Source organism: Stegodyphus dumicola, chromosome 6 (genome assembly GCF_044657685.1).
Source record: "Stegodyphus dumicola isolate Sdum_Otavi_A_Nest chromosome 6, ASM4465768v1".
Classification (NCBI taxonomy): domain Eukaryota; kingdom Metazoa; phylum Arthropoda; class Arachnida; order Araneae; family Eresidae; genus Stegodyphus; species Stegodyphus dumicola.
This window is the reverse complement of record NC_140773.1, coordinates 203,320,456-203,464,634: the sequence shown is the minus strand read 5'-3', so window position 1 is coordinate 203,464,634 and position 144,179 is coordinate 203,320,456.

Below are 144,179 nucleotides of genomic sequence, written 5' to 3'. Positions count from 1 at the left end.
ACTGACAGCTAGCTAAAGCGTAAAAAAACTTTAACAAACCCTTTTAGACGACCGTTAAAATCTGGTATTTTCCTGATCTATTATTATTATCGCAAAGCACATCTTATTAAATCCGTATCTCAGATAGGAATAACGAGTATATAACCAACTAATTATTCAAGAAATATATTGACACATAGTCCAGTGACATTTTCAAAACCTTTTATGTGTTTCTTTGTTAATGAACTAAAAGTTGAAAATAAAACTAAACATGAGAGTAATTCTGCACATGAGAGAAATTCTGAAATAATTATTCTCAACTATATCATAACATATGGAACGGTTAAGGGCATAAAATTTGCTTTATGGATTCAAGAAAACATTCGGAATCAGATTACCCAGTTTAAAAGCTATTATACCCGGATTTCGTGGAATTGAATAGATGCGATTTCTAAATGATTACGGTTGCTAGGCAACCGACAATAAGCTCCAACAGAAGCAGTTTCTGAGAATACTCAAAGCATTTACGATTTGATTTATGCTCCTGAACTATATTGTACATGGAGAAAAGGATGATGAAGCGAAGATTACTTTAAATCGCTGGAAATTTATATTTAGGAATGTTTGGACTCTAAGCAAATATATTTCGCAAAACTGGAGTACTGGAATAAAAATACAATAGTACGTATTTTACAAAATAAGCAGTATTACTTTTTGTGATTTTCACAAGAGTTTTACTTAGCTGATCTGCCTGTATGTTTGAATTTTTAGATGAAAATATAATAAACCACATTTTTTTTTATTATTTACTATACGGAGTGCTATTTTTGCGATTTTTATACTGTTTTATTTATTTACAATTATGCCTACTAGTTTGCTTGAATCAGATTATGTAAATAATTCCTAAAACTTCTATGGGGCTGAATTTTTCGAAATTTCTTACACATTAAGTATTTCAGGAAAAAAAAATTACAACGGTTTTAAAATTGCACAAAAGAAAAAAAGAACAGTTCCCTATATCTGCCGTTCGTTTGGGCCGATTTATAAAATTGCCTTTTTCATGTTTGCCTTTTTCATGTTTCGAAAACGCGACTTAGGATTTACATATAGATTAGATTTATATATAGTATTTTTCTAGCATAGGTATTCTCAGACAAAATCGGATTTTTTCTGAAGTCACATATCGACTTTTTTCCATATTTCGATTCTATGATTCAAATTATGCCAAAATGCCAAGTTTTGTAAAAATAGCACGAGTAGTTTTTAAAAAATTAACTCTCAAAATTTTAACTCCTCAACGTAAATTGCATTTGGTATATATTTATTAACATCTCTTTTTTTAATTAAACCTACTTGATTCCTTCTTTCACTGTTCGAAATTTAGGTTCAATCCAAAAACAATTCCCAGATATTTTTTTTTATTTTGGTTTTAAAATTTGTATTTTTTGTAATTTTTATAAAATTTTTATAGTTTTTTTAATTATAAGCTATGAAATTTTTGACATCATCTTGAAGTAGATGTACTTCTAAGCATACCTGAAAAAATATAATTTTTTATTCAAAATTTCCAAATATTTATATACTGGCGCATTTTGAAATTTAGCGTATTTATTACCAGCGATAATAACGCCAGATATGGTTTACGCACTTTGTTAAAATTATTTGAAAGAATGAACGAAGCACCTTTTATTCCAGAGAAAGGAAAAGGAAAACTGGTTACCATAAATTAAAAATTTCGCCAAGTGAATTATTCTTGGCGCAAACTGAAAAAGTGCGCCAAGACAAATTTAAAACTTTCTTACTAAGTTTCGCGCCATATTGTATAAAATTTAAAGTTTAGGCGTAAACTGAGTCGTAGAATCAAATTATTATCGAAATCGAAAAAAATAGCCATGTGATTTCAGAAAGAGTCTGATTGCGTGTGTTCAAATACCTTTGCTAGAAAAAAGCTACATATAAATCTAATGCATTTCGTAAGTCATGCTTTCGAGATATGAAAAAAAGCAAGTTAAATTTCGTCAAATGGCCCAGTAGAACGGGAGATGTAGAACTGTCCCCCCCTTTTTTTTTTGGTGTGTGCGTGTGTGTGTGTGCAAGGTGTACATATATATCAAATACGAAATTTAGGTATTGTAATGATGAATTATACTATTTTAGCTTATTTGTACTGGTGTATAAGGCATTCAGTTTTGTAAAATATATGTTTGCTGGAAAATATATGTTTGTTAATATAATGGAAGTATGTATTATTTTAATGATACATATTATATACTTTCATCCTGTGAAAACTGAGTCATGATCTTATGCAAATAAACCAGATTGCTATGGCAGCCAAATTGTCAATCATTATTTTCATAGGTATTTGTAAATTGCTTACCCATAGCAATAATGATTAAAAAACGGATTGCTATGGCAGCCAAATAGTCAGTAATTATTGTTATAGGCATTTGCAACTTGCTTACCTTAGCAATAATGAATATAAAACCCCAGAAAAAATCATTCCCATAACAGTAAATGAATAAAAAAATATCAAAAGAAGGAGCAACAGAAAATGGTTAATATGAAATATTATGCCAGAGCTCTCAAGTAACTTTCCTATACTTTACATTCCATGGCTCAAAATAGTTCAGTTTACGGTAAACAATTAATGGTCTAAGGTATTTCCAATCCATAGTGTAATATACTCCCTTCATGGTTAAATATGCCCCCAGTTTATGGTTCAACATATTCCTAATTCATGGTTCAACGTAATGCCAATTCATGGTTCACCGTAATATCAAATACTGGATCAACATTTCACCATCTTTTGGTTACAACGTTTATAGTACTATAATTCGGTGAAACCTTGAAAGAAATTTTTAGCAGTATAGACGATAATGCGTAATCGCCTGAATTTGGCCGATTGGGTCTCCACTCGCATTTTAAGCGGGAAAAAAATGTAAGAAATTACAGCGTTTGCTCGAGAGTGTTCTTGTGATGAAGTTGGTAACATGTTCTAGTGGCGTAATGCGATAACATGTCCAGATAGTAAACTGGAAGATCCGCGGTTCGATTCCCAGACAGAGCATAACTGATTTTGCATGATTTCCAGCTTCGAAAATAGTAACGTCTTTTTTTCTTTCAAAGGTGATTGGTTTTGAAAGGATTCACTGTATTGTGAATCACATCACTGACAAAAAATACGCATGTGGTTTCAAAATCCTAAGGAAATCTGTGTTGCTTTGAATTTTGAAAATCCAAACAGGAAAAAGGAATAAGAAAACAAACTTGTATCTATTTCGCCTCTAAATTCATTTCCCACAAACATAGTTGCTACATTTATTAATTCAAATCACTGACCTGAAAAATGCCAATCGAACGGCAGATCGCGGCATGCACTTTTACTGACAGATAACCCATTGAAGTCGATAGATATCCACCGACTGATAATAAAAAACACCGAGTTATCTCTGCTAAGTATCATCGCAATAAATCTATTTAAAGATTGTTCGTTCTGAACTATTTACTGTCGCGGAAGGTAAAGCAAAGCTGTTATTTTCCGCTTAGAAGAGTTCGTTGCAAGAGGCAAAACGAAAGGAAATGGATCTTAAAATTGAATTTCTATGTAAAAAATGATAAAATCTAAAAAAAAAAAAAAAAAAAAAAGTACTTAAGTTAATGCCAGCTTAAATACAGTAGCTTACATCTGTTTCCAGATGCTTGTGTTCACATTTATTTAAGAATATCAGTTACTAAATACTAGCGAAATGACTATATCTTTCTTGTACATGTGTTTAAAGATCATCAATTTTAAAACACGCTTGCTTTGAAAAAATTATTCAAAAGGCTTTTACTCAAAAAAAAAAAAAAAACTTTTAGATTTTTACATTACATCTAAGGCCCACCAGCAGCCGAGCGGTAAAGGCGCTGAACGCTGGTAGTTCGGTTCGAGGTTCGAATCCCTCGAACGGGCTGCCTGCATTGGCGTTTTCGTGGTTTTCCCCAAGTGTAACGTGTATACGAGCCAGTTTCCCTTAAAGAGTCCTCCACGAAGGCATCCCTTCCCTTAGGCAGATAGCCCTAGTGTGCTTTGCCGTAATTAAATAAAAAAATCACATTACGTCCAAAAAGGCGGTTTTTTTAACGTTTTGTGTGTTACCTTTACTTATTAAATATATAAAATTCAGTTCAAGAGCAATACCGCAAAATAATTTTAAAAGGAACCTATCTTTAGAATTTCCGATACACAATCTCGCGCGCTGGAGATAATTTCCCCCCCCCATACACTATTGCCATTGCTCGCTTTGAAATCGTTAAGTGTCTTAATCAAAAATTCGTTATAGCGTTACAAAGTATGAAATCGATAATAAAACAAATTCCAAATAATTAGAGCTTCCAGCTGCCCATATTCGGTGGTGGAAGATTACGTCATTCAAAATTCGATGGCTGTAGGTACCGTCGTTTTATCCCATTTCCAGAAACATACATACATTTATGCAGAGTCTTCGTTATTTAATTTCTTTAAATATAATTCAGGGATCTAATATTTGGTGGTAACAACTTGAAAAATGAACCGACATTTACAGAGAACGAACGCAAAATGCCAAAACGAAATTAATAACTTAATTAACCGATTCTTCAAGGAAAGTGGAAAATGACATAAAAAATGCAAATTTGGAAATTAAATATCTCTTGTCATTTTTTGTCGTAAGGGACTCAAAATTCTTGTACTTTTTCTCTTCATAACGAATATAAAACCTCCTCAAACAGAAGTATAGGAACCGGAATACCGTATTAAAAATTATATTTCGCTATTCATTGAAAAATTGATTTTTTTTTTTTAAAAAAATAGGACAGATGAATACTTTCGTGATTCTGCAACTGGAAGCATATGACTACGACCAGCGATTGAGAAAATAAAGGCCAGGTAAAGACTTTTAAGCCGAATAAGGGGATAGGTGTGTGTGTATATACATATGTTAGTTTGGTACTGCCAATTGCAATAAAAAAAGGAAAAAAAGGAGGTTCCAACAACTAAATTTTATAGCAGTCCTATATACAAAATTTTAACGTTCTACAGCTAATCTGTTATGTGAGATACATATTTACGTACTACAGACGTCACGATTAAGTCCATTTTACATTACGTTTTGGAATAATGAGTCCTTTATTTTGTCCGTACATACAGATGTCACTCTAAAAAATCGTCAAAATGGATATTTCCGTTGAAATCTGATAATCGAAATTTTTCGCGATTACAAAACTTCCTTGACTTTGTATAAGGAAGTAAAAAAAAACAATAATTTATTCAAAAAGTTGTAAAAAGGAAATTACGTAAGCATTCTGATACTTTGAATAAACAGTTTATGCTTAAAAAAACATGCAAACAACCGGACATTCAGTATTTTATTAGCTATTACCAGACATTCAGTATTTCGATGGATAGCTAATATTATATTTTCGTGTGCTTTTTCAAAGGTTCAACTAATTATTTCGTGTATTAATGTTCCATTTGTTCCATTGTTAAGTAAGAATTGCCCTTAGTACTTGCTGCTTTCGAAGAAGTGTCATGTTTCCTTGTTCTTTCTTTAACTCACTCCATACATATTTCATAGATTTACTCTCGTAGAATATGCAGATATATGGATTGTACAATAACCGCAAGCCAGTATTTGAGCGTGTATGTTTAGGATCATTGTACTCATAGAACTTGAATATATTTTGCTTTTCAAGTTTTCATGCAAATGTTTTCAGGTTTCCATTAAGAATATCGATATTGTTTTCTATAAACACTAAACTACTTATTCTACAGTGAGCGAAACATCCCCAAATCCGTTGTGTCTTTATCCCCATGCATGCCATTAAACAGCAGGTTTTACAAATTCAATTCTTAATTTGGATTTTAACGCTTATTAATTTGTCTGTCGCACCCAAATATATTAAATCCACACTTGTTTGCAAATATAACATTGTCCCAATATTTTAAAACCTCGCTATATAGATTTTTCGAACGCCAGGCATGTTTTTCTTGTTGACGAAGAATTTCAAGTTTGCTGATCGAGAATTCTATTCGTGTTCTCTAATCATAATTCTAAAAGTTTCGGGCTTAACTTTTGCTGTATATCATTCTTCTAAACCTTCTGAATGTTTTACAATACTAATTTACAATACATCATTTTTCCCTCTCGATTTTCGAACGATAAAATTATAAAAAAAAAAAAAAAAAGAAGGGAAATATACGAGGAAATATGATAAATAGTCGAATGGAAATAGTATTAAAGCCTATAACTAGAAGCTATAGAAGGGGAAAACAAAGCTAAATGATATTATCAATATCCCAAAAGACTTTTGTACTAATGGGGGTGGGGACCAAAAAAAAAAAAAAAAAAAAAAAAAAAAAAAAAAAAAAAAAAAAGAGAAAAAATCCGTAAAGCAATACCTGAAACAAATACCATATTGAAATTGGGCAATAATCATAAAATATTCTCAGAAAAAAAAATGATTGAATTTGATAAACAATGCATACCAATCACGAGAGATAAAATCGGCTGAGGATTGTACTGAAAGATAAAATGCCTGGCAAAACAATAGAAAACGTTTCTCTTGTGCATTAAAAATTTGCTTATCAATAAAAGTAAAGATAATTTAAAATAGGATAATAAGAAGGACTGACAATAAGAAAATTTAGAGAGAAAAACAAACAATACTTCAGGTAATATTCATTAGACCACAATAATATTTTCACCATCGAAGAAAAAACTTTTGAACAATATAATGATAAAGTTTATGAATTCCAAATTTAACTGAAATATGAAAAAAGAATGAAATGGGAGAAAATTTCAGTTTGGAAATTTTAAACTGCATACAGCATTTCTGGGAAAACTAAGTCTTTAAATTATTTAAATTAAATGGTCACTCAGTAGGGCTGTTTTAAAGTTTAGTAGGATTTATCAACAGGGGTGGCCAAACATTTTGTAGTATTTTAGATGAATATGCGTTTAGACTAATATATGAACGTTATACATCTTCTGTATATTTATAAAGCGAAAAAGTACAAAATGTCATTCTGTTAAAGTATGGAATGTTTTTAATTAGATATATCATGAATTAAAGACATTTTTATTTAAATCAATCAGATTAAAAAGTAGAAGCAAAGTATTTTTAAGAATTGCATCTATTGCGTTTAAATAGTTTATCTTGTTAACAGACAGATTAAATATGAAAGACTAATGTGTTTCGTTATAAGGCATTCCTCCCCGCCTTCTTAGCATGCCTTAGTGGTGTAGTGGTCTGCACACTGGGGGCGTATTCCAGAGGTCCTCGTTTCGTTTCCCGGCGTAGGCGTTACTCATTTTTCCCATCTCCTGCTTCCAAAAAATACCTAATGTCTCTACAGTGGCGCCCGAACTAAAAGGGTGGTGGATAATTTCTCCACATCCAGGATTTGGCGATTGGGTCCCCTAAAAACCCCAATCGCCCTTTAAAAGGGGGAGTCTATAAGGTATTTCTCCCGCCTTCTTAGCGTGCCTTCGTGGTGTAGTGGTCTGCACGCTGGGTGTGTATTCCAGAGGTCCGTGGTTCGATTCCCGGCGAAGGCGTTGCTCATTTTTCATCTCTCCTGCTTCGAAATAACCTAATGACTCGAATAACAGCAACGTTTTCCCGAATAGCAACAGATTCGAATGAAAAGTGAAACAACGCATTTTAAAAAGTGAAACAATATGTAATATAATTTTATAAAAATAGTTACTGTTTTTTATTAGATATATCATGAATTAAATGCCTTTTTATTAACTCAACCAGATAAAAAAGTGAAATAATAATAAGCTTAAGAACTACATAGCTAATAATAATAATCATCTACATCTAATGCTTTTAAAATAGTTTAGTTTGTTAATTAATAACGGATAGATTAAATATGAAAGAATAATGTCTGACGTTTTTCCGAATAACAACAGATTCGAATGAAAAGTGAAACCATTAAAGTGAAAGAATGCAAAACCGTGCTTTTGGCTCATAGGCCTTTTTAGTTAAAAACGTTCTCTTGTATGTCCAGTTAAATTAGTCCTCTTTACATGGTTCTGCCTTTTGCTTTCACTACTTTGTACGAAGTAAAGAAAGTATTGTAATTGCAAAAAAATTCGGGTATCATATTTTAAAGGAAGTATCCATTCTGACCGCTATTGAATTCATTTGAACGATGTTGACACCGTACGTACGGACAGAATAAAGGACTCTTTCTTCCAAAACGGATTGTAAATGGACTCAGAAGAGATATTTTCACGACATCTGTATATGTACATATTATCGCGCGTAACTCAAAAATGAATAGTCTCAGAAAGTTGAAATTTTGTCTATGTAACTGCTATATAACATGTAGTTGGGCACATCCCTTTTTGGCTGCAAGTGCACGCACCAAATGTATGTACATATACCTACATACCCACTCTGTTACTCGGCTCGGTAAGCTCAGTTTTTATTCTTATATGCTGGCAAATAATGCATTTTTTGCTTTAGAAGTGATTGAATTATGCTGTTCGTATGTTCTAGTTAAAGTTTTTATGACTAGTTAATCTACATACAACAGTTGTAGAATCATCTATGATTTAAAAGTTATTTAAATGGTACTAAGCATAACGAAGCCATTTGTTTGCATTTGAAACTCTTAGTAGAAGAGTGAATTAAGTCAGTCTGTGCACCAACTTCAGTGTCTTTTTGCCAAGTGGGACCATAAGCAAACTTTCACTTTTTTGCGAATAAAAATCTGTCTTCCTGCCTGCTGGCGGAATTGCTTGTTTTTGCGTAGAAACTCTAACTTCCGTTGTAAAAGTGCTTTTTTAATTGGTGCTTCATGTTTTCCTGTATTTTACAAATTTTAATGAAGATGTTTTGATTTTTTATCCTTTTTTGCATGAGAATTGAATTGATTGAAAAAGAAATATATCTCTTATGAAATTCCAGGAAATAAGTTTGAAAATGCAGAAAAAAAAAGTATATAATTTAATATGCCGTACAAGGAAGCTATGTGATATCTACATCAGATATACAGATGTATATATCCATTTAACCCAAGGAATCTAAATCTTTTTCTTGCATCGACCGCTTTTAAAGGAACGGTTTTCTTTATGTGCTTCCTTATATTTTTCTCTATAAGCACAACTTAAATAACTGTAGACAAATAACTTAAAGCTAATAAATTAAACTAATGATATGAACGAATTTTTTTGAAAAAAAAATGTGGTTCATTACATTTATGTTTTTATTATTGTTATTATTATTTATAATGATTTAATTTTATGAACGCAAACAAGTTGCATGAAACAAAATCATAGAAAAGTTCGATTTTAAAGATTATGCGCATACTGAATGTAGAAGTAATTTAAAAATATTTGTGAAGAAATTGCATTATTTAAATTTAAAATCCTCCTAGTTCAAAAATATTCAACCTGTTTCTGGTTTCCCATTCTAATTTTGCATTTTTTCGTATTTTTACTTCCTAGTATGAAGTAAAGGAAGTATTGTAATCACGAAAAATTCTGGGTATCATATTTCAGTGAAAATATATATTTTGACCGCTATCGAATGCAATTCAACGATGTTTTTGCGTGACATCTGTAAGTAAGAACAGAATAAAGGTCTCTTTTTCCACAAAAGAATTATAAAACTGGTTTAAAATAGATTCAGAAGAGACTTTTTCGTGGTGTCTGGGCGTACATACGTACGTATGTATGTATCTCGCATAACTCAAAAACAAGTAACCTCAGAACGTCGAAATTTTGTATACAGAACTGCTATAGGATGTAGTTGTGCACCTTCGTTTTTGGTGGCAATCGACTGTATATATGTACATATATCCAGTCTGTTACTCGGTTCCGTGAGCTCAGTTTTCGTATTCTTATATACTGGTAGATTGTGCATTTTTTGCTTTAAAAATGATTCAGTTATGTTCTATCTTCCGGTTAAGATTTTTGTGCCTTTAGTTAACCTGCATGCAATATTTGAGAATTATCAACAATCTAAAAGTTGTTTAAGTGCGGCCAAGCCTAGTTCTTTTACCATAGCAGCCATATTTTTTTACACTTAAAACTTAGCAGAATAGTGGATTTGTTGCCAGTCTAAAGAAACTAAGCTACGCAACAACAAATGTTCCTTTTTTATTTGTCTAATTTCTTTTATACATCGTTTTAGATTTATTATAGTATTTGAATAGATTTGATAGCCTGTGGCAACGATTAGATAATTCTTCAGATGATATAATTTTCGCGCATTCTGAGTTATAAAATGAATGAGATATAACGCTGTTAAGTAAACCTAGCGCCAGTGTGTCGCTGTGGTAAATAAATAATAGTGAATTTAAAAGAGTGCATTTATTCTATCGTGTTTTATGCACTATCGACGAAGTAGATTTAATTCAATTCAATAAATAAGCTTAAATTAAATACAGGAAAAAAATGCGTATAACTTAATATTCCATGCAAGAAAGTCATGTGGTGTACACATCAGATTTTTTCCCTTTGGATTTGTTTCCCCAAAATATTTTGCTTACTTTGTACCAGCTTTATATCAATAAAGAATTAATTAGTATCAGTTTTATGATTTTTTTTTTCAATTAGTACGGTCTTGATTATGACGATGATCACCACTTGACCCCTGAGTATTACTGACCTCCAGAAGGTTTAAATCAGTTAACTATTTAAAGTAATGAAATGGCAATCGAAATTATTTTCTGCATATTTTTATAAGAATATATGATTATTATCTGAAAAACTGATAGATAAAATAAGACTTACAAAAGGAGAAAATGTTTTCCAAATTCTACAAAGGAATTCTTTCCTATTTAAGGAAATTTCAATATATTCAATTTTTATTTCTTTTCTTTTAAATAAGTAGAATTATCCTGAAGAGCACCATAAAGTTTTTAAAAAAAAAAATCGCTTCCTTTAGGTCAAATTCTCACTTCTAAGACTACGTTGTTGATTACACACTCGTTTTCCCTCAAAACAGTTACACCTTTTCGTAGGTGTTTTTAACAGGTTATACATCTGTGTGATATATGATGCATGATAAACCTGTATCTCGTTCTTTTATTTATTTATTTTTTGCATGTGTTGCTAAGTGTCACTGAGGACGATTGCTTGAGAAAGTTGTTTACTTCTATTGAAGCAAGTCGCGTTTCTCAGAAATTATGTGCTTCCGGCTTTTTGAAGAAACTCAACTTGAATTCCAAATTTTTTAGAATATGTCCCAGGATGATAAAACAGAATGACTCACGCTTGTATACATAGAATGCAAGGTGTCAGTAAATCCGCATTGGATAACAACGTCTTTTAAAATGTTTATTACAAAGTCCAACTATTTTCCTTTTCCAGTAATGTTATTTCCTGACATTTCGACTTGAATTTTTTTTCTGCTTAAAGGAATTCGTATTAATTTTTGAAAAAATATAAACCCCCTTAAATAGTTTTTCTTCCAGTATTTCTTAAAGAAACTTGGTGAGATTTCATTCAGGAAACTCATTGGTAAATCTTTGAAAATTCTAATTCTTAATCGCGCTTTTTTTTTTACTTAAAAGAACGTCTGTCATAACTAGTAACACTCAAAAGCAGGGTTAGAGTGTGTGAGGTTTTTGTTTAAAATAAATTATATAGATACTTAGGAATTATACACACGACATCGGTGAGCGTGCAAAATAGTATATTCTCTGCCCACGAGTAGATAAAGGATTTGCTGCGAACGTTCTTAAAAGTCAATCGCCTTTTACAACGCAATGTTATGTTAGTTAACCCTTTTTTAGTGATTCTATGTGATTTTATAGTGGTTCTAAGTAGTTTTTGTAGTGGTTCTTAGTGATTTTGTAGTGATGCTGACACCGAGTGTATATCGTAGTGATTCTATGCGGTTTCGTAGTGATTTTAATTCTGAGTGCATATGTTATAGTGACTTTGTATTCTGTATTCTGTGTGATTTTAAAAGTCAATCGCATTTTGCAACGTAATGTACGTTAGTTAACCCTGAGTGCATTTTTAGTGATTCTGTGTGATTTTATAGTAATTCTAATTCTGAGTGCTTTTTGTAAGTGTTTCTGTGTGATTTTGAGGTATTCTGAGTGCATTTTGTAGTGACTCTGATATTACAGTGATTATAACTCTGTGATTCTGGACGATTTTGTACTGATTCCAACTCTGAGTGCTTTTTGTGGTGATTCTGTGTGATTTTACAGTGATTATAACGCAGAGTGCATTTTGTAGTGATTGTAGTTTATTTTATAGTCATTCTAATGCTGATGCATTTTGTAGTGATTCTATGTGATTTTGTAATGATTTCAACTCTGAATGCATTTTGTAGGGTTTCTGTGCTGTCTGATAATGATTCTGAGTGCATTTTGTAGTGATTCTATGTGATTTGTAGTGATTATAACTTTAAGTACATTTTTAGTGATTCTGTGCGATTTTGTAAAGGTGCCCTGAGTGTTTTTTGTAGTGATTCTGAGTGATTTTATAGTGTTTTAAATCACTATATAGCGCATTTTCTAGTGATTCTGAGTGATTTTATAGTGTTTTAAATCACTATGTAGCGCATTTTGTAGTGATTCTGGGTGATTTTGAAGTGATTCCAACTCTGACTACATTTCATAGTGATTCTTAGTGATTTTGTAGTGATTATAACACTGAGTGTTTTCTTATTTCCAGAGTTAGAGTTACAAATGTCGTCAGTTTTATTTTTAATATAATCATAGATATTTTTTCCTGCTGTTGTCAGAGCCTCTGTATCGATCATATGCCATTTATTATCATCATCATAATAATAGTTATGCATCGTCATAGTTACATTCCTATGCGAATTCGTTACTTAAGGTGGCGAGAGCGGCTGCTAAGTTTTGGTACATTTTCTTTCATTTTTATCTTATAAAACTTAATATGCAAAAGAAGACATGCTTTCGTATTAGGAAACAGAAAACTGCTAGCATACATTTTCAGTACCTTCTAAAATGGTATTCTGATTCTATTTCTGAGGTACCAGAAATTTTAATTTCCAGAAATTCGATTGGTAACTTTTATAATTAATAAATAATTTATCTTTATCTAACGAAAGATTCAAAGGAAAAAAAATTAAAAAGACTAGTAATTTACTTCTATTTTGCATATTTAAATAAAATTTCAAAAACTAAATTTTAAAATAAGTAACTCTTTTGAACAACATTTAACTTGAGAGAATAAAATAGCTTAATTAGAAGCTCGAACATAGACAAAAACTCTCCTGACGAGGCTCACTGACAATTTTTGTCCCCAAGTTGGCGACATTAAACGATTTTATGGCAACTTCGCTTTTTGTTTATTTTTAGGGAAGTGTTCTGAAAAGACCTTTTCGAAACCTTAAGAATGATTGTTCTTGAAGCTTCCAGAAGGCCGAGCAACCCTATACAAACGGCTGCGTTGGGCCGTGAAATTATTTTGATTCAAAGAGTTAGGTAAATGATTCGGGAATTCAGAATTATGCTTTAGAGTTTACTGTGGTAGTGATCCGAGCTATTTCTGGTGTGATATGAAATTTTTTTCTTATCTTTCTCTTCTCCTTTAGTCGTTTACAGTTGTTTAATTTGTTGTGCGTTGTTATTTATTGAAATAAATTGTCAGTTTCTCTTAGCTCATCTAGGATGGTTATTAAAGAGATTTTCTAAAATATGTACCTTGGAACATTCTTTGAAACAATATCTCTCTCTCCTTTTCTTTTTTCATTAATAGCGAAAAATTTCGGTATTCAGAGTTCAGTGGAAATATCCATTTTGACTATATTTTTTGCGTGACATCTGTACTCACGGAAAGACAAAAAAAAAAAAAAAAAAAAAAAAAAACTGTTCATTCCAAAACGGATTGTAAAATGCACTAAAAATGGATAGATACTTACACCTGTATATCGCATGACTCAAAAACGGATAGCCGTAGAACGTTGCAATTTTTGATAAGACTGCTATAACATCTAGTTGTGCACCTCCCTTTTCTTTTCTCTCTCTCTCTCTCTTTTTTTTTTTTTTGGTTGCATTCACCAGAACCAAAAGTATATATATATATATATATATATATATATATCCACCTCCTCTTACCTTGCCTTTATTTTCGCAATCATATGTCGTAGTTATATACTTCCAATTACAGAAGTATTTAAAATGATGAAAATATTCATGTTTTGGCAATGTCATTTACATTTGTGTTATTATATTTTGCAGAATTATTACAGTTTAACTCGCAGGGGAGAAAAATGTTTTATTTCGAACAATGTTGTCATTTCTCTCTTTTAAATCGCCGATTTTATGAAGCAAAACTTCATTAAATCAATACAAGATATGAAATGAATCAAAAACAAATTTGAAATTCAAAATTCAGGCCTATAGGTGCCCATGTTCGAATGGAGGACTGCATGTGTTAAAAATTTGGGGGCTCTAGGTACCGTCGTTCTCTTACAATGCCAGGAACATGCAAATATACGTACATGCAGATTCTTCACTATTTAATAGCACAGAAGAAAGAAAAAAAAAAAGGAAAAGTAAAGAATAAAAAAAGAGTCTATTGTGATTCTGTGTACGTGACAAACAGTCAGCACTAAGGAACTTTCCAGAGACTATATATATTAACAGGCTGGAGCAATAAGCTAGCCTTTTAACAGGTAAGTCCCTAAGTATGCGACTATAAAATAAGAGCTTATGCCATGAACTTCGCTCGTCAAGCGAAACGAGTAAAATGGGTAATTACTGCAATTCCGCTGCAGCTATAATGGGCAAAAATGATCTTGCGATACTGAAACAACGAAAGTGACTTTTCCCCCAAACATTATGCTTACATTAGTAGTCGCTAAGTTGTGAATCATGAAAAAATAAACAAGAAATTCTATTTGATTTGGCAAGCAGATGTTTCTCAACGCATTTGCAATCTTTCTTCCATCTCTCTCACAAATTCCGACAGGTACAAATGGTATTGCGTTGAAATCTGCCTTTGTTAAAAATCCATCATCAAAGCGGGTGTTTTGAAAGAAGCAATAATGACATTTCTAAATTGAGATTTGAAGAAAGAACGAAGCAGAAATTGTATTTATGATCTACATTTGAGTGCGCAAGCAAACGCTGTGGAATTTATTATTCTGAACAAAATGTTAGTATTTTCAACCATATGTAAATAAGATAAGTCCGAATACATCCCATCCGGAACTGCAAACGGGCTATTTTATTCATTTAAATATTCGAAAATTAACTTAATTTGGTATTTTTTAGTTATCGGGACCGGATTCAGAGTTGTATGTATGTACGTATGTGTGTGTGCATATTTGCATGAATGTATGAGCATGCGAATGTCTGTGTGTATGTATACACATACACTCATATTCACGTGTGTCTACACACAAACATACATACGTACATATGCATGCATACATGTAATTCTGAACCCGATCTCGATAACAGAAAAGTCCCTTAAATTTGTTGAGATTATTGCAATTTTACTGAAAAGGAAAACGTCAGAAATCGACTATACCACCAGCATTCGAATTACAGATCTTCGACTTCCTAATCGGACGTATAATCGCCTACATAGCGAGTGCACAGACAATGTTATAATTCGTTGCATTCTCTCTAACTTATAAGGCGAATGGGGAGGACCACAAGATTCGGTCGATGTTCTTCGCACTTAAACCATAAAATTCAGTTCAAGGGCAATATCACAAAATAATTTTTAAACCAGCAGCAGATCTTTAGAATTTCCGAAACACAGTCTTGCGCGCTCGAGATAATTTTTTTTTTTTTTTTTTTTTCTGTACAACGTTGCCATTGCTCGCTTTGAAATCCTTGTGTTTGTTAATCAAAAATTCGTTAAAGTTTTACAAAATATGAAATCGGTAGTAAAACAAATTCCAAATTAAGGCTTCCAGATGCCCATATTCGCAGGAGCATTACGTTATCCAAAATTAGGTGGCTCTAGGTACCGTTGTTTTATCACAATGCGAGAAACATACATACATTTATGCAGCTTCTTCATTATTCAATTTCTTAAATATAATACAGGGCGATAATATTTGGTGGCAACAATCTGAAAAGTGAAACAACGTTTGTAGTGAACGAACGCAAAATGCCAAAACGAAATTAATAGGCCTTCTGGGCAAATTGCCCCCTTGCACTGATAAATGAATATATAAAACGAAGTAATAAAAACCCCTCCCTACAAAATCTAGAAATAAGGAATATATTACTCATCAGAAAGTAGCAGGTGTGTCGTAAATGAGATTTTTCTCCCATCTAATTGAGAGTCCTGCATGTCACTCTCAAGCATATACTGGCTAAGGAATCTCATCATAGCCCAAAACAATGGAATGATAGACGTTGTCTTTAATGTTGGCTAAGATCCCACTTTCGGCTCTTGAATGGCTGTAGTGGTGGTGGCGGCGGGAGCAGGACAAGTGCTGCGCATTTTTTGCGCATTCCCTAAATTCCAAAATTTTGTCTATGTGTCATCTTAATAGATTTAAACTGATGATCTAAAACCTCGAAATTTCCGAAAAAATTCGTAATCGCCGAGGTCTCGATGATATTAAGGATCTTGAACTTTGTATTGTATGTATGGTATGGTTGGTTTGGTTTATTTGATTATGGCAAAGCACTCAAGGATTACCTGCCGATGTGGAGAGATACCTTCATGGAGGACTTTTTAAGGGAACTAGCTCGTATACATTTTGTACATGCATACTTTGTACTGTCTTCGTAGCTTCTAGAGCGTGAGAAATCAACTCTGTCTTCACCAGGCTTCGAACTACGGATTTTCCAGATGCTAGCTGGAGATATTCGTACAAACCATTTATACCATGAGAATACGCATAGGGCAATGTGATTTTTCATCTATTCTATCCTTGTTGCTTGTCTAGACTAGTTAGTAGTCTAGACTAGTCTGAAGAAACCTCTACATAAAAATTAGTACACATGTTTATTAATATTTTCTTTTTCCTTAATAAAGTCAAAGTTTATAAAGCACAACACTTTTCTAAATGTTAACTTTATCAAGGAAAAAAAACTTACATTTCTCTAAAGAGAACTGAAAACAGTAGGGGAATATATTCCTCCCTGGAGAAATTTCATAATTTCAGGGGCGAATGTAATCAGCCTTATATGTAGCTACTGAATGCTTAGTTTTAGCGTATGAATACAATGCAATAGTTTTACTTTAGGTATCTATTAACATTTTCTATACTTTCCTTTGTTCAATTTATAAACCATGTTAAAACGTTATCTATAACTAAATAAATGTATATATGCATTTTTCAAGTTTGGGAAACAATGGCGGAGAAGCGGGAATGATCAATGGTGAAATAGGTGCATAGGGCAAAACTCGTTGCAACCTAATTGACATGGATATTTAATTTCAAAATTTGTAGTTTTTGATGTCATTTTCAAACTTGTCTTGTGATTTGGTATTTACATTTAAGCGATGGTGAAATTTTACAAGCGATTCGTTATTACGTTACTTTATCATATTTTTATCACTAATTCTTCTTGGCAAGTCTTGTCGCTGCACGAAACATTACACTACACTAGAGGTCTTAAAACTTAGGTGACTCAGGGAACCCTTAGCACTACAAGGTTCTTTCCGAGGAGCCCTATCCTGCCCTTAGAAAAGCACATTTCAAAATACCATTTCAAGTAGATCAGTATGCTTTAAATACTTTAGTTGAAGACAATTAAAGAAAAATATTACATTTTTAATAAAAATTTTAGCATATTTAGCATAAAATTAATGTAACTTACTCATTAATAACGTTCGTGAAAATCGAAAGACTACTTGTCTTGATTTTCCGTATCTGTAATGAAAATTTAAATTCTTTTTAGTTGGTTTTTATTATCAATTTATTAAATTTATTAAAGTTTAGTAATGCTTATTCATAAGCAAATAATACGTCAAAAAATTTTTAAAAAATTTTTAAAGTTATTGATAAGGCTGGTACACCCCCAAATATTTCACATTTTAAAACTAAATAATAAAGGGTGATTTTATTTACTTCAAGAAATAATTTACGAAAACCGTTAAGCATAAATTTTCTCAGTTTTTCTTTGCAAACCTAAAGCATGGCTTTTTTTTAAACGGATAAACAGGATTTTTTTTAAACGTTTCTTAGTGCTTTTTGACTGTTACGAGAATGTGAAACTAACATTTTACCCTTTTTTAAACTTCTAACAAATTAAATTTCTGTTTTTAAAACATTCTGCTTAAATCATAAAAAGTTTTGCGTTATCCGAAAATAATTTATGAGTTTCCTTCTTCCTCTCCGTTTTTCTCCTTCCTTCTTTTCTTATATTTTCTTTTTAGCCCAACAGGGACGTTAGGCCTTAATGGGATATTAGTCTCGAAACCACATTTTGTGTCGAAAATCTCTTTTCAAACTGTTGCCACCAACTATTATTGCCCGCATTATATTTCAAGACATTAAATAATGAAGATTCTGCATATATATATATGTTTCTAACACTATGAAAACAAAAACGGTACATAGAGCCATTCAATCTTGAATAGCCGAAACATGGGCATCTGGAAGCCAAAATTTTGAATTTGATTTATTATCTATTTCATATTTTTAAAAATTTTAACGAATTTTTTCCTTAACAAACTCAGAATTTTCAAAGCAAGCAGTGGCCACACTGTACGTAATAAAACATTTTTGTATGCAGCGCGCGAGGCTGTCTATCGAAATTCTAAAGCTTTAATTAAGAAGAATTTAAAAAGAAAATTTAAAAAATATTTTATGATTTTATCCTTTGAATCGAAATTTAGGAGGCGTAAATACCAAGACAGTGATATTCAGCAGATAAAACAAACACACAAAACGTTAATAACAAAAAGGAAAAAAAATTGTAAAGCCATCTTAGTAAGAAAACTGAGCATTGATAGGATAAATTGAAGCCAGAAAGAAATAAAATGTATGCCAACACTCAGGCGCATCTGGAATTCTAAAATTATAATGCTATATAATTATACTATATATATGCTATAAATTATAATGTTCACTGAATGAATTAAATAAAGTACTGAAACGCTTCATATAAAAAAGTACGATGATGACGAAATTATTACTCTACTAACATATTCATGTAGAATTTAAAACTAGGAAGACAATCAAGCATTAGGTATACTAGTGCTGCCATCTATTACCAATATTTGAAACCTAAGACAATGTTCTTAGAATTTTCTCATCCTAATACTAGATGGCAGCACTAGCTGACCGAAAACTATTGCAGAGCAAAATTTAAGGTATGTTGTATTCCTAATGTCGAAAAGCTTTAAATACATTTTTACATTTTATATACCACTTTAGTTTTCATGAATTTTAAAGACAGAAATCCAATATTTGAAATAAATCTTTATAATTTTACTATATAGAAAAGTACAATTTTTTTTTTTAGTCCAAAGGGATTTGAATCCCGAAGGACTATTAGTTTCGTTTTGGCATTTTACGTCGGACGGATAAATGTCGGTTCACTTTTCAAACTGTTGCCATAAAATGTTAGAGTCCTGCATTATATTTGAAGAAATTAAATAATGAAAATCTGCGTAAATGTATGTATATTTCTCACATTGTCATAAAATAACGGTACATAGAGTCATCGAATTTTGAATAACGTAATCCTCCAACGAATATGAGCATGTGGAAGACCAAATTTGAAATTTGAAATTTGTTTTATGATCGATTTCCTATTTTTTAAAACTTTGACGAATTTTTGATTAACAAACTCGAGGATTTCAAAGCGAGCAATGGCAACGTTGTGCAGAAAAAACATTTTTATCTCCAGCGCGTGAGTCTCTGTATCGGAAATTCTAAAGATATGCTCGTTTTAAAACTATTTTGCGATATTGCTATTGCACTGGATCTTATGGTTTAAGTGCGAGGAACATGATATTTAATAAAGAAAGGTAACACACAAAATGTTAAAAAACGCCCCTTTGGACGTAATTTAAAATCTGAAACATTTCAGATTTTTTTTTTTTTTTTTTTTAATTACGAACACGCTGTATGGAAGGCAATGAAGCTAATCTGAAAAACGATAGTATTAAAATGAACTATATGCTTCAACTGCTTGATGTATCATTTAAAGGATAATATTATGAGCAGAAATTTAACTTTATCAAATAATAAGATTATCAAATAATAATAACAAGAGTTTGGGACATAATTACCCAGTCGTATTTAAAAACAGAGGCCACTATTAGAAAATTGCGTATATAATCAGATATGTATAGAATAGCGTTCGTAAAATTATGGTGCATTGACCACCTGTGTTGCATTACATTACGTTTCATGGAAAAATTTTTACACAGATAATTTAAATGAATGCAAAATGACGTCTCTTACATTAATTACATGAGGGTACATGGAAATTTTACCCTACAAGGCTTAATTTGAAAAATTGGAAGTTGCCAGAGGCCTATGGAAGACTGCCAGGAAAGAAGAACAAAAATAAATAATTAGACAGTTAAATAATTAGTTATTAAAATTAAATAATTAATGATTAGAATAATTAAAAAGTTAATATTAAAATTTGTTAAAAATGTAAAGACATAAAATGTAATAATTCATTAAACAAATGGTAAATAATTAAATATTAAGATAAAGTACTGGACCTTGACTACCCACTCGCGTTGGAACGAAAATTTACACGCTTACATAAATTCATTGTACTTTCTGGAGAATAAGAATTTGACATGTGGGTGGGGCTTCTCCTTCCTTAAAAGTCTCGAACTCCATTCAAGGGTTTATTTCCCAAGAAAAGAGAGGCATGCATTCAGAAGTTAGAATAAATTTTTAATAGAATTTTATTATTAAAAGCAAACTTTTAGAGATCAGGTTTGTTGTTTAGTTACATTAAAAAAGTGCTGGAGTTTTCTTATTTAGGGCTTCGGTGCGCTCCGACGAGAATTATGATTTATCCCCAAAACTAAGAAACACTGGCTATGGCGCAATTTAAAATCTCTTATTTATGTGGTACAAAATTTAAACTATTTATAATCCCTTCACTAGAATACAATATAAAGACAAAGCATATTAAATGCATCAAACAGTCAGCTTCTTTTATTTCTTTCGTTTATACCTAGCTTCATCACGTACTCGCTCCGAGCAGAGTTTTGTAGAAATGTTAAGCGGTTATAAGTTAAAACTAAGATTGGTTTGGTTGTGTTATTTAAATATGACAAAGTTCACGAGGGTATCTGTCTAAGGAAAGGGATGCATTCGTGGAGGATTTGCTAAAGGAAACTAGTTTGTATTCACGTTGCACATGGGGAGAACAACGAAAACCAACCATGCAAGACAACATTCTTTCCTCTGTTGGAGCCCAAGCAAAAAGCCCGTTTTAAAATTGTCTTAATCACTTGTGCGACTAGATGAAATCTTAGCGGATATTTTGAGAATTCTAGTACAGCAAAACTGCGTAAACTGTGTTACTATTCTATTAACGGGACGGGAATCGTCGCCAAATGTTTTGTTCAGTTTCTTAACGGCAATGTGTTTAATTTATTCATGGTGTTTAGAATGATTCCCTTGAATTAGTCAGTTTCAGTTTCATATGACTCATGGCACTGTAGTTGATGTGAACAGTTACATAAGGAAAGTCGGACTCCATACATTAATGTATAGAGAGGGGTTCTCAACCGGTGGTACGCAAGAGAAAAATAGGTGGTACGCAAAGAAGCAAAGTACTTTTAACTATTAAATTCAAAAGTTAAAACCCCAAAATCCTGATTGAGTTTTTTTCTCTAACACTCGTAAATTTAAGCGATCTGAGCTTTGTTCAAGATTGGTGGTGGTAGTAGTACTTTGTAGTGGTAGTACTAAAGGTTTTCAATTTTTGTGTAGATGGTACGCGTTAGTCAAAAGATTGAGAACCGCTGGTCTAGACTATCAGTTAAAATAGGCGGCACAGGTAATATTGTCGAAGCTGACGAAAATCTGCTTTCCCGTCGAGAAAACAACGCAAGTCGTGTACTTCCACTCCAGTGGTGCACAGGGGGATTTGCCGAGAAATAAAAGAATGTTTTTCAGTTACTGTGCATAACCGCTTTGCCAGAACTTTGCTTAAAGTTATTGAACAAAATATTATTGATGGCACTATAATATACTGAGACGGTTGAAAAGGTATAACACTGAGAAATTAACAGGGACTGGATTTGAACATTTCTGCATTAACCATAAATATAAATTTGTCGGACCCGATACTGGTTGTCATATGCAAGCTATTGAAAGATTACGGAGCAGTGCGAAATGGCGAAATAAACGTCAACGAAACACTGATCGTAACAGATTAGATTCTTATTTAATTGAGTTTATGTGACGACAAAAGTGTCCTAAAACGCAAATGTTTTCATACATTTTAAATGACATCTGCAGTTTCACGACTCTTAAATCTTAATCTTAATTAAGATCTAATCGTTAACCGTTAATCTTAGTTCACTAAACGATTTTGATTTTTTCTCTGATTTCTTTGGGAAGTTGTTAAATTTACTTAAAAAATTTCTAAGTTTGAGAACATCAGTAATTTAATATTTTTCGCTTGGATTTTGCTTCAATTCATATTGTAAATATTATGGCGATTATTTTGATACTTCAAATTTTTCGCCAAATCGTCAGCTTTTGGCGATATTTGAATCCAATCCCGATAACAGAACAGTACTCAAATTGCATTGTACCTTGTGAATTCTGGCACAACTCTTCTATTTAGTTATGGAAGAAATTCAGCCCATTGATTACTAATGTTCCACTCGCATCTTTTCAGAGTTATTGAGATTATTATAATGCAGTTGATTATCAGATAAATCATCCATGTGATAAAATACGTAAACGAAATTTTGACTTTTTGAAATATGGATTTTGTGCACTACATGAAGAAGTACTTCCAGAGCATATAATTTGTGCATGGATGAAAGATTTTGATTACTTTAACAGCAATGCCATAGTTCAATAGAAAGCTTTTTATTGATGTACGGCATCAGCAGAAAATAACTATGAAATAATTTCCTGCTGAGGTTAAAGACAGATTGGGATTGGGATCGTCAATAAGAATTGAAAACTTTCTTTTATGAATGTGTTTTTTTATAGACGCTTCTAGAAAATCTAATTTGCTAACTGAACACGTTTTCTTGAATACTTTTGAGTAGAAAAAATAAAAAAATGGGTTTTATAACCAACAGTGCTTGGCTACAGATGATTTATGCAATAGAGGAACATATGCCTCACGTTTCTTAGCGCGAAAATTTAAAGCTTTCTTAATTTGACCAATGCAAAATAAACCACACTGGCAAGGAAACCTGCATATACCCCAGGAGACGTTTAATATTATTATATGGCTTGCTGTCTGTAACTGAATATAAGTATTTACATTGTAATTTTAATTATATTTCTTTTATATGTGCGTACTATTCTGAATAAAGGTCGAGACGAGACCCTGTTGGCGAGGCCGACACATCTTCCTCGGAGGGCGAGTGAAAAAACGAGTTCTCCTTATCTGTAGTTTATTCCCACAAAAAGAATATTTTATACAAAGAAATCTGATGAGGGCACCATATGACTTCCTTGTACGGCCTATTAAATTATTCATATTTTTAGCTGCACTCTATTTAAACTTATTTCCTCGAATTGCTCTAACCTAATTAACCGATTCCTCAAGACAAGTTGAAAATGACATCAAAAATTGCAAATTTAGTCGTACTTAGTCGTCAAAATTCTTATATATATTTTTTTTCATGAGGAGTATAAAAATCTCATAAATATAAACACAGGAAGCGGGAGACCGCATTAAAAAGTTAGATTTCGTTATTTGTCGAAAATTATTATTATTGTTATGTAAATTTGTCGTTTCCAAAACATGCATATTTTCTCCATTTAAAACAATTCTGTAATTGGAAGTTTATGACTATGACCAACGATTGCGGAAATAAGGGCCGGGTAAGGACTTTTAAGACAAGTAAAGAGGTAGATGCCTATTTATATATATATACACTCTATAACAAACAAACAAAAAAAAAAAAAAAAAAAAAATTCGACGCACCAAGAAGGAATCATCCGATTGCTGTGAAATTTCGTATGCATAAATGTTTTGACCAAATATCCAAATGTTTAAAATTTGGTGTCCAATGAATGAATACTGCAATCTCAAGCGCACCAGAACTGCGCATTCAACATACGTATACAAAGAGCTGTTCTCGAACTGTTATTAAAAATTTCTATTGCACTGCGATTTAGGATATCTTTCAACGACTGAAAAAATGCCTCGCCGCAGGATTCGAGCTCATTACGAGCAACTGTCAGAGTTTGAAAGAGGTCTTATCATCGGACTGAAAGAGGCACGTTGCGCAAATCGGAGAATCGCTCGTCATATGAGTCGAAGAGATGCGGCGATTAGAAGATGTTGGCAAGAATGGGTGGACAAATGGCAGATTTCAGCCTCGTGATGGTAGTGGTCGACCTAGGGCCTCAACAGATCGGACGACAGAGTGATTGTCAGATCAGCTGTCACAGCCCCTGATTCATCGCTATCAACCATCAGACGTGTGACCCGCACACGAGTGTCCACCATGACCATTCACAGACGGCTGATAGAGCGAAATCTATGTTCCTACCGACCGTTACGCCCCCTGCCACTCACGCCTGTACACTGTCGACCCAGATTACAGTGGTGCTAGGCTCGATCAGGTTGGAAAGATGCTGACTGGGGACGTATAGTCTTTAGCATTGAATCCCGCTTCCAAGTGTGTCGTGACGATAATCGAAAACGCGTCTGGAAAAGCTCAGAGCAGTGTGCCGATCCTAATTTCACTATTGAACGCCCCACAGTTCCTCAGCCAGGAGTTATAATCTGGAGTGGCATTTCCCTTGATAGCCGGACCCCTTTGGTCGTCATTAGAGGCAGAGTTACAGCACAACGGTACGTCGACGACATTCTGAGACCTGATTTGCTACCGTTCCTTTTACAATACCATGGTCTTATTTCTCAGCAAGGTAATGCCAGACCACATATGGCACATGTTGCTATGAATTGTCTTAAGCTTTTAAAAAACTTCCTTGGCCAGCCAGATCGCCAGATCTCTCTCCCATCGAGTATGTCTGGGATATTATGGGTGGGTTAACGCCTTACTGAGCTCGTTACTTTGCAACTATGTAACTCTGAAATAAATCATTCTGAACTTTTAATCATTTATTATTCTGTACATAATCTTCCGATCCACTAATTTTTATCTTCATCGGACAATTCCTTCTTGATGCGTCTTTTTTTTTTTTTCCTATAGAGTATATATATAGAGAGAGAGAGCCTAGTTGATACTGCCGATTGCGATAAAAAAGGAATGGGCCCATTTAGATGTGACAGGAGTCCCATATACAAAACTTCAACGTTCTATGGTTAAACGCTTTTCCTGAGTTCTGGGGGGGGGAAAGAAATGGGACAGTTTTATATCTCCCGTTCTACTTGGCCGATTGGCGAAATTCAAATTGAGTTTTTCATGTCTCGAAAGCGCGACATTAGATTTATATATAGCATTGTTCTAACATAGGTATTCAGATAAAAAAAAGACTTTTTCTAAAATAACACACCAATTTTTTTCCATATTTCGATTCTACGACTCAAATTTTGCCTAAATATTACATTTGATAACTTTGATGCGAAATTTACGGAGAAATTCAAAGTTTGAACTTGTACATTTTTTTTCAGTTTGTGCCAAGAATAATTCGCTTGGCGAACTTTTTAATATATGGCAACATATTTTCCTTTCCCTTCCACTGTGCAGGAGGGGGGGGGAAGTTTCATTGCTCCTACTTTTGAAATAATTTTACCGAAGTGCCCAAACCACATTTGATGTTATTATCGCTTTCAATAAATATGCCAAATTTCAAAACATGCCAATATATAAATTCACATATATCTTTGGAAATTTTGAATAAAATCTAATTTTTTTCAGGTATGCTTAGAAATACATCTAAAATTTTATGGCTTATAATTAAAAAAAATATGAAAATTTTATAAAAATTACTAAAAATACAAATTTTAAAAATAAATCATAAGAAATGGCAAAATTTTATTTGAAACGAACCTAAATTTCGAAATGTGAAAGGAAGAATCAAATAAGTTAGATAAAAAAGGAGAGATTAACAAATATATACTAAGTTCAATTAGCACTGAGGAGCTAAAATTTTGAAAGCAAATTTTTTAAAAACTACTCTTGCGATTTTTACAAAACTTGGCTGTTTGGCATAATTTGAGACGTAGAATCAAAATATGGAGGAAAAAAGGCATATCATTTCAGAAAAAAATCCGATTTTGTGACAAAATACCTATACTAGAACAATGCTATATATAAATCTATACGTATCCTAAGTCGCGCTTTGGGGACATGAAAAACGCAAGTTCAATTTCGTGAGCCGGTGCAGTACAACGGGAGGCATATTTCACAAGTGCACATCTGTGTAGCCACCGAGGGAGTGGCTTCTAGGATGGACCAATGAGCATCCAGTAATATTTCCGTCGTGTCACATGACCTTTCACACGCTTCAAGATTTAGGCAAGATGGTTGAAAATATTTTGCCACGCAATTTTCTGTACAAATTTCTGTACATTGTCTATTTCTTCTGAAACTTTTCATTGCGAAGTTAGATCAAATATAAGCAATTGTGAAGATTTCACTACCTTTTTGAAAGAATTGACATAAATGCAAACACATGTTGGATACTCCGCAAAAATATTCATGCAAAATATTACTTAATAAGTGATAAATAAGACGAAAGAAATATCTCATACAATCTGAGCCCAAATGCTATCTTTACATAAAACTATGCATATGAGACCAGTTACACCAGTTATATATGTAAATAGAAGTGAGCACTTTTTATTTCAGTCCATATGAAAAAGATGTTCTATAATAATAGCCAATGCAGAATTTTATCCAAAGTGAACTTCACTAATTTGCATTTAGTGTGTTAAATTTCAGATTTAATAACTGCTCACTCTTAAATATACTGTCTACACAAGAAATACTCATCAAACAGAATGTATTTATCTATTCACAACGAATATATTCAATTTATTCACATATAACTTTTAATGTTAACAATGGATATAATCAGATCATACACAATATGTATTCTGAATCTTACACTTTCAAAATCAAATTAATGCAAGCACTGAAATAAGAAACATTAGATTCATTGTAACAGTTCCAGTCCTCAGCAGAATTAAAAAAAAAATTGCACACTTGAATTCTCTTAATCCATAGGTTTTAATAAATGCATAATATTCGAGGCTAATTGTAACCTGAGTCAGTTTCTCAATGTAAAGAGCGATAATATGCCGTGAACATCAATCCAAATATTAATGCGTAATAAGTGAAATGTCAGCGATTAATTAAACTCATAAAACGAAAGCACTACGAGATTTTCTACTATTACGCAATACATTTATAACTGCGAAAAAAAATGCAAATTAAAACGTAAACAACATACGCTCACATGCACGAAGATTTAGCCGCACAAGAGCAATAGAAGCTCATTGGTCTATTTTTGAAATCCCTCCCTCAGTGGCTACGCTGATGTGCACTTGTGAAATATGCCAACGGGAGATATAGAACTGTTCCTTTTTTTCTCTCGCAGTGTACGGACGCCACGAAAGAAATCCCTTTTGAATCCAATTTCAGTCCATTTTCAGTCTGTTTTGGGAAAAAGAGTCCTTTATTCTGCCCGTTGTCCGTACGTACAGATATCATGCAAAAAAAAAAAAAAAAAAAAAAAAAAAAAAAAAGGAGGGGGAGGCGAAACTCCAAAATGGATTCAAGGATTTTCAAAATGTATATTTCCGTTAAAATATGATACCCGAAATTTTTTGCGATTGCAGTACTTGCTTTATTTCGCAGGAAGGAGTATTATTATTATTTATCTGCTCCGCCCTAAGGCTCTACACGTAAGGGAGGGATGCCTTCGTGGAGGACTTTCTAAAGGAAACTGGCTCGTATTAATTCGTTATACATGGGGAAAACTACGAAAACGTCCATGCAGCCAGCCCGTTCGCGTGATTCGAACCTCGGACCGAAATATCAGTGTTCAGGGACTTAACCGTTCGGTCGCTTGTGGGCTTGCGCAACGAAGTAAATAGTAAATTTATGTACTTTTCTTAAAGTTCAAAGAAAATGCTTTGATGCTTCCTAACTTTTATATACCTAATTACCTCTTTATATTTTTGAAAATGTTTCCTTATTTGTGTTCTTTTTAAAATTCAGAAAACTAATTCATGTTTGTTTCTGACACTCGTTTTTATAACTGATGAATTAAGCAAATTCGTGCATGTAGAAGTGGTATATACCTGCCCTTTCCTTGCAAGGATCTTGTATGTCAAAACAGAACATCTTGTCTGGACAAGCACTGCTACTGCTCGTATGCCCCTTACCCATTGTGACTCGTATTAAATGTGCAAGTTTTTTAGAAGTTCTGCAACTACAAAGTACTTACTATACAACACTTATGCTTACAACTACAAGGCATTTTAAAAAAGTGAAAACATATTATACTTCATAGTCATTATTATTTAACGTATTATTTTCAAAATTAAATTATCAGCTGATATTGTAACATCGGGTGTTTTCTCCAAATCTTCTCAATAGATGTCGCCAGCAACGAAGACGTTGAAACTACTTTAGGCTGTAAAATGTTTAATATTTATACGTTTATACTTTATATTTGTTGCAAAGCTGGGATACGTAATGTAAGAGTACAAAAGTACAAGGGTATATTGAATTTGTAAACTTGTTTAACCTCATACAGTCATATTTTAACGCACTGTTTTAAAAATTAAATTATAACCTAAAATTGTAGGGTAAGTTTTTGTTTCAAAACATTACCGATAGATGGCGGAAGTAACCAAGCCGTTGGAAAAAGCCTTTTTCTGGCAATCACAAATATATATATATTTAAAAGTTTTCCTGCCAGCTATAATTCTGCAGTGAGTTTGCAAATTTCTTAAAACTTAGCAGGGAAAAAAAAATAACGCTGTTCACAAAATCATGCAAAAATGATAATGAAATGTCGACTACAGATTCAATGCATGAATAAGGCACAATATAAAAACCAGCAAAACTGTAAGTTGTTTTACATCAGCAATATTTAGGGAACTTAAAATTACAAATTTTACTTAAGATAGCTAACCTAAAATTACAAATCACTGTGGTTAACTGTGATTTACGAAAACAAATTCAACTGGATTTTTATAAATGATAACAGCTGTACTTCTGTATATGAACATAGATATGTTGATATAAAAATTACAGAATTCAAAGCCTAATTCAGTTCGCCCTTTAAAATTTGACTAGTAAATTGACTAAAAGTTTCAAAAGGGGGAAAAAATACCATTTAAAAAAGAAAAGAAAAAATCTAAAATCTTTCAGATTGTACATTACGCCCAAAGGGACATTTTTTTAACCTTTTGTGTCTTACCTTTATTTATTAAATGTTCTTTGCACTTAAACCATAAAATTTAATTTAACAGCAATATCGCATAACAATTTTAAAATGATCATATCTTTAGAATTTCCGTTCAGTTCCGCGCGCTGGAGATAAAAAGGTTTTTTTTTTTTTTTTTTTTTTTTAAAATTTTTTTTCCCTTTCTTCCTCGTAGAGTGTTGCCATTGCTCGTTTTCAAATCGATGAGTTTGCTACTCAAAAATTCGTTAAAGTTTTACAAAATATGAAATCGATCATAAAACAAATTCCAAATTTCAGACTTGGGCTTCCACGTGGCCATATTCGCAGTAGGATTACGTCATTCAAAATTCCATGCCTCTATGTACCGTTCTTTTATGACAACGCGAGAAAAAAAGATGCAGATATGCAGATTTATGCAGATTTTTCATTATTTAATTTCTTCAAATACTAACATTGGGTGGCAACAGTTTGAAAATTGAAACGGACATTTATAGTGATTCAACGCAAAATCGCAAAACGAAAAATATAGTCCTTCAGGTATAAAGCCCCTTTATACTAAAAAAAAAAAAAAAAAAACCCGAAATGTTTCAGATTTTAACGATTGCCCAAAGGGTGCTTTTAAAGTTTAATCTGTTATTAATAAAGCTTATCGATAGAAATGTCCCTGGTGGAATAGCGGAACATTTTCTGTGGGATGTTAGATTAATATGTATTTAAACTAAGATGGGAAAGTTACACACCTCGTATGTATTTGAAAAATGAAAAAATATGTAATGTAATTCTATTGAAACGATGAATGTTTTTAATTAGTATATCACGAATTAAATGCATTTTCATTTAAATCAATCAGATTCAAAAGTAAAAAAAATAATATTCTTATCAAGCGGATCTGTTGCTTTTAAATATTTTTTTTTCATTAATTATAACAGATTAAATATGAAAAAATAGTATTTTACGTTTTTCCGAGTGGCAACAGACACGAATGAAAAGTGAAACAACGCAAAAGCGTGTTTCGAGACTGATAGCCTTTTTGGACTAAAAGAGGGGGGGGAGGAGAAAAAGGCAGAAAATCTGAAATGATTTTCAAGTTTTAATATCGCACTAGAGTGTTTTTTAAGATATTTTATACTCTCGCTGAGATCGCAGTTTACCAGTCTGTTCGTGGACTCATTCCAGCTAACAATTTTACTTTTCTTGTCTTTTTAGCTTGTTTATTAAGCATCGCTTTCTTCGCAGTTACGTCACATAAAATTTAATTACATGAAATTTTAAAATCACATTTTTTTTTTTAAAAATGCAGCGTATTTTAGAAATCCTCATAGAGTGCTCGGTATCGGATATTTTTTCCATTTTTTTAGTCTTTATCTTATTAAAGTTCAGTTTTCTTGGTAAGATTTCTCACATACTATTTTTTATCTTTTTATAAATTAACTTTTGTTTGTTTAATTTTATTTATTAAATATCATGTTCTTGGGACTTACTGCACATGATATTCAACAGCAAAATCAAAATTATTTAAAAACACCTACCTTTAGAATTTAGGGTAGAGTGTTAAGTATTTTCCGATTACATTTGAAAGTTTATTCAATAAGGTTTCTTAATTCTAATTCTATATTTATAGGATTTTTTGAAATTTATTTACTTGAATTTCATTTTTGGCCCTTGTGAAAACTTGGCTGTAAATTTCTTTCTTTTTGTATTTACTGATTAATATTCTGCTGCATAATGCGTGAAAATTCTTGGAATAACTACATTTTTATTTATAAAATTTTTTGTGTTATGTAAGAAAAATTTTAATAAAATATGTAAAAGATAAATTACAATTTAAATTAGCAATGTAAATTTATTTCCCCATTGTATTCTAAAAATGGTAATCTCTATTTGCACTGCGTCATTTCGACATTAATCCACGTGATATGACTCTTGCATAATTCTAATGATTTAAATGGAACTAAGACTCAAACAGTCAATAATAATTCTATAGCGGTATTAATTATCCAATCAAAATGCATTGAGAACCAAAACTAACTCAGCCTGAATTAAGATTTCACCCTGAACGTAACACACTTTCTCGCCACTCTTCGGCGTAGCTGGACTGCTGTCTGCTGCTTCCTTCTTGCTGCAAAGTTATCAAAAATGTAAACCTCTTGAAATAGGACAAATGTGCCAAGATGTTTGTAGCCGCAATATGTTTACTGAAAAAAAAAATGAAGATTTAATGTGCCTCGGCTGCCAATCTCCTATCCATTACGGATCAGTATACGCCGTCAAAATTCCTGCTGTTTATTACTTTTAAGTTTGTTTCTATTACATGTCTGTCTTCGAGTGTCATCTTTCTAATTGCGCAGTAAAGCCTCTTCAAGTTGTAATGCAAAGAACCATCTTCAATCCGTTGCAACTTGCTTTCACCAAGTCGTCTGGTATATGAAAAGTTTTCTAATTATAAATTACATATATGACTGGTTGAACTTCCTGTACTACCATTAGAGGCTCAACAGGGCTTAGTGGACCTTTTTAATTACGGAAACATTGAGATCTAAAACAAGGCCTAAATCGGGCCCAATAAGCAGTAGAACTACCACCTTACTGCCTGAAATAACTTAAAATAGGTTAAACAACTAAAATATGAGCTGGTGAGATTTACCAGCTACACAAACAAAAGCACATTATTACATACTTTATAAAATATAACACATGTTACTTGCATGCATAAAATATGTTAATTATATATACAAAAAAATAAAATAACAGAATATCATAAACATTCTAGTTTTCCTTTAAACAGACAGGGAAATTTTCTAAACACAATCAAAATATAAATTCCTTTCAGTTACAGATACATATTTTATGAAATTTGACAATTTCAATTTAGTTACTGTATTTTTACTTAGAGTATATATATATATATATAACTTTACCTGGCTCTTATTTTCGCAATTGTTGGTTTTCATTCAAGGTATTTCTCCCTCCTTCTTAGCATGCCTTCCAGGTATAGCGGTCAGCACGCTTGACGCATATTCGAGAGGTCGATGGTTCGAGTCCTGGCGAAAGCATTGCTCATTTTTCATCTCTCCTGTTTCGAAATAATACAATGTCTCTACAGGTATTTTTTATTATGTCAAGTTTAGAAGATCCATCTTCCTTCCTCTCATTCTTACAGTTTTCTCTCATTCTTAGTTTATCTTATCTTATCACTGGTTTAGCTTTCGTCGTTATATATATGTTACGGTGAAACACCGAAATCTGGAGAATGTCGACTTTCACCGGTGAATGTCAACATTCACATAGTCTCTTGGTGTATGTTCGAAATATTTTCCAAATACTCTTATTTCTGACTTACACCGGTCAATGTCGACATTCACCATGTACTAATGGTGAATGCTGAACATATAACAATATTATATTTTTTCTCCATAATTCAGTCGCGAATAAACGCACTTGAGACTTGAAATAAGAACTTAAGAACATGAGAACCTAAAACACACAATACATTCAAAATGAGAAAGGAAAATAATAGAAGTTAAAAACTTACTTAATTATACAGTACGTTCTAAAAGAGAAAATAAAATAACAGTAATAAAAAACTTACTAAATTATGTGATTCATATCTTATTTATTGCAACAACTTAAACTATTATGGTACTTTATGACCTCTCTTTTCGAATTTCACCAGAGCGTATCTGTGATTGTCGACATACACCGGTGAGGGTCCGAATATCCAAGAATGTAGCGAAATATTCGGTCTTTCACCGACGTATTTGGTGAATGTTGATATTCTCCGGTGAAAGTCGACATTCTCCAATTTCGGTCTTTCACGGTAACATATATATATATATATATATATATATATTAATTAATTAAAAAAATTAGACATTATATTAAATTTAAAAAAAATAGACAAATAACAGAATCTAAATTTACAGTCTTCCGATTCCTGTATTTATATTTGGGAAATTTTTATATCCGTTACGAAAAAATGAAAGTATAAGAAGTCTCACTCCCGTTCGGCACAAACTGACGGGGATATTTAATTTGGAAATTTGCAATTTTTGATGTCATTTTCACTTTGCTTTCATGGACCGGTTCATTCAATTAGAATAATTCGAGAAAGTAAGTGTGAATGAAGTTCAGCAAAAAATGTGTATAATTAAATAGGCCGGTACAAGAAGTCATACGGTGTCTACATCAGATGTTTATGTAAATATTTTAAGCGGCTGACCTTGCAAGTGGCTAATTATTATTCTATGAAGGATTTTCAAAATTTTGAGAAAATTTAGCCTTTGTTATTTCTGGAATTTTAATTCCATTTGAATAAAACAAGGTGTTTAGAGTGTTCATGCAAATCCTTTTATGGGAACATAAAGTTCTTCCCATCTCAAATTGCCAATAATGCAGATTAGAATATTCGCCCCGCAGCTATGCAGATTGAGTCTTCCACAATCGATATCTCATCATTGACACTGATATATTCGTTGTCTACCTACGCATACATTCAATTCTAAACAATTAGGCAGCTTCAAGGACATCGGCATTGAGGTATAACCGAGTTGTGGCCCCGAGTTTCGTTCTTATCTGGCAAACCGATCTCTGTGGGCACAGGCCATGCTTTCAAAAAGCAACAGGGTCAAGAGATTAATAGGCACCTAATTACTGCTCTGAGTTCATCGCATAAATCGAGTGGAGTGGTTAAAGGACTTGGCATTTCATTGTAATTAAGCATCGGTTTCAGAAACGCCAATTTTTTGTGCCAATGGGTTCGAACACATTAATAACACAATGAAACGCGACAAGCAAAATTAACAATAATGAGAGAATTTGAACACCTTGAATATCAATGATGACAGAATATAAAATTGTTCGGCAACAATTAACATTAGCTAAATAGTGTCTTAAAACCAAAGCAAATGGTTTTTATTAAATGGTATTAGGTTTACGATTATGAGAATTAAAAATGTTTTTATTATGGCAAGTTTAGAAGATCCATCTTCCTTCCTTTCATTCTTACACTTTCTTCTCATTCATAGTTTATCTTATCAATGATTTATCTTTCGTCATTTACACTTCTTCAGCTGAAGAAGCAGATTTAATTCTTAAACCATCGAAACTGGGTCTGCAAATTTAGGAATATTAGGCTGATTCCTGTTGCTTTAACGCCTCCAATAATCGCTATTCGGTGTGTTATTTTAATTATACAAACATATATTCTTATTGACTTTTATTTATTGTTCAACTTTAGAAGAAACAGTTTTGGCAACATATGAAAATTTTATTTTAAATGTAGAAGTTCCAGCAATTTTGGCAATAGCGACGAAATTTATAGACAAAATTAATTTAATTAAAAAAAAATTTAAATAACGCGACAATTATAACTACTTTTGCTATTTCACTGTCATTTCCACATTAAGCATAAATTATATAATGATGTGCTATTTAAAACAGAGAACAGTGGAAAGAAATTAAAATTTATTGTTCGTATAAAAAGCTTTGTTATTATTATATCTGTGATTTTCTGCAGATACTGTTTCATTTGATATATACCCAAAATGTATCTAACAAAATTAAACTTATATAATGTTGACTTGATGCGTCTTCTGAAATTAACACGAAAATCAAATCTTTCTGTGATTTATTCAAAGACGAATGCCAAAATTAAAAATAGCCTAAGTTGGGAGTAAATTCTGAAAAAAAAACCTCCGTCGATTTCGAGCACCATCAGGCATTCTTTTCGTTCGGCAGCACTTTATTTTATTTTATTATTATTTTATTTATTTATTTATTTATTTATTTTGCGAAGGTGGGAGGACCAACAATAACATTTATAGGAAAATCAATTGTAAGAAGAAAAATGTTATATTAAGGGTATCACAAATAAAAAGAATTTCCATAGCATTGAAGTATGTCGACTGCGGAATTTTAGACTTTTTTATATTCACTATTGTGTACGTTCAAAGTGAAAATTTAATAATTACAATAAAATTTTATAGTAATTCGTAGAATATCAGGTTTCTCTCTGTCTCTTTCTCTCTATATATTTTTTTCGCCTTTTTAACTATTTTTATTGCCGGAAAGTCGAAAGGGGAAAATCATGCGAATCACTAAATTTCTGAAGAACGCTGTTACAGTAAGAAAATACCAGATGAAAAGTAGTCGTGACAAACTTGTAAGGTACATTTTAATTTTGTAACAGTTATTTTAATTTTGAAACCTTATTTGAGTGAATAAAAGGTTAATTTAACCCTTCTCGAGTCTACGTCTTAGTTGTTCTGAACTTAGCGATAAGCCATTACATAGATCACTAGGTTCCTCAACGTTCATCTTAGACAAAAGGAGTTAGAAATACAAATTACTGGCAACTATCACAGTATTATTTCGTTAAAAGGAATGTGTTAAAATCTTATTGGAAAATAAGAGATCATAGTAATATAAACACTGCAATATCTGTGTGTTAAAATCTTATTGGAGTGAGTGAGTGAATGAGTGAGAGAGATTATGGCGCAAAACCAAAGATGATTATAATGCGCCAAACACGAGAGGGGGTGAGTACAAGTGATGAAGTTAAAATACAATAAATAAAAACAAGTAGACAAATGTATCAAATCCAGAGGATGAAGTCATATAAAACCAAGTTTAAACCACACATTTAAAATTCAAGACACAATCTTCAAAACAAATTACATTAGGTGATAAAAGGCAGACTCTTTTAAATAATAAAATTAATTACAATTGACCTCTCTTACGATTAAACGGTCGAGAGGTAAGTCACAGCTATTAAAATATTTCTGGCGAAGACTATTAAAACATGGACACTCAATTAAAATATGACGAACAGATAAACAAACATCACAATTAAAACACACAGGCTCATTTTCAGCTTTGAGAAGATAGTTATGTGTCACTCTAGTGTAGCCAATTCTGAGGCGAGTTAAAAGAACTTCCTCCTTACGATTTCCAGCAAAATCCCAATGCTCAATTCTAGACTTGACATTTCTCAACTTGTTGTGATGCTGAACATCCCAAATTTGCTGCCATTTTTTTCGGACCTTTCCCTTGATGACACAGCAGATATCTCTGAAAGGGATAAGGCGACTGGACAGTTCAACAGCAGATTTTGCTGCGATATCTGCAAGCTCATTTCCCTTTATTCCAGCATGTCCAGGAACCCAGCAGTACAGGACTTCATATCCTCGAATCGTTAGGCTAATATGAATTTTCAGAACATCCACTACCACAGGATTATGAGTGTTGGGATAAGCTTCCAAAGATTTAAGAGCACTATACGAGTCTGTATAAACTATGAACTTTTTGTGGCAGAGCTTTGAGATGTACAAAAGACCATAATATATTGCAGTTAGTTCAGATGTTAGGACTGAGAAAGCATGGTGCAGGCATCTGCCCTCTATGTAATTTTCAAATACAAAAGCCATGCCGACATGATCATTTGACTTTGATCCATCTGTGTATATCGGATAATAACTGCTATATTTGTGCCTGTGCTCAGCAAAGAGTTTTCTGTAAACGATCTCGTTAGTGCTTGCCTTCACGTGATGTTTGAAAACATCAAGAAGCTGAATCCGTGAATTTTCCCAAGGTGGGATTTCAAAGTTATGTACTGCTTGGGTGCGCATATCAGAGAGGGAATGTTCCTCAATGATAGGGCGAACTCTTAAAGGAAAGGTAGGAACACAGGATGGACGTGTTTCAAATAAAGTGTTACATACATTATCAAGTAAGTACAGCTTATTGGGATGTTCAGGTTGTGATAGAATATTAAAATATTGCAAAAGGGACAATTGCTCACGCCTCAGATAAAGTGACGGTTCGTTAGAGTCAACATACAGGCTCTGGACAGGAGAAGTTCTGAAAGCTCCTGAACAAATCCGCAGAGCTTGATGGTGAACAGGATCGAGTTTTAACAAAACTGATGACCGAGCGGATCCATAAACAACTGAGCCATAGTCCAGTCTAGAGCGAACAAGGGCTCTGTAAATTCGAAGCATGGAGCAACGCTCTGCACCCCAGGAGGTGTTCGCCAACACTTTTAAAATATTTAGTGTTTTTAAACACTTCTTTTACAGGTTTAAAACATGAGGAAGGAAAGTCAATTTCTGGTCGAACGTCACTCCTAAAAATTTTACTTCGCAACTGGAATAATTGAATCATTTAGATATAATTCAGGTTCAGGATGGAGACCTCGCTTCCTACAAAAGTGCACGCACACAGTTTTTTGTTTGGAAAAAGTAAATCCCTGTTTGTTTGACCATTCTTGGATCTTATTCAGAGCCATCTGCAATTGCCTCTCTACGTATCTCATGTCTGCCCCTCGACAGCTAATCTGCAGATCATCAACATATAGAGATCCCAAGATGGTGGAAGGAAGTTCTTTTAGTACTGAGTTTATTTTTAAACTAAACAGGGTTACACTAAGCACACAGCCTTGAGGCACACCCTCTTCCTGTTGAAAAACATCCGAAAAAACAGAGCCAATTCTTACTTGAAAAGTTCTAGCGTTCAGGAAATTCTGAATGAAAATTGGTAGGTTGCCGCGCAAGCCACTCTCGTGAAAATCGCGAAGTATACCGTATCTCCATGCCTTATCATAAGCTTTCTCTATATCGAAGAAAATTGAGACAAGGTGATTTCTTCTTACAAAAGCTTTTCGAATGGATGTCTCTAAGAGGAGCATGTTATCTACGGTTGTTCTCCCCTTTCGAAAACCACTTTGATAAGGCGATATAATATTATTCTTTTCCAAGAAGTAGACTAGGCGGCTGTTTACCATCTTTTCAAACAGTTTGTGAACACAACTGGTAAGGGCAATTGGCCGATAGTTCGAGGGATTCCTCGGGTCTTTCCCTGGCTTCGCAATAGGAATGACAACAGCTCTCCTCCATGCACTGGGAAATGTACGCTCCTTCCACACTCTATTGTAAAGTGTGAGAACGGCACTCAGTGACTTATAGGACAGATGCTTTAGCATTTCATAATACACGCCATCCAGACCCGGACAAGACCTATGTGTCTGCAACAAAGCTCTCCTTAATTCAACCATAGTAAAGTCTCTATTGTACGGCTCAGATTTGGAAGAGTTGAATGCGATGGGATTTATTTCAGAGTGTTGCTTGATAGAGAGAAATGCAGGTGAATAGTTTCTGCTTGAAGAAACGGCAGCAAATGTCTCACCAATAGTATTTGCAATTTCTTCTATGGAGCTAATCACTCGGCCATCTTTTTCCAGAAAGGAAAGTGAGTGGTCTTTATACATTTCGCATGCTTTTCGAACTCTTTCCCAAACCCGCTTACTAGGCGTAGAGGATGTTATTGAGGACACATATGAAATCCAGGAATCCCTCTGGCTCTGCCTTCTTACTTTTCGTGCATTTGCTTTGGCTCTTTTAAATGCTATGAGGTTTCGAAGGGTAGGATATCTACGAAAAATTCCCCATGCTTTTTTCTGTTTTTTCAGTGCTTTATGACAGTCGCGATTCCACCATGGTTTCGTATATTTGAGCATTTTTCCTGATGTTCTAGGAATGGACAGCATAGCTGCCTGAGTAACAGTATTAGTAACAGCTCCAACAGCAACATCGATATGCGCATCTTCTACCATTTCATCTGTCAGCTCTGCAACGGAAGAGAAAAGTTCCCAGTCTGCCCTGTCCAGTATAAACCGAGGGAGTCTCGACATGGGGTTTGCTCGTCTTCGTGCAAGAGACACAAAAATGGGATAATGATCGCTGTTGTACAGATCATTTCCGACACTAAAGGTGCAAAATGGCAACAGAGATGGTGAACAGATGGCAAGATCGAGAGCGTGGAATGTCCTTGAAGGCTCATGGAAGTAAGTATCCTGCCCATTATTCAGGAGACAAAGGCTATGATCTTCGATCATCTGCTCTATTTGTCTTCCTCGGGAATTTGTATCTTTACTACCCCAGAGCGGACTATGGCCGTTAAAATCTCCTATTACGATAAAAGGCTCAGGCAGCTGCTCTATTAGATTATTTAAATCTTGCTGATAAATGTGCTCATTTGGAGGCAAATACAAAGAAACAAATGAAACAACAATATCAAAATTTATTTGAGTAGCGACAACTTGGAGGGATGTCGTCAAAGAAAGAACATTTGAGGGATAATCCAGTGAGGAGAGGAGACCTACACCTCCACTGGCGCGTTCACCTGCAAGGTTATCCTTCCTGACGAAAGAAAACCTCCGAAGTTTTGCCTGTTGTTCTGGTTTTAGATTTGTTTCCTGTATTGCGAAGCATACAGGATGATACACATTAATTATAGATTTGATGTCTAGCAAATTTCGGTGGAAACCGCGACAGTTCCATGACACGAAGGTGGCCATTATGAATGGTTTTTGTTTTTCCCGTGCTGTTCTTTTGTTTTTCGTGGAAGTAGATTCCTGGGAACTTCTAGACCCTCTCCCACTTCCATAAAGTCTGAATCCGCAGATTCAGAAATCATCTCATCAAGAGAGTTATTGCTGCGACTTCTATTTTTATTTGATGTTTTTTGTGTGGCAATTTTGGGCTTACTTTGAATAACTGTTTCTTTTTTTTGTACTATATGGGTTGCATTTTCTTTTTTCTTGTTGGATGTAGACGGTTGGGTTTTATTTGGTAGGGTCTGTGTGCCTATTGATGTTTGGGTGGCAACTGTACGAGATGATTTAACAGCACTGGCGTATGATGTATTTGGTCGAATCTGTGTGCACTGGACTAGTCTTCTGGCTTCGGCGTAAGAGATGTTCCTTGTAACTTTTGTAGTCTGGATTTCTTTTTCCGATTTCCACTTTGGGCACAAGCGAGAAAATGCTGGGTGGTCACCCTTGCAATTTATACACAAAGGCGCAGCGGTACAATTATCAGAATCGTGGCCAATCTGTGAGCATCGGGCGCATGTGAGGCTGCCACGACAAGACGTCTTAGAATGGCCGAAACGCTGGCATTGGAAACATCGCATAGGGTTTGGAATATAAGGTCTTACAGGAATATTTAGATATCCGGCCTTAATATTCTTAGGCAGATCAGGCGTGTTGAAGGTAAGGATCACGTGTTTCGTGTCTATCAACTTACCTTCTTTACGCATCTTGATCCGCCTTACACCGCAGACATTTTGTTCGGATAGCTCAGAAGCGATCTCTTCTTCAGAAACATACAGAAGGTCGAATTCTGAGATTACACCACGACAATAGTTCAGTGACTTATGTGGTGTTACAGTGACATTCGCTTGCCCAAGTTTAGTTATCTGAAGTAAAGAAGCAGACTGGGTGGCTGAGGTTGTATCAATAAGCAAGTCTCCGGAGCGGAGACGCTTTATATTTCTCGGCTCACCAATACAAGACTGGATGTATTTGTTTATTACGAAAGGAGACATCTTATGCATTTCGCCAGAAGGACTAGAGATGACTAGGAAACGGGGACTATTGTTATGATTTTTTTCATTTGTATCTGTACGTAATTTTTTTGCAGTAGATTTTTCAGAACAAGGTTGAGTGACTGGTTTAGCAGTAGACGTTTCAGAAATAGGTTGAATGACTGGTTTTGAAGTAGATGTTTCAGAACTAGCTTGAGTGACTGGTTTAGCAGTAGACGTTTCAGAAGTAGGTTGAGTGACTGGAGTGACTTGAGTGACAGGAGTGACCTCGAAATCTTTAATTAGGTATATATGTGAAGAAGCCATAGTGAAAGAAAAAATGATTCGGGTCCGACGGCCCCGCCCACCACGGAGCCCAACAAGGGAACACAGATTCCTGTGTTAGGGCTAGCCGGACCTATACCCAAACTGAAGCCCCACAGTCGGCTTTCCCGAAAGCAGGTACTCCCGAGAGCTTGACCCCAAGCCACTGACAAAAGGACTAGTGACCAGCCGATTGACACCCGTGAGGACGACTAAGGCGCCTCTCGTTTAGCTGAAGCAGAGGCCAAAGCAGTGTGTTGGGGACAGTACCTCGCCCCTCAACTACCAGGACCCTCCTTTCCAGCGACACGGGTCTCCACGCACGGCAAACACGTGGGCAGTTTTCTCGCCACTCGAAAACTAGAAACAAGGTCTGTTCCAGCCTCTCGTGACGAGCCCCAAACTCCGTAGAGAAAAACCACAAGGGAGAAGGGAAAGGAAAAAGTTCCAGCCAAGAGGAGAGGAGACGGAAAAGAGGATAGATCACTGGGGCTCCAAGATCGTGACACCCGTCTCATCAAGAAGATGATCCCCTGAAGGGCTAGGGTACCTCGGGATTGCCACATCCGTACTCACAAAAGTGAGCCCCCTGAGGGTAAAATCTTATTGGAAAATAAGAAATCATAGTAATATAAACACTCCAATGTATGTGTGTTAAAAGTATGTGTTAAAATCTTATTGGAAAATATCCAATATCTGACGGATGTTGAGCTGATATCTGACGGTGATTGAGCCGAACACATCTCTCGGCTCAGTTGCTTTGTAAAGCCCACAAGTGGCCAAACGGTAAAATTGCTTAACTCTAGTAGGTCGATTCAGGTTTCGGATCGCTGGCTGCGATTCATTTTGTCGAACATTCTGGTTATACGGGCGTTTTGTGGTTTTCTCTACGTGTAATGGGATACAAACTAATTTCTTTTAAAAGTCCTCCACGGGGCATTTCTTCTTTTGGAGGATATCATTCCGTGCGTTGCCGTAATCAAATAAAAAAATAACCTTTTAAAGCCCCAGTGGCACCTTACATGAATGGTTCTTGGCCCCAGTTCCTAAGAGGGGCATCGGAGGAAGGAAGGAGAAGGGGGCGGAAAAAACACCGAGATTTTCAGAAGATCGAACACATCAGCTAGGCTAGAATAAGAGCTAGAATGAGTTGGAACATAAAATAAAAGAAGTAAGAGGAAATCACATGTTTTGAAAGTTTCTTAAATGTGAAAAACCTGCCACGTCCGGGTAGCTTATCGAAGAATCTGCACAAAATACTTTTCAAATAATAAATGCAAGCGAAATTAAAATTGATAAAACGCTAAAAAAAAAAAAAAAAAAAGACACGTTGATTGCTTTGAATAAAAATAATCAAGGAATACAGTTTACTAATAAACTAGATTTCAGAGAGGGAAAACTATGTACAATAGATGAAGAGGAAGCGTATATGCGAATATTTTTTAAATATTTAGAACTTAGCGCTAAAATATTAGAGAGGGAGAATACGGTATATACATTTGAAAAATTTAGTTAAAAAAAATGTCCGATATGCTTTTTCGATTTGTTCGTATCATTTTAAGTTGAGTTTAATATTCTTCAGCAGTTCAAGCTTTAGGTTGAGTTTTAGTATGCTTCAGCAGTAAGCTTAAAGATCATGAGATGAATTTTATGAGTTCGCAGCATCAGATATTATTTTTATTTAAGAAAATAAGAGAAAAATTTGCACGATTTTTCATTATTATTATTATTATTATTATTATTATTATTATTATTATTATTATTAGGTAAGCACTTCCTTGGCATATTGGAATGTAATCTAAAGTACCTGATTGTACATTTTTCTTCCTTTAAATCTTTTGAGAGGTCTCATTTTTAATTTTCATTTTCAAAACGGAGATACATTACGGAAATTAATTTTTACTACAAGGAATTACTGTAATCGCGAAAATTTTCGGGTGTTATATTTTAACGAAAATATCCATTTTGACCGCTATCGAATGCAATTGAACGATGTTTTTACGTGACATCTGTACAGAAGGACGGAATAAAGCACTTGTTCAAAAATTCTCACCAAATTTGTTACCTCAAGAACTATTTATTACTTGGAAAATAACTATCTATATCACTTTAGTTATTTATGACTCATAAATAACTAAATAATTCCTTTAATATTAAATATAAAAATATGGATATTTAAAAATTAATAATTCAATAATTACAATAATTAAATAATTCCTTTATTCATACTCTCAAATGAGGAAAACAAAAGTTACACTAACTCTCCAAAAAGAACAACATCATTGTATGTTGCCATTCTCTGAAACATAAACTGTTACAAAACATAGATAATAATAATATGAATAGATAATGAATTAAAAAAAACCTATAGAGTAAAGAAAACGATTACATCTGCTTGAAGCTTGTGCAATATTACTCAGAAGCTGCAGTTAGAAAAATATAAACAAAAATATTAGAGTCAAAATATTGTTCAGCACTCTTGTTTCCCCAAACGGGTTGCAAAAAGGAATCAAAATGAATTCAGAAGAGACGTTTTTCGTGATGTCATGTACGTACGTACGTATGTATGCATGTATCTCGCATAACTCAACAACGAGTAGTGTAACAGCTTTAAATATTATTAAAATCTTGTAGTTTAAATAATTTAAATCGATGAACATTAAGGTATTTGTGAATGGCAATGTTTGAAACCAGGCTCGAGTGCCACGTGCGACTCTCGCACGAAGAATGTAATTTATTTTTAAATGTTAGAATTCGTTTCTTCTTCTGATTTGTATGTCGCCATTTTGTGTATTAAATAAAGATTGCTGTGTTCCATCATTGGAGTTTGCTTGGAATTGTTAAAGAAGTATTACTGTAGCCTCAGAACTTTGAAATTTTGTATATAAAACTGATATAAGAGGTAATTGTGCAATTCCCTCTTTGATTGCAATCAGCTGCACTAAAGGTATATATTTAAATATTATTAAAATCTTGTAGTTTAAATAATTTAAATAGATGATATATAGATATATCGACTCTGTTACTCGGCTCTGTCAGCTCAGTCTTTTTTTTACTTCCTTGTACGAAGTAAAAAGGAAGTATTGTAATCGCGAAAAGTTTCAGGCAGCATATTTCAACGAAAATATCCACTTTGACCGCTATCGAATGCAATTTAACGATGTTTTTGCGTGATATCTGTACGTAAGGACAGAATAAAATAAAAAATTATAAAACTGCTTTAAAATTAATTCTGAAGAGAATTTTTCGTGGCGTCTGTACGAACGTATGTACGTACGTATCTCGGATAACTCAAAAACGAGTAGCCTCAGAACGTTGAAATTTTGTATATAGGACTGCTATAACATGTAGATGTGCGCCTCGTATTTTAGTTGAAATCGGCCGCACCAAAAGTATATAAATATATTTATATATAAATCCACTCTGTTACCCGGATCAGTGATCTCAGTTTCTTTACTCTTATATGTTTGTAAATTGTTCATTTTATGCTTTAAAAATGATTGAATTATGTTGTTTTTATCTTTCGGTTAAGGATTTTATGCCTTTAGTAAATCTGTGTGCAATATTTTTAGAATTATCAGCAATTTTAAAGTTGTTTAATTGCCGCTAAGCCTGTTTTTAATGGCGGCCATTGATGTTTACCTTTGAAACAGGAGACTAGTGGATTTGTTGCCAATCTAGAGAAACTTAGCTTAAGATAAGATAACGCATTCAAAGATTAAGATAAGATAACGCATTCATTTATTATTGCCAATTAAATCATGCTTAATTCTTTCTGGAATTTTTTAGAGGAAATAAGTGTTTGAGATTTACTTCGTAATTTTTAATATAAATATTTTGAGTTTTTATGTATTTTTGCCTTCTCGCGAAGTGAGAACTGAATTAATTAAATGAGAAATAGTCAATCGTCTATGAAAAACTGTTTCTTTTTTGTTTTGTTTGCTTAATTTCTTTTATACATCATTCTAACTTTATTATGGTATTTGAATAGAATATGTGGCAACGATTAGATAATTCTATTCTTTAAATGATATAAATTTTGTGCATTATGAGTTATAATATGAACGAAATATATACGTTATAACTGTTATATAATTATTGGATTATATAACAGTTAGCTTAGTTTCCGTTTAATAATTATTATATAAGTTAACTGTTATGTAATTATTAATACTGTTAAGTGAATATAGCTCCAGAGTGTCACTATGGTAAACAAATACTAGAGTGAATTTTAAAGAATGCATTTATTCTATTGTGGTTTATGCGCTGTCGGCGAAGTAGATTTAATTCAATCCAATAAGTTTAAAAGAAATGCAAGAAAAAATGCGTATAATTTAATATTCCAATACAAGGAAGTCATGTGGTGTACACATCAGATTTTTATTCTTATATGTTGGCAAATTGTGCATTTTTTGCCTCAAGAATTCATTCTTGATGCAAAAAATGCACAATTTGTTATGAGCATGTTATTTAGTTATCTTTTGGTTAAGATTTTATGCCTTTAGTTAATTTGTATTCAGTAGTTGTAGAATTCTCAACAAATTAAGTCGTTTAAGTTCGGTTAAGCCTAATTTTTTTACCATAGTAGCCATATTTGTTTACATTTGAAACTCAGCAGAATAGTGAATTAAGTCACTTTCTTTATCTTCAGTGTCTTTTTGCCGAGGAGGACCAAAAGTTAACTTACTGTTTTGTGCACCGAAAAAACTGCCTTCTCCCCCACTGGCCGAATTGCTTGTTTGAATAGTAGAAATAGTTTTTTTAATTGTTTTTAACTGTATTTGGTCTTTTACAGTTTTCTGTATTTTTCAATTTTGAGTTTTTATGTATTTTTTCTATGCCGCGAAGTGAGAGCTAAATTAATTGAATGAGAAATATATTGGTTACTTTCATTTCCCATTTCAAAAAACAATTCAGTAACACAGTTTAGAATTACATTCTCTTTACGGACTATTATCCTGGATAACTACTTTTATCCCTTAGTTAAAAAAATCTGATGCGGAAACCACACGACTTCCTTGTAGTGCCTATAAAATTATACGCATTTTTTGCTGCATTTCATTTTAACTGATTTCCTCGAATTTCATTAGAGATATATTTCTCATTCAGTTCATTCTGTTCTCAGTTCGCGGCAAGGCAAAAATGCATAAAACCTCAAAATATCTTCATTAAAAATGGAAAAATATAGAAAAACATAAAACACCAAATACAGTTAAAACAATTAAAAAACAATTTTTACAATTAAAACTAGAGTTTCTACGCAAAAACAAGCAATTCGGCCAGCGGGCAAAAATGCAGATTTTTTCAGTGCACAATGCTTTTAGTCACACTTGCAAAAAAGACACTGACGGTGCAGAAACTGACATAATTCACTATTCTGTTGACTTTCAAATGTTAAGAAATGTGGCTGCTAACTTATTCTTAGTCGCACTTAAATTATTAATAATTCTACAGATATTGCATGCAGATTAATTAAACGCATAAAAATCTTAGCCTGAACATAAGAACAATATAATTCAATAAGTTTTAAAGCAAAAAATGCACAATTTACTAACATATTAGAATAAAAAACACTGAGCTCACTGAGTCGAGTAACAGACCGGATATATATATATATATATTTATATCTGTATTTATATCTATGTATCTCCCTCTATATATAATTTACTTTTGGTGTGGCCGATTGCAACCAAAAAGGGAGGTGGACAACTACATGTTATAGTAGTCTTAATATACAAAATTTCAACGTTCTGAGGTAAAATTTCAATGTTTTTGAGTTATACGAGATACGTATATACGTACGTACAGACATCCCGTAAAACTCTCTTCTAAATCCATTTTATATCCATTTTACAATCCGTTTTGAGAAAAAAAGTTCTTTACTCTGTCCTTACGTACAGATGTCATACAAAAACATAGTTAAATTGCATTCGATAGTAGTCAAAATCGATATTTTCCTTTAAATGTGATACACGAAATTTTTCGGATTACAATACTTCCTTTACTTCGTACAAGGAAGTAATAAAGTGAAAGATTTATCAACATGTAGAGTTCCTCACTTTGTAATTTTAAGTTACTATTGGAAGTCAAGAATCTTAAGAACTAACTGATAAGAGAATAATCGCTTGAGTTCGTGTGACAGAAAACAACAAGATAGAAGGGTAACTAACTCTTTATTATTTCAACTAAAGTTTAACAAAACTCCGTCTTGGAGTGTACAATAAAGCCGACACTTCGGCTTGAACTTAAGAGACTAAGAATAATACTAAACTAATCTTAAAAAAAGAGATATAGCCGAAGCTATCAAGATTCTAACACAGTTGGCCCCTTAACGTTAATAGACTGCGAAGCTTTCAAGGGCCTAAAGTACGGCCGAGCGTAATAATAGCTTACGAGAGAGTAGCCTAAAAAGGCGGACGCGTGCAGCCAGAATACCTGGTATCACTCTCTAAGACCGAAGAACTTCGCGGTTAAATACCGCTCTTCCTCATTATGTATTCAGACGTGATTTTAAAACTATGTTCTGGTCGGAAGTGTAAGTTGAAGTTAAGAGTTGATAGGAAAGGAACTTTAACTCAAAATTTAACTGTTAATAAAATTAACATAATCCTTACAAACTTATTAGTCCAAAGGGCCAATTTGCCCTGAAGGACTAATAATTTCGTTTTGGTATTTTGCGTCAAAAATTTTTAAAGGCTGTATCAGTTTTCAAATCGTTGCAACCATATATTGTCGCCTTGTCTTATATCTAAAGAAACTAAATAATGAAGAATATGCATAAATTTATGTACGTTTCTCGCATTGTTAATGAAACAACGGTACCTAGAACCATCAAAATTTGAATAACGTAACCTTCCATAGACTATGGGCATGTGGAAGCCCTAATTTAAATTCGAAATTTGTTTTATAATTGATTTTACATTTTGTAACACTTCAGCGAATTTTTGATTAACAGACTCAACGATTTCAAGGCGAGCGATGGCAACACTGTACGGGGAAGAAAAAGACCATTTTTTTCTTCAGCGCGCGAGACTCGGACTGTATCGGAAATTCTAAAGATATGCTCATTTTAAAATTAATTTACGATATTGCTGTTGAACTGAATTTTATAGTTTGAGTACGTAGAATATGATATTTAATAAATAAAGATAACACACAAAACGTTAAAAAAACGCTTTGGACGTAATTTAAAGTCTGAAACCTTTCAGATATTTTTAAAAAAATATTTTCACTTCATAGAATATACTGTTCTTGATGTCTGCTTCCACCTTTGGTTCAGAAAACAATGTCTTTACTCATTTTAGAACTATGTAAATTTTTAAAGTTATTACTGGCGGCTAATTTCATTTCTTGGATTAAAGGATACGAAATATATTTTATGATGATTATAAACTCATTTAAAATTAATTTTACATTATAAACTATTTCTTTTTATAATTTCATTTCTCACTTCAAAGATGCAAAATGTCTCATCGACTGGTTTTAAAATTATTTGACTTTATAGAGTGATATTCTTAATGGCTACTTTCATTTTTCGGCTTAGTGTGAACAAATTGGCAACAATTTAGAAGTATTTTGATTTTATAAACTTATTCTGTATATTTATTTTCACTTCTGGATTGAAAAATATGAAATGATTCTTTAATTCCTCTTTAGACGAATTTTCACATTCAAATTTGGAATTTTCACAGTTCTAGAATAAACTGTTGTTTTTGATCGCTGCTTTCCTTTCGTTGATTGGAAACTGTAAAACGATTCATGGGACGAATTCTAGAACCATTTTTACATTAACAGCTGTATTTATTGATGGCTATTTTCATATGATTGAAAAGCGTGAAACGATTCATCGACTCATTTGATTTTATAGACTTGTTCTTGATGTTTACTTTTATTTATTGTAAATATGTAAAAGGTTTCATTAATTCATTGTAAAAATATTTTTGCTTCATTAGCTTCCATATTAGTCTCGAAATAGCATTTTGCTTCCAAACATTTAAATGTCTTATATGACTTATTAAATTATTGCCATCAAATACTATCGCTCTATATTATATTTAGCGATATTAAATAATGAAGAATCTGCATGCATGTATGCACGTTTCTCCCCTTTGTGAAAAAACAAGGTTATCTAAAAGCCATCAAATTTTGAATAACATGGTCCTTCACCCGAACATGGGCACCTGGAATCCCGAATTTTGAATTTCGAAATTGTTTTATTAACTGTTTCATATTTTGTAAAACTTTAAGGAATTTTTGATTAAAAAAGCAAGGATTTCAGCACGAGTAGTGGCAACACTGTATGGAATAAAACATTTTTATTTCCAGCCCGCAAGACTGTGTATCGGAAATTCTAAAGGTATGCTGTTTTTAAATATTTTGTGATTCTGCTGCTGAATCGAATTTTATGGGACGTAAGTGCCCAAAACGTAATATTTATTAAATGAGGTAAACATACAAAACATAAATAATAAAAAGAAAAGAAAAGTTTTGTAAAGCCATCTTAGTGAGGTAACTGAAAGCTAATATGATAAACTGACAAAAGTCTCGGAGGGGAAGAGAGGGAATCTGAAAGGTTTCAGATTTTAAATTACTCCCAAAGGGGCGTTTTGTTAATGTTTTGTGTGTTACCTTTATTTTTTAAATAAAGTTTTACGTACTCAAATCATAAAAATTCAGCTCAACAGCAATATCGCAAAATAATTTTAAAATGAGCATATCTTTAGAATTTCCGATACAGAGTCTCAAACGCTGAAGATAAATATGTTTTTTTTTCTTTTCTTTTTTTTTTTCCCCTTTTCCGTACAGTGTTGCCATTGCTCGCTTTGAAATCGTTGAATCTGTTAATCAAAAATTCGTTGAAGTGTTACAAAACGTGAAATCTATAATAAAATAAATTTCAAATTCAAATTAGGGCTTCCACATGCCCATAGTTTATGGAAGGTTACGTTATTCAAATTTTGATGGTTCTAGGTACCGTTGCTTCATCAACAATGCGAGAAACGTACATACATTTATGCAGATTCTTCATGATTTAATTTCTTTAGATATAAGACAGGGCGGTAATATACGGTTACAACGATTTGAAAAATGATACAGCCTTTTAAAATTTTAGACGCAAAATACCAAAACGAATACATTAGTCTTTCAGGGCAAATTGCATTCTCGATAGCTACTTTCATTACTTTGTTGGAAATTGCAAAAATGATTGATCAACTTCTTCTAGAACAGTTTAACTATACAACTCATTGTAACAATTCATATTTCCTGCTCACGATGAATCGAAAAAGCTATGCCTTTGAAATATAGGTCCCTTTTCATCCCCTCTCCAAAATAAAATTCTCAATGACGAACCAAACACAGAATCCGCGTGCACTCAATCCAGTTGTGTAAATATAGTTGAAAAGGGGAGAATCTAACGACTATTAAGATGCGCAAAGGCGTGAACGTTTAGCAGAGAAAGAATCTTTGCAAAATCGCCGGAACCGCCTGCCATTGAGGTTACCGAAAAGATTTGTCGCTGGGGGTCCCAAAAGGGTGGGAATTGAAGGGAAGTGATAGGCATTTCCTTGTAAAGTTGTATAATAATCCATGCTCTTTTTCACCTGGTGCTCGCTGCTTGCAAACACAGGGTGCGAAGTTGTGATTTATGGGTGATATCATCACATTGACTGCAAGAAATCTCGCGCAATGGGTGTTTATGAGGAAAAGGAAGGTCAGACTGGCCAGTGTCCAGGTGTCGACGGTGCCGGTGACCTTTTTCAATAAGTCACCTCTAAACATGAGAAATATGTCACAAAAGTTCAAAAAGTTGGTATGCTTTAACAAACAAACGGAGATGATGACCTCACTATAGTTGTGTTTGCTACCTCAATTCGGAGCCTCTCCATTTTTGAAAACTGCAAAGAGGGAGAGGGGAAACAATTAATTTGCGTTATAAAACAGCAAACTCCAAACAATTTGAGCTAGAAAGTTATATGGGTCAGTTTTCGTCATCCGCTTATTTCGATCGCGGTAGTATGTTTTTAAACATAAGAAATAGAAATATGAAATCTCAGTAAAGTAAGAACGAAATAGAATGACACCCCCCCGATTTTAAAAAATATTTTTTTATTAACAATAGTTACTTCTATAACAATAAAACTGTTATGAAAAATTCATTTTGATTCAGCGATGGCCATCGGACAACATTAGCATGTGCATCTCTTTGCAAAAAGTTGCCTGACACGTGCTTCCTATAACGAAAAAGATCAAAATTTGATTCGTAAATCACACAATACGCTTCAATCGAGAATGAGCTCCAACATGATAAGCTACAACAACCCAAACACACCAAGCGTTGTCTTCCCATGCCGATTGGGTACGAATATATGTGAGCTACTTGAATGGATTCCTAGATGATAATGATTTATTTTTAAGCAAAAACATAATAAATTTAGCTGTTTTATATTCTGTATAAAAACAAAGAGGATATTTACATATTTTTAGAACAATTTTGATAAAGAATTATAAAATCGCAAATGTTTTGAAATAAAATCATCTGGCAGCAGCTATTGTTATTTGAAATGAAAAATATCGTCTGATTCTTTTAAGTTTATTCTTAGTTCAAAATTCACAGGCAAACCGGTGGATTAGAGGATGTGTTTTGGGGCTTTTAGAAGAGAAATGTTCCTATTCCGTAATTCAAAAACATTGTGAAATGTATGGTAATAAAATTTCTAAGTGCAAAATAACAACATTAGTAATCAGAAAGGGAAAAACCGTTAGCCATTACTTCTACACTCAAAGAAGATTCCGAATGAATACCCGAAAAAGGCACGTACTGTTTCTAATGCTTTAATGTTAAATCGTTGGCAACAAGAGAAAATCCGCTGAAGCAGAAATCAATTGCGAAGTCTGTATACACATCTGTAATAGCAATAACTAAAATAAACCAAAATTTACAACTTAAAAAATCTAAAAATCTTAACTTTCATCAACTTTTGCCGAGAACAATTTGTAGAACCTTGTATGAAAATTATTTAGCGGGAGATAAATGGAAATACATTGTGAGCATGGGTTTACATAAATAAATGCGACGAAAAAAGGTCTGTTTATTATGGAAAATGAATAGAAAAATGTGTACAAACCTGGTTCCGTCGCAAAGAAACTCTCCAGTAATGGTTCATGATAGTAGCAAAATTCTCATACAAGGGGAAATTAAAAATCAGGGAAGGGAGAAAAATGCTAAAATTAATTTATCGTACTATATGACAAAGTTTTACTTCGTACATTTGCAGAAGAAATTCGTTTTCTCTACCTCGGTGTCTTTCAAAGATTGAAACTTCACCAAGCCAAACTAACAAGTCATACTTCGGAAAGTACCACTACATGCCTTGAAAAAATAAAGACTGATACAGTTATTGCATATACACTTTTACAGTGTACATATCCACCTCCTTACCCAGGTTAAAAGTCTTTACTCGGTCTTTATTTTCGAAATCGTTGGTCGTACTTCCGTTACAGAAGTGCTTTGAACGACGAAAATATTCAAGTTTTGGCAAAGCCAAATTTGAACAAAAAATTATTTTGGATAAATAAAGAAATTTAACTTTTAATGCAGTCTTTCGGTTTCTATACTTATATTTGGGAAAGTTTTACATTCGTTATGGAAAACTAAAATGATATGAGAAGTTTGACTCCCGGACGACACAAATTGACCGTGATGTTTAATTCTAAATTTGCAATTTTTGATGTCGTTTTCAACTGCCCTTTAGGCATCGGTTATAACAATTCGAGGAAATAAGTTTAAATGAAATGCAGCAAGAAATTTGTATAATTTAATAGGCCGTATTAGGAAGTCATATGTTGCCCACATCAGATTTTTTTAAATCTAATTTTAAATACAAACATATCAGATTTTCAAATGATACAAAATGACACTTTCTTCATTACGAGAGACAAAAGAATTAATTAAATAGATAGAAACTAAAAAAATTTCAAGGCCCAGTCACATCCAGAATAGTTTTATCGCCTGTTATCCTGATAAGAGCATGTTCAAAGATTTTTAATTAACCTCTCCATCTTTGACCTTGACCTGACCTCCGGGCTGTTTAATGTTCCACTTGTAAACCTCAGTAAATCAACAGAATGGACATTTCTGACCGACAAAGCCACCTGCGATAAACAATGTGATTGCTGCAAACTACTGCTACACGGAATCCTTTCTTACAATATTTCTCAGAGTATGTAATTTAAAATCATTAAATGTTATTATTACAATTAATACGCAAATTACGTAAGCTTTATTTTAGCTAATATGTTGTCTTAATGTAAATTCTTTACAGTGCTTTCTATTTGTTCTGTCAACCATCACAAGAATGCAAATTTCATAAGTGAATTCATAGTCGATAGAGAAAGAGAGAGAGAGAGTGGTAGAAGTAGAGACCTGTGTTTACCCGTGAGACGTCCACCTGTATACTCATCTGGGTCTTGGTGAAGGATTTTTTTAACTGTCAGAGCATAGGATAGAAGACACGATAGATAATGTCGTTGTTGGTAGCATTGCCATATTTTCTTTTCCTAATTTGCGCCTTCTATCGCTATTTAAAACCGACCTAATTTACAGTTCTGTTGGAGCTGTCACGAAAAACAGAAGTAAAAGACAAATTTAAAGTAAAAAATTTCGTGTTAATTAAAATAAACTTTTCACATTTAAAATTTAATGAGCATTCCTTGTTTTATTGCTGAACTCATTTAAAAATATATGTGCCAATTAGAACACAAGGATGGTCAACTTCTGCGCGTGTGAAGATCCGTTTAAGATGGGTATGTAATCAGTACTCTTACTACAGAGTACCTAGACATTAATTTCAAATTATCTCTGTAAACAGATTTGCAGAAACAACAGCACAGACGCAGATACAAATACAGTGGCTATTTCTAAACGGTTGGTATACATTTAGTTCAAATTATTCCTGTTAAGACGTTTTTCTGATCGAACAGCATAGCTACAAATACAAGAACACGAGGCTTATTTCTAAAAGGTAGTCGTGAAATTTATTTCATATTGACTCTGTACATAGTTTGCAGATAGAACAACATCGATATTGTTACATCTGTAAATCATTTTAGTGAAATTATATGTAAAATAAAATGTAATGTAACATGAAATGCTCTATAATTCTATGTAAACCGACCAACCGGTATAGTGGTCAGCGCCGCTGACTGCCGCGCCGAAGGTCCAGGTTCGAATCCCGTAGAAAGTATGGATGTGTGCAAGTGTATATTAGTCCGTCCGGAACGGGCACTCTAAATATGCAGAGAGCCGTAAGTCCTCTACAGAGGTTGGTTGTAGGGAAAGAAGGTTGGGAGACCCTTGGACGCGTTCCATCAGGGTGCTCTCCATCACAATTGGGGGCGGAATTGAGCTAAATCTCGCTATCACCTGTAGGGTCCTCAAGGCTGTGTTGCCAACGACAGGCGTAGCTTGGCCTCCTTGCCACGAGGAATTTCGTGGGCTTGGGCTGACTATAGGTCAGACAAGTTAGCCTTAACAACAAGAACAACAATAATTCTGTATATTACTGGCAAAGTAGGAACATCGACATTCTACATGTCTAATTCATGTCTAATCATTTTATACACTGACTACCAATAAGCATTTGGACACTTATGCAAATGACGATATCTGCGGTCCTAAGGTACGTCACGGACTCCGCCGTTATATATCGTGTAGGAAACAGCATCGGCTTTAGTCGCATGCATCGCTGTTCGGAGCTCTCTGATTTAGAGAAAGGTATAATTATCGGGTATCACAAATGTGGCCGATCCTTAAGGGACATATTTAGCGATCTGAAGTACCCAAAATCGACAGTGGCCTATGTGATTAAGAAGTGGAAGGTGAGCGGTGATTGTCGGAATGTGCCCCGAGTCAGCAGACCAACGAAACTGGGAGATAGAGACCGACGAGTGCTGTCCAGAGAAATTCGAAAGAACCGCACCCAACCGATGGCCCTCATCTGCGAGGAGTTTCAACGGGCGTCCGGGAGCATTGTTTCAATGAATACCATCCGTAAGGAAGCACATCTGCTTGGTTTTCATGGTCGTGCTGCTGCCCAAAAGCCTTTGATCACAAAGTCCAACCGCGCTGCTCGGTTAATGTGGTGCAAAGCACATCGAAATTGGACCGTAGATCAGTGGAAACGGGTTCTTTGGAGTGACGAATCAAGGTTCACCCTTTACCGTTCGGATGGCAGGGTCTGGGTCTGGCGTCTACCTGGAGAACGTCTCCTGCCAGAATGCATTGTGCCAACAGTCAAGTTCGGCCGGAGGTGGAATTATGGTCTTGGGGTGTTTCTCCTGGTATGGGCTGGAACCTTTGGTCCCCATTCATGGTAAGAGTGGCCTGCCCAGAGTCCAGACCTGAACCCTATCGAGAACCTCTGGGACGAGTTGCATCGTCGAATTCAGGGGTGCACTACCCGTGCAAAATCGGTGAAGGAACTTCTATGTCTTCTCCAAGCCGAGTGGAAGAAAATACCACTAGCTGTCATAGAAAGACTTGTGGAAAGTATGTCCCGGAAAATCCCCGCTGTAATTACCTCTCGTGGAGGCTCTACCAACTATTGATTTTGAATAAAGTTAGTTTTTCGTTTCTATCACAGGTGTCCAAATACTTATTGGTAGTCAGTGTAGAATGCCTGCCGTTTTTAAGCATAGTATGATATATGAAAATTATTATATACCTTACCTAGGTGTTGTATATGATACTTAGACATTCTATAGAATGGCAAACTGTTTTGGGGCAAAGTAAGGAAAAATGTTCATGATAAGGCTAAAAGTCGTTCACTCCTGAAGAACACAAATGTTATTTTGCAAAAATAGGCATGAGTGCCATTAAACATTTTTTATTTAAAAAATATAAAGAAAATTTAAAGTTATACGAAACAAAATGTATACCTTTTTTATTAAAAAAAAAGTACAGTTCCATATCTCCCGTTCTACATTCTTGATGAAATTTAACTTGCGTATGTCTCGAAACCACGGCCTAGGTTATATATTAGATTTATATAAAGCATTCTTGTAGGTATTTTGGCAAAAAAAGCTGACCTTTTCTGGAATGATATATTGATTTTTTTATATAATTCGATTCTATATCTGAAAGTGCCAAGTTTTGTAAAAATCGCATTGGTGATTTCTAAAAAATTAGCTCTCAAAATTTTAGCTCCTCAATGTTAATTAAATTTGGTATATATATTTTATTAGCTTTTTTTTTATTGAACTTACTTGATTCCGTCTTTCACATTTCGAAATTTAAGTACAATCCAAATAAAATTTGCAGATATTTTCTGACTTATTTTCAAAATTTGTAATTTTTAGTAATTTGTGTAAATTTTTCGAAAAAGGTTTTGTAGCATATCTTATAAAATTTTTATCATCACCTTAAAGTAGGTGTATTTCTAGGCATATCTGCAAAACCTAGAGATTTATACTTATAATGTTGAAAGCTATACGTGAATTTACATACTGGTGCGTTTTGAAATTTGTCATATTTACAAGCAATAATAACGCCAAATGTGGTTATTAACGATGCACCTTCTTTCCCGCTCGTTCACAATGATAAAAGGGAAAGAAAAATAGGTTACCATTTCGCCAAGTGAATTATTCTTGGCGCAAACAGAGAAAAATGAGCCAAGATCAATTTTTAAATTTCTCGGTAAGTTTCTCACCAAATTTGACAAAATTTTATTTTTGGACATAATTTCAGTCGTAGAATCGAAACATAGATAAAAAATCTGCATGTCGTTTCAGTAAAAGTCCGATTTTGTGTTAAAATACTTATGTTAGAACAATGCTATAAGTAAATCTAATATATATCTTAAGTCGCGCTTTCGAGACATCAAAAATGCAAGTTAAATTTCGTCACTCGCCGCAATAGAATGGGATATATAGAGTTGTTCCAACTTTTTTTGTATATATGTGTGTGTGTGTGTGTATTTTATATGTGTGTAGAGTACGAAATAGAATTTGTATCTGTATCATCAACGGCGTCGATAAAACTGAACGAAGAGCTCCGTTATAGATCTTTCTCGAGTCTCCATTTTTATAAATCTGACTATGTCTGATATTAAATTATGAAGAATTTGTATGCATGTATGAAATTTTGTATTTCTGGCATTGTGAAAAAACATACAACCTCTACAGCGACCAAATTTTGTTTACACATAGCTCTGTATCTGAACATGTGCATCTTGAAGACCAAACTTTCAATTTCGAATTTGTTTTTTAATTAGTTCAAAGGGACTTTGTAGCTGAAGGACTATTTTCGTTTTGCGATTTTGCGTTGAATCACTATAAATGTCCGTTTCACTTTTCAAACTGTTACCACGAAATGTTAGAGTCCTGCATTATGTTTGAAGAAATGAAATAATGAAAAATCTGCACAAATGTATGTCTATTTCTCGCATTGTGATAAAACAACGGTACATAGAGCCTTCGAATTTTGAATGACGGAATCCTACTGTGAATATGAGCATGTGGAAGCCCAAATTTGAAATTTGGAATTTTTTTTATTATCTATTGTATATTTTGTAAAACTTTAACGCATTTTTGATTAACAAACTCAACGATTCGTAAGCGAGCAATGGCAACAATCTACGGGGGGGGGGAACCCTTTTCATCTCCAGCGCGCGGAACTGTGTATCGGAAATTCTAAAGATAGGCTCATTTAAAAATTATTTTGCTACATTGCTATTGAACTGAATTTTAGTGTTTAAGTACAAAGAAAATGATATTTAATAAATAAAGGTAACAGACAAAACGTTAAAAAAAACGCCCCTTTAGACGTAATTTAAAATCTGAAACCTTTGAGATTTTTTTAAATTTCATATTTTGTGCTAATTTAACGAATTTTTGATTAGAAAATTCAGTGATGTGAAAGCAAGCAGGGGCAATACTGGTTGAAATAAAAAAGAAAATTATCTCCAGCGAATCAGACTGTAGCTATTGTGTAAAATGTAAAAGATTTATGTTTTAGGTTGTTCAAACTCGATTATTTAAAAGCAATATGTTGACACTGCCCAAAATAGTACGATACTTTTACCGTCCATATTGCCATTCAGTAAAGCGTAAGATATTTAACTTTCAAATTTAACCTGTTTATTTCTGAGTAACAAACTAAGCGATTGAAAAACAGTAAACGCAGTTCTTTAGATTTTTTTTTCTTTTTTAATTCGATTCAAATAAACAAAAATTCAGTTAAACATGAGATGTCTAATTAAAAATATTAAATATTTTTATAAAATTTCTTAGGCTCGACATACTAAAATCCTCCTATATTTTCTTCTTTTTTATAATAACTATTCTAGGCAGTTCGACACGCAAGTAGCTATTTATTAAAAAAAAACTTTATATTCCATATCCGCTTCCTTTCTATTTGTTATTTTTTTATTATTTCATAATTTGTTATGCCATTTTCTTTTAAGAAATACTCGTGATAACTGCGTGTAAGAATTCTTGCCTACTACGCCACATCAAATCTTAGATTCTTCATACTATTACTTAAAATTTAATTGAAAGTTTTTTCACCCCCTCCTTTATCGTACAAAGCGGCAGAGAAAAAGGGAGCGAAAGAAGAAAGAACAAATCTCTGTTTCTCGCTCAGTCTGATATGAATGATCAATCATTCCATACTTCCGAGAGAGTGAATGAGTTTCACATTTTCTGCTTTGAGGCATCAGATCAAAGTTTCTTCTTCAACTGTTAAGGGTAAGATTTCTGGTATTCTATACGTCTGAGAGTATAAATCAGCCGCAAATCAGATTGTCAAGTGGTTTTTAATTTCTTTACATCATTCCTCACTTCAGTTTCTGGGTTCAAGAGAAAAAGAAGACTCCTAATCATTTTTGTCAACATTACGAAAGAATTGCTTCTTGACTAAACCGTAATTCTAATTAATATTTAACGTCTTCATCATTGTAATATTTCTATTTTTTTCCTGAAGTACTGTTATTCTTGAAACTCACTTTTGAGTCAAAATCCTATGTTTCTTTTTTATTTCCTTGTTCGAAATAAAGGAAGTATTACAATCACGAAAAATTTCGGGTATCATATTTCAACACAAATATCCATTTTTACCGCTATTGAATACAATTTAACGCTTACGTGACATCTGTACGTAAGGACTCTTTTCCCAAAACGAGCTGCAGAAAGGATTTAAAATGGATTCAAAAGAGATTTTTTGATTTTTTCTGTGACGTCTGTACGTATATGAATCTCGCATAACTCAAAAACCGGTCGCCTAATTTAGTCTATAAGATTGCTGTAACATATACCAGTCACCTCTCTTCTTGGTTACAATCTACAGCACCAAAAGTATATATATATATATATATATATATATACCCACTCTGTTACTCGGCTCGGTGAGCTGAGTTTTTTTTATTCTTAAATGTTGGTAAATTTTGCATTTTTTGCTTTAAAAAATGATTAATTTATGTTGTTCTTATCTTTCGATTAAGGTTTATGCCTTTAAATAATCTGCACGCAATAGTTGTAAAATTATCAACGATTTAAAAGTGGTTTGAGTGCGGTTAAGCCTAATTCTTTTTTTTTTTTTTTACCATAGCACCCATATTTGTTTATATTTGAAACCCAGCAAAGTAGTGAATTAAGTCAGTTTCTGCGCCTTCAGTGTCTTTTTAACTGAGTGAACTAAAAATAAACTTTCAGTTTTGCATTCATTACAATGCTCAGTGACAACTGTAAACAAAATGATTAACGCAGATTTGAATCTTAAAAAGAAGAAAAAATATAATGTGTATATTCTTTCTCCAACGACATATCCCCGAACTCAGAACTCGCTGCAGAATTTTTTATGAGAAATATTTATCCGAACAAAAATGGAAGAATGTCATTCCAGTAGATGAATCTCGGGTGTAATTAAATGACTGCAATAAAAAAAGGCCCATTTATTATCAGCAAAGAGGATAAAAAAATCTTAAAACACTGTTCAAAGAATCTAAAGAAAGCCTTCCAAAGGGATTTTATGATTTTTGTTGGTTTTCATGTAACGGTAAATTAAAAATAAACACAGTGGAGAAAATTGTTAAGATCAAACTCCACATATTATCAGGAATATGTTTTATACGCAATTTTCAAATATGAAATATCTTTAAATGGATATGAAGGCCATACACCTCATTCATGTCCCTGCTAAATCTTTTTTACTCATGGATTTTTGCGCTTTGGACTTTTACAGAGCGGATGTTCCAAACGTCGATCTTCAACCCTCCTAACTTTGGAAAGCTGTTCAAGAGAAATAGGATAAGATGCAGTATTGAGGTATTCTGTACTCCATGGGGTCCTCAAATACTTATTATTTTTAAATCAGTTATATCTTAAAGAAACGTTAAACATATTACGAGACTTCAGAGAACAGGTTACTAAAAGTCAAATAGCGATATAAATTCTGTAATCTCATTCTATAATAGCATGCAAGAAGATGACGATTTTTACTTCCGTTCAATATTCCGTGACGAAACAACGTTTCATGTGTACGAAATCTAAAGTCATTAAATTTATTTCGAAGACAAAACATAAAAAATCAGCAGGGTCTTCGCAGAGACTCGATTGAATTTTTTAACTCCCGATTGCTAGTCGAACGTGCTTTCAATTACACCCCGAAGTCACGCGGTAAGGAAGGATGAAATTCCTTACATTCTCCTCCAGTTAAGAGCAACTAAAAAAAGGGGACCCATCCCCAAATTATCGTTCAATAAAATTTTAGTTCGGACGCCACTTGTGCAATCATTAGATTTGTAAGGTTTGTTTTCGAGGTGTAAATGGAAAGCACATTCAGCTAGCATCTGCAGATCCAGAGTTCGGTCTCCGGAGAAGGCGTAAAACATTTTTCGTGTCTTTTGCTTAAAAAATCCTAATGACTCTTTACGTTTATTTCGGAGCAGGAATGAAAAGAAAAGTCTGCAATACCCTTGCCAGGATTCGAATTGTGGAGCTCCCAACTGCTACCGGATATGCTTCCGTGCTTCCAATTACACCACGAAGGAACGCAATAAGGAAGAAAAAAAATCTTTACATGCAGTCGTAGTGGGCCCACCAGCGATCAAGCGGTAGAGTCGCTGAACGCTGGTAGTTCGACCAGGGACCGCATCCGGACGAACGGGATGGCTGCGTTGCAGGTTTTCGTGGTTTTTCCCATGTGTAACGTGGACATGAGCCATTTTCCCTTAAAATGTCTTCCACGGAGGCATCCTCTCTATAGGCAAATAGCTCTCGACTTGCTTTGCCTTGATCAATTAACCTAACCTAACCATACAGTCGTAGTGTCCGGACATGGGACGTTGTAAATTTTATATTGTAATTAAAGAGAAACGGAACACAAAACCTAAATATATTCTCTACCATTGGCCCTCTTTTTTTTTTAGACTACTATGTGATGGGTATGTTGTAGCTTTGTAAGTTGCATTTACGGTTACTTCCTCAAATGAAAGGAGGATTCAGAAAATTTTCAGTACACTTGAATTTTTTTCGCTTTAATGCGCAGTACTATTTCCGGGTGAGCTGTCTGAGCTCATTTCCAAATAAAACACTTCTACAAGTGCTGCGTTATTTGGAAGCTGGGTTTGCCTAACAATAGGATAGGAAAGTACCTCCGAAAATACGTTTTCACGAATCCGTGAGTCCCATTTTCTCCAGCACTTAAAATTACAATCTGATAACAGAAGTCAAAAATGGATTCTAAAAGCAGTCGTGTGTAACTCGCCGATGTTTACGAAACCATTAGAATCACAAGGCTGAAGTAAACTGAGTTTAAAAATAATCTGATCTGGCCAGCGCATGACTTTTCGCCGATTGAATATTTTACGTAAATACAAACGAAGTTTAAGTAAAGTATCACTTCCGGTTAATCGCTCGATAAACAAAATCTAATTTATTGTTCCGATAAATAGAGATATTATTAATACGAAATATTAGATTATACCTTTTAGGTATAATTGGCCTCGCGAAAAACTGATACTTCTAAATTTATATCAACATCACCAAATGTTTATTTCATTAAAAAATTTATTTCATTTGGGAGTTGAATAGCATAAAATTTAATTGGTTTTCAATTATAGAAAATTAAGTGTTTATTAGCCTAAAAGGGACGTTAGGAATGAGATACTATACTCAAGACGGCATTTCGAGTCGAAACATTTAAATGCGTGTTATAACTTTTCAAATTGTTGCCAGCGAATATTATCGCCCTGTATTGTATTTAAAGAAATTAAATAACGAAGAATCTAAATGAATGTATGCATGTCTCTCGCACTGTGAAAAAACAAATGTAGTACCTAGAACCGTCAAATTTTGAATAATGTAATCGACCACCCGAATATGGGCACTTAGAAGCCGGAGTTTTGAAATTTCGAATTTATTTCATATTTTGTAAAACGAATTTTTTGATTAACGAACTCAACGATTTCAAAGCGAGCAATGGCAACACTATACGGAACAAAACATTTTTATCTCCAGTGCGCGAGTCTGTCTATCGGAAATTCTAAAGATATGCATTATGATATTGTAGATTGGTTCGCAAATTAAAATTAAATCTTTTATTTGTTTGCACATTTTTTTAATTATTTTAACTTTAATTTTGTTTTTTACGTATTTACATGTTTATTAAAATTTAAATTTCATTCCTTGCGGCAATGGCGCAAATAATTAATTAAATTTGTATTTAAATTCATTTATTCTTTTGAAACAATTCTTTTAATACTTTGGGATTTTGCTGCTGAATCGAATTTTATGGAGCGTAAGCGCCAAGAACACGATATTTAATAAAGCAAATAAAACATACAAAATGTTAATAATAAAAAGACAGAAAAAGTTTGCGAAGCCCACTCAGTTAGGAAACTGAGCATTGTAATATATATATATATATATTTATAAGGTATTTCTCCCGAATTTCTAGCGTGCCTTCGTGGTGTAGTATTTCTGCACGCTGGGCCGGTATTTCAGAGGTGCGTGGTTCGATTCCCGGGAAGGCGGTTGCTAATTTTTCATCTCTGGGGCCTACAATATAAATAAAATAAATAAATAAATAAATAAAATCTGAAAGATTTCAGATTTTAAATTACGTCCAAAGGGCGTTTTTTTAAAACATTTTGTGTGTTAGCTTTATTTATTAAACATCACGGTCTTCGCAATTAAACCATAAAATTCAGTTCAAGAGTAATATTGCAAAATAATTTTTAAATGAGCATTTCTTTAGAATTTCCGATACACAGTCTCGCGCGCTGGAGATAAAAATGTTTTTGCTGCACAACGTTGGCATTGCTCGCTTTGAAATCCTTGAGTTTGTTAATCAAATATTTGTCTTACAAAATATGAAATCGATAATAAAAAATTCCAAATTTCAAATTTGGACTTCCAGATGCCCACATTCACAGGAGGATTACGTTATCCAAAATTGGATGGCTCTAGGTACCATTGTTTTATCACAATGCGAGAAACATACATACCTTTATGCAGATTCTTCATTATTTAATTTCTTTAAATATAAAACAAGGCGATATTATTTAGTGGTAACAATTTGAAAAGTGGAACACCGCTTGTGTTCAATTAACGCAAAATGCCAAAATGAAATTAGTAGTCCTTCTGGGCAAAGTGCTCCTTTGGACTAAAATACCAGCAAATGTATGCCATCACTTAAGGCTGCATCAAAAACTCTAAACGTATATACTGCTATGCTGCTTTTAAATGTTTTTGTCATTTTGCTGTTGAATTGTGTATGGTGTAATTGCGAAGAAAATGGTGCCTTATAATAAAACTAAAAAGACAAAAAAAAAAAAAAAAAAGTTTAATAGGAGTGTAACAACAAACTTGTAGACCGCGAGCTCAGCGAGAACATAACAAACACTTTTGGTCGACGTTAAAATCTGAAACAATTCAGATTTGTTATATATAGATTTAAAATAAATATTTCAAAGCGAATACCATAATTTAATTTTTCTTCTGTATTATTTCTATAGCATCACCAATTCTAAGCTAATTTTGATCTGCTCATACATCCCCGCGATAAGTAGGTATCAGTAAACATGCTTTTTCAACTGCAACCGGATCTTATGTTTTATATACAAAACTACGTTGTGTTGATTGCTGCCAAACTGTTATGGTTTTCAAATGAAGTACTAATTCCGGTTTTCCATTAAGAAAAATGAAATGAACACAATGCGCAGAACGTAATGTATCATTTTCGGTTGTCCAGTTTTACCTGAAATCCAGTCAACTCTTTATAGGAAAGCGAAAAGCGAAAAAATTTGGAAAATAGTCATTCTTGGGAGTTTGAAATAAGAGGTACCGTAGATGTAAAAATTATCATCGAAAAAAATCATTCTAAAAAGAGATGACACCTGTTGTGGGGGACTTTCGTTAGAGCTTATTCACTGAAAACTCATTACCGAATTTTTGGAAACAAAACGTTTAATCTCTTACATATGAATATAGGTTAACAGAAGGGAAAAAGGAATTTGAAAATTTCAGATTTAATACCTCGATGATCTTTTCACAACTTAGAAATTAAATAAATAAATAAATAAAAGACTTAGTTGAACGGCATTGTTAATTTTCAATTGAATTCAACGTCGTAAAGTAAAATACACTGCTGACCATTAAAACTGGAACTTCAGTAAGGAGTGACCTGACGAATATCAAAATAACAGGAAAGGAAGAAGAAGTTGTGATAGGCAAATGATTGGTATTTCAGCGCATTTAGACGACGCAGGAGGCAGAAACGACATCTGAAGCACTGCATAAAAGAAAAATTGTGTAGTGGATTTCTCATTCAGAAAGCGCTTTGTAAGGTTGGAGTTTGCTCAGAATATCGTGTTATGCCTCGAATAACAAATGGAAATGCTTACCAGCAAGTTTCGAAATTCGCTAGAGGCAGGATCGTTGCCTATCGAAAGTGTAGATTATCGTTCCGTGATATCGCCGGTTGCAGTGGTCGCCATTCAGCTACTGTCATGCGAATATAGAATCAATAGATTGCTGACGGTCATATTGAACGGCATGCAAGATCACAACGCCCTCCCATGTCTAACGCCGAGAGGACAGACATTTTGTGAGGTCAGCCCTGCAAAACCGTACGACCACATCACGGACCATTAGTCAGGAAATGGGCATCTTTGCAGCACGTCCAGTATCAGCTCGTAAGGTGCGTCGACGTTTGCAGCAGCGTGGACTATCAGCAGAGTGACCATTACTTCGGCTTCCTTTGACAATGCAGCACAGAGACAGACGGTGACTCTGGTGCTCGAAACGACAAAGCTGGGTACAGGAGTGGCAAAATGTCACCTTTTCATACGATTGCCGGTTCTACGTGCAGTATTCTGATTGGCCGTATACGTGTCTGGAGTGTACGAGGAGACCACACGTCGCCTGCTTGCATAGGGGCTCTGATGGTTTCGGCAGCCATTGGGTACACGACACGCACATCTCTAGTTCGAATCGACAGTAATTTGAACGCCAGATGAGTACATTTCTGACATCTTACGTCCAGTGGTTGAACCCTATCTTCGAGGGCCCCAAACGCCAAGTTCCAACAAGATGATGCAAGACCACGTGTTCCACGTCGTATTCTGACCTATCTCGATACACAGGATATTCCATTGCTACAGTGGCCTGCACGGTCTCCAAATCTGTTAAGATCAACATTTAAGTTATTAGCTTCTTTTTGCGTACTAACTGTAATTTAATTGTAAGAATTGTTTTTAATTGTTTTAACTGTACTTGGTGTTTTACGTTTTTCTATATATTTCAATTTTTAATGAAAATACTTTGACTTTTTATGTATTTTTGTTTTGCCTCGAAGTGAGAACTGAATTGAAGGCGATAAATCGTCTGTGAAAAACTTTTTTTTTTTTTTTTTTTTTTTTGTTTTTTGTTTTTGTTTAATTTCTTTTATACATCGTTTTAGATTTATTATAGTATTTGAATAGAACATGTGGCAACGATTAGATAATTCAGATGATATAAATTTTGTGCCCTCTGAATTATAAAATGCTTCTGAGTTAACTAACTCTGAGCACTCTGAGTTAATATGTTTAAATGAAATGCAGGAAAATTGCGTAAATGTAATATTCCGTACAAAGATGGTGTACACATCAGATTTTTTAAAATCTACTTATGCGATTTTTACAAAACTTGACACTTCGGCCTAATTTGAATCATAGACTCGAAATATGGAAAAAATAGGTATGTCATTTCAGAAAAAGGTCCGATTCTATGTCAAACTACCTATATTAGAACAATGTTATATATATATATCTAATATATATCCTAAGTTTCGCTTTCGAGACATGCAAAATGAAATGAAATTTCGTCAATCGGCTCAGTAGAAGGGAGACATAAAAGTGTCTCTTTTTTTTTGTGCGTGCAAGGTGTACGTACACTGCGGGGGGAAAGGGGGGACAGTTATATATCTCTCGTTCTACTTGGCCGATTGACAAAGTCCAAATTGCGTTTTTCATGTGTCTCGACTTAAAATATATATTAGATTTATATAAAGCATTGCTCTAACATAGGTATTTTGACACAAAACCGGACTTTTTCTGAAATAACATATCAATTTTTTTTTCCATATTTCGATTCTGCGACTCAAAGTATGCCTAGATATTAAATTTTGTAAAATTTGGTGCGAGATCTACGGCGAAATTCAAAAATTTATCTTGGCGAAATTTTTTCAGTTTGGCCAAGAATAATTCCTTGGCGAAATTGTTAATTTATGATAACCAGTTTTCCTTTTTGTTTCTCTGTGCGCGAACAGAATAAAAGGTTCATCGTTCATTCTTTCCAATAATTTTAACAAATCGCGTAAACCATATTTGGCGTTACTATCGCTGATAATAAATATGCCAAATTTAAAAACGCGCCAGTATATAAATCTTTGGAAATTTTGAATAAAAAATTCTATTTTTTCAGGTATGCTTAGAAGTACATCTACTTCGAGATGATGGCAGAAATTTTATAGCTTATAATTAAAAAAATATGAAAAATTCGCAAAAATTACAAATTAAAAAAATAAATCATAAAAATGGGTGAATTTTATTTGGAATGAACCTGAATTTCGAAATGTGAAAGGAAGAATCAAATAAGCTTAATAAAAAAAGAGAGATTAATAAATATACTATAACAAACTCAATTAACATTGAGGAGCTAAACTTTTGTAAAAACTACTCGTGCGATTTTTACAAAACTTGGTATTTTGGCATAACTTGAGTCGTAGAATGGAAATATGAAAAAAAAAAAAAAAAAAAAAAAAAAAAAAAAATGTGTATGCTATTTCAGAAAAAGTCCGATTTTGTATTAAAATACCTATATTAGAACAGTGCTATATATAAATCTAATACATATCCTAAGTCGCGCTTTCGAGACTTGAAAAAAGGGAATTTGAATTTTGTCAATCGGCCCAGTAGAAGAGGAGATAGAACTGTTCCCCACCGTTTTTTTTTTTTTTTTTCGTAGTATACATGAAGTGTTATAAGACAGCTTATTGCTCGCATTTATGAACGCACTAGAGTGAAACTGTACTGCCATCCTTAGGAAGGTTTCAGGAATTTTCTTATTGCGTAAGAGTGAAACCGTGTTGTAGGAAATCTTCTTACCATATTATAAGATGGATATCTGCATGATAAAATTATACATTCATTATTCTGAAAGTATACTATGACGAGGAAACAAATATTATAGAACTTCTTAAAAATGATTCAATTTACTTAACCTACCAGATGTCGCTTTCGTAAAAAAAAAAAAAAAGACTTCCGATTTTTTGAGAAAAATTGTATCCTCAATCAGAACACTCACAAAAACCGAAAAATCTATGCTTTTCGAAAGACAACCAAACTCTAGAAAAGATTGGGGAGAGAACAACAACGAGAGAAGAGGGAGGAGACGAGAGAAAAAAAGGAAAGAGAGAGAAAAAGCGAAAACAGTTTGTTCGGACGATTAAGCTGGCAGCCCGTTAAAGTCAAGCAGCCGTGACTCCTTGCTTCCAAGTGGGAGTTCGCTTCCTTTCTAAAATGGCGAAAGCACGATTTTCAATTTCGTAATCACCGGTTGTTAGGGAAAATTTTCTTCTTTCGTCCGGTTTTCGCCCCTCGCATTGCGGGGGTGAGAAATGGTTTCCTTTTTGCGGATGAGATTTTTTTTTTTTTTTTTTCATTCTCTTTCCCATCACGATTTTCCACAGCTACCTGTTTGAGCGCGCAGAATTCTTTTTCCTACATCTGCGGCATCTCAGAAAAAGGATTCCTTTCCTCTGTCACGTGTTATGATTTATTGTTGCCACAATCGTTGAGCAAAATAGGCGCAATCTGATGCCAGAAGAATGATAACCGTGAGTGGAATAATCCTCTAGTGGAGCTGTGTCACTATTTTGCTGCTGCCTGGTCGAATAGGAAGCTAACAAATCATCTGTGGGAAATATTACTGTTTGAATGTAGTGATGATGAAACTCTTATTTTTACTCGTGAATAAATGAAGCTTTTAATGTATAAAAATGTAACATTTTATACTGACTTTCTATAGTTTTTGGATGGATTAGAACGGTGATGTTCAAACTGTCTCCGCGGAACCGCGAGGTTCTGCAATACAATCCAAGGGTTCCGCGAGTCCAGATAACAATTCGAAAAGAAAACTATAAAGCACTCACACTGGCTGACTAGTGTTTAAAGATGCATTTAGTTTTAGATTGATTTAATATGTGGTCCTTATAGTCAAAGAGAATGGCGCACTATCCTTTGCAAAATTTCACTAGCCATTTTTAAGCTTTCGCCACTGCTAAGGTCAGAAGCAGTGACCATTTTGCAATGGAGACACATAATAGGGGCCATCATTACCTCCTATGAAGGTACAGACAATTTACAGCCATGCCTTCTCCGGGATTCGAGCCTGGGCCCTTGATACTACCGTAGGCTCCGCTAACCACTATACTGTCTGAGCGGCATTGAAGAAAACTACAGAAGAATATTTACCCGAAGAGAAAAAACTAAATATAATTGTATAAAAGGATCCGTTCGAGTGCTGCGTTAAATCAGAAGGCTTGTCAACGAAGGGAAAGGAACAATTTATCGACATATCAACAGATTCGAAGTTAAAATCTAAATTTCAGCAAGGGCAGATAATAAATTTTTGTTACAGATTCCTGCAGATTATCTATAAAATTCTTGCTAAACTACAAACATCTTAATGCCATTCTGAACAACGTATTTAAGTGAAAAATTCTTTCTGAATGTGTTTGGCAACAAAAACAAAATGTATAAACAAATTAAATTCAGGAAATGGAATGCGACTGCAGATAACATCAACAGAACTAAATTTCCACACTTTGTGTAAAAAAATGCAGGCCCACCCCTGTTTACATTGCATTTATTTTAAATGCAACATTTTCCGCCTATTATATATTGACCTAATTTAGATATTATTTTAAGATATATTTTTCTAAGAGTGGAAAGGAGTTCCCATAAAATACGCTATAGCTCAGAGGGTTCCGTAGGTCGACAATGTTGAAGACTATTGGATTAGAATATAGTTTCCCTTTTTGAACTATGAAAACTGTCCCATTTCAGGTTCTTTTAAAAACGTTCAGCCTCTATTGATAGAAAACGTAAGAACGTTTTCATTTCAGCCTTTTCACGCCATTCAGGGCCAATGTAAAATCCGAAAGCATAATAGAAGGTCACGTAACTGGGAAATATGTATAAAGTGATGCCATACTGAGGCTTCAGGCTGTAGGTTACTTTGTTTTATACTGGAGGCCTGAAAAATATGCAATGCTCTTGACAGGACTCAAGCACTGGACCTCTCGAATACGCAAAATAATACATAAAATAATTTTTACAATTAAAGTTAGAGTTCCTAAAGAAAAACAAGCATTCGGCAGCAGACAGGAAAACAAAATTTTCGGGGCACAAAATTGAAAGTTAATTTTCTGTCACACTGGGCAAAAAGACACCGAAATTGCTACACCAAGTGACTTAACTCACTACTCTACTAAGAATTTCAAATGTAATCAAGGCGGACTCGTTAGGCTTAGCAGCATCAAACTTTTAAATTGTTGATAATTCTACAATTATTGCATACAGATTAATTAAAGGCATAAAAATCTTAATTGGAACTTAAGAGTAACATAATTCAATCACTTTTAAGGCAAAAATGCAAAATTTACCGAAATATAAGATATATCTATATTCATATACATTTGGTGTGGCAGATTGCAACGAAAAAGGGAAGGTCACAACTACATATTATAGCAATCCATATACAGAATTTGAACGTTCTACGTACGCCTACTTCTTTTTTTAGTTATTCGAGATACGTATATACGTACGTACGTACAGAAATCATGAAAAAAATCTCTTCTGAATCCGTTTAAAGTCCTTTTTATGATCCATTTTGGAGTCCTTTTTTCCGTCCGTTCGTACAGATGTCACGCAAAAACATCGTTCAAATGGATGCGAGAGCGGTCAAAATAGATATTTTCGTTGGAATATGATACTCGAAATTTTGCGAGATTACAGTTCTTCCTTTACTTCGTACAAGGAAGTAAAAAAGAAATATGTTAGCCAGATTGCTTCTAAAATTTGTGCTTTGTATGGACCAAAATGCTATTTTTGTCAGTTCGAAAGCAGTTTGGTAAGTTTATGTCCGATCTGGACGACCATCCTTTGCAAACAAGGACCTATTAAAAAGAAACTACCCTTGAAAATGCACTTTATGCAGTTCAGGAACATTAATATATTCCAAAAAAGCACAGTATATGACCATTTAAAGAAGACTGGATATATGTAAGCCGGGATGACGTAAGGGTATCTGTACTTGAATACAGCAGTACCCTTTTGAAACCGCTCATTACTGACAGTGAAGCCCTCCGAACTGGTATAGTAGTTAACGTCGCTGACTGCTGTGCCGAAGGACCCGGGTTCGAATCCCGGAGAAGGCATAGATGTTTGTAAGTGTGTAGTGTCCATGCGGCATCGGAGAAACTCTAAATATGAAGCGAGGCGAAAGTCCTGTCGGGAGGCTGTTGGTAGGGAAAGACGGCTGGGAGACCCTCTGATCCGTACCCCGGGGTGCTTTCCATTAAAACTGGGGGCGGGACTGAGATAAATCGCACTGTCACCAGTAAGTTTCTCAAGGCTGTTGCCAACGACAGGCGTAACTTTGCTCTCCTCGCCATGAAGATTTTTCTGGGCACAATTGCCAGTGAGAAAATGATACTGTACAGTTAATGTTACAAGAAAAGTATCACGACGTAAGTTAAAAGAAATTTCTCTAGTAATATCAACGGAGTTGTCTGTTTTTATATTATTTTTGTATTATTATTTTACATAAATAAGCGTTTCATATTTAGAGTATATATATATATTATGGTAATAGATTCAGGAGCAGGAATTTTGAGGCCGTAGAAGTGGTGATCCATAATGACTAGGAAATTGGAGGTGAATGCAGATTAAATCTTCAGTTTTATTTTTAACAACATGTTACGGCTGCACACAAGTTGGCACATTAATTGTGCCTGTTCCAAAAGGCTTACATTTTTGATGACTTTGTAGCAAGAAAACAACAGCAGACAGACAGTAGTCTATCTAGGCCATAGCGTGCGTAATGTTCAGGATGAAATCTTAAGTCAAACTGAGTAAGTTTTGGTTCTCAAAGCATTCTGATTGAATAGTTAATACTGCTGTAAAATTATTATTGCTTGCTTCAGTTTTAGTTCAATTTACATCACCAGAATTACGTAAGAGTCGTATAACATAGAGTTTTCTCGAAATGACGCAGTGCAAATAGATGTTGCTATTTTTAGAATAGAGAAGGGAAATTAATTTACGCTGCTAATTTAATCTTTAACATATTCTTTATTTTTCTTACTTATATATTAACTTTTGACATTATATTCTCCCTCTACACTTGCTATAATTTAAAAGGAAGATGGAAAAATGCCAAAAAATGGAACATTACTCATATATTTTTTTTCAAGTTACTGAAGAAAATTAGTCTCAAGATTCAAGCATATGCATGTTACGTACCTTTTTATTAAATTTTATTATTATCTAAAAAATAGAGACGTATTTTTAAAAACTGAAACCTTAAATCCATTTTTATTAAATACAGATTTCAGATTTTGTATTATTTATTTATTTATTTGTTGTTGTTTTGTTGTTTCTCATTCCCGTGACCAGCAGAGCTAGATCGGGTTCATGAGCCCATTCACCCTGAATGAGTCTGAATGAGTACAAAAAAGGGGGAGTCTTGAACCAGATCCTATCTGGTAAGCCCCAGACAAGATAAAATGTGATCAGGAGAGGCCTGTGCGGTAGAACACTTAGTGCATTTATTTATTTACTTATATTTGGTAAAAGATTTTATCCTGTTCATCTTTTTCTTATACGCGAAAGATTGGAGGAATTGGTGATTCGAAAAGTTCCAGGAAACATTACAATTCATGTTCAAGAAAATTTTAAATTCACCTCATATGTAATTACTGAAGAAGATAAAGTAAAGTTTGTAAATGAATACTTTGCTTAAAAGGGCTATTAATCTCGAAACGGGATTTTGCGTCGTCCACTATAAATGGCTGTACCACTTTTGAAATTGTTGCCATCAAATATTATAACTATTTTTCTACTATTTTTTTAAAAAATTAATTAATGAAGAATACGCATGCATGTATGTATGTATTTTCTTCCCATTATAAAACTACGACGGTACCTAGAACCATCAATAAATTCTTAATACCATTCTTAATAAAGCTAAAAAGACACAGACACACACAAAAAAAGGGTTACCAGGAGTGAGCTCTACAGCAGACTGGTAGACTGAGAGTTCAGCGAAAGCGTAGAAACCTTAACAAAGCTTTTTTAGACAACTGCTAAAATCTAAACCATTTCAGATTTTTTTTTTTTTTTTTTAAATATATATTGGGTAAAAGATTTTACCTTTTTCATTTCTTCTTAGACTCAAAAGATTGGAAAGACTGGAGATTTGAAAAAATCCATTATTCAATGTACCCTAATTCCTATCATCTCAGCTAATAATCGGAATTTTTTTATTTACCAAAACCGTACAGAAAGATTTTACTCCAGCCGCGAAACGCAAAAATGACTTCTTTCTAATCTAAATTATTCTCCTCGCTTTACAGAATTTTTTTGGCAGCTGCATATTTCGACGGTCATAGGCAATTAAGAGCGAAAGAAAATCCAAATTATCTCACGATGCAAACTCGTAGATTCTCGAGCTTCCATTTATAATTTTCCCTAAAGACGAACGAACTATGCGTACTCTTAATGACTAAAACAAACCATGCCTTTTGTGTTGCCATTTTTCATTCCGAAATGATCGTTTATTTCACGCCTCGAATGCCGTTGGTAATCAAAGTGGCATTCAGATGGCCGCGATTAAATATTTCCACTCGAAGATGTAGTGCTGCGTGGCTGACACGGTAGCGCAGGGCTCCGATCGTCTGCTCTCTTTCTTCTCTCTGGCAGCTGCGTTTTTCGCTTCGGTCGTCGAAATGCTGAGCAGGTAAGAAAAAGAAGGGTAATAAGAAAGAAAGAAAAAAAGTGCACTAAAAAAAGAAGCAATAATGATAATCCGAAGCAGTAAGAAATGCGTTGTCGGCGTGACTCGTGCAATTAACGTCGCAGTCGTCTTCTTCCCACGCCGATAGGTCGGGGGGAGAGGCATTTCGGAATCGTTGGGGGTGGCACCTGAACAAAATGCTTTGAGGCCTTTTTGCTAGGTATTCAAGGGACCATTCTCGAAGTGCAATAAGCATGGGTATAGAACGCATGTTATTATAGCCTTGGTTTTCAAAAATCATGTAACTGCTTGTAACACTGTAAGTGGGTGGCCCAAAATCTAAATGTGAAGATTAAAGTTGGATGTTGTTGGAACTGTACTTTGTAGGAAAACACACCAAGCTTCCAAAAGCGTTTCTGTTCAAAATGACCTATCGTGGTGAATTTGTTCTGCAGGTTGCTACTGTATATCTGTCTGGAACAACTTTCACCCAAAAATACTCTTGGACAAGAAGCAGATTTGGATTAACTATTAAACAAAACAAGCAAATGCTTAGGGATCAGGTAAAGGGGCACACAAACAGGTCTTTAGGAACTTAGAAAAGCAAGCAGCACAAAAATTTCCCATAAACGATATTAGCATGGATTAAATGATGCAGATGAACAAAGACAGAGAGCGAAGGGATGGGAACGAAAAAAACAAGCGTAAATATATGTGCGGGCACAAAGTCTAGCTTTGAGAAGCAAGGATAGTTCAAACTATGTTAATTACAATTCATAGCAACTGGTATTTATAACAACATGCTCTGTGTATTTACCATCCAGCTGAATGATTTCACGCAACTGGATTACAAAACTAGACACCATCTTCCTAAGAATGGTGGGAATAGCGAACGATTCGCTCTAGCTATATATATCGCTGCTTATGTATGGGATCGCAATGGACTGAATACAAACAGAACCAAAAATAGCTTGATAAAATTTATTTTACCAAAAGAAAAACGTTACAGATCTGGAACTTTCCACAAAAATACACGCACAGCTCTTTTCAGTATCGCAGAGCGCAATCAGTAGTTACAATTCAAACAACTAAGAACGTTAAACACAACGCAATGCAAATTGCATTTGAAAAGTAAAGCTCACACGGAAATAATTTCAATACCCCAAATTCAAAGTCGACACTAAACTGAGAAACTGAGAGTAGATGGCCTCTCCGGTCTTTATATAGATTTACCCCGGCCGCCGAGAAATCTCTATCACTTTTCATTCCGCGAAATTACTGGAAGGCATATAGGATGTTACATATAGTTACAAAATAAGGGCATATAAAGGCTGGATGCGGTTACGTTACACATAGGGATCAATTACAGTTATTAAGTTACAGTACCAATTATAGTTATACAGGGACCGGACCAAAATGTCGCCAAATATTTACCAAGTTTGGCTACTTTTAGGAAGTTCTCACTAAATGTGAAGACAAAAATTAGTCGCCAAAACCCTTACCAGCTTGGTGATATCTCTCCAGTTCAGAGAGAATACACAATATTAAATAGACTTTTCCCTGTAATTTTATTTTTCCGGCAAAGCTTCATTCTTCTGATTTATGTTACATTATACAAGTATCGTAACAATATTTTCATCTTGATCAGTGTTTTAGAAGCCGTATGGCAAACAAGGTCTTTTATGTAATTCCATAAATAGAAATCCAATGGATTAAAGTGGCCTCTCGACGTCACAATACTTCGGATAATCCAAAGCAATGACATTTTGTATGAAGTGTTCATGCAAAAGTTTGAATAAGTTACGTGATGCCATCTTGCATAGATTAATAATCTGTAAATGCAGGTCCGTAAAAATTTGGAATGACAAGAATGAATTCAGTCTCAAGTATCTTCTCTGTACCATTGGAATGACGCAGTTCCCTCCAAAAACACTAGTCCCACAGTATTAGACCTATGCAGGACAGATCACATAGTCACACAGTTTCGGAGGAAGACTTGAAGCAGTTGTAATATTGGGATCTTGCGATCCTCATAAATGTAAGTTTTGTTGATTCATAAAACCATCCCTCCAGAAAATGTGCAATGTACCTCATCTGAAAATTAGACACACATTTTTTCATCGTGGACTTCGGTTGGCAACTGTCTGCACAAACTAAAGTCAGTGTCCCATGTTTTTCTTTGTTAGTAGTTGTTTGGTTTGGCTTTTGCGTTGTACTTCAGAATGATCTGTCTTTCTGAATTTGTTCATTAGATTTGCTATTGTGTTGATGTCTGGGACAATTTTGACTCAAAAACTTCACTTAGAATCCTCTTCACGCATGTTTCTTATTTCAATTGCTAGTTCCCGCCTTTGGGAAAAAAATATTGTTCCTCTTAAAAGGAAATGAAAGTTGATGTTACAGATTTCGCTATAAATAAACAGATTTATAAAATTACTTTAAACAATATTCAGAACAAATTAAAATTTGGTATAGGAGCGGAAAAATTGCTTTATTAATTCTTTAGAAAAAATTCACAGCAAAAGATTTTCCGTTTTGGTCATTTGGTTTAACTGCAGAAGCTTCTGCATTTTGTAGGCATGTAACTGAGCAGTTTGCTCCATATTTTAGACACTGCTGACGTAAAAAAAAAAATCATTTGAAGCATGCAGACTTATATAGCTAATTGCGTGTATTACATGGCTATGTATATACGTATGTAGTATGTATATACATAAATATTATGTATTCTGCTTATACTATATATAAGTAGCTATATACACTGCTATACATAGCAATTGTATGTTTAATGTAAAAAAAAATAAATGTATTCGTCCACGTAGTGATTACTTTTATCTCACTAACAAAGGCAAACCCTAGAAAAGTATTTGCGAATGTCACATTAAACTTTTGCGTTCCAACTGTTGACTTTTATGCCAGCCTCACACAAGAATTGACCCATCTGAGCGAAGCAATCATGAACTGCCATTCAAACGACTTTGCCGAGTTGGTTACACATTACCTTCACTAATTATTTATGGATGATTCGAGATCTTAGGAGTAGCAGAAACAACAATGAGAAGTGGCGATATTCAAGTTAAGTAAATGAAAATACCTTATTAAATATTGCAATGATAATTTTATTATTTATTCTTACTGGAATGTAGATTCCTTTTAAAGAAATGGGCCCACAGCTGCCGAGCGGTAAAGTCGCTAAACACTGGTAGTTCGGTCCGAGGTTCGAATCCGGCGAACGGGATGGCTGCATAGGTGCTTTCGTGGTTTTCCCCATTTGTAACGTGTATACGAGCCAGTTTCCCATAGAAAGTCCTCCACGAAGGGATCCCTCCCCTTAGGAAGATAGCCCTCGAGGCTTTGCCGTAATTAAATAACCTAACCTTTTTTTCGTTTTGCGATTTTGCGTTGAATCACTATAAATGTCCATTTCACTTTTCAAACTGTTGCCACCAAATGTTAGAGTCCTGCATTATATTTGAAGAAATTAAATAATGAAAAATCTGCATAAATGTATGTCTATTTCTCGCATTATGATAAAACAACGGTACATAGAGCCATCGAATTTTGAATGACGCAATCCTCCTACGAATATGGGCATGTGGAAGACCAAATTTGAAATTTGGAATTTGTTTTATGATCGATTTCATATTTTGTAAAACTTAACGAATTTTTGATTAACAAACTCAAGGATTTCAAAGCGAGCAATGGCAACAATCTACGGGGGCGGTTAATCAACGTTCTTTGCCCAAATTACGCTTGAGTCATGACCGAGAAGACTCTTTTTTAGGACTGGTGCGAAAATCACAACTGGCTTCCTGCTTAAAACACCCTTTTAATTTTTACAGGTAGCACATTAAGCTTGCTGAAAAATTATCAGTAAAGACATAAAGTAAGACATTTAGAACTTTTTTGCAAAGACCAAAAATTAAAATTCATAATTAATAAATTTCAAATAATCTATTAAACGTTACAAAGAATTTTAAAAAAATGTTAAATCCAAAACTTTTCGAACAAGGAATACCCCAATTCAAAAAAATTAATGAAATTTAAAGAAAAAAGAAAAATGAACTTAACAGAGAGGAATTCAGTTAACTTCAATGTCACTTTGTAACGGGGAGGAATACTGAAATCAACTGAAATCTCTCTTCTACAAAAATCTTTGCTTTTCTGTACCCAGAATTAGCCGATGAATCATTTCAATGTATTTTAATTATAATAGTTCACGCGAAAATTCTGGCCCTTCCCCAAAGTAAGGAAAAAACAAAGCTAATTCTATTAGAATCTTGAAACCTTGTAAGACTTTCACTGTATAAATCTCGGTCACTGTAGAAAGTGACGAGTCTTAAGAACTAGATAGCGAATAATCGCTTAAGTTCGGGTGACAAGAAACAACCAGATGGAAGGGTAACTAACCCTTTATTATTCCAATAAGATTTAACAAAACTCCGCCTGGGAGTGTACAATCAAAGCCGACACTTGGGCTTGAACTTAAGAGACTAAAAATTAAACTAAAACTAAGGTTAACTAAAGAAATATAGCCGAAGCTATCAAGATTCAATCGAGTTGGCCCCTTAACTTATTTGACTACGAAGCTTAGCAAGGGCCTGAATACGGCCGAGCGTAATAACAGCTTTGAGAGAGAGAGAGAGTGGCCAAAAGAGCAGAAGCGCGTAAATCAGAAACTCTGATTCTCTCTCACTCTGTAAGTAACTTCGTGGTTTAAATACCGCTCCTCCTCATTAAACATTTAGCAAGATTCCAAAACTACGTTCTGGCCGGAAGTAGTAATTGAAGTTAAGAATTTGACAGGAAAGGAACTTTAACGAGGTAAAATTTATAACTGTTAATAAAATTAACACAATCCTTACAACCTTAAATAAAGAGAATTCAAAACGTAAGTGAAAAACTAAAATACTTCAGTGAGAAATTTAAAATCAAAATTTTTACCTTTAAACATATAGCATATAATCCAAAGAATTTAAAACATTATAAAACTTAGGTGAAAAGACTTAATTAAAACTCACAAGAAGTAATTAAAAACCTTCGAGCACATTCAATAGACCACAATCGAAACTAATAATATCGTTATAGTACGATACGTTATAGTACGGACGTACATTTTTGCCATTTTGGCTTCCTTGGCGAAACTAAAAAACCTTGGTGTGAAAATAATCGCTCAAAAGGTTAAAAGTTGGAACAAAAGATGGAATTTTGAAACCAAAAGAAAAGCTTTTATATACTTCAATGAAAATTTTTAATTTTGCCAAAAAAAAAATAGATGACTTTATTAATTGAATGAAATTTAAGTAAATTCTGACTCTTTTAAAATAGGAAGGGTAATAAAGAAAATCATTCAGTGTAAAACTTTAATTAAATTTTAAAACCAATTATTCTTTAAAAAATAGACTCAAAAATGTGCCCAAATAGTGGTAAAAAAGTTTTTAAAATGACTTGTATATATGATTAGAAAAATCCATAAAGATGAATTTTAGACTTTTTAAAAATTATTATTTAAAATTTCAGAAAAAAGGTTGAAAAAGGAAGTAATACTTTTCTAACTACTGTTAGAAAAGTAAAAAGGTCTTCACGTCATGGACTTATTAATTTCATGGGAAATTTAATACTTTCTACAATAGTACATAGTTGGGCTCCAAACGCACAATTGTGCTATTTAGTAGGAAAGGAACATTCAGATCTTCGAATCCCGTGAATCTTGCAAAAGATTCGTTTTTCTAATCATTCGAATTTTAATTTAAAAATGCTTGAAATTTCAGATTTATTTTTTTAATTCAGTGGAAACATTCACTATAAAAGAATACAATTTTGGTAATATCAAAGAACTTGGATCGTCCACAACTTGTAGCAAACCGATCTGCTATACTCTAAATCTTCTGGAAAAAATTTAATATTGCCATTTTGCTTGATTAATAATGTGTTTTTCTTAAAATAATCCTTTCACTCCATCTCAGCTTTCAAAATATTCCTGAAAAATGTAAAAAAAAAAAAAAAAAAAAAATAGCTATTATTAAAATATATTTGAAATTAAATTTTTGACATAATAAATCACATTGCCGAAGTTTTAAATATTAACTTCATTAAAGAAATTTCATTATCTTTTTAATAAACATTGGGAATTTTTAAACGTGTTGCTTAATTCGTTTTTCATTGAACCTAGTTTTGAAATTTTGATTTAATTAAAAAATTCTAGACATTAAATAAAATCTATTTTTTTTTTTCAAATTTTCTTCGTAAATGATTTGAGAGATATTAAGACTAAAAAATTTAGAAAATCACCCAGGATTCGGAGTCGAGAAAATTTAAGATTCATCCCCATATAAGCAAACAGTGCACTGTAAAAAGTAACCGCTTAAATTTGGCCAATAGTAGTCCAGAGAAGCATCTTTATTAACTTCGCCCACATGAATAGTGTCAAAAAATCTAAAGTTTGTTTACATTTAGGTATTATCAGAGTTATTGAAGCATCATCGCTAAAATATCCTTTTCATAGGAGATATTATTACCCGAACTGATATGGTTTGGATGCATCGGTTTGCTATGCATCCTGTTTTGGGCAACTGAAAAGTTTTCGGTTAGCTTGTTACCTTCTCAACATGTGAACACAAGTATATCTTCTCAACATGTGAACACACTTCGTAAACTTTGATATGCTTCGTAATATATGACATATGAACTTCGGCATACTTCGTAATACACAAGCAACAGAATGTAAAATTCCAAAAATATGACATCCTCATTATAGGGAGTCAATAATGATGCTTACGAGGTCTTATTGGCCAATTTTAAGCGGTTGTACTAGAAATGTGCAATTCGCTTATATGCATCCAATATCCATTATTTAGTATGCTAGAATTTAGAACTTTAATTGCAAAAGTAACTGATTTTAATTCCAAAAGAGACTTGACAAAAAGACAAAAGAGACTTCCAAAAGGAGCGTAATTGTGAAAATGTTTTCTTAAATACAGTTTTTATTACTTAAAAGCATTTTCATTTACACGTCTTTTTATTTATTTATGTAAATAGTACAAGCTGCTTATTCTGTTAAGTTTTTGATTAATTTCATGAGTTGGTTTTATTTTGTTAACTTTACTGCTCATTGATACGCAAAGTCTGAGTTATGTTGTAAAATAAAACAATAAAATAATGGCTACATCTTTGTATAATCTTTATTCGATATTGTTTATTTAATCTTCGTTTAATCTTACCGCCAAGTTTCAAAATGTATCTACAACTTTAAAGTGGTATTTATTCCCTACTCTTTAATTCTCCCGTTCCCATACAATTCATATCAGTTCAATTCATACAGTTCCTCGAGTTTCATGCATTTACTTTTTCTATTCGTTAGACAATCTGGCGCTTACTGTTTGTTAGATTCAAAGAAGACGAAGGTGTATACTATGAGAAATACTCAGCATGTTACATACGTCTGCAACGATGATACTTCTGGCAGCAAGTTCCTCGGCAGTATCAATCTGCGTCTCATAAATGAAATCTGTCATCATTGTGATATACGTATTCTAACTGCTATTTATTCATTTGAACAATAATATCAAACACTATTTTGGAAAATATCCGCAATAACAGCCACTTTTCATTTTCCACAATCTTTGTACTCTTTATCACCCCCTCAAAAAAGGGGTGCATGAAAGAATTAAAAACAATCCGATCATCTCGAAACTGTGAATGCAAATTCCTTCAGGTATGCAAATGATTAAATTTTCAAGGCCAGTAAGTTTTAACGTCAGAGATAGCGGGCGTTTCTACTGTGCAAGTTACATCGTATAAAATAGGTAATTATTACTGACAGTTTACCTTTTTCCTTTGTCGGCGTTGCGGTTCTCTGGTAAGAAACAATCAATAATGCCTTAACTGTTGCTGACGGTATATCTTTTCTCGCTGTCGGCGTTGCAGTTCCCTGGAGACATAACCAATAATGTCGCTACGACGTTGTCGAAGACTGGATAGATAACTGGAGGACTTCGAATGTGTTTCCATAGTAGTAGAGAATCGTGAAGCGGATTGGTCATAGGGAGCAGCAGGCTGCCTCTTGCATCGTATGGACAGTAGTGTGCAAAGGTTCTGGCAATTGTGGTTGCTGCAAGATATTGATCGGCGGAATCAAGGCTCTGGAAGGCGAAGGTGTACGAAAATACGAAATACGATCGGATGACTGTGCGACAGGACTCCAACTGCTCCGATGGTATCATTGTCCTCTATCCAACGCGACACAGCCTCTTCCATACTACTCGTGCAAACTTTCACCATGTCACGGCGCTTGGCTGAGGCCGAGTGTCACTCATAGAGGCCTTTATTTACTTTTAATCCCACAATATCGAGAGAGGCGTCTGCAGAGGTCTCGTAGCCGTTCATCATTGCTGTCAGGAGACTGGCATCGTATAGTGGTATGGTGTTCAGAGATGAATACCCTTTCAGTCTTGGAATAAATGACCACCAGGTCCCTGCGTGAAGGGGCCAGGACCAGAGGTCACAATCAGCTTTTGTTTTACAAATGAACACAGCCATTAAGGGTATTATCTTTTACGGCAATAGGTCAACCCTAGTCATCCTGCATACAACTTTAATAGCTCAACGATATGTTGAAGACGTTCTACGGACGTTTGCATTACCCGTCATGGTATGCCATCCTTGAGCCATTTTCCAACAAGATAAGCCTAGATTCACAGAGTTTTGTATATATCTAAGCTGTTGGTATTCTTCCTTAACCAGCAAAGTCACCAGATATTTCACCAATCAAACACGTTCAGATATGGTAAGCCGCTAGATTCGGGCAATTCAAAATGTCACATATCAGAAGCAGCTACCGAGGAATGCTTGATAAAATGAATCGAAGGTGAGATTAAGACTCTTTATCACTTTTTACCTCACAAGCCTGTGTCACCACCAGGGTGGTTTCAGATATTTCTGATTTGAATTTTTAATGTGCAGTTGAAAGTGCAGTTTATGATTTGAATTTTGAATGTGCAGTGGATGGCTTGCGCACAAGATTTCCAACAAGTACTTCCCTCGAGTGGTAATACATTCAGTTTTGCCTGCAAGCGAAATCAACGAACTCAAAAGAATAAATACATTAAAAAGATTCCTATTGAAGTATGTAATAGAAAAATTTTGGAAGGAAAAAAAACTAATTTCGTTGTGTTAAGACAAATAGATTACTAACTAACTAAATTATTTAAAAAAAATTCAGCATCCATTTTCAAATGACGGGAACCCAGTCTGTGACATTTTCTGAGATCAACTTAAAAAGGGAGTCGCGATTTTAAAATAAATAAATAAATAAAAAGACGCAATGAAATATTTTTATTCTGATTGAATACTGCAGCTGACTGCTAACTGCACTTACCCGAGCAAATTGTATACTTAATTTCTTGTCAACGTCAATAATATTCCCACATCATAAGAATCATTGTCAAAAGTTTAGAATGGCTTTTGGACTGCAAAACGTCAAGCCTAAATCAGTGAACTTGTTAATTACAAATCAGCGTAAAATAAATGAAAGAGATTAGTGGAGCTAAGAAAAAGATGTTTCGAGCAACGGAATTTAATTTTGATGGTTTGACATCATCCGTCTTACCACTATTTTTTTCAAACAAAATTGTTTGAAGAGTATTGTCAGCAGAAATGCAAATAAACTATGATGTAAATCAAACGAACTTGACTGTTTGAATCGAAAGAAGACAAGCATACGTAAATGATTAAGTAATAATAAATTAGAAAAGGAATATTAGAATATTTGACTTTTAGAAAAGACTGAGAAGGATTTGAGATTTAAAAACTGGAATCTTCGGGATTTTGTGATTTTTTGAATTCTATACTGAAAAATCGTTAAATTTTTCTACTTAAAGAAAAATTATCTTTATCAGTTTCCAACAGAAGAGTTTAATAAATAAAATAACGACTACAGTAATTTCGGTGGATCTTGATCTGAATTCAGAAATTCGTACTTACTTACTTAACCTACCACCAGCTGAGTTACTGTACCGCCTGTTATATGACTATCAGCATTTGTATTCAGATGATGGAGCATTCCATTGTCGCTAGGTCCAGCCGAAAATCTCTATAGAATATTAAAATTTATAGCGGATTTATAAAGCTACTTCGGAAGATGGGTATTTGTGACCTACGGTTATTAAAGAGACCCTGTCAAGACTTTGCTGAATGAGGACTTTTGCAATGTTTTATACACTGTGATTTTGAGCGTATAGAGAATATTTACTCTAGAAGACAGTGGTAACTTGGATATAAGAAGTTATTCAGACGCATACCGAACAATATCAACTGGGTATATTATGTATATCATATATGCTGTTCACGTATTTGCAGAGTTCCTGTGTAATATTTGCTTGTCACGTTCTTAGTAGTCATTTGTGTTATTCACTTATTTACGGTTCGCTTACAATTCACTTATGTATAGTCTGCCTGATATGAAGATGACGCTGAGAAATACAGTGTGTAGAGTTGAAAATTTACGTGTTCATTGAAAAACATGTGGGATTCACTTATACACAGAGCACCATTTTTTACCGTTTCCTGGTACGGAACACTTGAAGATGGGACTAGAAAATATCAATTTCATTACACCACCACTCAGCCGCTAGATCTGTGCTAAGAGCTTTTAAAAAAAATCTAGATTGCTTTTAGATTTTTCTCATTTCACTGCCAGGTAATCAATGAGAGTCTAGAGAGTAAAAGTGATATATCGCATTTAAGTGTTTCAACTCAAAATGCCGTTTCGAGAGTAAATAGCCTTTTCGGCTAAAACATTCTTTTAAAAGTTGCTTTCTTACTTTCACACATAGCTTGGGACTGAAATATAACTTCGCAATAATAACTTTGTAGAGATATTAGATAGTTTTTGAAAGCAGGAGTGATGAAAAATGAGAAACGCCTTGGCCGGGACTTGAACCACGGGTCTGTCGAATACGCACTGAGTGTGCTGACCACTACACTACGAGTGCATGCTAAGAAGGCGGGAGATATACCTTATAACTTTTATAAAAATGATAAATGGAATTAGCAACACATAACAAAAAGTTTTTTCCGAAACCACAGTTACGTAATTTATGCAATCTACTAACTGAGCTGCCGGAGCACACGATACACACTGTGTCAATGATGGGCACGTCTCTGTTTCAAAAGACAGTTTCGAAAGAATATTGATGTGAGAGAACATGGAAATTCCCGGAATTAATTTTATTTTTGTGTGTATAATTAGCTGTTATACCGTACTATACACAACAGCATAGTACGTACTGTATATTCCGGCGTATAGCGCGCACGCTTAGTACAAAAAATGAGTTCGAAATATACGGGTGCGTGTTATACGCCGGGTTATAAAAATTAAAGAAAATATACGCCGGGTTTAAAAGTAAAGAAAAGATAAGCATATAAAAGTTTGATTTCTGCGTGTATATAAATGCTCCTTACTGGCGATTCTAGCAATTTTCTAGGATTCAGCTCGCAGCACTTTCTTCTACCAAAAACCGTTTCGTTACTCCTTTCCGCAAATCATATTCTTTCTTCGGAATATTAATTATTATGATATCGTTTTTCTTTCAGTCACGTTGGAACTTTTACCATTACCAAAGATCCTTGCTGCAGCATGATTTCCATTTTCTTTCTCAAACTGAATGACTTTGAATTTGAAACCAGCACTGTGTTTGCTTCGTTTGGCAGGAGCCATATTTACTACTCAAAGGAACACTAGATCACCTGCATTTCAGCTAAGGCAAATGCGATTTACTAAAACCTCCGATTTTCCACTTCAAAATCAAGGCTTCACATGACTACAAAAAGAGAAAACATCTGTCTTCTAATTCCGCGAGTTCACTTTGGGAAGTACATTGGTGTGTCAAATTATTTTCCGCTTGTGTCGAAACTCTAGAATAGTATTCTTGTGCACATTTGCATTGAATACAGTCCATCCTCTTTGCAGAATTATTTACTCAAGAAGAATTCGAACTGTTTGCAGAATTATTACTCGAGTATTTCCCTCAAATGCATATTGTTCCCGCCGCCCAACCGGTATAGTGGTTGGCATCTCTGACTGCCGTGCTTTGAATCCCGGAGAAGGCATGCATGTTTGTAAATGTATACTGCCTGTGCGGCTTGGGACACTCTAAATATGCGGGGAGCCGAAAATCCTCTCGAGAGGTTGGTGGTGGGAAACTCTCTTCCTCTTCGGAGTACTGTCCATCAAAATTAGGGGCGGAACTGACCTAAATCGCACTGTCACCTGGAAGATGCTCGAGGCCGTTGCCAACGACAGGCGTACCTTGCGCTCCTCGCCACGAGAAATTTCGTAGGTTGGGCTCACTATAGGTCAGACAAGTGAGCATCATTCAACAACAACAACGTATTGTTCCCTTTGTCACTTGTCTGTTAAGTATACTGTAACATATTCTCACCTCTGACACACAGGTGCTTAGAGAGAAGAACTTCCTGTTTTTGTTCAGAAACTAATCGGAAGTTAGAACTTTGAGGTAGGGTGTTGCGGAAATCCCTTGGTGCGATTTCTGGACAGTAATTACCCCATTCCAGGTATTTTCCGACAATGTGTTGAATAAAACGAAAGAGATGATCTTTTGTGAGAGCTTTTTATGTAGTGAAAGATTCGGAAGAAGACGCAAATCCAGCATCGTGGATGCATCCAACGGCCATTGTGTGAATTATGGCTGTAATGGTTGATTATGTTAATCAAGAAATTCTAATTAAGTTTTTAAAATAAATATTTAAAAGACAAGTGTTCTTGTCTTTCACCCAACACCGGTGTTCAGACGTTACAATACCATTGTTACCTGCGAAAAATCTTCGAATGAGTGACTTCAAAACATAACAGCATCGTAATTGTTTACAAATAAAAGAAAAGGATGCGCGTTATACAGCGAATATACTTAAAAATTAAAATAAACGGACCTGTAATACGGAATATACTTAAAAATTAAATTCGCACCTGTAATTTCAAACTAAAATAAATAGTTTGAAATTACAGGTGCGAGTTATACGCCGTAATGTACGGTAACTTAATTTCATAAATGTTAAGAGTTAAGGTTATTATTCAGATATGCACAGATACAAAATGTTATAACAGGATTTACGCATATTCATTAACGAACTAGAATGAAATAATGTTGCCGTGCTATACGACATATTCCGTAATCGTGTAATAGTAAAACCGTGTCGTATGAAACTGTGTTATAATACACCTGTACACAAACGCAATGAGTATGGTGCCCCTGAAGACCCCCAACGCCTACTTGCCTATTCGCTAAGAGGGGGCTCACAATCGTAGGCGGGGGGTAAGCCAAGAACAAGCTTCTGTAAAAAGCAAAACACAATAACAATAAAAAAAATGGGCGATGTATACATTAAACAATAAAAAATCATTAAAATAAGTAAAAAAGAAGAAGAGAAAGAACCGACTTCACCGAGCAAAACGTAGCCTGGGGCTCCTTTCCACGACAAGCACGGAAAATGCCTGGCTCTCCAGTAATTGCCCATGTCACATCGAAGATAATTACAAAGTTGGCCTTTTTTCCCAGGCGGCAAAGTTGCGTAATGGCAGGACAGATAATTCGGACCTACTGTCATTACATTGCGATGGGTGTGGATGGGGTGGAAAGGGGGGTTGAAGTATTATATTATACTGCCATTGTTATACGAATTCGTTTTTAGATAGAGCCAACAATGCATTTTGACAAGTGCGAGGGACCACAAAATTTCTTTTTTTCTCGTGTGCGGTGGCTCTTCTTGCAATCCATGCCAATTTCTGTGAAGTAATTATAATGCAGTCGAGTCCTTTTTTACCTCCCTCTCCATTCGAACGTAGCTGTTGTTATTTATTGCATTTGAAAGAGCATTTTGTGCGGGTTCGTATTCTCTTTCCCCCCCTTTTTTTTAAAGATGCAAAATGTGGTAGAGGCAATTTGACCACTGTTATAATTCGTGCATGTTATTGTTATTCTTCTCCCTTTCTTTTTTCGAGTTCACACACTTTTTTTTTTTTTTTTTTTTTTTTTTTTCTGTTTCCTCGTCCGTTTACCTGGTTCGTTTCCTTCGTTCTCTATTTTTTTTCCCCTTTTTTTAAGTTTTTTTCCTCCCATTTTCATTGGCTATAGATGGATATTACTCCCTTGGTTGTAGTCGGAAATCTCTTTACATGTTTAATGATTTTATAAATGTACTGACTTTTTCTTCTTCTTCTTTTGCATACTAATTAAGCAAAGAAAAGTTATCCTCCGGGAATGTTTATGATTGCTGTGGTGATGAAGGTTTGATAGTTCCTATACAAATCTAGAATTATTATGATGCAATATTACCTAGGCTGAAAGTCATTAAAGAAAATTATCTTCAATAAGCATGGCCGCTTAATTCAGCAATTACAGAATCAAGCAGGAAAGTATCATAAAAGCAGGAAACAGCGGGCTACCCTTTAAGGCTACATTTAACGTTATATATATATATTAGAGACTTAAAAGTGCAAAACTTATTAAAGTTAAACAGTATTATGGAAAGCAAAAATTGTACTTGTAAAATGTAAAAATTTATTGAAAGATGAACAATATGAAGATGAATAATAAAATCTTTATATTTTGTATCTTTATATTTTATATCTTTTATTTTTATTTATCTTTATATTTTATATCTTTTGTTTTTATTTATCTTTATATTTTTTAATATATTTATATTTTTATTAAATGTATATTTTATATATTTAATAAAAATATAAAATATTTGATATTTTTATTAAATATATATTTTAAATAAAAATGTATATTTTAAATAAAAATATATATTTTTAATATAAAAATATTAAAAATAATTTACAAGGTAAAAAATAATATAAATAAAATCCGAAACATTTCAGATTTTAAATTACGCCGAAAAGGGCTTTTTTAACATTTGGTGTGTTACCTATATTTGTTAAATATCCTGTTCTTCGCACTTCAACCATAAAATTCAGTTGAAGAGCAATATCGCAAAATAATTTTAAAATGAGCGTATCTTTTGAATTTCCGATACACAGTGTCACGCGCTGGACATAAAAGTTTTTTTTTCTCTACAACGTTGCCATTTCTCGCTTTGAAATCGTTGAGTTTTTTAATCAAAAATTCCTTAAAGTTTTACAAAATAGGAAATCGATAATGAAACGAATTCCAAATTTCAAATTTGGGCTTCCAGATGCCCATATTCGCAGGAGCATTATGTTATTCAAAATTGGATGTCTCTAGGTTTCCTTGTTTTAACACAATGCGAGAAACACACATACATTTATGCATATTCTTCATAATTTAATTTCTTTAAATATAACACAGGGCGATAATATGTAGTGGCAATAATTTGAAAAGTGAACCGACAGTTATCGCAGTTATAACGCAGTTATAACGACAGTTATCAACGCAAAACGCCAAAACGAAATTAATTGTCCTTCTGGGCAAAATGCCCCTTTGGACTAATAAAAATGAGATTTCCATATGTAGTGACAGCTAATTAGTAAATCTTGAGACTAATATTTATTTTAGATAACTCTAATATACTGATTTAACCTTTAAATAACTTACTTGAAGTAAAACTAAACAAACTGCAAAAATTTCGCAACTGGAACAGAACTTGAGAATAAATAATGACAAGTTGTTTTCTCTCTTTTATTTATTAATTTTTTCTTTGACGGATGGAGGGGAAAATGCATATATTTTGTAAGTAAATAAATATAAACTTCTTTGTTACCCTAAATGTGAGCTACATTTAATGGCGTTTCGATTTTGATACAGTTTGTAACTGCGGAAAAAAATTACTGGAAAAAATCCTCGCCGTTCATTATTGACGCTCATCTTTCAATCTCGCTTCTTTCCTAGTTAAATAGTAAAAAAAATAATGATAGCTTTCAAGTATTATTATTCTTTAATGGTAATGAAAATAATGTAAAATGGAACTCCAAATAATTAAAACTGTAAATTTTTCTTCAAATTATTGTCAGAGTAATGCGAATTAATATACGGAAAATGTATTCGTGGACCATGTAACAATGCTTCGGGTCGGCATGCTGCCTGCAAACAACTAGTTTGAGATTACTGTGTTATTATAGAGAAAGATTCGAGACAAGAGTAACAGCCAGCTCGACTTTCAGAGAAACTCAAGTTGAGGTTCGAAAATTACTTTAAAATAAGCCATTATAACGGGAACTGGAAAAATCGTATCTGCGCATTTAAATATGTATATACACACACTGGCCAATGAATTAGAAACCTTTGAGATTTTCATTTGAATGCGTGCTATGAAGATGAAGTATTCAATTTTTTTTATGATGTGGGTTACATGTGGTTAGAATGCTAGTATAAGTAAGGTGTAAGAGTGCTTTTCCCGATGAATGAAGCAAAACGGCAAAAATGACAGATCTTTCACCATTTGAAAAAGGGCTTATTGTTGGTGCTCGTTTAGCAGGGGCCTCGATTTCGAAGACAGCAGATCTCACTGGGTTCTCAAAAGCAGCCATGTCAAAGTTTCTCAAAAGTTGGGATCAGAACCCACAGTCGTTCTCTAGAAGTCGTAACTGCGGTTCGAGCAGAGTTTTCCAAGAGAATGATCGGCGTCATCTCCAACGAATTGCGCGGCAGAACAGTGAGTCTACTGTGTTTCAACTGGCACAAATCGTCAACCAAGGATCTTCCCGTGCCTGTGATAAAACCACTCATTTCTGCCAGACGTGCAAGAATTCGTTTGCAGTGGTGTCAAGAAAGAAGACACTGGACATCTGAGGATTGGAAACGCGTAATATTGTCGGATGGATCCCACTACACCTTATTTTGCACTGACAGAAGACGTCGAATTCTGCGAGAACCCCATGAAGCCATGAATCCATTTTTCCTTACTCGTACTGTGCAAGGTCTGGTGGGAGTATCTGAATATGGGACATGTTCTCATGGCATGGAAGTGGTGCCCTGGTATTCCTCGAGGGTAAACAAACAGCCATGACATACCTAGATATACTGGCAGATCAAGTACACCCTGCAATGTTGCATTTTTTACCCTGATGGCAACGGATAATTCATGGACAATAATGCAACTATACATCGTGTCAGAAGTATTTAAAATTAGTTTGCTGAATATCAGTCTGACTTCCAACATCTTTCCCCGGCCACCCCATAGAACGGATCTTAACCCCACAGAAAATGTATGGGATATGGTAGAAAGACTCATCCGAGACCACTCTTCTCTTCCCTTTAATTTACGAGATCTAAAAAGCTGAATAGCTAATGCATGGCTCTGGACGTAAATGCTCTCCAGAAGCATATAGACTCGATGCCCAAACGATCACAGCAGTTATCCATGCAAAAGGTGGTCGAATAAAATATTGATCTTGGGTTTCTAATTCATTGGCCAGAGTGTGTAATACTAATTAGTTGACTGCGAAAGCCGAAGCTGTGCAAGATATTTTTGCAAGTGAAAATGACCTCTACCAGAGGAGGATGGGGCTATCGGAAATTTGAGAATTGTTTTGAGACACCTGTGCCAGTGACGCTGCTACTTTGTGATTTCATGTCGATGGTTTCAATGTCTTAGCCGTGTCGTCGTTAACTCATTGCAAGCTGATAATTGTGAGATCTAATTCTTTACTCCATTGTATAAAAGCAAGGAATTTTCACGTTCAACCACCCGGATGATTTCATGAAATGTTATTAAGATTCCTGCACTTTCATGTAAACATTTCATGGAAAATGCTTGCCAAAATTATGACTTTTTAGATGGGTGTCCCAGCATCCTTGCTGATGGTTGCTTTCTTCAGGATACTGAAGCTCATAAGGGTGCCAACATATTTGTGCCTTTATGTCAGCGTACCTTCGAGATGTTATCATCTTGAAAACGTGCCAGCAGCTTTGGGAAGGTTGGCATCTGTTCACTAAGATCTTAATCTTAGTGAACTTATCTTAGTGAATACTCATATGTGTACATATGTGTACTAACAGCCCGGGCGTCGACTGGGAGCACTCCGGCGTTCTGGCTAGGGCCTATACCTAGACAGACTTGGCTCCTGGGGTATATTCCTGGGGTCATCAATTTTTACAGTGACTAGAACTATCATTTATTTGGTGGCAGGTTAAGATTCCTCAGGGACCGTAATGGTACTGCATTGTCTGCTCTTTGGTTGTGGGGACTTTGCATGGTGAGATATCGAAGGTTCTCCTTGGGGGTTTGGCTCCTCATGATCAACACTGGGGACAGTCTTTGACCTGAATTCGTTCTCTTTTTAGATGATTGCTTGCCATCGGCCACTGACTTATGATTCATAAACCTGGACCGTGTGCAATTGTGTCCCCATGGGTTGATCGGGTGTTATGCCTCCTTGGATGGCCTCTGGAGGCTGGGGAATTTATAACCGTATGAGGACTTCTTAAAGATCAGTTCTGGGAGTCTCTTCCTACTAGTGTACTGTCCTGACTGCCTTGATGAAGATACCGAATTTCATAAGAATGCCAATACCTTTGTGCCTTTATGCCACAGCACACCTATATCTTCGCGAGCAATCGGCACTTTTGGGGGGTGTAAGTGTCGGCACATTTTTCAAGTTGTTCTCGTCGATTAGACTAACTTCACCCGTTCTACTTTCATCCTCTTATTTTATAGGTCATCTTTATTTTTATAATATTCCTGTTTAAAATGTCAAGTAACCAGAAGAGTTGTACCACTTTGCACGTTATTCGAGTTTCGGAAAGGTACCAATGCAACAAAAGTTACAAAAACAGTTTGTGATGTTTATCCACTCACATTAAATATCTGTAAATGACAAAACTCTTGGTAAGATTCAAGTTTTTTGTTTTGTTTTGTTGCTGTTATTGTTAAATTGTAAGTAAAATGAATTAACGATGCATCAATAATAAATTACCGTCCTGAAGAGTAAAACCATAGCTAATCAAATTTTATCTCTAATGTTAAAGAAAATCCTTTGCAACTATCTCGCCAGAAAAAATGAAGAAACGTGACTTGGCTTTGTGCCTCGCAACATCTCTAATTGATGATTCAATAAAGGAAATCTGGCAAATGTCTGCATTTATGTGTGACTAAAAATGCTCTCGAACACATTTTCTGCAGAAGTTTGGCTTTGACGGGTGGTGACGTTTAGCTTGTCGAGAATTTTAGAATTTTAAAAACACAGAACTTTAAAAGTCTTGTAACAAGTTAATAAAATAGCTCAGTAAAAATTGAACCTAAACGAACAACAGCCCGCTTTTCCCATTACTTTCTTCACATAAAATGCGACTTTTCGTTATAGAAATCTTTGCAAAAATAGGCTTAATTTTTCTCAGTGGTTCTTGCAATTTTCTGGTGAGAATGCTGTGAGTACCTGACTCTTTCAGCATAAAGCTCTTTCAGCGCGTTATGCACTTTCAAATATGAAACATTCCTCCCCAATAGTTCAAGATATTTTCTTAATAATCGACAACCTTTATATTGCATCTGCTTGGGTGAAAGCTTATTCAGGCGTTTCCAGTAACGAATACGTAGATCATCTCTCAAGAGCGACCCAGAATATCACTGCCACAACCCTAAACATAAAATGGGCCAAGATTATATCTTAGCAATCGAATGAATAATATAGAGAACAAACAATGGCAGAATGATTGGGATAATGTCCGTCAAAGTAGAATATTCCACGAATTTTGGCCACAAGTATAATACGATGGGGAGAGTCCAAATATCATCCGAAATCAAGACTTAATTGGGCATAATCTGACAAAAAATATTTTTACAAAAGGAATCTCTTTATTAATGCCAGTACAGTTACTGGAATCGACAACTATTCGCTAACACCTTCAGACAAGCGTCCCGGAATCTTGACAAAAGTTGCATTCTGTTTGATGATGGTGTCTTTGTGGCACGTATGTATCTTAATAGTGAAATATCCTTGTATACTGCGGGGGGGGGGGGAAGGAAGACAGTTTTATATCTTCCGTTCTACTGGGCCGACTGACGAAACTCAAATTGTGTTTTTCATGTCTCGAAAGCACGACTTAGGATATATATTAGATTTATATATAGCACTGTTGCAATGTAAGTATTCTGACGCAAAATCGGACTTTTTCTGAAATCACGTGCCAATATTTTTTTCATATTTCGATTTTACTACTCAAATTATACCTAGATATTAAATTTTGTTAAATTTGGTGCAAAATTTACGGAGAAATTCGAAATTTATCTTGGAATATTTTTTTCAGTTTGCGCCAAGAATAATCCACTTGGCGAACTTCTTAATATGTGGCAACCTATTTTCCTTTCCCTTTTTACATTGTGCATGAGGAAGAAAAAAGTTGCATCGTCCCCACTTTCAAATAATTTTACCAAAGTGCCTAAACCATATTTGATGTTATTATCGCTTTCAACAAATATGCCAAATTTCAAAACGTGCCAATATATAAATTCACATATATCTTCGAAAATTTTGAATAAAAAACTAATTTTTTGCAGGTATGCTTAGAAATACATCTACTTTAAAATGACGGTAAAACTTTTATAGATTATAATTCAAAATTATTTTCGAAAAACTTAAAAAAAATTATTTAAAAAATACAAATTTTAAAAATAAATCATAAAAAATAGGCGAATTTTATTTGAAATGAACCTAAATTTCGAAATGTCAAAGAAAGAATCAAATAAGTTATATAAAAAAGAGAGATTAACAAATATATACTAAGTTCAATTAGCACTGAGGAGCTAAAATTTTAAGAGCTAATTTTTTAAAATCTACTCATGCGATTTTCACAAAATCGGCAGTTTGGCATAATTTGAGTCGTAGAATCGAAAAATGGAGAAAAAAAAGGCATGCCATTTCAGAAAAGTCCTATTTTGCGACAAAATACTTATACGAGAACAATGCTATATATAAATCTAACACATATCCTAAGTGGCGCTTTGGAGACATGAAAAAGACAAGTTGAATGTCGTCAATCGGTACAGTAGAAGGGGAGATATAGAATTGTCCTCCTCCCCCGCAATGTACCTTTTACTTAATGCTGAAGCATAGTTGCATTTTGACAACGGTTAGCTTGCATAAATGTGTCGGCATCTTTATGTAAATTGACCTCGATGGTCATATTACCCCTATCCGTCCCTGGTCGTGCTATTGGAACTCGAGTTATATTCCAAACAAATGGAGCAAACAAAAATTTTCGCGTTCTAATAGGACCATGTCGGACATATTTCAAAGCGAACGTATATCGAGGTAACATTGCATTTGTAAACAGACCTACCTCAAATGTCCGAATTTACTATGTTCCTCCTTTGACCCTCATACAGTGTACTACATTTTCACGAATAAAGTAGCAACGACAATCATAGCTACGATTTAATCTCTCTCGACTTATCTAAGCACTTAAAAACCTGTTACTCGACCACCAACTACTGCTACAAGTAAGAAAATAACTTTTTATGGTTGAATTGCATATGAGATGCATTTGAAATGCATATGAGATAGAGAAAAACTTCATTGCGACTTTGGATAGGGAGGTTGAAAGTTCGAAAACTAAACAGACAGACAACCGATAAAGACCCCTGTCATCGGAATTTCTTTATATGTGTCGTTTCTATGCTTCTTAATGCTTAAAACTTGTTCTCGGTTCTGCCCGAAGATAATACATAAACTATTTTGCCTTTTTGACCCTGATCTTCTCCAAGGTGACAGAATTCAATGCGTTGTTCCTTATCTACAGTTAATTGCTTTAGAACAGGAGCATTGAATCAGGCTGGATCTTTTGCTTCTAATGTTTCCATTAATTGATTGTTGAGTCATAATAGAGAAACTCTGCACTTTTAAGGTACTCTGTTACTAATTAGTTAAAATTAAAGAATTGCGCTGTTACCTGCCTTAATCCTCGTCATAAAACGGCAAAAACATCAAATGATTCCAATCTGTCCAGTTACTACCATTTCATAAAGTACTTATATTTAATATTTCTAATTAAACGTCTCTGATTTAAATGCATTTTCATTTAAATAAGAATAAAAAAACAGAATTTTTTTTTCCTTAAGAGCTGCGTTTACTGGTTTTCCAATCGCTTGGATTGTTGCTCCAGTAACAGATAGATTAAATTTGAGCGTCAAATATCTCAAGCATTACTAAATTGTAACACGCTGGAGGACGAAAGATAAAAGCATTTTATTTCGGGCAGTGAACAAACAACACGTTGCTTTTAAACAGTTGAGTTTGTTGATTAAAACTGAAAAACAAATAATATAAAAACAAATTTTTTTAAAGTCAATTCCTACTTTGGTCAACAAAGAAAAATTTTATTTATTTTTTATTAACATTATTTAGTAACATTTTTTCGCTTCTAATTTATGAAGCTGATGGTCTATAATTTCTTCTTCTATCCATCTCTTGTAATGCTTCATTATTGAACGAACTTTTCCAGTGAGTTTCTAGCAGTCCAATTCTTAAATTAATATTCTATCTAATGATTTCACACGACTGAAGGCGACATATGCTACATCTGCTGCGAACAGTTTTCGTCCTAGATATATTATTGCATAATCTACAGTGCTACCTTGCATCTTATGTACTGTTGTTGACCATAATAGTATTAATGGTAACATTCTTCGTTCAGCAGTATCGTAGCTATGTTTGGCGAGGAATTGCACTGATATTGGTTCGATTCCGTGAACACCATTTTATTGCCAAATCCATATATTATTATCACGTTAACTTAGAAATATGGGGAGAATTTTCGCTGCATAATGAGACATTACTACATCCGCTTCATCCAACTCTATAAAACTACAATTCTTTAATTCCATACACTTTAAAAAATCTTTAGAGCTCTGTCTTATTGTTGCCACTTATTTTTGTTAAATATTACTATTCCATTTATCACAGTCAAACGCTTATTATTTATAAGTTGTTATAAAATTAATTTTTACAGCACGTTAGAATTCCTAATAAACGGCCATTATTTGTAAGTCATAATATATTTAAATAAGAATAAATAAGTAGGATCTATCGATAAACAGGAATAAATAAGTAGGAATTGGCTTTAATATGTGAAAAAAACTGTATTAACATCAAGTGTCATCAACTGCAAGCTTAGAAAAAATGTATTTGAATTGAGTGGATGAATAAAAAGTATTTTATTAACGATTGAAAATTTGAACAAGATATAAGGAGAGTGTGAGCTAATAGTAGGAATTTAATAATAATAAGTTTCATTTTGCCCAAAATTCTCTGTAATTAAAATGAATTTTAGATTGTGTACAGTTCGACTTTATGTTCTAATTTATGTTGTGCAGTGTTTTCTATGGTTTTCTTTTGATTTCGTTAGCTGATAAGAGGAAAAAAATAAGGCATTCGTTGGTGATACTGTTATGGTTTATTGAGATTACGAGAAAGCATAGGAGGGCTATCTGCCTAAGAGAAGGGACGCCTTCGTGCAGTACTTTATACGGAAAACTGGCTCGTATATACTTTAAACACGGGAAAAATCATGAAAACGCCCTTGCAGCCAGTTCATTTGCCGGATTCGAACTTCGGACCGAACTACCAGTGTTCAGCGACTTTAGCGCTCGGCCATTGATGGTACTTGATTAGCAAAAATGTAATTTCAGTTTGCACAAAAAGATAGCGTTGTGGTTATTTTCTTATTCTTCTTTTTTTAATCTTATAATTTTTTTTCATTTTTTTTTTTTTATATTTGGCAGCTGATATTTTTAGGTTGCTATGGAAACAAATACAGTTGATTTTTATATAGATATTTTATTTTAACGTACAGTTTTAGCATGGAGTGCAAAAATAAACATTTTATTTATTTATTTTCATAAAGGCAAGAAAGTAGTTGCGGTTCATAAAGAGATATGCAACTTAACTATATAAAAAATTACTTAGGTTACTTTTTTTTTAAGGGAAGGATTTCTGCATTTCTATTTTTCTTCAATAAATTCTGTTAACTCAGTAAAACGTTCTGATGAAGACAATAGCATTTTAGTTAACTTTTAAAGTATTAGATTAGAAATTGAAGTATGCACATTAACACGTGTTGAAGATAAGAGACTGCTAGAGTTTAGTGTAGCAGTTGTTCCTGTTAAAGAATGGTTCATGGACGGCAAAGAATTTTGATACGCTAACCACTTATTCAATAAATTATCCATAAAATCTTTAAGAAAATCACATAAGATGTCTGAGACTCGTTACAAATCTCAATATTTTGGTTCCGCATGAAATAGGAAGAAATTTACTTTTCTATTCATGTGGAACGAATCAATATTTGCGAAACGCTTTTCGAACGTAATGCAATCGACCTGTTTTTTACACAGTTATCACTGGTGATGAAAAATGGATTGTCTACTATAACATTAATCGAAAAAGATCATAGTCCAACCATGATGAATCAGCATAAATCCTACGGAAAGCTAAATTGCATCCCCCCCCCGAAAAAAAAAAACATATTGTCGTTTCGGTGAGGTATTGTGTACTTTCAGCTGCTTCCAAGCAGCTAAACGATCAACAAAAGAGTTTACGGCAACAATTTATGAAACTGGAGGAAGCAATCGAAGAGGAAAAGGCGAGAATTGATAAATCACAAAGGAATCACGTTCCACCATGACAGTGCGAGGTATGACACATGTTTAGCAATATGTACAAAATTATTGGAGCTTTGTTGAGAAGTGATGTTGCATTCCTCAGATAGCCCGACCTTGCACAACCGGATTATTATTTATTTCAAAGTTTACAAAATTTCTTAATTGGTAAAAGTTCGAGTAATAACAATGGCCTCAAATCGCACTTGGTTGAGTTTTTTGCTGACAGAGAGCAGAAGTTCTATGAGATGAAGTTACTAAAAAGGTGGCAAAAGATTGTCAAACAGAATAGAAGATATTTGACTGAGTAAAAGTTCTTTTTTGTGTAGAAAAAGTTGAGCTCTATTTCACACTAAAAAACCGAAATTACTTTTTTGTCAACCCGCAATTTCGTAATTTAATGGGAACAGGTTTGTCCACGTTTGTTGGGATAGCGTTAACCGAATGATATCATTAACAGAAGAGAAAAAATATATTTTATAACAGCAATAGAATTTAACTAATTTAATATAAATAGAACTAGAAACATATTGTTACGAAATGTCCAGCTGCAGTAATATATCTTTCCTGCAAGGCAGGTTTAGGGTTGACAGAAAATGGTGAGGGTAGGGCGCCATATCTGGCGCGAAATCGCCCACTTGGCGACAAAATTGGCGATATGCCATAGACAGATGGAGAACCTTCTAGAACGAATTCTTACCGGTTTGGCCCAGAATGTTCTCGAAGTCAGGGCGAAAGCTATAGAAACCCTGCTGGTACGCTTAGTCTATCAAGTGTCTCGTAATCTATCGAGTTGATCGTTAGTCTAATGTTGAGGTGTCTCGTCAGAGTCTATCGAGAATGTGCATCGTTGAGGCTAACGAGTGTATCGTCGAGTGCACCGCGAGTTGTAGGGTGAAGAGTTTCGAGAGTGCGTTGAGTTCTGAGAACGACCGAACTGAGTAGGGAGCTGTGCTTTGCCGTGAATATTAAAAGAGATGATCATATTAAAAGAGATGTTGATCAGAATAAGTGATATATTTTCCACAGTTAATAACGGGATTTCGGCAATTCGATAACAATATCCGAATGATAACATTAAGCGCTGTTTATTATACCATTTTTATAAACCTGCCCATATTCGAGTGGAGGACTACTTTATTCAAAATTTGATGTCTCTAGGTACCGTTGTTTTTTCACAGTGCGAGAAACATGCATACATTCATGCTGATTTTTCATGATTTAATTTCTTCAAATATTATTTAAAGAAATATATTATTTGGTGGCAACAGTCTGAAAAGTGAAACGCCGTTTATAGTGAACAAACTCAAAATACCAAAACGAAATTAATAGCTCTTCTGGGCAAATTGTTCCTTTGGGGTAAAAGTACAGTTTGAATTCCCTATCTCAAAAATGAATAGGAGCAATTCAAAACCGAATCGTAGCCGAAGGTAATTATCTTTAAATAAGAGATCCTGAATTTCATTTTTATATTTCATCACATCCGGTGGCATCGGTTGGGGTCACCCCGACTGGGTAAAGGGCATGCCAGGGTTTGGTCAGAACGAATCTCAAACCACCCGAAATATCAGACGCTTTTATCAGCACTCATTAAATTCCCGGCGAGCGCTCCCTCATTGGTATTCGCACAACGGCTTGCAAAAAGCAAAGAGTGCATATCGGGAATGTCGAAGAAAATCGGTGGCTGATTTATTGCCGATATTAAACCCGATTTCATTATTGAAACGCCTGCTTGGCCACTCTGAGATTACTTACTCCCTACGGAGGGCAAGATGGCTTGACAGGAAAATAAGGTCGAGGATTCCTTAAGTGGCTACTGTCTGGATTCTTGGGTTTGTAACTGGGGAAGCAGATGGTGGACCAGCTATTGAAAAGAAATGAACAATGTCTGAGCTATCTGCTCAGCGTAAGATGGATTATTAGTTCTGTACAATGAGGGTCTTTACATCGATGGCCAAATCTGACTTGCGAAGTCTTCTACTTAAGTACGATTTGGACGTGACAAAATTATATTTTTCAGAAGTTGCATCACATAGAAATGATGCATTTCGGTTTTTTTTGCTCAATAGCTGACATTAAAATATATTAGAACAAAGATGAGTAATAAAGAAGAGAATGTCCGTAAAGGCCCGTTAAGGGAGATGCTCTATTTTATTTATTTATTTTTTTTACAATTATAAGATTACCTAGTTATAACTGCTAGCGAATTTAGTATGGTGTAAATGCAGCGGTCTCAAACTCAAATTGCATGCGGGTCGAATGCACGATCTGAAAACAGCTGACTGGTAAGAAAAAGAAAAAAATTATTAATAAAATAATTATTTTTTAAAAACTTTAAATTTCTTTTCATAAATATTTATTAAAACATTAGTAAACAATACTAATAATATCACAAAGGAAAAAATTCAAATTTATATTTATTTTCCAATTGAAAGCTAAAGTTTGCAAGACATTTTTTGCTGGCCACACTTTGTTATTCAAATGCAGTTATAGACCCACCAGCAGCCGAGCGGTAAAAACTGCTGAGCACTGGTAGTTCGGCCTGGTGTTCGAGTCCCGGCGAACGGGCTCGCTGCCTGGGCGTTTTCGTGATTTTCCCCATGCGTAAAGTGAATACCAGCCGGTTTTCCTTAAAATGCTCTTCACGGAGCATGCCTTCCTTTCCGTGTAGTGCCTAGGGGCAGAGCACGTAGTAAGTAAGTTAAAAACAGATATATATTAATAGATAAATATTAAATTTTTAGACTTTCAGTTTAAAAAAATAAATAAGTAAAAAAAAAAAAAAAAAAAAAAAAAAAAAAAAAAAAAAAAAAGATAATAATAATAATAAAAAAATCTGAAAGCTTTCAGAATTTATATTACTCCCAAAGGGGTGAAGGGGGTGTTCTTTGAACGTTTTGTGTATTACCTTTATTTATTAAATATCATGTTCTTCGTATTTAAACCACAAAATTCAGTTCAACAGCAATATCGCAAAATAATTTAAAAAGAGCATATTTTATTTATATCACAGTGTAGAAGAACTAGCTCCATTTATAGACTTTCTAGAGAGTTTTTTAATGGTAATGGAAAAAAAAGTGAACGCAAATTCCTCACAAATCTTATTAGTTGAAGACGTTTTTAGATCTTCCTTTTTTTTATTTAATCATTTATTGAAAAGCTGGCATATTTCAACAGCTCTTTATTTTCTTTTCAGAGAACGCTACTTTAAAACGTTAAACTTGCCTTGAATCATAATCAAAATACTTGGCGACTTAATCGTTTATTTGGCGATATGCGTCTGTAATTTAGCAATTTCTTGCACTCTAATCCGACATTATTTTGTTATTCCATTTTTTATTTGGCGAAATTTTCTTTCAGTTTAAAAATTTTAATTTTTTAATATTTGATAACATAATTCGCGATTTCCCGATCAAAAAGCGATATATTTTCCATATATTCGTGTACAAACGAAGGGCTTCGGCCCGCACAGAAACCATTCCTTAAATGAACGCAACCTCCGTAATTTTCTAAAAATGGATTAATATTTACAGAGGTTGTTAGTACATTTTTAGACACATTATGGTACATTTACGGTTACGGTACATTTAGTTACGGTTAGTACGGTACATTTTGTTTTCTGCTGTAAAATGCTTTGCTATAAAAAATCGTCTGCTTAAGATTTTTTTTATTGCAACTGTATATTTGAAAGTGTAAATTATCCTATGCTATTTGACAGTTTTGTTTTCAAGCAAAATGGTGCTTTTAAAGAAGCAATGGATAGAAGACTATGTGCTCTTTTCAAAGAAAATTATTGATATCTAGTTATTAAAGAATGCTGTGAAAGCCATGGGTTTTCGATATCTAAAGCTACGATAGATAATATTGTCAACAAGAAAGAAAGACGCTTCAAGTGCAAAATTGCTTTAACTCCATAACCAAGGAAAAATAAAGAATGTTTCGAAAGTTGCAAAAGTAAGATTTTTAATTTTGAAACCAAATATATTAAGTCAAAGAACAGTTGCATAATCATTAAAATACTTAGTGTCAGCTATAAAAAAATGACTAATGTTGATTTGAACTTTAGAAAGGCTAAAAAACATACTGTGCATCATCTTTCTCCACGACACATCGCCGAATCTAGAATGCGCTGTAGAATTCTTTATGAGAAACATATGTCCCGGCAAAATTTGAAAAATTTTGTCACAGTAGATGAATTTACGATGTATTTAAATTATTGCTATGAAGAGTGATCCATTGATTATTATCAAAGAGGAGAAAAAGTCTTAAAACTTTGTTCGAAGAATTAAAAAAAAATTTCAAAAGGATTTTTGATAGTTGCTGGTTTTTGAGTTTTTGTTGAAATTTTCCAAACATGTGATTTTACCTTACTTCTATTATTTACGATCTAGCTCAATATAGTCTTATATACTGCTTATCTGTTCAATCTTCCCAAAATCAGGGGTTTTTTCTCTACCAGTTCATATTCTTTCCATCGATGATTCTTTTGATAATTGTGGTCAGGATTCATTCATGTGAGGTGCCCCTGGGTCTTTACAAGATATTTGAGGCTGACGCGTCGGGCTCCCGCTCAGTTACCTGTCAGAAATCGGCTCAATATTCATCAGCTATTTTAATGTTTAATATTACAATTTATTTTTATTGGAATGTAGGTTTCTTTTAAAGAAGTAATATTGTTGCATTCTACGGGTTCGTGTATTTGGAGTGATTGATGACAACACTTGATGAAGGATCAAAACACAATTTATTTAGCCAGTATTACTGAGGACAGTTCTAAAATCAAGTTTACATTCGTCCAAAAATTACGACAAACACGCTGAAACAATTAGCAACACAGCCCCTTCGTTACCAAGCTACAACGGTGAAGACAGTTTCACGGCAAATGCTAAAGTACAGCTCCCGACTCGGTCGATCTCACACTCAAGATCAACACACTCAAGATAAAACTCGACGATGTACTCTCGATAAAACTGCTACTCTGCCCACAGGTAGGGTTTATATAGATTTTGGCCTGCCTTCGAAAACATTCTGTCTCTATCTTTCTATGGCACATCGTCAATTGGGCGATTTCGTGCCAAATATGGCAACCCTACCTTCCATTGCCATTTTTGTCAACCCTTGCGGGGAAGCTATCTTACCGCAGCTGAATCTTTCGTAACAATATGTTTCTAGTTATATTTTATGTTAAATTCTATTGTTGTTATAAAATATATTTTTTCTCTTCTCTTGTTGATATCATTCGGTTAACGTTATCCCAACAAACGTCGCCAAATTTGTGATTTCGCGCCAAATTTTGCAACTCTACCTTGTTTTGCCATTTCTAACAACCCTAAACCCGCTTTGCGGGGAAGCTATCTTACCGCAGGTGGACAATTCGTAACATTATTGTGATAACTACCAATAGTTTATCCACGACTACGTTTCATTTGTTATGTTCTTATTGTAACTTCATTTTTCAGAATTCAAATTGATCGCATAATTTTCTCCCGTCGATTTTCGACCGATAGAATTAGTTAAGAAAAAGGAGGAAAATACGCCAGGCAATTCGGTAATATCATTTAACTAGACAATAGCATCTGTAATCCTATAAAGCTTTTGGGAAAATTTCAACAAGACCATTTAACTACGTCTTCGCACAGGTAATGAACTTCGCTTCATTTTCTGCACATAGATAACATCTTTCCGAACTATGTTCAGAACTTTGGAAGAGCAAAGGTCAGTTGGAAGCTACGAGGGACCATTTTCAGAATCTTAAAAATGCCAGATAAGATATGTAGGGGGAGTACGGCGAGTCAAGGTGCGAAGACAGTAGCCGGATCCACCTTATGAGCAGACGACCCTCCCCCTCCATGCTCGGGTTAATTGAACTGACCTCGTTTCGAAACCATCAGTTTTGCTTATTTATTTATTACTTTGTTTTCCCTTTTCTGTACCTACCGCAACAGTATTCTCACGATTCAGTAGGGCAGATTTTGTTTGAAAGGGTTACCTGCGGACCATTTTGGCAAGAAACAAAGATCAGATTGCTAATAAACTTCCCACATGTGGAGGAAATGTTAATAACTGATTCTAGTGACGTGCTAATAAATTTTAGACCACTGTGGAGAAAGCAGGGAGGTTTAACAATTCCAGCGTTTGATGTGCCTGTTTAATTTATTGTTGTTTATCTTTGTTTCGTAATTTTTGTTTGCTAGTCACGCATATTCTCAGGTGGGAAATTACTGTAAATTTCAGATTACGGTATAAAAATCCGAGGATAATTTTACCGATAATTCTTTTAAAAAATAAATCCACAACGTAAACAAATTAACAGCAGATTAAAAAAAATCTTAAAGAGCTGAAACTTTAATGGTACCCAAAAGTTTTTGTTAAGATTTATCTAGCTCTCGCTGAACTCGCAGTCTACCAGTTTCTTGTTGCATTCAGTCCTGCTAACCCGTTTCTTTTTGCATTTTTAGCTTAATTATTAAGCATCATTTTCTCTGCACTTACGCCATATGCAGCTCAACAGAAAATTACAAAAAAATTTTAAAAGGAGCATAGCAATATAAGTTTAAATTTCCCGATGCAGCGTTAAATGTTGGCATACCATTTTGCTGTTTCCCTCCCCAGTCTTTTCTTAGTTCATCATATCACAGTTTTCTTACTAAGATAGGTTTAAAAGGTTTTTTTCTTATTTTTTGTATTATTAATGTTTTTGTGAATTAAATTTATTAATTAAATACCATGTTCTCATGTTCTGCGCACTTGCTCCACATAAAATTGAGTTGAATAGCAAAATCGCAAAATATTAAAAAACAGTTTATCTTTAGAATTTCCGATATACAGTTTCGCGTTCTGGAGATAACAATGTTTTAATACGTTCTGTGTTGCCATTGCTCGCTTTCAAATTGTTGAGTTTCTTAAAAATTCATTAAAAGTTTAAAATAGGCCAAAAACAACCTTAGTTTGGCAGGGATATTTACAGGGAATTTCTTTTTCCAGACTGAGAGGAAAAAAGCACAGCAGAAACTGTTTTGCTTCTGAAGAAGTTAATGATACAGCTTATGTTTGATCGCTCCTAAAATCTATAGAGTTATTAAAATTATAAGAGGTTTCTTTTTCCGTAATTTTAAATGATTGAATAAAATCAAAGCCTCTTTAATTTAAGGTTTTTACATGAATGAGAACAGTATATTAGATTTTGGATAAAAGTGATAAACAGGAAGAGAAATGTGGCATTTAAAACTCATAATACGCATACACGATGCATATACGATTATGATTGAGAACGTAATCTATTTTGAGTATATCTGATAAATCGTAAGTGGTACTTTATTAAGAATTCTTAGACGATTTTCGTGGCAAAATATGGTATCAGTACAGTGAGGCTTTTACGTGAAGTAATGCAGCACATATTATTTCTATTATATCTAGACACAATATTTATTTGTATCAAATTCTACAAGAGATGAAAATTTATAAGAGAGTTTCATTCCCAGAACTACAAAACTATTGTAATGCAAACATGTTACCAAAAAATTCACTTGTTATTCTCTTGGTCAAGTGATGATGAGGAGGCATTACAGCAAACAGCAGATTCGAAAAAAATCTATTCTTTTACTTCTTGCTGAGCTTCGTAGTCTTTATTCAGCTGTAATTCTAAAGGAAAAAAAATCAAAATCAAAATCTGAAAGACTTTTTCAGATTTTATATTACGCCCAAAGGGTCGTTTCTTTAATGTTTTGTGTATTACCATTATTTATTAACTATCATGTTCTTCGCACTTAAACGATAAAATTCAATTCAACAAAAATATCGCAAAATAATTTAAAAAGAGCATATCTTTAGACTTTCTGGTACACAGTCTCGCCGGCGCTGAAGATAATTCCCCCTCTCCCCCGAACAGTGCTTTCATTGCTCGCTCAGAAACTATTGAGTTTCTTAATCAAAAACTTATAAATGTTTTACAAAATAGGAAATATATAATAAAACAAATTCCAAATTTGGGCTTCCAGATGCCCATATTTGGGTGGAGACTTATGTTATTCAAAATTTAATGGCCCTATGTACCGTTGTTTTATCACAGTGCGAGAAACATTCTTGAAGTTTGAAAAGTGAATCAACGCAGAAAGTGAAACGACACAAAATGGCGTTTGCCAAATTTATTTACTTTGCTTATTTATTTATTTACTACTTACTTATTTAATTTACTTCTTGCTGATCTTGGTACTCATTGTTCAGGGGCAATTAAATAAATAAATAAAAATAATTTTAAAAAATTTGAAAGTTTTCAGATTTTAAATTACATCCGAAGGGGCGTTTTCTTAACGTTTTGCGTGTTACCTTTATTTATTAAATATCATTTTCTTTGCACTTAAACCTTAAAATTCAGTTCAATAGCAATGTCACAAAATAATTTTTAAATGAGCCTATCTTTAGAATTTATGATACGCAGTTCCGCGCGCTGGAGATAAAAAGGGTTCCCCCCCCCGTAGATTGTTGCTATTGCCCGCTTTCAAATCGTTGAGTTTGTTACTCAAAAATTCGTTAAAGTTTTACAAAATATGAAATCGATCATAAAACAAATTCCAAATTTCAAATTTGGGCTTCCACATGCCCATATTCGCAGTAGGATTACGTCATTCAAAATTCGATGGCTCTATGTACCGTTGTTTTATCACTATGCGAGAAATATACATACATTTATGCAGATTTTTCATTATTTAATTTCTTCAAATATAATTCAGGACTCTAACATTGGGTGACAACAGTTTGAAAAGGGAAACGGACATTTGTAGTGATTCAACGCAAAATCACAAAACGAAAACAATAGTCCTTCAGGCACAAAGCCCAATTGGACTAAAAAAAAAAGAAGGTAAAGAAATAAAAAAATCTGAAGGGTTTCGGATTTTACGCCTAAAGGGACTTTTCTTAACGTCTTGTATGTTACCTTTATAGCGCTAATTTTCGCACTCATTTTTCCGAATGGCAACAGTTTGGCGTGTTGGAAATAAAAATGCTATATTTCGAAAAGTGTTGCTAAGTGTTTCAAATCGTAGAGTGTGTTAATCAAAAATTAGTAAGTTTTACAAAATCTGTGCATATAAAGAAGAGTGTCTATGTGATTGTTCGAGTTATTGATTTCTGATCAATTATGATAAATTTTTTTGCCACATTTAATCGACTAAAATTGAATATAGGTAAAATATTGGAAAGAACTTGAGCTTTTACGACCATTTAATTAGAAAGACGAAAATCATTAAAAACTGCGTGCCACTGTTGCCGATATAATGCCAGAGAATTGGTTTATTTTTCTACGGAATATTTTTATGTTGGTTCCATATCGCATTAGTCTGAAAAATGTCTGACTATGAATGGTATTTTTTGCATCGTTATTAGAGAAGGATTACAGCGGTATCGTTCTTTCTGTTGTTAGATACATTTCTCTCAATCTAACTCAACTGGCATCGAGTACTTCCGCTAGTTGCATATAAAAATACGTCATGACCGTATGGCTATTTAGGTATGAAACACGCGGAAGCGCTCAACTTTTCTTTAGTGACGCGAAAATTCTTATAATTAAATTGTTGTTTATGTTTGCAATTTGTACAACTTGAAGACAAATTACAGTTGCGTACACCCATCGAAGCATTCTCTTACTAATGCAGCTGCCAAACAAAATAACGCAGCTGCCATAGTAGCATGTAAAAAGCAAGGTCTATTTTTATTCAATTAGAAGTTAGCTCATTTTTTAAAAAAAAGTTGCTTAGCAGAAGAAAAGAAATCTACAGTTGTCATTCGTTGCGTACAATGAATTTCTTTTTCGAGCAGACGATTAAATTCTAGCGAAATGTGTTTCTTATTGATTCGCTGAAATAGGTTCGCCTTAAGGAGCTAAAAAATATGCAATTAACATCTAACTTACTGTCTGTCTTTGCGAGATGAGGTGCACATGATAAAGGGTTGCAGACAGAAAACTCTTTTTTGTTAATTGCAGTATCTGATTGTGTACTTCCTTATTGACATTCGAATAAGCTTTTGATGCGAGTGCGCTAAGTATGGGTAACGAAATAGTTTGATAAACTGTTTTGGAACGCATAATCATTTCTGTTGTTAATGCAGGCGGCACATTTTTTTGATTGATGAATACTTGCAATACAGAACGCATTAAGAGTATGAAGCACATATTACCCACGTAATTAGTTCATATACATAGAGTGTTTACATATTTTTAGAACACAGGGCCGTTTAATAATTTAAAAAATGTAAACATTTTTAATATTTGATCTGATAGCCTTATTCCTAGGCTATAAGCCTGCATCTTAATTTCTATGACAGAAGAGTTTTCTTAAAATTTCCAGGGGTACTGATTTTCATTCTTCTTCCACTACTTTTCAGGGTCCCTCCATCGTGGTGGTTTGGGGCTTAGAAAAAGCTCTTTTCAAGAGACAAAAGTCACAATAGCCCATAGATGAAGCGTTAGAAGACTTGCTGTAAGAATACATTGAAAAGATACATATGCAATACCTGTATCACTCTTCATTTTTTCAAGAAATAGCAAGAAGGAATTCAGAAAAGATTTCAAGGAATTTCAAGAACGATATTTAATGCCTGTAGTTCAGGAATCAAATTTCCAAGAATGCAGTTACATACGTTCACATATCCTCGGTAAGTTTTTTTTTTTTTTTTTTGCATTCCAATATCCCCATTAATAGAACCGCCTCACTACAAACTGAAAGAAAAACGTAATAATCCATTGACGACCTTACCCATGAAAAAATTCAACTAGTCCGTGAAGAACTCTTAGAAAACTCATGACGAAACTTACCCAATCTTGTGTTTTCTCTGCGAGAAATTACCAATTGTAAAAAAAAAAAAAAAAAAAAAAAAAAAAAAAGCTCGAAAATAAGGGGAAGCTGCAGATGATTTGTTAACCTCGCTGTCAGTTTGCATAAATGCGACGGCACCTTTAGAAAGTTGATTATTGTTCGTCAAGGTAAAAGGGTGCCGCAGCAGCATGACACAAATGAACTATAGAACCTTCATCAAAATTTTCGGATATTCCTTTGAAGATCGAAGTGAACAGTGAATGACTGGAATAAAGGTGCCGGAACAGTTTACAAGTTAGCTGCTGTTCATCAAGACGTAATCAAGCAGCTTTTGCAAGTTAGTCATTGTTTATCAAGACATTCGTCAAAACTGCCTGGCACCTTATGAAGCTCAGTTTTTGCCATGAAGAATGCAACTTTCATCAAAGCGCCGGGAGGTCTAGGTGAAGACAATGAAGAATCGTCAATTTCAATAAAAATGTAGTAGGAATTTCAACTGATAACATGAGTAATGCAGCCTTTTTCAAGATTCTGGCACGTTCATTTGAAGATCTAGGCGAACAATCGCCTACTTTAATGAAAGTGCTGTCCCTTTTTGTAATGTAGCCGTTGTTCACCAAGAAATAAAAGGTGCCCGTCACCATAATGAAGCTCAGTTTACACCATCAAGAATGCAACATTTATAACGATGCCAGGACGCTCATGGACGAATTTTTATCTTACTGAATAGTCAAGGATGTGCATAAAAATGTCCATACCTTTGTGAAGGACCTTAAAATAAGGCCTTAAAAGGGGTGTTGGACCTTTATGCAATTGAGCTTCGAACTTGAAGAAAGTGTGCCTTACTTGTAGGATGGTTTCTGTCTTTCTGAGATCTCCAATGGAACGGTGCCGGCATTTTTATAAAATAGGGCGACCGTTTGGCATGGTTGGCCTTGTATAAAATGGCACGTATTCTTATGATAACGGTACCATTATTGAGTTAATGACAAGAAGAAAGCACCTTTCATCGAAGTGCCGGTACTTTTACACCGAGCCTTTTTATTAGGAGTCTTGGCGAAATCCCAGTTCATAACTTTGAGAAACACCGCTGGCCAAGGTACTGGGACCTCTATGTCTCAGCACCTTCATGAAGTCTGTTTTGGCGAACAGTCGCTGACTTGCATAAAAGTGGAGGCATTCTTAGTGACAAAGAAGAACTGTAACCATCGGCACCTCGAGAATTTTCTTGAATTCCAGATAGCCCCTTCCGCCCAGTTTAAAAACAAAAATGCGAGGATATATGGAATGATGTATGGAACTATATGAGGATGTATGGAGTGAAACATAAAATGGTTTCTGTTGTGCCATTTTTGAATAAATCTAAAGCATTTTATTCTAGTTTTAAAAACCCAAGGCTACTTTTTTCCTTTTATTGATGTAAAGCAGTAAAATCAGAAACAAGGTACAGCCTGAGATCTGATTATCAGCTGTTTTATTCATAAGCCTGATTATCGCCTAGATCTACAATCTGAGTCTAATGCCCCATATACCAGAGGGGCATCACATTATCATGCAATGCCTCACAACTCAGTTTTTTTTTTTTTTTTTCCCCAAAAAGCAAGCACTTGGGAGGTGCCTGAAGGAGCTACATGCCTAGGATCCCAGACTTGTCTTAAATGGGCCTTATTAGGGGATACAAATATTTTGTGGGATAAGAATATAAGAGTTATTTTGCGTAAAGACAAGCATACTGGAGATTTCTATAGAATGCCTTTCTTTTGACCGTGATTATGTATTCAATATTGCACACAAAAATTTATTTTAAAACCATTTACTTTATTCAACCGTCAACATTTAGAAGAAAAGGCAGTCACATAAATCCGTTTCCCACAGGAAGTTCACGATTATGAAACTGGACACCATTTCAGTATATCTTTAATCATACTTACAATATACCTTTATACTGCATATTTCTTAAGGGGGGGGACTGATTCTTTTCTTAGAACTTAGGCATGATTCTCAAGTCTTGCCCGAGGGACAATAACCACGAAATTGTCCCGTCTCGTGCATTAAAATCCCATAAAAAGTAATAAAAACAAAACCAAAACAGAGCCATGTGTCATACGAGCCCCACCCCGAATAGATATCTTACCCTATCTTTGTCCCCACCCACTTACTTCGGGCCCTAATGGGCCTTCATAAAATTCAGGAATTTGAGTTAAAAAAGAAAACAAAAGTGGACACCAGCTTTCATTAATCGCCGGTCTATGATGCGATGATTATAACCCATGGGTCATGAGGTAATGGTCCATTATAATGACAGACGGTTTCGAAGATGCACATGTCGCTGAGCAGAGACATAGGTGGGGAGAGGCTGCATATTGCAGGGCTGCATATCAGGCTGAGCTGTCAGCTGCGAAAGTGTCTCGTATGTGATGGGTGTGAATGAAGAAGAAAGTTTGTAACCATGTTACTCTGAATGCGGAAAGATTTTTCCATTTGAAATTATCATTAAGTAGTTTTGTTTCAGTTGAAAGGAAAGACTTGTTTTGATTAAGTTCTTAAAACTGACAGATACTGTCGGGATAAACTTGATGTGACGAATCGTACATTTTTCGAATCTGAATTCGAAAGCTAAATAATTCTCGAATATTTTGAATCTCGAATCCTTTATACGAGAAGAGAAAAAGAAGGAGAAAATATTCTTTATTAATAGCTTTTAGTTAAATTTGAAACCGCGTCTACTGAACAACAAATTTAAGAATGCAGTTTTTAAAAATACCTTCATGTTTTATTAAGAAGATACAAACGAAATTTAATATGTGAAGTTCATGAATGAAAACTAAAAAACTTGCTCATTTCTCAACGCATGCTTAAAAATTTAAAAAAAAAAAAAAAAAAAAAAAAAAAATCTGAAAGGTTTCAGATTTTAAATTACGTCCAAAAGGGGCGTTTTTTTAATGTTTTGCGTCTTTACCTTAAATATTATTAAATAATATTTATTAAATATCATGTTCTTTGCACTTAAATCATAAAATTCAGTTCAATAGTAATGTCGCAAAATAATTTTGAAATGAGCCTATCTTTAGAATTTCCGATACACAGTTCCGCGAGCTAGAGATAAAAAAAAAAGGTTTCCCCCCCCGGAGAGTTTTGCCATTACTCGCTTTAAAATCCTTGAGTTTGTTACTCAAAAATTCGTTAAAGTTTTACAAAATATGAAATCGATCATAAAACAAATTCCAAATTTCAAATTTGGTCTTCCACATGCCCATATTCGTAGGAGGATGACGTCATTCAAAGTTCGATGGCTCTACGTACCGTTGTTTTATCACAATGCGGGGGCCCACCAGCGGCCGAGCGGTAAAGTCGCTGAACACTGGTAGTTCGGTCCGAGGTTCGAATCCGGCGAACGGGCTGGCTGCATGGGCGTTTTCGTGGTTTTCCCCATGTGTAACGTGTATACGAGCCAGTTTCCCTTAGAAAGTCCTCCACGAAGGCATCCCTCCCCTTAGACAGATAGCCCTCGAGGCTTTGCCATGATCACACGCACGTGCACACATTATCACAATGCGAGAAATATACATACATTTATGCAGATTTTTCATTATTTAATTTCTTCAAATATAATGCAGAACTCTAACATTTGTTGGCAACCGTTTGAAAAGCGAAACGGACATTTATAGTGATTCAACGCAAAATCGCAAAACGAAAATATCAGTCTTTCGGGGACAAAACCCCTTTGGAATAACAAAAGGAAGAGGATATGGAAAGGTTTAGATATTAGCTGCCGCCCAAACGGTTCTTTTTAATGCTTAATATGGTTTATCGGTAGAATTGGCCCAGGGGCGCAAAGCAAAACATTTTAAAAGGTACTAGATGTATATATACATTTAGATTAACAACGGAACGTTCTATAGCTTCTGCATATTTGGAAAGTGTAAAAAATATGTAACAGCATTCTAGCTTCTGCATATTTGGAAAGTGTAAAAAATATGTAACAGCATTCTATAAAAATATTGGATGTTTTTAATTTGATAGATCATGAATAAAATGTATTTTTATTTAAATAAGTCCGATTGAAAAGAAAAAAAAATCTGAAGGCTTTCAGAATTTATATTACGCCCAAAGGGGTGTTTTTTAGCATTTTGTGTGTTGCCTTTATTTATTAGTTCATGTTCTTCGCACCTAAACCATAAAATTCAATTCAACAGTCAATTTGAATGATCCATCGACTTTCTGCTTCTAAGACATTCTTCTAACCATGGGTTAGGATTTTCTATTGGACGCCAAAAGCTGAAACACATAAACAATAAACACCCTGCTAGAATAACATAACGTAACCTAACGTGATGAAGTGGAATCTAAATTTGGTAAAACTTAGCTAAAAATTAGAAGTGGACAAATAATAAATTTTCTTAAATGCAGGTCTAAATCTAAATTATAAAAAATTATCCAATATTTCGAATCTTTCTTAAGCAGTCATGATAACAATAATATTTTTAACTAAAGCAAAATTTAAAAGGGGTTTTTAATGAAAACCAAATTTAAAAACACAGTTGTTAAACATGTATGAATATTTATTAAAAAAATACAAACGAAATTTAGGAAAAAGGACACACAATTAAAACTTTTGCATCTTCATGATCTTTCGCAGATTTGTTTTCCTAACGCAAAAAAAAAAAAAAAAAAAAAAAAAAAAATACCTAACAAACATTTCAAACTATTACATTTTCCCTGAAAGTTTCAAAATAAGTATAGTAGAAGGACATTTGTTTTAAGTATTAGCGTAGATAGAAACAAAACATGGAATACTAAATTCTCCTCAAAAATTAGGAAAAATAAAGTACTGGTTTATATTAAGAATTCATAAAACCGCGTTTGCAAATATGGCGGCCACAGACACTAAAAGATAAATACCATATTTCCTCGCGTGCTTCCTCCCCCTTTTTTTACTAATTTTATCGCTCGAAAATAGCTAGGTGTAAATTATGGCAATAATCTAATTTCCGCAGACGGTAATTAATTAAAATAAAAGCGTAACAATTGAAAAATAATCAATAATCGTGGATAAACTACGGTAGCTTTCACAATATCATTTCTTTAAAAGAAATCTACATTCCAATACGACTACATATTTATATCAACATTACAATATCTAATATGGTATCTTCGTTTCGACTTCTTTGCAACTTAAACCTCGCCCGTTGTTATTGCTGTTTCTGATACTCCTTATGCCTCAAATCATCCATAATTAATTAGAGAAATGGAAGAGGAAGCCGATTCAGCGAAACTGTCGACTGAATGTTAGTATGTGCTTCGCCGTGATGGATTAGCTCTTGTATTAGCCTGGCATACAAGCTCGAAGAAAAAGTTCGGCATGATCTTCGCATATAGTTTACGCAGATTTGTTATCAAGAAGAAAATAATCTCTACCTGTATGAATCCATTCTAAAATTTAAAGGATTTCATACTCTGAATTCAGTGAGGAAGGGAAAAATCACGGAAGTATATATATAATATTTTTAATTTTCAGAATCTGGAGCTGAAAAGCTGGGGGAAGGGAGAAGTACGCGAAGGGGGAAAATATGCGAGGAAGTACGGTAATCTGTGGTGAATATAGCTTTGCTGTCATAATTTATTTTTCCTGGGAAGAAAATGTATTAAAGAGTGAATTGTTTATTCAAGTCATTTAAATGATTATAATGTATTAAATGACAAACTGATTGTAATCAAAACGCTGTCGTTTGTATTTCACTTTCGTATAATGCATAGGTAGGAGAGAGGAGGGAGTCCATTGTAATAAATCTTTACGTTTAAAGTTTATCAGAAGAATCTAGTATGTCTTGATACATTGCGATCTAATAAAAAAAATTCCTACCTGCTGTGATGAATTTAGGAAGCAAAATTTTACAAAAGTAAGAGCTGAAGCAGCAACATCTTCAAGCAAACGTTCTTTCAAAAACTGAGCATATGCATGTCATGACTTAATCTCATTAAAAGCTGAAGGACGATATCTTTTGATTTAGGATAATTGGTTATCATCAATCAAAAACAGAAACAGATTGTTGAAAATTAGAAGCAAGCACTTCGTTAAAAATAATGTATCTGCTACTTTGATTGCTCATAACTACATTATATCTTCAACTAATACATTGATCTTTTTTTAGCTATGTGTATTATTAACTTAAAAAATTGTTAGCAGTTTAAAAAGAATAAGTATGTACTTAACAAAGGATGGCGTTGTTTTCAATTTTCGAAGGAAACCTGCTCATTTTCATATAAAATATATTCAAAATTAATGTGTTAGACATTTCTTGGTAATTGGATATAGCAGATACTACAAAATAATTTTTAATACAGTAAAATCTCTCGTATCTGGCAATATCAAACGAACGGCACTTTTGAAAATCTAAATTTAAAACCAAAGTTTAGGTGTAGAAGACAAATATGTAATGGTCTAACAATCTCAAAATTTAAATGAACGAACGCACTCATTTGAACGCTTAAATGAAAGACGTATTCTTCAGAGCTGTTGAACGAATAAAGGTACTCTTCAAAGCCTTTGAGTGAAAGACGTATTCTTCAGAGCTGTTGAACGAATAAAGGTACTCTTCAAAGCCTTTGAGTGAAAGACGTACTCTTAATGGCCTATAAATGAAAGAATGAGATCATCAGAACCTTTAAAAAAAGCCTTTACTCTTCATAGTCTGTAAATAAAAGAATGCGTTCATCAGAACTTTTAATGAAAGATGTACTGTTCAGAACTTTTAAATGGAAAAATGTTCTCTTGAAAGCCCGTGACTGAAAGAACACTTCACACAGCCTGTAAATGAATAAATTCGATCATCAGAACTCTTAAATAAAAGGCGTATACTCTTCGCAATCTTTAAATGAAAGTATGCGCTCATCAGAAACTTTTAGTGGAAGACGTACACTTCAGAACCTTTAAATGAACGAATATGCTCTTCAAAGTGTTTGAGTGAAAGGCGTACTTTAAACAGTCGATAAATGTTTGGTTTATTTTAATTATGGCAAAGCACACTAGGACTGTCTGCGTAAGGGGAGGGATACCTTCGTGGAGGACTTTCTAAGGGTAATTGGATCATATACACGTTACACATGGGGAAAACCACGAAAACGCCTATGCAGCTAGTCCGTTCGCGGGATTCGAACCTCTAACAGTCGATAAATGAAAGAATGTGATCATCAGAACTTTTAAATTAAAGGAGTATACTCTTCGCAATCTTTAAATGAAAGTATGCGCTCATCAGAAACTTTTAGTGGAAGACGCACTCTTCAGGACCTTTAAATGAACGAATATGCTCTTCAAAGCTTTTGTGTGAAAGACGGTACTTTTGACAGCCGATAAATGAATGCGATTATCAGAACATTTAAATGAAAGGCATGTTCTCTTAACGGTCTATAAATGAAAGAATGCGCTCATCAGAACTTTCGGTGGAAGAAGTATTCATAACCTTTAAACGAACGAATGTGCTCTTCAAAGGTTTTGAGGGAAAGATGTACTGTTCACCGCTTATAAATGAAAGAATGCGATCCTTTACTCTTCATAGTCTGTAAATAAAAGAATGCGTTCATCAGAACTTTTAATGAAAGATGTACTGTTCAGAACTTTTAAATGGAAAAATGTTCTCTTCAAAGCCCGTGACTGAAAGAACACTTCACACAGCCTGTAAATGAATAAATTCGATCATCAGAACTTTTAAATGAAAGACGTATACTCTTCTCGATTTTTAAATGAAAATATGAGCTCATCAGAAACTTTTAGTGGAAGACGTACACTTCAGAACCTTTAAATGAACAAAATGTGCTCTTCAAAGCTTTTACTTGAAAGGTGTACTCTTCACAGCCCGTAAATGAAACAATATGCTCATCAGAGCCTTTAAATCAAAGGCCTTCGTCACAGCTTTTACATGAAAGAATGTGGTCATCAAGACATTTAAATAAAAGAACTATAAATTCCTATACCTAAAATAATGCTCCTGTGCGAACATTTAAATGAAAGAAGTGTACTTTTAAACAAATAATGTGCTCTTCAAAGAGTTTGAGAGAAAGGCGCACACTTCATAGCCATTAAATGAACATCAGAAACTGTATCATCAGCTTTATTTCTCATCAGAAACTCTCCAGAGCCCTTAAATGAACTTTAATGTTTAACTTAAATGTTTTTTTGAAAGCTTTTGAATGAAAGATTTACTCTTCATAACATTTAAGCCGGAGATTCTCAATCAGAGGGGAATTTCCCCTATAAGGGAAAATTTGATAGTTTCCGGGGGATGCAGACAAATCTTTTATTTATCTGTTAAGTATTTAGTTGACCTCTACAAAATGACATCTCATGGAAAAATGATTACCATTGCCTCAAGAGATTGGACGTCTCAAGAGGATTGGGCATCCGCCATTTTTGAGGAATCAAAATTAATGGAGATGGTACCAGACCACGTAGAACTTGTAGAAACTGTTCCGAAAAGGAACTTTCTCCAGAACACATCTTCACCTGTACACCAATACTTGAAGTTCTGCAAAGCTTGGAGGAATTTCCTTTCCAGGGAGGGATGAGTCTTGCGTACACATAACTTACTGCAATAAAAAGAGATTAATTTATTACCGTCAAAGCAGGAAAAAATCTTAAAACATGGTTCAAAGTAGCTAAAGAGAGTGTTTCAAAGAGATTTATGTTAGTTGCGGGTTTTACTTATAACGCCAAATTAAAAATAAAGAGAGAGCAGAAAAATTTTAACCTTATAAGGTATTTCTCCCACCTTCTTGTCATGCCTTCGTGGTGTGGTGGTCTGCACGCTGGGCGCGTAAACCAGAGGTCCGTGGTTCGATTCCCGGCGAAGGCCTTGCTAATTTTTCATCTTGCCTGCTATCAAAAAATCCTAATATCTCTACAACCTCAACCCCACATATTATCAGGAAAATATTTTGTACACAGTTTTCAAATATGAAATACCTTCTGTTAATCCGCAGTGCCGTCAATCAGTAGAACTTCATCAAAACAAAACAAGAAGCCACACGTAAAAATCCATTGCTAATTTCCGGGAAAAAAGTGGATTAAGAAACGTCCGTCAAGGTCATACCCTTCACTCACATCCCTACTAAATCTCCTGATACATTATCCATTAAGTAAAACTCTCCTTGGACATTAAAAAGCTGGTTCAGGAGGAGTGTTATAAAATACCTCTCCCGATACCTAAAGTCTTTATTACGGAGACGAAAGATAGTGAGGAATAAGTGTTATCAAGCAGAGCATTTAAAATACAAAAATTTTAGATAAAATATTTCTGCAAATACGGTAAAACTCGTCTATAAAATGTGCGAACAGACTTTGTAGCAAATAGTTTACTTAAGTTATATCTGAAGTATACAAATGCTGCTGCTGGTGATTTTAAGATGAACGATATACATACTCTAGGCTTATAAGAAATAATTATCGTTTGCAGTTCTGACATTTTCGAGGAGAAAGCGCGTAAGTTGCATGTAAATATAACAGATTAGTATAACATTCTCTTTAATAACAGATTAGTATAACAATAATATAACAGATTAGTATAACATTCACGTTCGTCATTAAAACGCAATATAAAGCGATAATCTATATATGATTACTCGTTACTATTTTTCTTTACAGTATTTTCTTCTCCTTGTGTCGGAAATGGGAAAATAATTGTTTAGCGACAGATACCTATCATCTAGCCCACTTTACTCTGAGTTTATTTTCTCTAAACGTAATATTTTCATTTATGCTTTTACTTGTTTGTTATTTCTACTGCATATCAAAATGTCCCTTTTTAACCACTAGTTTTATTTCTCATTAAACTCTCATTATTTTCTATTAACATAGTTGTTGGCTACTTATGCAATTTTATTTATTCATTATTGGGGGTGTCGTAAGAAATAGCAGAACATTTTCATTCGTAGGTTGCGCGCCGCGGAAGATGCAATTCGCTTCGAAGGGTGTCCACCAAAAATAGCGTTGAGCAAACGGCGCGAGGAAAATACATTAACTTAACATCGGGACAGAAAAAAAGGAAAAAACAATTTCTCAATTCTCTAATATTGTGTGGTAGAATATCGCAGTAGAAAACAAAATAATGGCAAAATTTCGGAAATTGGAAATATCACCGTACAAAACATCGTGGTAAAATAAAGCAGTTACAAAATACCCAATGACAAAAGCACAGTAGATGTGCATTTCATGCTTCTAAGACGCTGAGAATACCGTGAAGCATTGTTTGCCATTACAATATAATTTTGAACACAATGAACCAGCTCAAAGACTACAGCTCACGGTTTCAGAGGGTGTGGTCTTTTATGGAAGTATTCATTTTAGAGGGGTGGTGTTTGTAGGGTTTTCCTTAGTTCAATTAACCGATTATTCAAATTTTTGTTATCATTCCTGAACTCCTCAACTTCCCCTCGCATTTCCTCACCAGAATGCTAAGTTAGTGTTAAATGAAGTGAGTATTTAAATGGTTGAATCTTGGAGTTTATTCAGAACGTGTTTTCACTAGCCAGCGTACGCTACATTCTTTACCTTTCTAACCTTGCTGTTACGCGGAGTTGCTGATACGCCTTTTGGCCATTTGAATAATTATTACGCTGGGTAGGTTGTCGAGTCAATCTAGTTAGCCGTATCAGTCAGTTAAGTGTTATTCCAGCACTAGCACTACTCTTTTAGCCTTGAATTTATTGTGTTTCAATTCTTAAGTTCCACCGCAAGTTGCCGGTGTTATTATTGTAAAGCTGCCTTTCTGTTCATAGTTGAGAATAATAAAAAGGGTTACTTCCGTCCTTCTTTCTGTGCAGCTATTAGTTCACGCCTGTGCAAGAAGTGGCCATGTTCATTTGTAAGATGTATTAGAGTTTAAGTGGCCAAAAAGGGGAAGATCATATATGTTTAATGAAAGTATGAACTGATGCTTTCAAAACGCATTGGCTACTTTCAGAGAGGATTGTCTTGTGGAGATGGTAATTAAGAGAGGGCTCCCTGCAAAATCATCTGAATCTATGACTGGCGATCTTAGAGAGGGTTCGCTGTACTCAGAATAATATTATGAACGTCTCAGACACATAAAATGCAAACTGGGACCATTCAACAATTTTTTCCCCAGCGTTAAAAACACATTTTTATCTAGGTTTTATTTTCAATAAATAATAAATCAATAGATAATAATTTCAATAAATAATCATTCAATAAATATTAATTTCAGTAAATAACAATTCAATAAATAATAATTTCATTAAATGATAACTAGCTAACTAATAATTTAATAAATAATAATTCCATTAAATGATAACTAGCTAACTAATAATTTAATAAATAATAATTTCAATAAATAATATTCCAACAAACAATTATTCAATAAATATAAAAAACTTTTATTCAAAAAATAATAGTTTAAAATCAACAATTTTAATGAATAATTTCAACAAATAATAAATAAATAAATTATTATTAATAATAATAATTAAACAAATAAATAATAATGATAGTTAAATAAATATTAATATTAATTAAATAAATAATAATCAAATATTAGCAATTTGTTTTCAATATGTGTTTATTTTTATACAGATTCGTTTCGGATGAAACCACAGTCAATATCTTCTAACGATCTTGTTCAGGTACTTTCCCCTATGTCAGTTATTTGTTTCTAAATCTGATACTTAATCACGGAGTTTCATCTAAATTGAACAACGCTTCGCCCAGACAATATTAATATTGCTTACGAAACGGAAATGCATCAAAGATCCGGAGACATTCAGATACAATACGTGACTTAGTATGAAGTGTGCACTAAGTAACTTCATATGTTTCCATGGAAGCGGAAGACTTGAAGACAGTAAAGCGGAAAAGGATTAGTTTTGGAAGGCCGTTTCAAAATTACCAAACTATTCTAAGACCAAAGCAACTATTTGGAATTGATGAACTTCGATTCAGTTCCAGAAACATTTATAGTAATGGTATTATTAAGCACTTGTAACATAAGTATTATTAAAACTACATTTTCAGTTAAAGCGCATGAAATTATATTTCATTCATTATCATTAAAATGAGAAATGAATAAATATAGCTTTTCACAACATAACGGTTATAATTTAAAGCTTTTTACTCATACAACTTTTGAGCATACTTTCAGCTGTTCGTACATTTTTAGACGATGTTCATTGTATTTTCAGAAATAATTTACCTAAAATTTTTGTGTTTTAAATGTTGTATTTGATAACCTTTATTCTTCACTATCTTTCTATACAGTAATTTCCAAGACAATAAAGCCTTTAGTATCAGAAGAGGTATTTCATCCGATTCCTCTTGAAAGCTTTCCAATGTCCAAGAAGGGTTTTTGAGTCGACGTTTGGATAATCCGCTTTTTAAAAGTCCTAAAAGCGCAAAAATCCATGGATGGTATATCAGGAGATTTACTAGGGATATGAGTGGAGGGAACCTTGATACACGTTTGTTGTTCCATTTTTTTCCACGAAATTAACAATGGATTTTGGCGTATGGCTGCTTGCTTTGTCTTGATACAGTTCTACTGACTGATGACACTTCGAAATTGAAAATTCGGGCTTACAGGTCTCCATGTTCGGTGGAGGACTATGTTATATAAAATTTTATGGCTCTAGGTATTCTTATTTTTTCACAATGCGAGAAACATGGATACATTCATGCAGATTCTTCATCATTTATTTTTTTAAATATAATAGTGAGGGATAATATTTGGTGGCAACAACTCGAAAAGTGATACGCCGTTTATTGTGATTCAAAGCAAAATATCGTTTTGAAACTTATGTCCCATTCGGGACTGACGTCCCTTCTGGAAGTTAATAAGGAGAAAATACTCAAGAATTATTCACATTTCAGAATTGTGTATGAAATATATTCCTGATAATATGCGGAGTAGCGATGTCGATACCATTAAAGTTTTAAAATTACCATTAAAGTTTTAAAAAAATTAAAAAACTTTTTTAAAATTTTTAATTGTTAAAAGTATAAAGTTAGAAAGAAACTGCAGTCAAAATTTTGTGTGTAAATTCTAAAACAACGTTAAGCAGAGCATTTGTGATTGGTCTAAAATTTTAAAAACCATTTTTTCAGAATTAAAAGATATAGAACATAATCTTGTTCCATATCTATATAATAATGTTCTATATCTATATTATGTTCTATATCTGTATAACATAATGTTGTTCTATATATATAAATAATGTTGTAATTAAAATGAGGTCGTCAAAACTGCAAAGTTATATAGATGGGAAAATAATCTGTTATGACATTATTTAATCATAAATTAACATTAAGAGAAAAAAATTTCTACTTATTTTATAAAAGGAAAAAACTCAATTATTCAGGGCGTAACAGTGCATTTGTTTCAATGCATTGCTTGCGCAAGAGACTTTGAAAAAAATATTTCTCTCAAAGAATAATACTTTTTGTTTTGTGAGGACATGAAATCATGTGCGTAATAAACACTTCAAAGAGATTTCTTTCGAAGCATTTAATAACAGTATTCAGACTTGCAGAGTAGTCGATGAAGGTCGATAGTCGACTGCTCTACAAGGGTCGATAGTGAACCAACTTGCACCAATTGTCGATAGTGAACTCCTGAGGGTCGATGAAATTTAAAAAAGGATGTTGATTTACAATCGAGATGTCGCCTGGAGGTCGTCTATAGCCGAGTATGCACCGGTTTGGCATAATTATTATTCTATTAATAACAAAAAAAAGCAAAATTGATAAATATTTATTGATAAAAATCTACAAAAATCATATAAAATAAATAAAAGGAAAAAATACACAAAAATGATCATCTTAAAAGTCAATAATATATTTATAAGATATCTTCTACCTCCTTTCTGCATGCCTTCGTGGTAGCACATTCGACGCATATTCGAGAGGCCCAGGTTCGAGTCCCGGGAAGAGCACTGCACATTTTTCATGTTTCCTGCTTCAAAAAGAAAAAAAAAAACTGGGCGTGCTTTTTATGCGTTAAGTGCAATATGAAAAAGAAAAACGCAGAACCACAAGAAAACACAAAAATAAGACAAAATTAAAAAAAAAAAAAAAAAAAAAAGTCTGAAAGTTTAAGATTTTAACGGTCGTCCAAAAGGTTTCTTACGGTTTTTACCATCTCGCTGAGCTCGCATTCTACCAGTCTGTTGTTACACTCAGTTTTTGTTAACCCAATTTGTTTAGCTACATTTTTTTATTTGTCTATTAAGTATAATTTTTTTCGCAGTTGCTCCATGTACAGTTCCAAAGCAAAATTACAAAAATTTTAAAAGCTGCATTGCAGTATAGGCTTAGGTTTCTCGATGCAGCGTTAAATGTTGGCATACATTTTTTTTTCAATCTTTTCTCAGTTCATCATATCAACGTTCCGTTTTTTTACTAAGATGACTTTATAATAATACTTTTTTGTCTTTTATAATTAACGTTCTGCGTGCTTACTTTATTTATTAAATATCAAGTTCTTGGCGCGTGTGCACCCTAAAATTCGATTCAACAGTAAAATCGCAAAATATTTAAAAACAGCATATCTTCAGAATTTTCGATGGACGATCTCGCAAGCTGGAGATAAAGGTATTTTATTCCGTTCAGTGTTGCATTGCTCGCTTTCAAAACGCTGAGTTTGTTAATCAAAAATTCGTTAAAGTTTTGCAAGATATGAAATAGATAATAAAACAAATTCGAAAGTCAAAATTCAGGTTTCCAGATGCCCATGTTCGGGTTGAGAAGTGCGTTTTTCAAATATTGGAACCGTTATGCATGAAATATATGCATGTTTCTTGCATTGTGATATACCGTTGGTTTATCACAATGCAAGAAACATGCATATATTTAAGCAGATTCTTCATTTTTTAAGTTCTTTAAATATAATACAGGGCGATAATATTTGGTGGCAACAATTTGAAAAGTGAAATGCCCTAAAATGCCAAAACGAAATTAATATCCCTTCTGGGCTAACACTGTTTGGGGTAAAAATATTGTACTGATTCTTTCAAACAATTTTGTAAAAAAAATCTTTAAAAGGAGCTACATTTGCTTGTGAATACTTTATGAACGGATGGAGGGATACTTTGGATGCTTTGCAGGAGGGGGTCTACAGAATATATGAATTTCTAGTAGCGGTAGAAACTAAATTGTGAGCGAAACAAAAAATGCATGTATTGCAACAGAAACACATAATATCCCACAGAACTTGATACAAGTTAAAAATAATTGAGAAGTGAATTGCAATTCGAGATCTGAATTAATGAGAAATTTATGGCAAATGGAATCTACCAGAATTTACAATAAATCTGACGACGGCCAAGACGATGATTTATATGACAATGCTATTCGACATCCGAATTGATAAGAAATTTATGGCTACTAGAAGCTTTGGAAATTTCTAATAAATCTGACTACAGCCGCAGCTTTGAGACAGCTTAGAAAATTTCAAGAAGCTGTAAAATTTTAGTACAGCAGATATACGATTTGCTTGCTGTGGAACGAGAAGACGCAGGGAAATTACGGGATAATTCTGAAAAGGAAGAAAACCGATTTCAGTCGCTGTTTCACAGATTTAAAATGCATGAGTATTACAAAGCTGTGGTAAATTGACATTTATAAAAAGGTATTACGAAAAAATCCGAGGTTTTAAAAACTGAGAAAGAGTGCCCTTTTTACTACATCAGACTCCAATCACATAAAACAAAATTATGCGTTGTCTTTAACGCATCATCGATATGGAAGGTAAACTTTCATCGAGTTATTGTTTAGAATCAGACGTTTATTTCTATTTAAAACCATGTTTTAACTACCTTTAAAATGATGAAAATACGGACTTGTGGATTTTGTAAAGTCTAGCTGCGACGCTCGAACTTTCCTGAATTCCAAGTTTGGGGCTAAAACCAACACTCCCTAGAACTTAACTGGGGGGGGGTGATGCTAAAAGTGACACGAAGTTTGGCCTTCCCGTGAACTATAATCTGAAATTTTCGTAATTGTTTCCTGCCCTTGTACGCTTTTGAATAAAACTTTTAAAACTACGTAAAACAGTTTTAATTTTGCACTGAAGCGGAAACAAAAAAATCAGAAAGCCTTCAGGTTTTACATTACTCACAAAGGGGTGTTTTTTAACGTTTTGTGAGTTACCTTTATTTATTAAATATCATGTTCTTCTCACTTAAACCGTAAAATTCAGTTCAACAGCAATGTCGCGAACTAATTTTAAAACGAGCATATCTTTAGAATTTCCGATACAGTCTCGCGTGCTGGAGATAATTTTTTTTTTCGGTACAGTGTTACCATTGCTCGCTTTGAAATCGTTGAGTTTGTTAAGTAAAAATTCGTTAAAGTGTTACAAAACAGGAAATCGACAATAAAACAAATTCCAAATTACGGCTTCCAGATGCCCATGCTCGGTGGAGGATTATGTTATTCAAAATTTGATGGCTCTAGGTACCGTTGTTTTATCACAGTATGAGAAACATACATACATTTATGCAGATTCTTCATTATTTAATTTCTTTAAATAAAGCACAGGGCAACAATTTGAAAAGTGAAATGGATGTTTAAAGTTTTCCACGCTAAATGCCGAAACGAAATTAGTAACCTTCTGGGCTAACGCCCTTTGGGCTAATACCTTAAGAGACTCAAAACTACGCGGCTTCATTTATACATCATCCCTCGCTGAGTAGCCCCAACCCGACCTCACGGCATATCACCTACTCCGCCTTCACCACAGCAGCATCCCCCCCAACTCCTCAAGCCATTCGCAGGAGAAGGGGGAACGCGGGAACAACTCCCTATAATTAATATTTTCCTCGCATAAGACAGTACCTGAGAGTCCCTAATAACTGTCTTTAAGACGTACCTGACGCGACTTCTAATGTCGCAATTCACTGGACAAACCTGCATAATGTTCGTCAGTAAACGATTCAGAAGAGAAAAGAATAGTGGAGGGAAGAGAGGAATTTTCCCACCATCCCCCTTTTGTAACCTCGTCTTCCCGAGGGCTTGTTTATTACCTGGTGGAGGCCGGACCATTAATGCGGTAGAAAACATGCAATGACATAATAGTGGAAAGTGACAAATTTACTTTCGAGACAACTTGTGATTATAATACTCAAGGGAAGTGTAATTTTTTTCCTTTTTTTTTTTTTTTTTTTTTTCTCTTTTTTTGGCGAAAAGAAAAAGAATGTTTAGAAAAATTAGGCATTTCGATTGAGATAAAAATGCTACTGAAATAATTCGACGGGTATGCGTGACTTGTCTAATTTGGTATTTTTTATTTTCGCAGCATAGTACATCAGAATTTTCTATATTTCCAGAGATTTCTGTTTTAACTTTAATCGCATGTTAATTTAAAATTTAAATTTTTGTTGATTTGCATCAATTGACTGTAATTATTGTACAATAAATTATCACCCTTCCTCGTGGGTGCGCTCTTGGAGTAAGTGGTTAGTACGCCCAGCTAGTAAATGAAAGATTCGTGGCTCAAAGTTAAGTCACTGTGATAACACTCTTCGGCTGCTTCGAAAAATTTAAACCCACTCTGTTAGCCGCTTCGATGAGCTTCTTTTTTTATTCTTATATGTTGATAAATTGTGCATTATAAAAATTATTTATTATTATTATCTAAAATTATAAAATTATTAAAATTAGATGCTTTTTATGTTCAGTTAAGATTTTTATGCCTTTGGCTAATCTGAATGCAATAACTTCAGAATTATGAACAGTTTAAAAGTTTAAGTGCCGCTAAGCCTAACGAGGCCACCATTTGTTTACATTTGAAACTATTAGTAGAATAATGAATTCAGTTGTTCCACCAATTTCAGTGTCTTTTTGCACAGTGTGAGAGAAAGTTCACTTTCAACTTCACATGCACAAAAAAAATTTGTCTTTCTGCCCGATGGCCGAATTGCTTGTTTTACTACTGAATTGCTTGTTTTACTTACTGAAAATAAATTTAATCGCAAAAAAAAAAAAAAAAAAAAAAAAAAATGTTTTTTTAACTGTTTTTAACTTTATTTGGTTTGCTTTTTTTTTAATGTTTTTTCTGTATTTTACAATTTTTAATGAAGATGTTGAGTTTTAATGCATTTTTGTCTTGTCACGAAGTGAGAACTGAATTAACTGAATTAGAAATATATCTGTAATGAAATTCGAAGAAATACGTTTAAATGAAAAGTAGCCAAAAAAAAAAAAAAAAAAAAAAAATGTGTATAATTTAATAGGCAGTACAAGGAAGTCATGTGATGTCCGCATCAGATATTTTTTATTCATTTTAAAAGAATATGTGAATTTATGTTTGTAGATGTTTTAGAGACCTCATTTAATTTCTAAATCTTTCGTCGCAGTCACTTTGACAGCAGTCGCAAACGCCAAAACATTGCTCAGATATATATAATGCAGCTACCCTGCTGAAAGACTAAGTGCGCAGTGAAAGCTAAAATACTATAAGTAAGAAAAAAATAGCCTCTATTAAATTTTGTCTTGTCTTCGCTTCAAATATTAGCTAATAAAAATTTAAATAATTAATCCAAGTAACTTGTAGTAAAACTAATCAAAAAAGCTTTTATATTTCGCTTGACTGCGTTAAACTATCTGATATATGTAAAGAAGCAGTTCAAAACTCAAACTGCATGTGAGCTAAATGCTCGATCTAAAAACCGTAGAAGGACCAGATAATATTTTTTTTAACAAAATGAAAGATTTTTTATCAAAACAATAAAAAATATACTAACAAAATTTAAATTTCTGTTTACTAAATGTTTATCAAAAATGTGTAAATAATAATAATACTAACGCAAATGAAAAATTCAAATTTATTTTAATTTCTTCCTCAATTATCAGGTTTGGTACCTACAAGAAATTTATGTTTGGAAGTTCAAATATATTGACATCTAAATATTAAATTTTCAGGCAGATATTTATTTCAAATAATTTTAATATGTTAATTATTCATTAAATAAATTTCTTTACATTAAACTATAACATAACATTTAGTGGCGCTTCCTTCTTATGAAAAGAAGGAAAAGAGCTTAGGAAATATTGCCCATTGCTCTTCTGCCATTTGATCATTTAAATCAAAGGATTTAAATGGTAACTCCCATGAAAGATAAATAATAAATAAATAGATACGATCTCAAACTGACAACAAATATACAGTATCAGCAAAAGATCCCATCTCTAAATGCAGGGTGTCGGTTAAATCGTGAAAACTTCCCTATTGGATGAAGAGCCGATCCAATCCCTCCCAAACCACCAAACGCAAATTCTTGACCAAACAAGCAAACATGCATTGTCGAGTCAAAAACAAAACAAAAAAAAAAAAAAAAAAAAAAGGAGAACAGAGGTGTTTTCTCAAGCCAAATGGCCAGGTGGTGTATAAAGATTTGATATCTATTTCCAAATTATATTCCAAAACACAGCTATGAGAGGGAAATCCCTGCATAGTTTCTTTTCAAAAAAAAAAAAAAAAAAGAGAACTCGCAGGGCGTCTCATTGCTTGTTTCATGTGGTTTCAAATTCCCCTTACCTGTAGGTGTTTAGTATACATCAGCAACCCTATTATGCCAGAGAGCCCTTTGTATAGAAGGGCTTGATCAAAGCTAATATAGGGAAATCCAAGGAATTTGTTTCTAGGGACAGAAAACACCGGACATCGTACCAGAAAGTGAAAAGATTTTTCCTCTTCTTCTCCACAAGCTGGGCAGAGAGGAGATTCGACAAGACCACATTTGTGGAGATGCTTGGCCAGATAAGCATGTCCGGTAACAATTTGAATTACCTGGCGTAAGTTAGTTCTACTGAGGTGTATGAGTTTACCTGATAAGTTAAGTGTACTGAGCACCAATTTAGAATGAGCACAGTCTGGTAGTTTAGACCATATATCATCATGTTTGTTCTTTATCCAGCTTCTTACTTCTTTTTTAACTGTTTGATATGAAATTGGGTAAAATGGTTCTGGGCCAGACATGGGTAGTTGCGAAGCATCTTTAACTACTTTATCGGCTAGTTCATTTCCAGCAAAATCACAATGACCTGGGACCCAGACTAAACTAATGGTATTATGGGCCTGAGCCAGAGAATTGAGATCTTGAGTACAATTCAAAACACAGTTTTGTACATTAAACTATAAATAAATTGTGAAAACATTTTAAGTTTTCAGAGAGAATTCTCGAAGTGGGACCAAACTTATGAATTAAAAATGACAACTTTGTCTAAAGAGACTGTTCACGCATATTTTAGATGATTTTCATTATATTTATGGAAATATTTTACCTAAAATTTTTGTATTTTAAATGCTCTGTTTAATAACTCTTATTTCTCACTATCTTTCTACACCGTAATTTCCAAGGCAAAAAGCCTTTTGTAGTATTGGAGGAGATTTATCCCATTCCTTCTGAAGAGTTTTCCAAAGTCCAAGGAAGAGTTTAGGCCGATGTTTTAACAATCCGCTTTGTAAAAGTCCTATCAGGTATTTCTCATGGCCTTCGTAGTTCAGTGATCAGCACGCTGGGCGCGTATTCCAGAGTTCCATGGTTCGATTCCCGGTGAAGGAGTTGCTCATTTTTCATCACACCTGCTCACCTAATGTCTCTACAGTGGCGCCCGAACTAAAAAGGGTGGTGGATGATGATTCTCCACACCCAGGATTTGGCGATTGGGTTCCCTAAAAACCCCAATCGCTCTTTAAAAGGGGGGAGTATATAAGGTATCCCTTCCGCCTTCTTAGCATGCCTTCGTAGGTCAGCACGCTGGACGCGTATTCCAGAGGTCCGTGGTTCGACGTTGCTCATTTTACATCACTCCTGTTTTAAAAAAATACCCAATATCTGTACAGTCCAAAAGCGCAAAAATCCATACGTGATACATCGGGAGATTTAGTAGGGATGTGAGTAAAGGGTACACGTATATTCATCCTTGATACACGTATATTAATCCATTTTTTGCTGAAAATTAACAGTGAATTTTGACGTGGGATTGCTTGCTTTGTCTTGATAAAGTTCTACTAATTGATAGCACTGTGGGCTAACAAAGATGTTTCATATTTGAAAACTGGGTATAAAATATTTACCTGATAATATGTGGGGTTGAGGTTAACATTTTTTTCCTTTGTCTTTATTTTCAATTGGCCGTTATATGAAAAAACGGCAACAATCATAAATCACTTTGAAAAACTTTCTTTAGATACTTTGAACCATTCTACTATAAGATTTTCTTCTCCTCTTTGGTGGTAATAAATTAATATGTTTGTATTCCAGTCATTTGAGTGTACCCAAGATTCATCTATTGTGATATGTTTACCATTTTTATGCGGATAAATGTTTCTCATAAAGAACTCTGCAGCGCGTTCTGGATTCGGTGATGCGTCATGGAGAATGAAAATGCACATTATTTTATTCATCTTTTTAAGATTCAAATCAGTGTTAATTACTTTGGTTTCAGTTTACATTGAGAATTTTAACGATTTTGCCACTGTCTTTTGACTTGGCAGAATTTCCGTTTTTACCTTGGATATGTATTTGGAACATTTTTTCCACTTGGAGCCAAATTCTGACGGTTTTTTTTTCTTTCCTTTTGACAATACTACCTATCGTAGCTTTAGATAACGGGAAACCATTGCTTTCATAGCATTTTTTAATAATTAGATATGAATTATTTTCTTCGGAAAGAGCACAAACAAAGCTTTCCATCCACCGATTCTTTAAAAGCACCATTTCGCATGAAATCAGAACTGCCAACTAGCAGATGATTATTTATACTTTTAAAAACATAGCTGCAGCTGAAAAAAATTCCCAGCAGTTTTTTTTTTTTTTTTTTTTTTGTTTGTTTAATTTTTGATTAAATTTTTTTTTTATAGCCAAGCAAAATCGTCTAAAAAATGTGCGAAGCGACCTCTGTTTGTGTCTTAATCATTACATTCTTCTTAGATGCATAAATAAAAATATATTTGCATATGTTTGTACAGGAATAATTATAAGCTTCTTAATTTCTTGCTTCAGATTGCATTCTGATCCTGATAAAAAAATTATTTGGAATTACTTGAAAATGATTTGGAAAAAATTGCTTGAAATTATTCACCATGGATCTTAGATGGTCATCGGCCAATTGCGTTATTTTTTGTTAATTTTAAACAGTGTAAAAAAGCTGTTCACTTTTAAATGTATTTCCAAACAAAGTGATTACTCTTAATGCAAAAATTCGTAACTGGGCGAATTGATCTTATTTATCTTTTGACGAGTATGAATAAAAGTTAATCAAATCTGTATATTTAAATCTTTGAATAAGGCTTATTCTTATAATAACACTGTAAATTAATGAGTTTCATTTATATATTTTCACTTGAGTTTTTAGATTCATTTTTAATGTAAATGAAAGTGATGTAAACTTAAAATAACTAAAATGTCTAAGTCTTTAAAATACCGTATTTGCAATGCGTTTGCATGTTGCATAAAATTGGCTCAGAGACAGCAAGCGTTCTGTTGGCTGCAAGCTTGAGACCACCAATGTGTAGCAAATTATATTGAGGATTGCAATCATTTGCAAACGTTTTATATTTGATTTTAGATTCCTGAATGTCCGTGCAAACGTTTACCCACTTTTTAGCCCTTCGTAGCAATGTGCAACTAATAAAAAGTTTATTTGTTTAAGCCAGGAATAGGCAAACGTTTTCGGTCGCGGGCCAAAAATCGAAAAAATAAAAGTTTGGCAGGCCAAGAAAATTTTTTTCTAAACTTTTAAAAGCAATATACAAATATTACAATTTAAATATGTTAATACCTTATTTGTTCTGATTCTCTTTCTTCTCTTCAACTTTTGAACAGTATTACCAGCTGCGATAAATTAGTTATCGAAACCCTAGTAACTGTTAGTTCACTTAGAATTAGAGGTATTGATATCTGCTTTGCTTATGTGCGTGCTCATCATGGTTTCTACGGAAATGAAAGAGCTGATTTCTTAGCTAAAGATGCCTTAAATTTACCCATTGATATCAACATTAGCATTCCAAAGAGTTAGTGGAAGTCCTTTCATTATAAAAAGTTTTTAGCTATGTGGAATGAGGAATATTTTTCATCTTGTAATGCTGAAGTCACCAAAACGTTCCTTCCTTCTATTTACCATAGACTGAATTCCGAGTCTTTCCGCTCGTTAAATTTTAAAGTGTCTCAGTCTTTATCTGGTCACGGTAAATTTGCAAGTTATCTGTTTCGTTTTAATCTACGATCAAACAATTTATGTGAATGTTCAAAAAGAGTTCCTCAGGATGTGGAACATTTGATTTTCTCGTGCCCTACATTTGATGGCCCTAGATTATGCTTACAGAACGATTTGAAAATGTTCGGAGTGACTTGGCCAGTGAACTTATCCGATTTCGTGAAGTCCAGACTGCTGTTCTCTGCTTTTGTTCGCTTTATTTATCACGTAATTTTTAATGTTTATTTATACATGTAACCTCTAATGTTCTAGTTAACTTACTTCTGTAAGCCCCGTGTTGTACATATGTGGTGCACGGGGAGTCTGTATATTCTCAAAGGGAAAAAAAATATGTTAATGAGATGAATGAAATTGCGATTTCATTTTTAAAAGTTCCTTATATTGAGGTTTGAAGTGAGATGGACTGATTCTAAGGAACGAGGCTAAATGCTCATCTGTAAGTCTACTTCTGAAATAATTCTGTCTAAGGTTCATAGTTGAAAACACTTGTTCACATGTATAAGAGGAAGCAAACATAGCACTGATCTTTCTGAGCGTGAGATATTAAATTTGGGAAACTTACTTTCGATAATAATTTGTAAAACTCTAACTTTGGCATATTTAGATACAGGTGTTTGAGATGATTGTTAGATTGCAACTCAATTCATTCAAGCTGCAAATTTGACTTCACTGCTTCACAATTTACGTTGAAAGGCATGGTAAAAATATCCAATTCTGTTTGAATGGCACTGAAATCTTTGTTCGAACTCAAAATGCAATTTTTTCAAGCCATCTTCATATTTCTTAATCTTCTCTTCATTTACTGAGGGGGTTGAATTTAACATCGGGAAATGAAACAAGTCGTTCTTAGCTAGCTGCCCAGCAAACAGATTAAGTTTTGGTTTAAAAGCTTTGAGATGGGCCCAGATATCGTCGATAAATTTATTTTTCCCTTGCATGTTGACATTCAGGTTTCTCATATTACAAAGAAGATCTGTGAAAAATGCAAAGTCCGAAAACCATTCTGTATCTTCTAACATTTCGCACTCCGCAGAACATTGCTTCTCATGGAAGAACGACACGATGTTATCTTTCAGCTGCCAAAGTCGCTCGAAAACACATTCTGCACTTCTTAATTTTCGCGAAAAGCAAAAGCGTACAATTGCGAGATATCTATTCATTAAATGCGAATGCTCCTGCAATTTAAATTTTTGTGTCCTAGCTTTCTCGAAGTCGCGTGCGGCATTGCACGGTAAAATGAAACAATTTAATAACAATTCTATTAAAAATAGCAAACTAAATAAATCAATACAAAAACTGTAACAGTATTATATTTACAGTGTCAAAAACTGCATCTACTTTGTAATTCACAATATAAAAATTTACTGTCTACGGTATGAAGCATTTAACTAGTAAATTTATTGTTTACGATATTATATAATGCGTGTAACTCATATTTTTTATAAATATTTGCGCTATTAATATAATAATAATATAAAAACATTTCCGGGACCACATATCGTATTTTACCCGCATATTTCTCTCTCTGGCGTAATTTTCCCATTAGGTTTTTCAGTATATGTTTTTAGAAATTTCTGACTTATAGTAACAATGTAAAATGTATGACCACATTGAAAAGTATTTTGTATAAGTAAAAAAGTATTATCGAAATTGATAAGTCCTTTGAAATACATAATATAATAACAGCAGTGTGGTCTTTATGTGTGGCAACGCAAAATCCCGTTTCGAGAGTACCCATTCGCAAGATCCCGATTCGATCCCGCAACGCAAGATCCCGTTTCGAGAGTATCCAAAGGGCTAATTAAACATCTTCTGAATATATAATTTTTGGTTACAGGAAACATACTCCTTATGTGTTGTTTTCCAATTAATATACGTATATTTTCTAATTCATGTTGCATAAAGTAACCAAAAAAAAAAAAAAAAAAAAAAAAAAAAACAGATAAATCAAGTTAAATACAAACAATTTATTAAAAAAATTAAAAAGAAAAAGAAAGAAAGAAAATCTAAAATTATTCAGATTTTAACGTCCCACCAGGAGATTTGTTAATGTTTTTCATATTCTCGCTGAGTATTGCAGGTTACCAATCTGTTCTTGGGCTCACTTCTGTCAGCATATATATATGTATTGTACTTACAACCTAGCTTATTAATTATATATATATATATATATATATATAATTTATTTCCTAAACCGTATTGATTAATATATACATATATATATATATATATGTATATTTGTTTATTATTTGACCTTTCTTATTAAGCATCACTTTCTAAGCACTTAAGTCACATAAAATTCGAGAGCAAAATTGCAAAGTATTTAAAAACAGCACATCTTAAGAATTCTCAGTAATTAGTGGTAGGCATATATGTTTTCATATTCCCTATATTATTTCTTTGAAAACAAGATGCTCGAGCAACTAAACAGCCTAAAAAATTTTCTCAAAAAAGAAAGAAATATACAATATTTTTTCGAGTCCAGCTAGTGTCATTTCACAATATTTTTAATATTTCTAACTATACATCTCGTGATTTAAATGCATTTTTTATTTTAGCCAATCCGATTTGTTTTTCAGTCACATAGTTCGCTAATCATCAGTAACAGAAAGATTAAAGATCTTATGAGATATTTAATGAGAGTTAAATATCTTATTCTTTACTGAATGGCAACGCGCTGAATAAACATGTGGAGATAATAAATATTTTGTCTGCAGTGGCAACACATTGCTTTCAAATAGCCGAACTTGTGAATTAAAAGTGAAAGGTAAGTATCTGGATATAGATTCTTCATTATTTAATTTTTTTAAATAATACATGGCGATAACATTTGGTGACAATAGTCTGAAAAGACATTCGGTCACATAAGTGATACGGACAAAAAAGTGAGTTTCCAGACATAAAAGGACTAAATTTAACAATCGCAAACATGCTTAATTCTAATTCACTCTTAGGAATTAAAAACAATGTTTCTGACTTCTATTGAATATCAATATGAAGGTCATTTCGTGGGCGAGCAAATGTTTTGATAAATCCCACGGGCCCACACCACAAGGGGGTCCAATTGACAGCAATCGTTTGGAAGAAACCTGGTTCTGGACACGGAGAACCCCATTTCGAAAGCAGGTGCTGATCTGCCGATAGTAGCGCCCCGCCTGTTTCTTTGTTTTATCTTTCTACTCTTCTGCCGTATTTGTTATGTGTAGGTGTTCAGAAGTTTGTATTTTTAGAGTGGTGAGTATTTGTTTAAATGTGTGCCCAAGGTAATGAAATAGAAGGCTTGGGAAGTTCGTTGCCGGGTGAAGTGTTGTTGAATGTATCCGAGTGTTGGTATTTGTGTTGCGTTAAGTGTGAACGATATTTAAATAACCTCGAAGAAAGTTACAGGAATTTGTCGAAATATTGCTGAAAGAATTCAACAGACTAAAAATATAAATCAATAAACAGAAGCCTGATGTCCGGGAAGCCTCAGAGTATAGTTTTTAATACATCAGAGGAGAGTTTTTCGTTCTGTCAATAAAAATGCTGCTGCCAAATTATAATTATATATAATTATATAATAAATCTTTACTCTTAAGAAAAATTAGCTTCACGCTCTCCAAGTTTCGACATTTCTTTGTGCAAATCTTTTGGAACGTAAAACGATGCAAACAGAAGACTATGAAACATTTAAAAATATATATTACAGTTAAAAATTTATTTAAAAAGATAAATGAAATATACATGTAAGCTTTGTGATCTATATATTTCACTAAAGAATTTTATGACTATAATTAGCTTATGGTTTTGATGTTGTTCATAGTAAGGAGGAGAGTTCGAATTGGGGAATTTTGTTTGTTATAAATATATTTTACCTTTTTCTTTCATGGTATAAAATAAGACTTGTTACAGAATACTATTAAAGAAGTGAGAGGAAAAATAATTTTTTAAACGATTTGTTAATTAGATGCACTTTTATAAAGCTGAAGATAAGTGAAAGATCTTGGGTCTTGTCGAGTGGCAATAACGCTTGGAGTCTTTAACTCTGTCTGAATTGACTGCATTAAAATAAAATGAAACCGAAGAATGCTGATGACCATCTAATCTCAGTGATCATTGGTGATTTAGACATTGACAGTCATTAAGTGTAAACTGTGCAACAACTCTTGCTGCGATAACACTCAAAAAAGGTCTGAGATTAATAAGTGCATTCCAGGATAACCTAACATAACGTAGCGTCCATTCCTTACATACACAATGCCTAATGTGACTGCGAGAAAGAAAATAGACCTGGTATTAAACTGAGTGCTTAGCATATTGTTTCTGATTCCAACGACAGCTGTATATTAGAGCATATTTAAGTCATCATTCTGTTACAGCACATAAACATAGCTGTTGTGATTGAAAGATCACGATGATGCTTCCCAACAATCGATCGGTAACACATACCCGCATTGGATAACCCTTCATACCTTTCTCAAGAGTCATCAGGTGAATGCTAACTTCTTTCTTATTAGTGGATATTTACGAAACACCTATTACGCTTCTCCAAAGGTCTTCTGTTCATCTGGGAGCCTAAATGACTGTGTCCTTTCTGCGGGGTTCTTTTGTATGGAGAGACCCTGGGGCTCAACCACGCCACCACAAAGGTCAACAACTGATGACTTGCCGATTTGATCTTCAGCTGGCAGTTTGTGTCACGCGATGCCCGGGGAGCCTCCTCCGAGGCACTTGACCCCTATCTTCCTTTGCTTGCAGCCGATCCACATACTGCAACAAGATGGCCGGCTTAGCCAAGAGTTTTCAATATGCTTGGAGTTTTTTTCACGGTTTGCGATTTCGGATGGTGGTGGATGATCGTAACCTTGTCCTCCTTAATTTAATTCTGATAGTTAACGAGATTTTATTACCTTTCGTTACTAATTTAAATAGCATCGTATGCAACAAATAGGGTCATAACGAACTGCAGTTACGAACAATAATCGCACATGACTGTCATTGAACTTTTAAAGCTCTTTTTTATTATTATTAACGACCCGCTCGCGCAACCAGTCGCCTAAAATAGTTACCATAAAAAGAGAAAAAATTAAATATTGGTTTTAATAAGTCCAGTTTAAGTAATTTCATAAACAATATTTAATATTTCTCATTAGACATCTTTTGATTTTAATGCATTTCTTAAGAACTGGGCTCAATGTTTTTAAATTGCTTGGTTTGTTAATCGATAACACGCATATTTAATTTGAACATTAAATATCTTACGCTCAACTGAATGGCAGCACCCTGGTGCGTAGAAGATAAAAGTATTTTATTCCGAGCTGTGGCAATACTTTTAAATAGCTGAGTTTAATGATTTAAATCGAAAAATAAATATTTTTTATTTTGCCGAATGGCAACAGCCTGGCGTACTGGAGTTACGCCAAGCTGTTGATGTGTGATTTCGAACAGCGCTGTTCTTGCTCGCTTTCTAGTTGCTGAGTTTGTTCATTAAAAATATATTAAATTCGTACAAAACTTGAAATAAATAAGTAAACAAATTCGAGATTCAAAATTCTGGCTTTGAGGAAGGCCTACGTGAGTTCAAAATTGGGTTGCTCTAAGTAATATCGTTTCTCCGCAATGCGAGGAGCATACATACATACATACATACATACAGATTTTAACAGTCTTCAGTAGTGGAGACTGTCTTAAAGCGCCCAACTCTTTGCTCGCAAGCATTGGAGAAGTTTTGTATTACATAGAAAATTTTCATAGAAACTAAAATTTTCATAAGTGCATAGAACATTTTCCGAAGATTTGGCTTGGCTTAGTTGATTATGAAAAAGAGAAGAGGTGCATTCGTGGAGGACTTTTCAATGGAACCCTGGCTCCTATACACGTTACACACGGAGAAAACCACGAAAACGCTCATGCAGCCAGCCCGTTCGCCTGGGATTGAAACTAGGTCGGAACTACCAGTGTTCTTTGCTTTTACCGAACCTAGGAGTCTTCACATGTAAATTATAAAATAAACTATAGCATCAAAATAAAAACACCGTATACTCTGCTTTGAGTATTCTTTCTCTGTTCTTTTTTTTAGTTGTGAGCTTTCTTTGAGTATGTAATATTTATAATCAAGTCTGGATCTAGTATTTTTGAATCCTTCGCCTTCAGTTCAGTTGGGGCCCATATGAATTAAACATATTAATTCAAAGTGATAAAATGCCTTATCGAATTCTTTCTTGAGATAGCAAATTAGTAGGCGCCCTAAGCATATTTCTTAAAGTGGTGGCCCGCGGACCGCGTGCTACTCCCAAATCAAATTTATGCAAACCGCGAAGATAATTATATGTATAGATAATTAATTTATAGTGTGTTATAAACCTCCATGAAAGACTTTAAAATACCTATTTTATTAACTTTTGTTCCCATTTGTCAAAAAACAAATAAGCTCGGTTACGAATTTCTTCAGCAAAAATAATCGCTTTTTTTTTTTTTTTTTTGAAATGCATCTATACGCGAACATTTTTTCTTCAGAGTTGAAAACTGATAAAAAATAGAATCCTGTTGAGCGATTCGCATCTACATTCCCCGAAGAAGATAATTTCCAGTAATTTTTCTTCAATGCTACAAGCTTTTTCGGAATCTAATACCATCAAGCATCAAGCGGTAGTAAGAAAATAAAGAGTTTATAATTACTAATAAAGAGTTTATTTGCATAAAAAAGAATATGTATTTTTATTTAAAGGCCGAAGAAAAATTAATAAATAAGGAAAACAAAATTAGGTTTTCATTATTTATTTTCAGCTTTTGACCCATTTAGAAACGTTTGTCAGGAAACTTAGAAAATTTTCATAATTTATTTATTTATAGTTTAAGTAAATTAGTTACTGATTATTTAAAGATGTTTGAGTTATTTGAAATGAATGTCAGTCTAAGAATTTAATATTTATCTGTGAGTAAGATTGAATTACAAAATGTAATCAACAAATATCTCTTGCAAGTACAAACTTTAGATTTCTGACAGAAAGTAAACATAAATTTGAACTTTTGTCCTTTGCAATATTATATGAGAAAAAGCGTTTTTTTTTTTTTTTTTTTCCCCACAGCTGAAAATGAATAAGAAAAGAACCCGATTGACTGATGAGAATCTGCGATTCGTATTTCTAGTAATTCATCTTCAAGGCTTTATAAAAGACGAAATGCCAACGAGTAAGCTGTAGTAAGAAATAAAGAAGTTCATAATTAATTATTTACAGACAAACACGCTTATTTTTATCTATGCATCAAAGAAAAATTTAATAATGAATAGAAAGAGACTGCTTTTGTTTATTCCCAGATTCTGTTTCACTTTGTAAATTTTATCTCAAAGCTTAAAAAGTTTTCATAGTTTCTTTTAGTTTAAATTAAAGTAAGCTTTCTAATGGTTATTTGTAGAATATTCGTTTTATTAACCAGATATTTTACGTTAAAGAGCTTTTCTGTCTTGCTCACTTTACGTTTTCCTGTCAAAATGCTAAATTTTAGGTCGCTCATATTCATATGAGGTAGAAAGAGATAGGATTTAGAGAAATGTTTTAGATCGTTGAATCTAAAACATTTTAGATTGCTGAATTGAATTTAAATTGAGTGTTCCGCCTGCTGAAGGCCATGTTAGTTGAATCTGATATTAAATCTCAACCAACTTGCGGGCATTTTGACTGTGTATTCGGTTCTGTTAGCAGAAGCTTTGCCTTTTGTTAAACTACTGATTTTAATAAAAGGGTCTTTTACACCCTTTGCAGGTCCCTGGTATAATTTCCAAGACATAGCGATCATTCGCTCAATCTTCCAGAGTTCTCGCTTAGTTTGTGTTACCAAAGAGGGTGAGAGTCTATAAATTAATATACTAGAAATATTTGAAATAAATATCAGTCTAAGAGTTTAATATTTAGCTGTCCACCTAGCTCAGTTACAAAGTGTAAACAATACAAATGTCTTGCGAGTAACAAACTTTTCAGATAGAAAATAAAGATAAATTTGATTTTTTCCCTCTGCAATATTATTATTATTATTATTTATGCACGTTCTGATAAATATTTCATAAGTGGAATTTAAAATCTGTTTAATTTTTTTTTTAAATGTGTTAAATTTTAGCCCCAATTTAGCTTAGTCAGAATGGCTATTAGTCACTAAACGGGGTTTTGCGTCGTCCATTATATAAACGGCGAATCATTTTTCAAATTGTTGCCACTAAACACTATTGTTCTAAATTATCTTTAAAGAAATTAAATAATGAAGAATCTGCATGCATGTATGTATGTAACTTGCACTGTAAAAAAACTACGGTGCCTAGAATTATTAAATTTTGAATAACGTTGTCCTCCACCCGAACATGAGCACCTGGAAGCTTGAATTTTTAATTTCGAAATTTATATTTGCAATTTTGTGAAACGTTAACAAATTTTTGATTAACAAATTTGGTTTGGAAGCGAACAGTTGCAAAACTGTGCGGAATAAAATATTTTTATCATAAGGACCGTCTGTCGGAACTTCTGTTTTCAAATATTTTGTGATTCTGCTGTTGAATTAATTTTATGTGGTGTAAAGGCGAAAACATGATATTTAATAAATAAAATTAACACACGAAACGTTAATAATGAAAAGAGTTTGGGTCACTTCCGAAGGTCTTCCCTCTTTCTCTACCACCCAACTTCTCGAGATAAGTTTCGGCTCGCCGCATATTTAGAGTAGCCCCTGTCGCACAAACCCTACGAATTTACCATGCCTTCTCCGGGATTCGAACTTGAGTTCTTCGGTATAGTAATCAGTGTTACTAACCACTATACAGGTTATGTGGTAGGTGATCATACTTTAATGATACCGTGAATTTCATTTTAAAGTTTCAACGAAATAAAATAGATATAACAAGACTATGCAGAGTGTGAAATGTAGCGGTGATTTCTTTAAATATTTTATCTAGGGAAAAAACTGTTTTACATCTCAATTTAATTCCGTATCGAAATTTAGAATCTCACTATTCTTCACTTGCCTCGACGGGGGAAAACCGTATAAAAAAACATTTCACGCAAAAAATAATGCCACCTCCGAATACGTGCCGTCCAGGGGCGGACCGCCTCATCCGCCCCATTCTATACTCCGCTCCTATTTACGCCACTGCATTTCGATGCAGTATTTAAATAAAAACCAAAAAAATAAAATGCATTTAAATCGCTCTTATTCCTGACTATTACAATCCTCGCTGACCAAGAGCTATCAGCTGCGGTCCTTAATTAATACAATATGGAAAGAAGAGGAAAACCAAAATACTAGTATTCTAATTTCTTAATTCAACCTAACGGAAAATCGTGATCAATTCATAAACCAACATATTTATTCACTTCAGAGCAGGTTGAGAACTTCTTTAATATCCCCCCCCCAAGCAGCAACAACAACGTTAAACACTGAACGCCTCACGCAAAATCTTAACAAATAACAACTTTAAAAAATTCCGCGAGAAACAAGAAATAAACCAATAACAAGATTATACAGCAACATAGTGAAGGGGAAACGGGCTAATGTAGGTTCATTGCAAGCCCATCATTTACTACCGTACGTCTTCTTCGGGGCCCATGTTTTGCCCATTAGCCGGGCCCCGACCTTCGTAACCTCACCCGTGCTACCGAGAATCAGCTTCTGCTTTGAGCCCACCCACCCCTTTTCCGAAGACTTCTTCGAGGGGCCGTCCGCATAATTAAATTGCAAATCGTTCAAAAACATTCGAAAAGGACGGTTGTTTGTATTTGGTGTTTTTAATGTAAAAAATGGCACCACCTCGAGCCACAGAAGTTTGTATTCAAACCAGTTCTCTAACCGAACATATGCTCTAATAGCCGGAATTTCGATTGTAGGAATTTTTTATGGTTTGTTTTATTTAATTATGGCAAAGCACTCTGCCGAAGGGAAATGTTTTTCGTGGAGGACTTGAAGACTAGCTCATATACACGTTACGCATAGGGAAAATCACAAAAATCGCTCATGCATCCAGCCCATTCTCTGGGATTCGAACCCCAGACCGAACTACCAATATTCAACGCCTTTACCGCTCGGCAACTGGCAGGCAGAACTTCAACCAAGTACTCATCCAGCTTTAGTATTAAAGTAAATACAAAAATATTTTTATACCAGGAGTTCTCAACCCGAAGGATATTTCCCTCTAAGGGAGAATTCCATATTTTCAGGGGGAAGTTCAGTCAATCTCTTGTTTAGCTGTTAAGCATTTGATCTTAGCTTATGAATATAAAAAAAAGTACTTGTATTCAAATTTTGTATTTATAAATATTTTCTACAACTTTCTGTTTAATTTATAAAAACATGTTAAAAATAATCTAAATCGAGATAAATGTATATGTACTTTTCGAGTTTGGAAAAGAAGAGGGAGGAATTTCTAACAATAATGAAAGGGGTGCATGAGGCGGAAAAGGTTGAAAACTTTTGTTCTATACTTTATATATTTATTTAAACAAAAATAATGTGCTACATTAACAAATTTCACGAAGAATACACCTTTCATCGTGGTGCTGGATGCGCATGTAAAGATATAAATGAATAGTCGTCGAATTCAATAAAGGTGCCGGAACTCATGAGGAATTTCAGTATAGTCGACTTCAATTAAAGTGTCCGGAATTTTCGCAAGTAAGCCATTGTTCATCAAGACCTAACGAGTGCCTGGTACACTATTGAAGTTCCGTTTTTACCATGAAGAACGCAACTTTCACTAAGGTGCCGGAACGCTCATGTGAAGATATAAATGAATAGTCATCGAATTCATTAAAGATGCCAGAACCCATAGGAATATCATCAAAAAGGCAACCTTCATCAAGATTCCGTGACGTTCCCGTGAAGATCTAAGACAATAATCACCGACTTCAATAAAGGTGCTAGTACCTTTTGCAAGTTGGCTACAGTTCAGCAAGGCATAAAGGGGTACTCTTATGAAATTCAATTTACACCACAAAAAATGCAACCATGATCAAGATTCCAGACGCCGATATTTTAGTGATTTCTCACCCACGGTCATAAAGATGCCCGTAATCTTACGAAGTTCAGTTTACAACTTGGAGAAAGCAACTTCCATCAAAGTTTCAAACCTCTGTGAAGTTTTCTGTCGTGGGGAAATCTTTATCATAAAGGTTCTGGCACTTTTATACAAGTGGACAATAAGTTTGCCAAGTATATTCCGATATAAAATTGCCAGCACCTTTGCGAAACGGTACCATTATTAAATTCAGCTTATGACGTGAAGAAAACAATTTTCTTCGAAGTGCTGGTACCGTTATATCGAAGCATCTTTATTAGGATCTTAAAAGTACTGACACCATTATGAAGTTCAGCTTGTAACTTAAGGAAGCAGCTTTCGTCGAAAAATGGTGCCCACATCTTTACGATGGATTCTATCTTGGCGAACAGTCGCCGTCTTGAGACATATCTGGATATATAGATCATATCTTGAGACATATAGATCTGCTTAAGGAAATTTCCCGAATTCCCGATATTCCCATTAGCACATGCTTTCGACTAACATTGGAGATTCCGGAGTAGAACATAGCTATTTTTCTCATAACTGTCGCTCCAAAAATTCTACATAGCACTACACTAGCACTCGATCAAATGTCATAGGCCATAATTTCTAGTCATCAAGATCTGAAGAATGGGTCTTCTCCCCTCACAATCGCCTTTTAAGTGAGGACAGAATGTAAGGAATTTTTGTCTTTATAATTGCGTGCTGTCATGATGTAACGAATGCAGGCGAAGGTAGAGCTGATTTCTCAGTCTTCATTTCTTCTACGAGTTCTAAAAACTTTACACAGTTAGCTTAGTACTGGTTCAAGTTCACAACAAAATAATTTTTATTGTTATTATTGTTGTTTTTATTATTAACA